The following is a 144,179-nucleotide window of genomic DNA, read 5'->3' on the forward strand; positions in this document are numbered from 1 at the left end:
GGTTGCCATGCAGGGGAGGCAGTGGCATAGTGACACTGTTGTTGGACTAATAATCTAGATATCCAGGGTAACGCTCTGAGGACCCGGGTTCGAATCCAATCACGGCAGATGGTAAAATCTGAATTTGCTACAAATCCGGAATTGAAAGTCTAACGATGACCACGGCATCATTGTCGATTGTCGTAAAAACCCATTTAGTTCACTAATGTCCTGTGGGGAAGGAAATCTGCTAATCCGGCCTATATGTGACTCCAGACTCTGTGGTTGACTCTGAAATGCCCTTTGGCAAGCCACTCAGTTCAAAGGCAACTAGGGATGGGCAATAAATGCTGGCCAGTCAGCAATACCCATGTCCCATGTATTAGTGAAAAGAAAGCTGCCTCATGCAGGCCAGGGAATGATCCTGTGCAGCTCCCACGCTCGAGATTCACAACGAGCGGCACACTATTTTCTAACTAATGGAGTTGAGCGTCAGTATCTGACAGCCGAATAACTTTTATTTTTGAGAATTATTTTGCACCAGTAACCATAGTTTCCATTTTCTTTCCACCAAGACTTATTACTCAAAAGAAAGGAAATGGAAAGGGAGCAACTGGTCTTGGATAGGAGCACAAATTGGCAAAGAGCAAATCGGCAGCAGGTCAAGCACAAAATACAAAAATAAATCAGCTGAGGTATGAAACAGGCTGCCCATTCGCTAATGCCCACTCGGCATGAATATCCCGCAACTAATTCTATGCCCGCAGCCTTCAAAATAGAAAGATTTTGAAAAGGAGACCAGGGAAGAAGCATATCAACAAATCCAGAACTTGACCCTGAAGGTGGAGAATTCAGATCTTGGCTGGAATTCTCTGACCTTGATCCGCAGCGGGAATTCTCCAGTACCGCTGCAGTGAATGTTTGGCTGAGCGCCAAATGCTTTGTTCTCCTTGGCAGTAGCAGTGGAGTGTCCAACATCGTGAATTCCGCCCCTTGTAGTTCCGCAGCCAGAAGTATTGCTGCTGTCAGCGAGAGATCAAAAGGTCACAAGAGATGTCAACTTTGGCAGTTTTGTATTTGTCCTCAGTGACGAACAATCCAACAAGAAAATAAATTATTGGGAGCTCGAGCTGAAACTAAAACCAGGGTTTGATAAGATTCCCACAGGTTGGGGCATTGTCATGTCTCTGTTAGCATGAGATGGGTGATACTGGGATATGAAACAACCTTTCTGTCATATGTCTTATCAAACAAGTTGAGAACCTATTTCTCACAAATAGACCTGTCAGGTCGAGCAGTTTGCTGTAGCAAAAGCAGCTTTAACTTTAGATTTATGTAGATTGTACAGAGCGACTTTGTCGAATGTTATATGAAGTCCAGGGCCTCATCTGTCCTTTCTGGGTGCATTGGCCATGCTAAACTCTCCCTCAGTGTACCCGAAAAGGTGTTGGAAGGGATTTTCACAGTAACTTCATTGCAGTGTTAATGTAAGCCTACTTGTGACAATATCCATGTATATATAGATAAATAATATAATAAATAAAGTTTAAAAAGTTTAAGACATAACACCAAAGAGAAGGGAACATTCTCCTCCATGTCCTGGCCAATATTTTTCTGCAACCGACATCACAACAACAGAATATCTGGCGATTATCACAACACAGACTACTCTACAAGTGAATTTCATTGTCTGTAAAAAACTTTGCAACATCTTGAGGTTGTGAAGTTTATGAAGTTTGTTTATTTGTGTCACAAGTGGGCTTCCATTAACACTGCAATGAAGTTACTGTGAAAATCTCCCAGTCGCCACACTCTGGTGTCTGTTCAGGTACGCTGAGGGAGAATTAGCACGGCCAACGCACCCTAACCAGCACGTCTTTCAGAGTGTGGGAGGAACCCGGAGCACCCAGAGGAAACCCACGTAGACACAGGGAGGACATGCAAACTGCGTACAAGGCAGTGACCCAAGCCGGGGATCAAACCTGGATTTCTGGCACTGTGAAACAGCAGTGCTGACAACTGTGCCAGCGCGCCACCCTCGCAAAGTTGCTACGTAAACCCAAATCCTCTTCTCTCTTTAAGTCGGGTGCAGAGGCACATTTTCTGCCCGTGACTCCCCCACTATATGTGCAACTTTAAACATTAGTTTTGGCTCCAGTGTGTATTAGTTTGATTTATATCTATATTAAAATCCATCTGCTTGTCCTTAGCCATCTGTTTAGTTGGTTCAGATCTTTTGAATATTACTCATCCCCCACTTTGTCATTTGGCCACAAAGCCTGGTGCCATCTGCAAATGCAATATTACTGGCTTATCACAAGGAGAGAATTTTTCAGCCAAAGCAGTGTTACAGTGAGACGCAGGCACGTCGATATTAGCGCCGACCCTGTTCCCTGACCGTTTATTTCTTGGGCCTGCTATTCGCCTGCAGCCGATTGCGAGCTGAAACCTACAACAAAATGTTCATTCCAATTGCTTGTCTTGAGTGCAGCCTGGCCAACACACACAGCTCCTGTGGTTTGCTGGGGACTCGCATGGGAAATTCCACTGGACGAGATGCGATAACTGCTTGCATTGACTCTGCCGCAATTGTCACTGCTTGATTTCAGCCACCCTTAGCCTTGTTACCCACCACTGAAAGAAGCCTTGTCAAAAAAGAAATATAATTGCCCTTCACCCTGATGTCCAACTGTCCTTATTACAAATTAAAGTAAGTCGGAGCCTCAGATCACAACTCTGAGTTCACATGACTTTGATCTTTGCTCTTGTTGAAGAAGTTATTTGTACGTAGCTGACTGCTTCCGGGCGCTGTAGTGGTTATATTATTGGCATATTGCCTTCAAGGGAAGTAATCCATCAGAAAACAAGTTTAAAACCAGCCATGGCGATCTGAAAATCCAATTTTAAAACCTGCCATCGGTGAATTTGACCTTAAAACAGAAACAGAAAATGCTGGAAGATCTCAACAGGTCTGACAGCACCTGTGGAGGGAGATTCGAACCAACGTTTCGAGTCTGGATGACCCTTCGTCACAGCTGAGAACAAAGAAAAGCAGCAGAGATTTACACCATGAGGGTTGGGTGGGCTGTAATCGGACATAGGGAAAGTAGACAAGGGTGAAGAAGGCTGAGAAAGGCACTGAAAGTATCCATGAAGGGGTCAGAATGTGTGAATAGCAGAACAAAGGTACAGGCAGTTAAGGGACTGCCTGAGGAATGCGGCAGTTGCCCTGAAATAAGAGGATTGGGGTTTGGGGAAGGACAAGAAGGAGAGCTGGAATGGAGAAGTGGAAAAATGGAAGTGAGAAAGAAGGATGAAAAAAGAAATGGATGAATGAGATGAAAAGAACAAAAGAAATGGAACAAAGTAAATGGAAATGGGTGAAGGTAGAGGACAGAGCTGATTTGTTGAACTCAATGTTCAGTCCCGAAATCTGTAAAGTGCCCAATCGGAAGTTGAGGTGTTGTTCCTCCAGTTTGCACTGGGGGTTCTCTAGAACATTGCAAAAGGCTCAGGCCAGACATGCGGGCAGGAGAGTAGGATTGAAGTGGCAAGAGACAGGAAGGTTTGGGTCCTGCTTGCGGATGGGCTGAAGGAGTTCAGCAAAGGAGTCACACAGTCTGCATTTTGTCCCTCGATGCAGAGTAAGTCACATTGTCTAGTGGGCACTGATGGATGGACACTCTGTTTCAGATCCCTGCCAATTTCGTTTTTGTATTTTGAGCATGCTACAAATCATACAATGCTGTTTGCTATTTTGTGCTCCTGTCCCAGACCAATTGCTCCCCATCCATTCCTGCTTTTGAGTAACAAGTCGTGGGGACGAACTTGAAAACTGTATTTGTTGATGCAAAAACATTCTCAAAAATAAAGGTTATTGACTATCAGTCAAGAACAAACCAGGCTTCCCCTTCCTGCCAAATGGAATCACAACCGAACCAAGCCACGCGAAGACGGCAGGGTAGTTTTCCTAAAGGAACTGAGAGTAACAACTCGGGTTTTAATAACAATCTGACAGTTTCACAATGGCAAAAGTAAAATAGTTCCGTGAAAAGAAAGTTCCCAATGATCCCACTGTGACTGATGTGCATGAGACAAACATTGAAAAATAATTTCAATGTTCCCGCAAAGAGATGTAAAACTTAGCACTCAGGATAAAGGGGTGGCACGGTGGCACAGTGGTTAGCACTGCTGCCTCACAGCGCCAGGGACGTGGGTTCAACTCCCAGCTTGGGTCACTGTCTGTGCGGAGTCTGCATGTTCTCCCCGTGTCAGCGTGGGTTTCCTCTAGGTGCTCTGGTTTCCTCCCACAGTCTGAAAGACATGTGGTTAGGTGCATTGGTCATGCTACATTCTCCCTCAGTGTATCTGAACAGGTGCTGGAGTATGGCAACTAATGGACTTTCACTGTAACTTTGTTGCAGTGATAATGTAAGCTTACTTGTGACACTAATACATACGTGGCTTTAAATGCAAGAATTCCAAATTTCAAACACTCATGACAATTCAAATTGGAGCAGAAAAAGGGTTGGCAAGTTGACTCTGACCTGAGGCGTATCACAGGGATCTGTGCTGGGCCCCCTATTGTTGGTAATTTATATAAATGACACTGATGACTATGTGGAATCAATAAGTTTGCAGATGACATAAAGATTGGCTGGACGGTTAACAGTGAGATTGAATGTCTTGGGTTACAGCAAGATATAGATGAAATGGTCAAATGGGCGGATAAGTGGCAGATGGAATTTAACCCTGAAAGCGTGAGGTGATGCACTTTGGAAGGAGTAATTTGACAAGGAAGTATACTATGAAAGGTCTGACACTGGGAAGTTCTGAAAGGGATCTTGGCATGTTTGCCCATAGACCTCTAAAGGTGGAAAGCCAGGTTAACAGGCTGATGAAAAAGGCACATGGCACTCTCGCCTTTATCAATTGGGGTTCAGATCACAAAGGCAGAGAGGTCATGATAGAGTTGTGTAGAACTTTGGTGAGACATTGGAGCACTGTGTGCCGTTCTGGTCACCCCATTATAGGAAGGGTGTGAATGTACTGGAGGGGGTGCAGAGGAGAGGATGCTGGTTGGGATGGAACATTTAAGTTATAAAGTGAGGTAGGACAGGCTTGAGTTGTTTTCTCTGGAGCAGACTGAGGGACAACCTGATTGAGGTGTTCAAGATATGAGGAGCCGGGATAGGGTGGATAGAGAGCAGCTGTTCGCCTTGGTTGAAGGGTTAGTTACGAGGGGACACAAGTTAAAAATGAGGGGTAGGGAGCCTTAGGGGAGATTTGAGGAAAAACTCTGTTACTCAGAGGGTGGTGACAGCCTGGAATATGCTGCCTGGGAAGGTGGTGGAGGCGGGTTGCCTCACATCCTTTAAAAAGTGCCTGGATGAGCACTTAGCATGCTATCGTATTCAAGGCCGTGGGCCAATTGCTGGCAAGTGGGATTAGGTGGGCAGGTCAAGGCCTTTCATGCTTCAATGAAAACTCAATGGACCAAAGAGCCTCTTCTGCATTGCAGTACTCTGTGATTCTGTGACCTGAGTGTCATGGTGGAACAGTCGCTGAAAGTTAGATAGAGCAGGTGGTGAGGAACGCTAGCGGTGTTCTGGCTTTCATAGGAAAAGGATTTGAGTATAGGTGTAAGGATGTCTTGCTGTAGTTATACAGGGCCTTGGTGAGGCCATATTTTGAGTATTGTGCGCAGTTTTAGTCTCCTAGTCTGAGAAAGGACACTCTTACTAATGAGGGAGTCCAGCGAAGGTTCACCAGACTGATCCCTGGAATGGCAGGACTGACATATGATGAGAGATTGGATCAACTGGGCTTGTACTCACTGGAATTTAGAAGAATGAGAGGGGATCTCATAGAAACATATAAAATCCTGATGGGTCCGGACAGGCTAGATGCGGGAAAAATCTTCTCAATGTTGTGGAAGTCCAGAATCGGGGTCATAGCCCATGAATAAGGGGTAAGACATTCAGGACTGAAAGAAAGAACTTCTTCACTGAGAGAGTTGTGAACCTGTGGAATTCTCTACCACAGAAAGCTGTTGGGGCCAGTCGTTAAATATGTTCAAGAGGGAGCTGGATGTGGCCAATATTTCAGGACAATTGCCTTTCATCAGAAACTGAGATCAAGTAGTTTTAAGATTGAGTGAAACCTGTGGAGATTTGGAGATGCACCTTCTCTTTAATGAGCTATTAATGGCCATCTCTCTGGATGGAATTCCATAAAGTGCCTGAGATTAAGAACTGTCCCGCATTTTTCACTCAGAGAGTTTGAGGATCTGGAGCACTCGATGTGAAAACTTACTGATTTCAGCAGAGATATATTACAGGGGACAGATAGGTGAGGATGACCAAATTACTGAGGCACAGTAAAAAAAAGGCTTTTACTGTGAGGCTAAAGATGCCTCCTCAAAGTCAACACAGATACACAAAATACAACCAATTGTCTTGTAACGTTCTCTGATTTTCAGATACTTTGATGGTTTTAAAATTTGTCTGAATCCTTTGTGGTGCTTCTGAAACAAATAAAGTTGTTATTTCGACGAATGCTGCCTTCTTGTTGAATAAATTACCTCAGATTTCGTTCATGGGCTGTTTAAGAATTATAATTATGTAGCTAATTTTTACCTGGGCAATTTGATTTTTTTTTTAAAGTCTATTGATTTATTAGTCACAAGTAGGCTTACATTAACACTATAATGAAGTTACAATAAATGTGAAAATCCCCTAGTCGCTACACTCCGGTATCTGTTCAGGGACGCTGAGGGAGAATTTAGCACCTTAGCAGCACACCTTTCGGAATGTGGGAGGAAACCCACACAGACATGGGGAGAATGTGCAGACTTCACGCAGATGGTGACCCGAGCCAGGAGTTGAACCCAGGTCCCTGGCACTGTGAGGCAGCAATGCTAACCACTGTGCCACGGTGCCACCCATGCCAATTCACCATGCAACATGAAAACAGTCACAACAAAGACTAATACTATGAACAGGTTAGGAGGGATCAATCTGGCCTTCATTCATCATCTCTCCTTGTTTGACCACAGCAGGGTTGTTTTTTACAGGATGCTTGCTAATTCGGCAAGTTTTTAACTGCGTGTGTGCTGTGACTATCACACACACAGATTTTTTTGGAAGTTGTTAAAATAAAAGAGAACAGTATTCAATGTGGTTTTAATGAAAAGGAAATCATGTTTGGCAAATGTTTTTGAGCAGATAAATAGCAGCTAGATAAAAGGGAACAAATAGATATGGTGTATTAGGATTTTCTAAACGTATTTATATGCTGAAGGGAGGTCATACTTGCTCTATAGCGGATGTAACGAAAGATCATTAGATTGCTTCCTGAACTCCTGGGATGAGGGGATTATCTAAGAGAAGAGATTGAGCATATTCCCTCAAACCTGGACTTACTCTCTTCCACCTTCTTCCATCAGGAAAAAGATATAAAAGTCTGAGGTCACGTACCAAATGATTCAAGAGCAGCTTCTTTCCTGCTGCTATCAGGTTTTTGAACAGTGTCATATATTAAGCTGATCTTTCTCTTCACCCTGCCTGGAGGGGGTAGTTTTCTGCTCTGGCTTTCGACAGCAGGATCAACAATGGGAGATCCCACAAGAGGCACAAATCACAGTTCACGCTGAAGTAAATACGTGACGCGATTGTCCTCATCGCCCCACTAGTGAACTACAAAGAAACTCCAAAGGGTTATAAATGAAGCTCAGTCCGTTACTCAAACCAGCCTCCCATCCATTGACCCTGTCTACACTTCCCACTGCCTTGGCAAAGCAACCAGCATAATTAAGGGCCTCACGGACCCTGGACATTCTCTCTTCCACCTTCTTCCATTAAGAAAAAGATACAAAAATCTGAGGTCATGTACCGACTGACTCAAGAGCAGCTTTTTCCTGTTGAAGCCAGACTTCTGAATGGATTTACCTTGCATGAAGTTGATCTTTCTCTACACCCTATCTGTAGCTGTCACACGACATTCTGCACCCTATCCTTTCCTTCTCTATGTATGGTATGCTTTGTCTGTATAGCGCGCAAGAAGAAATATTTTTCACTGTATACTCACACATGTGACAATAATAAATCAATTCAAATCAAATCAGTGATGTAATGGGAATCCCAACATTCAACGTTGGATAAATTAGCATCTTATTATCAGACCTCTACGTCAGATATGCCCTCTCCCATTACATAACCCATTGCGACAGATCTTCGGCAGGGGGCACCTGGTGAACAGAACCCACCAGAGGACTCAGTTGAGTGCATTGCTCAGGAGGGAGAGGGTCCTACTCGGGCACTGCCCCAGGCACTACCTGACAAATGGTGGTGGGTAGAGCCTGAATGGGAGGTGGTGGGTGGGTTAGCCGCAGGGGAGATATGCTGTATTTTTTTTCATAAGAACGGCCTTTAAAAGTGGCGGCCTGATATTTAAAAGTGAAATTGTTGATGGGGAGAACTCAGTCAGCGTGGGACCTGACCCTTCACTTTTCTCCGAGTATCAGCCAAATAACACAATGGAAAGAAGTATTTTCTCTGTCCGCTGCGACACTCAGCTGGAAAATGGGAAAATTCCACCCACCGTCTCAGAATAAGCGTTTTGGACTGAAAGGTGGAGTAGCTTTTTCACTCAGAGATGTAAATATTCGGAATTCTGTATCCCAGAAAGCTATAAATGCTCAGCAATTAGCATACTGAAGGCATTTTGCGTAGCAACGGAATTAAGGGATCACAGAATCCTACAGTACATCCTGAAGAGACCATTTGGCTCAACGAGTCTGCACCGATCACAATCCCACCCAGGCCCTATCCCCATAGCCCCATGCACTTACTCTAGCTAGTCCCCCTGACACTAAGGGGCAATTTAGCATGGCCAATCCACTCAACCAGCACATCTTTGGACTATGGGCAAAAACCGGAGCACTCAGTGGAAACCTACCCACCCACACGGAGAATCTGTAAGCTCCACACAGTGACCCAAGCTGGCAATCAAACCCCGGTCCCTGGCGCTGTGAGGCAGCAGTGCTAACCACTGTGCCACTGTGCTGCACAGATAGAGGAATAGTTAGTGCAGATAGGTAGAGTGGAGGCTGAAGATCGCCCATGATCTTGTTGAAGGGCAGGGCAGGTATGAAAGGATGACTGTCCAATCCTGCTCCCCTTCCATTTGTTCTTATGAATTTAAATTGTCACATGGAAGCGTATTGGACAGGATAGAGACTGGGAACTGGGGTTCATAAGTCGAATGGATAGAGGATTAATTAAAGGACAGGAAACAGAGATTTGGAATAAATGGGTCATTTTTGGGTTGGCAGATGCTGAGTGTTCAGGCATCAGCTATTTACAATTTATATTAATGGTTGTGGTAAAGTGTAATGTACCTAGATTTACTGATGATATAAAGCTAGGTGGGACTGCCAGCTATGAAGAGGATGTAATAGGACAGGAACAAGTTTGTAAGCGTGCAAGAAGGTAAAACAATGGAATATGATGTGAGGAAAGGAGTCAGCCTTGATGGGCCGAATGGCCTGTTCTTGTGCTGTAGTTCATTTTGTTCTTTGTTTTGTTGGTAATGGCAGGTTAGTCACTTTGATAGGAATGATAGAAAATATTAAATGCAGTTGTTCAGAGGGATCTGCGTGTCTGTGCACACATAGCTACAGTAAGCTATTAGGAAGGCAAATGGTGTGCTGCCCTTTATTAGTAGCAGTAAGATAGCACAGTAGTTAGCACTGTTGTTTCACAGTAGAGGGAGTGGACAATTCTCACTGAAAAATTGGCTGCCCACACTAGACGGCACCATCATGTGTGCACAGATCTCTCCGTTCTGTGCAAAACAAGAAAGATCTGTCAGTCACAGCCCCGGTACCCCCACCAGATATTGCGCCCACCACCCCCCCAACCTTCTGATTGCTGTCCTCCCCAATTAGTCGATCCCCCACCCCTGGATATCACCCCAATACTCTCCCTACCCCAGGCCTATCGCACCCCCACCACCCACCTGAGCAGCCCCCACCCTGGGCCAGTCAATCTCTGCCCTGACGATCACCAATTGCAGAGTGCTTAGCTCCCCCACCCACCGGCCTCCCCTAAGCTCCTGTCCCATCATGGCCTCACCCTTTGCCACTTGCTAATGACCAATAGGCAAAGCACCTCCTTCCTCTGACCACCAACGGTGCCTCAATGGCCTCTGGTCCTCCAGCAAAGCCAGCATGTCAATCCCCGTTGATGGGGACCACACATAATCCTGGCCAATGAGGACCTTCACCGACAAGGCTGTTAAGGTAAATGAGTCCTGGGCTCATTAATCACACGGAAATTTAAATATTAAAACCAGTCTCACGTCCTTCTCGGGTACTGGTCTGGTCACACTGGAAATCTGGGGTAAGATTACAAGAGGCTAGAAACTGGGCGCGAACCCAATTTTTCACCTCTCGCATGGTCTTACTGGCTCGCCCTGCTGATCGGTCAGCATGACGAACTGGTCAGATCGCCCGCAAGGGGTTACAGGGATAGGGCTTGGGTGGGATTGTTGTCAGTACAGGCTCGATAGACTGAATGGCCTCCTTCTGCACTGAAGGGATTATATGATTATATGATTATGATGACGCACTGATACTCCAGGAGTGGGTCTTATGAAGGTGGGTTAGCGAATGTTGTTTTGGGAGCTTTTGGGTGGCATCTAAGATCAGGGTTCTTGAATCTGACACTGACAGTGGAATGATTCCATAACCCACCAAACGGTGCAATGACAGGTAGGGTGGGGTCGAATTTGGCAAGAGTCCAGAAATTGGTTTCACTTTGGCGTGAATTTCTCATGGAATCTTGTGCTCGTGCCCACCGTCACAGGTGTGGAAACTCACTCGAGGCCAGTGTAAAACCGATTTGCAACCCAAGAAGTCCCAGCTGGAATCTCCCCACCACCCCTCTCTACACGCCTGCAACAGAGGTGGGAAAACATGGAGGTCCAGAACATATCAGCAATAACGTGACATACAGAAGTCGGCGCTCACTTGGACAATGCCCGGGAATTTGGGATGGAGGCTACCAGTGAACCTGGAACTCGGAACACCACAACAGTGGGTGGGGCAGGGGGGAAGGGTGGGGAGCATCTTTCAGGTGGATTTACCAACTGCAGTGTCATTGAGGGAAGTCCACTGTCTGGCCTCAGTGTGTTCCTGGAGATCCTGCTCCTATATCTTATGTTCTTATGTTCATCCTTGCTTTCAGGAGGTCCCTCTTCATTCTTCAACGATGGGTCAGTGATGGTGGGTGCCTTTTAAATATGGCAGCCAGATAGGATGGCGGGACATGTGCCATCATGCCTGCTCCACCACAGAACACTGCGCTTAACCCCAAGTACTTATTTAATTAGATTGAGGCCGGACGATTTGGAATCCCACCATCCTCCAGAGGGGGAAACTCTCCTCCTTACCATGGAGATTAGTCCCAGACAGGAGAGTCCCTCTCTGAGCGCCTGAAATGGAAACATATTCATTTTCCCAGCACCCCCATCTTTTACCGAGCTGAATCCAAACTCGTTCTTTTAAACTGCTAAACATGAAATGCAAATCACGTGTTGTTCAAACAATTCAAGATTTCAAAAAGTTGGCGTGGTCATGTTTAGGTACGGAGCTCAGGATTTTTTAAATTAAAGTTTATTTATCAGTCACAAGTAGGCTTACATTAACACTGCAATGAAGTTACTGTGAACATCCTCTAGTCGCCACAGCCCGGCACCTGTTTGGGTACACTGAGGGAGCATTTAGCTTGGCCAATGCACCTAAAGCGGCACATCTCCCGAACTGTGGGAGGAAAGCGGAGCACCCGAAGGAAACTCATGCAGACACGGAGAAAATGTGAAGAGTCCTCACGGACAGTGACCCAAACCTTACGCTGTGAGGCAGCAGTGCTAACTATTTTGCCATTGTGCTGCATACGCCTCCCTTTATTGGCTGGTGATCAGTCTGAAGTGCTTTCACCCTTTACATATGGTCATAAGAACATAAGAACTGGGAGCAAGAATAGGCCATCTGGCCTCTTGAGTCTGCTCTGCCATTCAATAAGATCATGACTGATCTTTTCACGGATTCAGCTCCACTTATCCACCTGCTCACCATAACCCTTAAGTCCTCTACTGTTCAAAAATCTATCTTTTTCTTAAAAACATTTGAGGTGGCCTCAACTGCCTCACTGGAAGAGAATTCATAGATTCACAACCTTTTGTGAGAAGAAGTTCCTCCTCAACTCAGTCCTAAATCTGCCTCCCCTTATTTTGAGGCCATACTCCCTAGTTCTAGTTTCACCCACCAATGGAAACAACTGCTATGCTTCTAACTTATCTATTCCCTTCACAATCTTACATGTTTCTGTAAGATCTCCCCTCATTCTTCTGAATTCCAATAAGTTTAGTCACAGTTTTCTTACAACTCAATCTCTCCTCTTAAGTCAGCCCTCAGAACTTCAGAATCAACCTACTGAATCTCCTCTGTACCCCATCCAGTGTCAGTAAGGAGACCAATATTGCACACACATCTCTAGGTGTGGCCTCACCAGTACAATATACAGCTGCAACATAACCTCCCTGTTTAAAAACATCCCTCCAGCAGTGAAGGACAAAATTCCATTTGTCTTCTTAGTCACCCATCGAACCTACAAACCAATTTTGTGTGATTCATACACAAGGACACCCAGATCCCTCTGCATAGCAGCATTCTGCAATTTTTTATCATTTAAGTAATAGCCCATTTTGCTGTTATTCTATGTGGATGACCTCACATTTACTGACATTGTAGTCCTCTGCCAGACCCTTGTCCACTCACTATCTATCTCCCTCTGCAGACTTTATGTCCTCTGTACACTTTGCTATGCCACTCATCTTAAGTGTAATCTGCAAATTTTTGACACACAAGACTCGACCCCCTACTCCAAATTGTAAACAATTGCAGTCCCAATACTGATCCCTGAGGCACACCACTAGTCACTGATCGCCAACCAGAAAAACATCCATTTACCTGCACTCTTTGCTTTCTGTTAGTTAACCAATCCTCTTTCCATGCTAATACATCCCTGTAACACCGTGCACCTTTAACTTATGCAGCAACCTTTGATGTGGCACCTTGTCAAATGCCTTCTGGAAATCCAGATACACCACATCCAAAAATTCTCCACTGTCCATCGAACACATTGTGTCCTCAGAGAATTCCGCCAAATTAGTCAGACATGATTTGCCCTTCATGAATTAATGTTGCGTTTTCCCAGTGGGACAAGTTATATCCAGATGTAATGGAATATGAAACCACTTACTTTACATCACTACTAAATTTGTAGTCAATTTTCATGTGAATGAGTTAAATGTCCATAATCTAAAATTTTGCAGTGTAATTTTAAAAGCTGTAATGTGAGGTTGATTCTGCAGGAAAACATTAAAGATCCCCAGTTTGAGCAAATTAAATTAATTAATAATCTATCTCATGCTGAAAGTACCTAATTAATATTTTGCATATTGAAATCTTACAGGCTGGTGGAGTGTGATGATTCTAAGTGGTTCCCATGTGATCTCAGTTCTCTGAAACCTGGTAAGTCTTTCTATGCTTCAATTATTGAGAAGGCGTTTTTTCCACTGTTTACTCTTCCTTCTGTGAGGAAATAATGAATATGAAGTATGCCCCCCTCTGGTCTTCCTACAGGTAATGCTTCTGCTCACAAAACATGCAGATGCATTTTGCCTTGGCAACATAACAGGCCGTCAATAACCATTTCCTATGGGCGCAATCTTACTGGCTGTTCATGCCACTCCCCAGCTGCGGTGCTGGTCGGAGTGTTTGGCAGGCAGCCAAATCTCTGTTCACTGCAGCAAATGAGAAAACCCCGCTGCTGTGAATGGTGATGAGATTTGGACAGATATGTTTCTTTCTTTAGTATATTGCCATAAAATTGTGTATGCAATGTTGCGTATGCATGCTGCTGACACGTTTACGCAGAGGCTGATATTGTGTAATGAATGGCAATTGTTGTTCTCTGGGGGTGTCACTCCATAGGGCAACGCTTTCCTCAGTAATGCCAAAAGAACAATGTTATGCCTCAGTAAGAGTGTGTTGTAAAGGCAAAAACATTTTCACTGTATAAAGGTGTGTGCTGCAGGAGATGGCGGTGGCATAGTGATGGTGTCACTGGGCTTGCAGTCCAGGGACTCTGGGTAATGCTCTGGAAACCAGAATATAAATCCCACCATGGCTGATGGTGAAATTTGAGCAGAACCTTGGTGAAAAAAAAAATCTGGAGTTCAAAGTTAGATGATGAGATAATGCTGGAACTGTACTGAGTGTTGATGAGGGCACAGCTGGAGTTTTGTGTACAGTTCTGGTCACCTCATCATAGGACTCGAGGGGCTACAGAGGAGATTCACCAGGATGTTGCCTGGGTTGAAGAATTTGACCTATAAGGAGAGAATGGATAGGCTTGGACTGTTTCCTTCAGAGCAGAGAAGGTGGAGGGGGGCGCGATTGAAGTGTGTAAGATTACGTGGGATATCGACAGGATGAGTAGGGAGCAGCTGTTCCCCTTGGTTGAGGGGTCAGCCATGAGGGGGCATGGTTTTAGGGAGGGGGCAGAAGATTCAGGGGGAGCTTGAGAAAAAAAACACTCAGAGGTGGTGGGAATCTGGAATATGCTACCTGAGAAGGCCGGAGACCTTACAACCTTTAAAAAGTATTTGGATGAGTATTTGAAATATTATAACATTCAAGGATATGGAACAAGTGCTGGAAAATGGGATTAGCATGCATTCAGTGGGAGGTATTGCCAATGCAGACTCGACAGGACAAAGGAAATTTACTGCATTGAATGACTCTATGGGAGAGATTTTCCAACCGCACTTGCCCCAAAATTGGAAAATCCAGTCTGAGGTCAATGGATCTATGCAAGGTCCGTCCCACTCTCCAAGCCTGCTACAATTCCTGTGGCGGTCAGGACAGGAAAATTCCATCTATGACTCAATGGGGGTGATTCTCCCAAAAATCTCTAAATGCCAAATTCACAAGAAAACTGTCCCAACTACCTCTGATTTTTTAAGAAGAATTTTTAGAACGGATCTCCCACACTCTGAGCACTGCAGAGTACCCTCACATGAATCACTCTGAAAATCAGTGGGTTTGGCCTATTCCTGCTGGAGAGGCTGGCAGCATAGCATGAGCGAACCATTCACTGACCCGTCAACGCCAAGATCGATGTACGCTCAATAGCCACGCACTGATCATTGGCCAGACCTGCGACCCTGCATTGCTGCCCCTCTAACCCTGCCATCCCCAATCTCTAGCCTCCTGGACCGCTCAGGGGAAGCTCCAATGTCCCTCACCCCTCGCCTGCCCCGGCCAGCCCCAATCTCCCTGACCCATTCTCCCGGCAGTTCTGGTTGCCCAATGCTCAGTGGGCAGTGCCAGGGGGCCAGGCTGGCACTGCCAAACTGGCATTGCCCAGGGAGCATCCCATTTTACCCCTGGCTTCCTGGGGGGGGGGCCTCCATGGCCCCCAGTCACGCCAGCGGGATCGGACTGAGAGCTCCCCAAGGGGAGCTGTTATAAACCCCAGTGGAGTGAACCACTCCTGGTAGGGGCAGAGATGCGAGCGGGCCCAGAGACTTCAGTCTCTGGGCCCGCTAATGATAGGCAAATGTTAATTTAAACATTTAAATCAGCGCCACATCAATTTCCAGCACAGAGCTGATTACTCCAAAAATTTTGAAGGTATAGCTGTTTGGAGGCCATTACACCAGTGGGAAGCCTACTAAATGGTCTCTGCTGATATCTCCTGGCCCGCTGCGCTGTTAGAACAATGGACAGGCTGGGAGAATTGCCCCCGATGATCATAATTGATTATTATTTTAAAAAAATCACTAATATACTTAGGGAAATAAATCGACCGTCCTTCCCTGGTCAGGCCTTCATGTAACTCTAGAGCCACAGCAGACTCTTAATTGCCCTCTGAAATGGTCTAAAAGTCCACTCAGTTCAAGGGGCAATTAGGGTTGGGCAATAAATGCTGGGGCACCCTCATAATTAAAACAAAAAATACAGGTTTTTAATTGGTCTTAAGGGTTATGGGGAGAAGGCAGGAAAATAGAGCAGAGTACAGCAGCCATGATCAAATGGTGAAGCAGACTCAATGGGCCAAACGGTCTAATTCTGCTCCTATGTCTTGTGAACTTATGAACTTATGGCATAAAGAGCAGCATGAAACAGCAATGATGAAAGCTGTATGAAAACACAAGGGAGAAGATTGACATTTCAGCTCATCGATGAGCCTGATTTCTCTCTTCAGAACATCTGTGGGCCTACTGAGTATTTTCAGGATGTGAATTTTTAAAAATGTTTCTCCAGTAACCGGGGAATTTAGCTTTTATTTTTGTGATATATAGTTTAGTCAGTCGATCTCATGATGTCTCTGGTGTAACTCGCTGCATGTGATGTAGACTCGAGAGAAAAAAAACACCCTTCAGTAAAATTCAAAGACGGGACAAGAGTTAGGGACTTGTTGGCGAAATGCAAACCTCAGCTGTTGTTTATTTCTTCCCTTTCATGGCCACAGTTGCTGCCAAACAAAAGTGTGTAGTATCAACAGAATCTGTACCCTGCAATTACTTCTGTAATTGGTGTAGTCCTCTGAGCAGTGTTGATTAAAATAGAATGAGAGGAGAATTGTTTATCGGAGCGGATTGACACACTGGCCGAGATTTTTAGCCGGTGTTTGCCCCGGGCAAAAATGGCAATGTTGGCGTGAGGTCTCGCTGAACTGAGAATCGTGGCGGCAACATCATGATTCCACCCCCCCACCCCCTTCGCTGGTGATGTAATGTGCTTCCTGTCCCGAGAGGGTGGAAACTTTATTAAAATACATTTTCATATCAGAGGGAGTCTTTGTTTGCTTTTAAACTGCTCAAAAAACTTTCAGAAACAAACATTAGGTCAGGTGGCGCCATTCCACCGAGCCCAGCAAAGCAATTGCCCATTTTGAAAAACAGATCTACACTCACCGGGCTGACGGAGATGGATGTATATTTTTAAAGTTTATTTATTAGTCGTAAGTAAGGCTTACATTAACACTGCAATGAAGTTACTGCGAAACTCCCCTAGTCCCCAGTTTGGGTCAATGCACCCTAACCAGCACGTCTTTCAGAATGTAGGAGCACCCGGAGGAAACCTGCACAGACACCGGGAGAACTTGCAAAGTCTACAGAGACAGTGACCCAAACCAGGAATCGAACCCAGGTCCCTGGCGCTGTGAAGCAGCAGTGCTAACCACTGTGCCACCATGCCACCCCTTTTCTGCTTGTCTCCTGGACTGGGTGTACAGTCATTCTAAGTCATTTTTGGGTGTGAGCCCACTTTAAAGATTATTCATTAGTTTCACAAGTAGGTTTACATTAACACTGCGATGCTTTCTTCATATAGCCTCTCAACACTTTGCAATTGTATAAAAGACACAAGCGCAATAATGTGCCTTTTATCATGAAGATTTAATATGGAACATCTGCAAAAAGTGCAATCACCCTTCTATAATCAAAATCACTGGGCAGAATTTTCCCATTCCACTGCTGACGGGTTGAATGGCAAACGGTCGAGGGGGAATGGGGGGAGAATTCAATGGGAAGCCCCAAAACCGGCTCTAAGACAGCACAAGGTCTCCTGTTGGTGACCGCACTGCCGGATTGAGAACCCACACGAGGTCGGCGTGAGACTGATTCGCACCCTGTGGGTGAAGACATGAATGGATCTTGCAGCCCCCTCCCCCTCCCTGCGTCCCATTCATTGCAATGGCAACAGGACAACAGGCTTGGCCGAAACATCTCTGGAATGATGTGGCAGGCCAAATTTGGGATTCACCTGACGAGTGCCCGAGGCTGCGTCCAGAGCTCGGGATGGATGCCACCAATGATCCTGGAACACCACTGCAGTAAGTGCGGGGGGTGGGGGTTGGTTGTGATTGCTGGTGGTGGATATATAAAGTTGCTAGGCTGACAGCAATTGACGTACACTTTTAGTCCCGGCTCCTGGACTGGTCACACGACTCTATATAAATCCTTTTTGGGTGCAAGTCCAAGGCGGAGAACTGTGATGTGAACCCATCATGAATGCCAGCTTCAGCATCCTTGGGGAGGCCCTTCTTTCAGCCTCAGAGTCTTCCTGGAAGTTCATCTGCTTTATCAAGAGGTCCATTACCCTTCTTTCACAGTGGGGTCAGTGATATTGGGCACTCTTATTGCATGATGTGGGTATGCCGGCGTTGGACTGGTGTAAACACAGTAAAAAGTCTGACAACACCAGGTTTTAGTCCAACCTATTTATTTGATAATATTCTCACAAGCTTTCGAAAGCTTGTGAGAATATTATCAAATAAATAGGTTGGACTAAAACCTGGTGTTGTCAGACTTTTTACTCTTATTGCACCCAGGGATGCACAGATTCAAGCCCACTGGAGCACGGAATATAGCGTTAGACCCCCCCGGGTGCAAAATTAATGAGGTTGGTGGTGGAAGATATTTTCCATTGGCCTCTGCAGCTAGAACAACTACCCCCACCCCCACCTGCCCCAACCCCCATCCCTCCTGACCCAGTGCGGTGTAGTCCCAGATGGGAGAATGCCACCTGCCCACTGTTATCGCCCTGAACTTTGAGGCAAAAGGACCATTCCTGAAACCCCGACACACAAAATAAAGATTAATGTTCCCCCTGCAGTGCTGAGGGTGCAACCAACCTTTTGATGAGGTGTGAAACTGACTATTTTGCACGTGGATGTGAACAAAATCTTGGAGCCCTCACGCCTCGGTCGCTGGAAGTAAGTGGGCAGGTACAGCAGGCAGTAAAGAAGGCAAGTGGTATGTTGGCCGTAACGGCGAGAGGGTTTGAGTACAGGGATCGAGAGGTTTTGCTGCAATTGGACACGGCATTGGTGAGACCGCACATAAGAACATAAGAAATAGGAGCAGGAGTAGGCCATCCAGCCCTTCGAACCTGCCCCGCCATTCAATAAGATCATGGCTGATCTGAAATGGATCAGTTCCACTTTCCCGCTCTCTCCCCATAACCCTTAATTCCCTTGTCTGTCAAAAACCTATCTACCCATGACTTAAATATATTCAGCGAGGTCGCCTCCACCACTTCAATGGGCAGAAAATTCCAGAGATTCACCACCCTTGGAGTGAAGAAGTTCCTCCTCAACTCCGATCTAAACTGCCCCCCCCCTTATCTTGAGGCTGTGCCTTCGAGTCCTGCTGTCCTTTCTAAGCGGGAAGAATCTCTCTACCTCTACCCTATCCATCCCTTTCATCATCTTATACATCTCTACAAGATCCCCCCTCATCCTTCTAAACTCCAACGAGTACAGACCCAGTCTATTTAGTCTCTCTTCATAGTCTGACCCCCTCATCTCCAGTATCAGCCTAGTGAACCTCCTGGAGAATTGTGTGCAGTTTTGGCGTCCTTATTTGAGGAAGGATGTCCTTGCTATAGAGGGACTACAGGAAAGGTTCACCAGGCTGATTTCTGGGATGGCAGATCTGTCATGTGAGAAAAGACTAACTCGGTTAGGAATATATTCACTGGAGTTTAGAAGCATGAGAGGGGATCTGATAGAAACGTATAAAATTCTAACAGCGTTAGACAGGATAGATTCAGAAAGAATGTTCCCAATGGTAGGTGAGTCCAGAACTAATGGTTATAGTTTGAGGATAAGAGGTAAACTTTTTAGGGATTGAGGTGAGGAGAAATTTCTTCACCCAGAGGGTGGTGAATGTGTGGAATTCACTACCACAGAGCGTAGCTGAGGCCAAAATGTTATGTCATATCAAGAAGAAATTAGATATACTCTTGGGGCTAAAGGGATCATATTGGGGGGCGGTTAAGATATTGAATTTGATGATCAGCCATAACCAAAATCATAGAATCCTACAGTGCAGAAAGAGGCCATTTGGCTCATTGAGTCTGCACCGACCATAACCCTACCCAGGCCCCAACCCCCGTAACCCCACGCATTTACCCTAGCTAGTCCCCCTGACACTAACAGGCAATTTAGTATGGCCAATCCACCTACCCTGCGCACCTTTGGACTGTGGGAGGAAACCGGAGCACCCGGAGGAAGCCCACACATAGATTGACCCAATCGAACCTGGATCCCTGGCTCTGTGAGATAGCAATACTAACCAACGCGCCGCCCCACAATGGTGGAGCAGGCTCGAGGGGCTGAATGGCCTTCTCTTATTTCCAGTTCCTACGTTTCCGTGTTTCTATGACACAGTGCAAGAACCGGACTTGATCCCAAGCCAGTTCTGAAGCCTCATCAACTCCCAGCCTCATTGGCTGTATACAATTACTGCCTTGAATCCTTACATCAGTCTGCAGCTTTTATATTGCATACGAGGTAATATTTCTATTAGCTCCTAAAGCTGTCACATTTTAGTCGCTGTTTAGCTGTGAAAATTGCGAGTGAAGTAAGTGGGACAATAATATTTATACGTGCTGTGCGAGACCTGAATTTTCACATACAGTCACAGAAAACAGGAAATTACAGACAGCAGTAAATATTGGAAGCATTTTAATGTTGAAACGTTTTTGCAAGCCAAAGATGTGGCTTGTAAATTTAATGGTGGTTATTGCCAGATCAACTCCTATAAATTTCCAAACACCAGGAATGTTCTTCCCATCCACCACCGCCAGTTCACCGCAGGAAGTAGGAGCTTCCAAGAAATATTGGTGATGGTAAGGTCACTGGCACTGACTCAGAGTACTGTGACACAGACTTTGGATAGACATGAAGAAGATACTTCTACTGGTGAGGGAAACAAAAACGTGAACTTAAAGTAACATGAATAAGTGAATGACCGAGTTCACAGTGGCACAGTGGTTAGCACTGCTGCCTCACAGCACCAGGGGCCTGGGTTCAATTCCAGGCTTGGATTTTTGTGAGGAATCTGCATGTTTCCTCCATGTCTGCGTGGGTTTGCTCCGGTTTCCTCCCACAGTCGGAAAGACGTGTAGGTTAGATGTGTAGGCCATACTAAATTCTCCCTCAGTGTACCCAAGTAGGTGCTAGAGTGTGGTGACGAGGGAATTTTCACAGCAACTTCATTGCAGTGTTAATGCAAACCTACTTGTGACACGATTGAATTAACTAAAAACTTAGATTTTGTGCCTAAGTCTCTGGACTGAAACTTGACTCCACAGCCTCTGACTCAGAGCTATTGCATGGATGATACATATGCGGTATGGCAGCTTCCTATAGTCAAGTGGTTGTGTCAGTGAGCTGTCAACCTTGACGTTGTGCATCTGTAACTCCAACATGCCAAGAATCAATAGTTCTAGTTGTTTGTCAGCAGGCATCAATAAACAAAATGACCACAGAAGCTATTTGATTGTCTTCCTTATTTGGTCAGGACTACATGCAAATCCAGTCCAGGTAATGTGGGTGAATCTTAATGTCCTTTGACCTATCCTATTGAAAAGCAGAATTGTATCATTAATGGTCAACCCTTACTTCCATCCTTCTTTCCTTCCTTATCAAGGATAAGCAGAACGTGGAGTTGAGGCCAGAATCAACCATGATTTTATTGAATGGTAGAGCAGGCTCAAGGGGTCAATTGGCCTACTCTTAATCCTAATTCCTATGTTCATATGAATTGATGGGATATAGATGCGCTCAATTGTTCTGTGTTTAATTATGTGAATCTGTTTACTATTGATGCTCACTGTGCTTGATTGGTTATGTGATGATACTGTGCACTGCTTTAAGATTCATTGTTTTTCCACGAGGCAGTCGCTTTTCTCAGAATGAATTCAGCAGATGCTGAGAAAGCAGGATAATAAGTCATTTAGCTCATAATGTGTTACTCTGCAGTGTTAATGCACCTTTGTTTATTGAAATTCCCCAGGGGTTTCAGACTAGGTTGACCAAGTCATTTGATATTCGGTTAATGGTAGGTGCTTTTTTTTACCAGAAAAAATAGTTTCATTTTCATTTTAAAAAGCGTACAGTTGCTGAAGAAAGTTGTTCAAAGAAAACAGCCTACAAGCAGATCTCACACTCTCCCTCTCTCTCTCTCTACAAGATCTCTCTGGCAGCTCCAAAGCTGTTAACAAAGGTTAAAACAAGCATACCTGGATTTGCTAACTATTTAAAAAATGGGGTTTAAGTCTATAAGAGAAATATTGCTCAATTGGAACTGAATAGTAATGAGTTAGAAGTTAAACAGCTTGTTTCTTTTCATGTTTAAAGATTGTTTACTCATTGAGAGTTAAAATGCTTCATATTGTTGGAGTTATATTTAAATTGTGTGATAAATAAAGCTTGTTTTGTTAAAGAATCCCTACTTTGTCAGTGAATCACTCCTGGAGTAAGAGCATCCTCACAGTTAAGCCAAAATGGAGAAATCATGGGGTCCAGTCTGGTTTTATATTATACCTTGGGATTTCTGTCTGGCACCCAAACAGTTAAGCCTGGGTGTGGACTCAGAGAGAAGGAAACAAAGCCTTCGAAAGACTTGGATATCAGAGCTTGAAGCATGGAATAGACATTTTAAAACATTGTAAATAAAACCCACAAAATAACGTTATCTCTGCACAGCTCTAAGATGTAAAAGACACAATAGACAATACATGACAATCAGTACCCTCAGCCATTTTCCTCCACGAGCTCTGAATACACACTGTATAATTATCAAATGCTTGCTGCTCTGCAAGTAAGATTGAGTGGAGAAATTTCAGTGCGTGCAACAGGAAACCCCGCGCACCACAGCGGTATGTTAGAAATGAGAATGTTTATAATTGGTCCTGCAGTCCATTAGCAATTTCAGTCATGACTCATTTCCCTGAAGCGAAATCAAAGGCCCTTTGTTCGGTTTCCGACTTTTCAGTGTTTACTCAGCGAAGGTGTAAAACAATAATTCAGGGAAGCAGTCAATGTTCCCTGTTATACCCAGTCCTCAATCAGAATAGACATTCCCCTTCAGGCCTGCACTTCGCTTAAGCACCTCCAGGGAGACAAAATACACACAGACAGACAGACAAACATACACACATACAAAAACAGACCGACAGACACGCATAAATAGATGCACACACAAACACAAACACACACATAAAAAGACACACACACACACACACACACACACACACACACAAGCAGAGACACACAAACACACACATAAACCGACACACACATAAACACATGCACACACAAATACATACACACGCACACACACACATAAACAGACATACATAAGTATACAAACACTCACACTTACACACACTTCCACACACACAAACAGACACACGTGCACATACACAAACACAGAATGCACACGCATGTACACACACACACACACACAAGCAGAAGCACACACATATGCACACACACACACACATGCACAATGCACACACAAAAAGACACACACAGACACAAAGGCAGACACTTACACACATACACACACACAAACAGACACACACAGACATAAACACACACACAAACACACACACAAACACTCACATACAGATATGCACATGCAAACACACACTGACATTCACACACACTGACATTCATGTGCAATTACATATATGCGCACACAGACACACACACACACGTACACAAAAAATCAAAGACTGGCATTCACACACATAACTCATATACACACATACATGCACAAACACATATGCACACTGACATTCACACACACAGACAGGTATGCACACAGAGCTACACATGCACAAACCCAACTCATACACATACATGAACACACACACACATATACAGAACACTCATTCACTCTCTCCTACATACACATGCACACAGAGCAAAGACAGATCTCCCCGCTTCTAAAGTTATTTATTAATGATGGGGTCAAATTTCCATTTTCCTTTTCTGATCGTTTGCCCAACTAGCTGCTCTTCAGTCACGAATATCAATCATTGCCATGGAGTTTTTTTCAATCATCCTTGGGACACGGGCATCGCCGGCTGGCCAGCATTTATTGCCCATTCCTCGTTGCCCTTGCTCAGATGACAGTTGAGAGTCAACCACATTGCTGTGGCTCTGGAGTCACATGTAGGCCAGGCTGGGTAAGGATGGCAGATTTCCTTCCCTAAAGGCTTTAGTGAATCAGATGGGTTTTTCTGACAATTGATAATGGTTTCGTTATCATCAGTAGATTCTTAATTCTAGATTTTTTTTTAATTGAATTCAAATTCCACCACCTGTCATAGCGAGACTCGAACCGTGGTCCCCAAAACATTAGCTGAGTTTCTGGATTCTGCATTAGGCCATTGCTTCCTCATTTAAATGTTCTAGAAAGAAACAGGCGCCACTATGAACCTCATTATGGATGCCAGTTGGATAAATTTATATAGTCCTGCTGCTCAATTGTGCAGGTCCATTCTGAGGCCTGGAACTGAGCCACGTGACTAGGGTTCAGCCGAAGGGTTGTCCTTCTGCATCAGCACGGTGGCACAGTGATTAGCACTGCTGCCTGACAGTGTCAGGGACCTGGGCTCAGGTAACTGTCTGTGTAGAGTTTGCGCGCTCTCCCCGTGCTTGCGTGGGTTTCCTCCGGGTGCTCCGGTTTCGTCCCACAGTCCAAAGATGTGCGGGGTTAGGTGGATTGGTCATGCTAATTTGACCCTTAGTGTCAGGGAGTTAGAAGGGTAAATATGTGAGATTATGGGCATAGGTCCTTGGTGGCATTGCGGTCGGTGCAGAGTTGATGGGCTGAGAGACTTCCTTATGCACTGTGTTGTCTCTGTATTAGCGAATACTGCTGTGTGAGGACATTGGAAATCTAAATGGGAATGTGCTCCAATTCCCTGACCTTACTGAGCATTTCAATTCACTGAAAGTCAGATTTCAGTAAAGTTCCCTCTCAGTAAAATGTCTCCATTTGTTTTTGCTTTGGTGTGCAGCCCATAATCTGCTTCGAAGCCTCTGTAACGTAGCGGTCACCCAGATTGTTCCCATTTGGCCTTTCCAATGTTGCAATGATCCCTTGGCAACCTGCCCTTGCTATAATCCAACAACTAAACCTTCAAGCGAAGATTAATCTGGGTTATTTACTCAGGCCAAACACCAGAACCATTTCTTATCACTGACTTATGTTCAGACAATGGGTAACCACAGACATTCTTATGTTAGACTCAACGGGTCAACAGGTTTATTCACAGATTCTCAGATCCAGTCAGGTATGACAGCAAGCTAAAATCTCCACATGGTGATGGCTTTACGTAATAAGCCTTCAGAGACAGCAGTCCCTTCACCATTATCCCTTTATTTACAAGTCTGACAACAGCATACCAAGTGATTTCAGTTAGCAGCCTACACTTGGAGTCCCAGAGGAACTGACACGCCTGGTTAAATACAAAGCAAGAGGCTTCCTGGTTGGCCCATCAATTTGGCCCTTAATCAGGAAGTTCATATTCTAACAGGCCCACCTCAATTGGCTGATTAAAGTTATTACACTTTATGAACCCATTTACAGAAGGATCAGAGACAAAACAGTTCCCGTCCTTGGCGTTCCCTGTAAGTTATTTTAAATGACATGTTGACCAATGCCTCTCAATGTGGGAGTGCGGTACCTGCTTCAATCCCACCAGTCACAATCATCCTTGGACATTGTACGTCCATCATTTGGCAGCACACCCCTTTCTTGAGCACTCTATGCAGGCTTTCCAGTGCCGTACTGATGGAGACACTGAAACAGGGAGTACAAAGAGGCCTAATGGCCCTTCCAGCCTGCCCCACCTCTCATTGTGATCACGGCTGATCATCCAAATCGACAGCCTGATCCTGCCTCCCACCCGTAGCCCTTCGATCCTCTTCTTCCCAGGTGCTGTACCTAACTGCTTCTTGGAAACATGCAGGGCGGGACTTTCTGGCCAGGCCCACCCCAAGACCAGAAAATCCCGCCCAAGGTCAACGAACCTTTGCATGGTCCGCTTCTGCCTCCCAACACCTACGATTCCCATGGCGGGCGTGACAGGAAAATTCCACCCACAGTGTTTTGGCCTCGACTGTTTTCTGCGATAGTGAATTCCACAGGCTCTGGGTGAATCTCAGCCCTAAAAGGTTTATCCCATATCCTTTTACTGTGACCCCTAGTTCTGGGCATTAGGAACATCCTTCCTGCATCTGTGCCCGGTGGCACAGTCGTTAGCATTGCTGCCTCACTGTTCAAAGAACCCAGTTTCAAATCTGGCCTTGGGTCACTGTCTGTGTGGAGTCTGTATGCTCTCCCCGTGTCTGCATGGGTTTTCTTCAGATGCTCCAGTTTCCTCCCACAATGCAAAGATATGTGGGTTAGGTGGATTGGCCAAGCTAAATTGCCTCTTAGTGTTGGGGGACTAGCAGGGTAAATATGAGGGGTTACAGGGATCGGGCCTGGGTGGGATTATTGTCAGTGCAGACTCGATGAGCCAAATGACCTCCTTCTGCATTGTAGGGATTCTATGAAATTCTATGCCCTGTTAGATTTTATTATAAGATTCCTTCTCATTTTTTTGAACACCAGCAAAGACAATTAGAAGAATGAGGGGAGATCTCATTGAGACGTATAAGATGATGAATGGGATGGATAGGATAGAGGTGGAAAGACTCTTCCCGCTCAAAAAAGACAGTAGGACTAGGGGGCACAGCCTCAAGATAAAGGGGGGGCGGTTCAGAACGGAGTTGAGGAGGAACTTCTTCACTCAAAGGGTGGTGAATCTCTGGAATTCTCTGCCCGTTGAAGTGGTGGAGGCTGCCTCGCTAAATATTTTTAAGAAGCGGGTTGATGGGTTTTTGATAAGAGAAGGGATTAAGGGTTATGGGGAGAGGGCGGGAAAGTGGAACTGAGCCACGACAGATCAGCCATGATCTTATTGAATGGCGGGGCAGGCTCGAAGGGCCAGATGGCCTACTTCTGCTCCTATTTCTTATGTTCTTATGTTCTTAATTCTAAGTAAATCAATCTCTCCTCATATGTCCGTCCTGCTATCCCAAAACATTCCAAGGTGGAATAGAAACATAGAAGCGTAGAAACTAGAAGCAGGAAGAGGCCATTCAGTCCTTCAAGCCTGTTCCGCCATTCAGTTTGATCATGGCTGACCATTGAATTCAATATCCTGATTCCCTTTTCCTCCAATATCATAAGAACATAAGAACATAAGAAATAGGAGCAGGAGTAGGCCATCTGGCCCTTCGAGCCTGCCCCGCCATTCAATAAGATCATGGCTGATCTGTCGTGGCTCAGTTCCACTTTCCCGCCCTCTCCCCATAACCCTTAATCCCCTCTCTTATCAAAAACCCATCAACCCGCTTCTTAAAAATATTTAGCGAGGCAGCCTCCACCACTTCAACGGGCAGAGAATTCCAGAGATTCACCACCCTTTGAGTGAAGAAGTTCCTCCTCAACTCCGTTCTAAACCGCCCCCCCTTTATCTTGAGGCTGTGCCCCCTAGTCCTACTGTCTTTTTTGAGCGGGAAGAGTCTCTCCACCTCGATCCTATCCATCCCATTCATCATCTTATACGTCTCAATGAGATCTCCCCTCATTCTTCTAAACTCTAACGAGTACAAGCCTAGTTTATTCAGCCTCTCCTCATAGCTCAACCCCCTCAACTCCGGTATCAGCCTAGTAAACCTCCTCTGCACTCCCTCCAAGGCCAAAATATCCTTGCGCAGGTGCGGCGCCCAAAACTGCACACAGTACTCCAGCTGCGGCCTCACCAATGCCCTATACAGCTGCAGCAAGACCTCCCTACTTTTATATTCAATCCCCCTCGCTATGAAGGCCAGCATCCCATTCGCCTTCCTGACCACCTGCTGCACCTGCAGGCTGGGTTTTTGCGACTCATGCACAAGGACCCCGAGGTCCCTCTGCACCGTCGCCTGCTGCAGTTTTTCGCCACGTAAGTAATAGTCCTTCCTACCATTCTTCCTACCAAAGTGGACCACCTCACACTTGCCAACATTAAATTCCATTTGCCATTTCCTGGCCCATTCGCCCAGCCTATCTAGGTCCTTCTGCAGACTCTCCACACCCTCCGCACAATTTGCCTTTCCCCCAATCTTGGTGTCATCAGCAAATTTCGACACCCTACACTCGGTTCCCTCCTCCAGATCATCTATATAAATGGTAAATAGCTGAGGCCCCAGCACCGACCCCTGGGGCACCCCACTAGTCACCAACCGCCAATCCGAATAGCACCCATTGACCCCCACTCTCTGCCTCCTATTTGACAACCAATCCTCTATCCACGCTAACACCCTACCCCCAACTCCATGTCCTCTGACCTTCTGCAGTAACCTCTTGTGAGGTACCTTGTCAAACGCCTTCTGAAAATCCAGAAAGACCACATCCACCGGCTCTCCTCTATCCACCGCCCTAGACACATCCTCATAGAACTCCAGTAAATTTGTCAGACACGACTTCCCTTTAATGAAACCGTGTTGCGTCTGCCCTATCAAGCAATTCCCTTCAAGATGCCTCGCAATTTCCTCCTTAATGACTGATTCTAACATTTTACCTACCACAGACGTTAAACTAACCGGCCTATAATTCCCCGCCTTTTGCCTGGCACCCTTCTTAAACAACGGCGTAACATTAGCCGTTTTCCAATCTTCCGGCACTTCCCCGGAATCCAGCGACGTCTGGAAAATAACCACCAAGGCATCCACTATAACCTCCGCCATTTCTTTCAGAACCCTCGGATGCATTCCATCCAGTCCTGGGGACTTGTCCACAATCAACCCCTCCAGTCTGTCACGCACCACCTCTCTAGTAACAGTAATGTCATTGATACCCTCCAGTCCTACCACCTTTCCATCGCTAACACCCGGCAAATTATTCACGTCCTCCTCCGTGAAGACAGAAACAAAAAAGTTATTCAAGACCTTAGCCATATCCCCATCCCTACCACTAGGTCCCCTTTCTCATCCTCTAAGGGACCAACGTTCACCCTAGCCAGCCTCTTCCTTTTTATATATTTATAAAAACTCTTGCTATCCTTTTTTATATTAAGCGCTAGCCCAGCTTCATAGCTTCTTCTACCCTCCTTTATCAACTTTTTTGTCAATCTTTGTTGACATTTAAACCTTTCCCAATCCTCTTCTCGCCCACTGCTCTTAGCTACTCTAAATTCCTCCGCTTTTAATTTAACACTTTCCTTCACCTCCTTCGTTATCCACGGCTTATTACCTCTCTTCCTACTGTCCTTTTTAACCATCGGAATAAATTTCTGCTGAGCACCAAGAAAGATCTCCTTAAAGATCCTCCACTGCTCCTCAGCAGACCTACCTTCCAACGCGCTCCCCCAGTCCACATTCGCCAATTCTTCTCTCATCCTACCGTACTCCCCTCTATTCAAACAAAGGACGCGTGTCCGGGAACCCACTTTCTCCTCCTCCATCTGCACTAGAAACTCCACCATACAATGATCACTCTCTCCAAGAGGATCCTTCACCGCAAGGTCCCTAATTCTACCCGCCTCATTACATAGCACCAGATCCAAGATAGCTCGCTCCCTCGTAGGCTCCAACACACACTGTTCCAGGAAACTATCCCGGCAGCATTCCAAGAACTCCTCCTCGAGCCCACCTCGTCCAACATGGGTCGACCAATCAATATGCAGATTGAAATCCCCCATAACTACTGCCGTCCCATTCCTGCACGCCGCACTTATTTGCGCGTTAACAGCCCGCCCCACCTCCAGATCATTATTCGGGGGCCTATAGACGACACCCACCAGCGTCTTCCTCCCTTTGCTGTTCCTAATCTCCACCCACAACGATTCCACTTTCTGCTCTTTGGCTCCGATATCATCCCTTGCTACCACCTTGATGCTGTCCTTAATCAGCAGAGCTACGCCACCCCCTCTTTCCTCCTGCCTATCCTTCCTAAACACTTGATAGCCCTGTACATTCATCTCCCAGTCCCTGTCACCTTGCAGCCACGTCTCTGTAATGGCCACCAGATCGTATCCATTTGTGTCGATCTGCGCCACCAGCTCATCCACTTTATTCCGAATGCTTCGTGCATTCAGATAAAGCGCTTTCATCCCAGCCTTCACCTGGACCCTATTTGCCGTAACGCCACCACTTGGGACATCCTCAGCCTCTTCCCTTACCTGTACCCTATCCTTAACTGTAGACCTCCTAACATCACCTACCCTCGCACCCTCCCCCCCCCCTAATTAGTTTAAAGCCCTGTCTACAGTCCTCTTTACTCGATTCGCCAGCACTCTGGTCCCAGCACGATTCAGACCAACCCCATCCCGCCCGAACAAGTCCCACCTACCCCAATACTGGTGCCAATGCCCCATAAATTCGAACCCATTCCTCCCACACCAATCTCTGAGCCACCCATTCACTTCCTTTATCCTGTCAACCCTACGCCCGTCTGCACTCGGTTCAGGCAGTAGCCCAGAGAAGACCACCTTGTCGGTTCTACTTTTTAATTCCATTCCCAGCTTCTCATACTCCCTCCCCAGATCCTCAGTCCGCACTTTGCCTACGTCGCCGGCACCCACATGTACCACCACAACTGGGTTCTCACCCTCCCACTCCAGATTCCTCTGCAGCCCAGCTGCGACATCCTGTACCCGAGCACCAGGCAGACAACACACCCTTCTGTGCACTTTGTCATTGTGACAAAGGACAGTGTCAATACCTTTCACCCCACTATCCCCAATCACTACTACGTTCCTTTTCCCCTTCTCTTTGCCTATGTCCTGCTGCATCACTGTACCATGTGCAGTTTGCTCACCAACCTCACCTGCCTCATCCTCTTCCAGAGTGGAAGCAAGAACCTCAAACCTGTTATGCAGATTAAGAGGCTGAGGCCTCCGCTCCTCACCCCCCTTCCTCCTCCCAGCAGCCCCCTTTTGTTCCTGACCCTTAGATTTAGACAGTCTAGAGGGGGTGGATGTCACTTGCACCCCATTGACAATGGCACCCTCTCTCCCCCTGATGAGCCTCAGTGTCTGTAGCTCAGAGGCCAGCTCATCCACCTTGAGCTGGAGCTCCTCCAGCAACCTGCACTTACTGCAGACATGGTCTCTGGGAAGGACCCTGGGGTCCACCAGTTCCCACATCATACAGGAACCGCACATCACATGCCCCTCCATTATTCAATATAATTTGTTGTGGGAAAAAAATTTTTCCTTGTTTCTTGCTGTAGTAGTTTTGAAAAAAAAATTTTTTTTTTTCCTTGTTCTTTCAACCTGGCCTTTTTATCTTCAAGCCCTTTTTGATATTAAGCCCTAATAGCTCACTCTGCTTCCCTCTCACTCCGCTGCCCGCTCCGACGCTGCCCGCTATCTACACCAGGCCTCCTTTTAAACTTGGCGCTGATTTAAAGCTGATGGGCCACAACTGCCTGATAATCACTCCCTCACAATTCTTAAAGCAGTAAATACAATAAGTAAATGCTTTAAACAGTTCTACAAAGAACAAAGTGCTTTAAACTTATTTTAAACAGGTTTTTAACAGGTAAAGTCTTAGCTTTCTCTCTGATGCTCCTTCCTCGTCTGCTCCAGCAAACAATGATCCTTTTGGCCCCTAGAGCTAATTTCTTCTTAAAATCAGACAAACTTTTGGCCTCAACTACTTTCTGTGTTAGTGAATTCCACACATTCCCCACCCTCTGGGTGGAAAAATTTCTCCTCACCCAAGTCCTAAAGGTTTACACCTTATCCTCAAACTATGACCCGTAGTTCTGGACTCCCCTACCATCGGGAACATTTTTTCTGAATCTACTCTGTCTAACCTTGTTAGAACTTTATAAGTTTCCATGAGATCCCCTCTCACTCTTCTAAATTCCACTGAATATAGTTTGAACCATCTTAGTCACTCCTCATATGACGGACCTGCCACACCAGGAATCAGCCTGGTAAACCTTCACTGTACTCCCTCTACAGCAAAGACATCCTTCCCCATCTGGATGAAGAGACAAGATATTCATTTGAGAGACAGCACCTTCAGCAATGCAGCACTCCTTCAGTACTGGTGCCAGAATACCAATGCTTCCTTTTATTCATTTGTAGGACATGGTCATCGCTGGCTGGCCAGCATTTATTGCCCATCCCGAGTTGCCCTTGAGAAGGTGGTGGTGAGCTGCTTTCTTGAAACACTGCAGCCCAAGTGCCGTGGGTTGTCTGTCTCGCTTGACCATTTCAGAAGGCAGTTGAGAGTCAACCACTTTGGCCGTGGCTCCAGAATTACATGTAGACTAGACTGGGTAAGGATGGCAGATTTCCTTCGCTAAAGGACATTAGTGAACAAGATGGGTTTCTTCCCACAATCAACAATAGTTTTAAGGTCATCAGTAGATTCTTAATTCCAGATATTTTTGACTGAATTTAAATTCCACCATCTTCCATGGGATTCAAAACCCGGTCCACAGAATATTAGCTGAGTTCTGGATTCATAGTCTAGCAATAATACCACCAGACCACTGCTTCCCCTTTTACTCATCCAAGGACGTGAATGTGGGACTTGAATCCACAATCCTCTGATCACAGCCACTGAGCTGTGGCTAACAGAGGTACAGAATTCACTTTGAAAGTGATAGCATTCTTAAAATGATCTGTTTTCAAGGAGAGAAAACACAAAAGCAATCGACAAAATGGTCCCATTTTTTCCAACCTTCCCCGCTCCAGTACTGAATTGAACATCAAACGCAGTAATAAGAACATGTCCATGCTGGCAAATGGAGGGGATGAGTTAAATTTTCATCTTTTAAAACACGCTAAATAGCAGACTAAACTACCCAAGAGGCTTATTCATGGACCTAGCAATTTATTCCAGCAAGCAACAACAAATTGAAGTTAGTCAAAAAAATCTCAGCAGCTTTCAACTGCTTTGTAAAAGGATTGAAAAGAACAAACCAGTCAGAGTTCTCTTCAATAGCATTCCCTGCAGATTCCTTCAAACAAAGAAGAGGAGGATGCCTCTCAGATAGGGAGTACTGCACCCACCAGTAATGATCATTCTTGACATTGCACATCCATTTACTAAGGTATCTCTGCCTCCACATCAGTCGCTATCACAGCATGTTCTGAACGCATGTGTAAAATGGTATAAAGACACAGCTGCAGTGGGCAGCATTCATCTACAAAATACATTAAGTCACTTGTCAAGGTTCCTCCCACAGCACTTCCCCGAACCCATGACTGACATCGGAGAGAAGAACAAGGGCAACAGACACACGGGGAACGCCGCCACCTGCAAGTTTCCCCACAAGTCACACACCATCCTGACTTGGAAATATATCGCCGTTCCTTCAGCTTTTCACACTACCTGTAGCTACAACACCCTGTCCTTTTCCTTTTCCCCAATGTAGGGTGGCACAGTGGTTAGCACTGCTGCCTCACAGCGCCAGGGACCTGGGTTCGATCCCCGGCTTGGGTCACTGTCTGTGAGAAGTTTGCACATTCTCCCCGTGTCTGCATTGGTTTCCTCCGCTGCTCCGGTTTCCTCCCAAAAGACATGCTAAATTCTCCTTCACCGTGCCCGACTGGGTGCTGGAGTGTAGCGACTAGGGGATTTTCACAGTAACTTCACTGTAGTGTTAATGTAAGCCTACTTGTGACTAATAAATACACTTTAAACATTTCCCCTAGGTAGGACTGCTCGATGGCGGAATGGTTAGCACTGCTGCCTCACAGCGCCAGGGACGTGGGCTCGATTCCCAGCTTGGGTCACTGTTTGTACGGATGTCTGCACATCCACCCTGTGTCTGTGTGGGTTTCTTCTGGGTGCTCCAGTTTCTTTCCAAAGTGTCGAAAGATGTGTGGCTTAGTTGCATTGGCCAATCCTTGCTAAATCCTTCCTCAGAGTACCCAAAAAAGGCACCAGAGTGTGGCGACCAGGGGATTTTCACTGTAACTTCATTGCATTGTTAATGTAAGCCTATTTGTGACCCTAATCATAGAGTCACAGAATCCCTACAGCGCAGAAGGAGGCCATTCAGCCCACCAAGCCTGCACTGACAAAATCCCTACCCAGGTCTTATTTCCTTAACCCTACGTATTACCCTACTAATCCCATGACTAAGGGTCAATCAACCTGACCCACACATTTTTTGGGCTGTGAGAGGAAACCGGAGCACTGGGAGGAAACCCACACAGACATGGGGAGAATGTGCAAAGTCCGCACAGACAGTGACCCGAGGCTGGAATTGGCACTGAGGCAGCATCTAACCACAATCCCACCATGTTGCCCCAAATAATGAATAAGTAAACTTTGACGTACTCTCTGAACTTTGTATAGCGTGCAAGAAACAATACTTTTCACCACATCCCAATACGTGTGACAATAAAATCAAATCAAATTGAATCAAATCATTGTTGGGTCAAAATCCTGGAAGTGGTTTCCTAACAGCCCTGTGAGAGTATTTTCACCGCATGGACTGCAAAGAATCAAGAAGACAGGATCTTGCACGTCATAAATGGGAGTGTAGAACGTTGTAAATAGGGGCAAAAGTAAGGAAGTTATGTTTAAACATTGGTTTGGCCTGAATTGGAATATTGGGTTGGATTCACTGGTCATGCTCAGTCCAAAACTGCAGAATCCTGCCCAAAGCCAATGGACTTTTGCATGGTTCGCCCCCCACCCTACCTGCTCCCCCAACCCCCCCCAATACCATCCAGCCAACTATGGCTGGACCACCACCACCACCCCCTCCCCCCACCCTCCACCCCACCCCAAACCGTGTCCAGACCTAGCCAACACACTTCAGGAAGGATGTGAAAGCTTTACAGACACCATCTTGAGCCTACTCTGCTGTTTGATAGGATCGTGGTTGTAGCCTCGACTGTACTTTTTAGGGCAACATGGTAGCACAGTGGTTAGTGCTGCTGCCTCACAGCGCCAGGGACCCGGGTTCAATTCTGGCCTCGGGTCACTGTCTGTGTGGAGTCTGCACTCTCTCCCCATGTCTGCATGGGGTTGCCTCCAGGTGCTCTTGTTCCCTCCTACACTCCAAAGATGTCTGGGTTAAGTTGATTGGCCATACTAAATTACCCTTAGTGTCAGGGAATTAGCAGGGTAAATATGAGGGGTCACGGGACAAGGGTCTGGGTGGGATTGTGCTTGGTGCAGACTAGATGGGGCGAATGGATTCCTTCTGTGCTATAGGGATTCTATGATCTTTGGTTCCCAAGAATCAAGCTAACTCAATCTTAAAAATATTCGGTGACCTACCTCCACTGCTTTCTGTGAAAGAATGTTCACAGATGAACCCTCTGAGAGAGAAAAAAAAAATCTCCTCTCCATCTTAAATGGAAGACCCAATTTTTTAAACCATGTACCCTAATTCTTGTTTCTCCTGCAAGGAAAAATATCCTCTCAGTATCCACCCTAGCAAGTCCCTGCAGGATCTTATCTGTTTCACTGAGGTCACCTTGCATTCTTCTAAAGTCCAAAGAGTACATACCTAACCGACTCAACTTCTCCTCATAAGATAACCCTCATCCCTGAGGGGAGTGGACCTTTGCTGCACTGCTTACACTGTAAGATATCCTATCTTAATTCCACGGGCAGTCATCCAAGGCTGGAAGTGAACTCATGGTCTAGCGCTGTGAGGTAGCAGTGCTAACCAGTGTGCCACCATGGGGGTATAAATTGCACTGCTATCATAGAGTCATTTAGTCCTTTGGCCCAACTTGTCCATGCCACCCATAGAACATAGAACATTACAGCACAGTACAGGCCCTTCAGCCCTCAATGTTGTACCAAACAATGACCAATCCCAAGATCAAGCTATCGCCTCCTTATAATTCTGGAGTGCTCCATGTGCTATCCAATAACTGCCTGAAAGTTCCTAAAGTGTCCGAATCCACTATCACAGCAGGCAGCCTGTACCACACCCCAACCACTCTTTGAGTGAAGAATTTACCTCGGACATCCCTCCTATATCCCCCACCATGAACCTTATAGTTATGCCCCCTAGTAACAGCAAGTTTTTTACCATTCCGCTAATCCCAATTGCCCTTATTTGACCAATATCCCTCTATACTTATCTTACCCATATAACTGTTGAAATGTTTTTTAAAAGGCAAAATTGCACCTGCCTCTGCTACTATCTCTGGCAGCTGGTTCCAGAAAGTCACCACTCTCTGAGTTAACATATTGCCCCTCTGGACCCTTTTGTATCTCTCCCCCCTCACCTTAAATCTCTGCCCACTAGTTTTAGACTCCCCTACCTTTGGGAAAAGATGTTGACTATCTATCTCATCTATGCCTCTCATTATTTTATACATCTTTATAAGATCACCCCTAAGCCTCCTAGGCTCCAGGGAAAATATAAACAGTGTATCCAACCTCTCCTTATGACTCAAACATGGAGACCAAAACTGTACACAGAGGACACTGAGAGGATTCATGAGAATATTTCCAGGGATGGGGAATGACAGTAATGTAGCAGAATGGAAGAATCTGGAGCCATTTTTCTTGGAGAAAAAATTTGTTAGAGGTTTTGGAAAGTGCAGAGCATTGTTATTAGGTTTCATAGAATCATAAAATCTTACCGTACAGAAGGAGGCCAGTCGGATCATAGAGTATTCACTGACCACAACTCACCGAGACACTATCCCCATAGTTCCATGCATTTACCCTAGCTAGCCCCCAGACACTAAGGCACAATTTATCATGGCCTATCCACCTCACCCACATATCTTTGGACTATGGGAGGAAATTGGAGCACCCGGAAGAAACCCACGCAGACACGGGGAGAATTTGCAAAATCCACGCAGACAGTGACCCAAGGCACACTGTATAAAAAACAAGGCAGTTGCAAGGCCAGCATTTATTGCCCACCCCTAGTTTCAATTGAGAAGGTGTTGGTGAGCTGTCTTCTTGAATCGTTGCAGTCCCCGTGGTGTAGGTACACTCACAGTGTTGTTAGAGAGAGAGTTCCAGGATTTTGAACCGGCAACAGTGAGAGAGCAGCAGTGCATTTCCAAGTCAGAATGGTGAGTGACTTGGAGGAAACCTCCAGCTGGTGGTGTTCCTGTGGGTGGGATTTGTTGGCCGCGTTCGCCCCCAAAACCAGAAAATCCTGCCTGAGGTCAACAGACCTTTGTATGGTTTGCCCCCCCATCCTTCCTTACCCCCTCCACCTGCAACGATTCCAATGGCCAGGGCTATGGCAAAAACTCCCTCCTATGTATCTATCGCCCTTGTCCTTCCAGATGGTAGTGCTGGTAGATGAGGAAGATCCTTTCCAAGGAGCGTTGATGAGTTCCAGTTGTGCACCCCATGGATTGTCACACACTGCTGCCAAAGTGGTGGAAGGAGTGAACGTTGGTGGAGTGGGTGTCAATCAATGGACTACTTTATCCTCTCATTGACAATAAGTGGCACAGTGGTTAGCACAGCTGTCTCACAGTGCCAGGGACCTAGGTTCGATTCTGGCCTCGGGTCACTGTCTGTGTGAAGTTTGCATGTTTTCCTCACATCTACGTGAGTTTCCTCCGGGTGCTCCGGTTTCCTCACACAGTACAAAAATGTGCGGGTTAGGTTGGTTGGCCGTGATAAATTGACCCTAGTGTCAGGGGGATTAGCGGGATAAATAGGTGGGGTTATGGATATGAGGTGGTCAGTGCAGATTCGATGGGCCAAATGGCCTCCTTCTGCACTATAGGGATTCTATGATTCATTCCAACACTGCCAGGGCGAGATCTCTATCAAACCATTGTCTCTGCGGCTAACCCCGATCCAAACCGGTGATCTGATATCTTGGCTGGGTCCCTGGTGACACCCACCTTGGCAGGCGGGGACTCTGCTGTCCCCTGGCCCTTGGGGGAAACAGGCCTCGGAATAAGCGAAGAGAAAGGGGGAGAAGGAGCAAGATCAACAGCTGGGAGAATGAAAGATTGAAATCACTGCTGCCACTTTGCTGACTTGTGACTAATAAATAAACCAAACTATATCCAGGAAGACACTGGTATTAGCAATTGTGCCGTGTGACATTTTGTTGGCACTGACTTGTCTTTGGAATAACCCTGCCCATGTTTGGACAGACGCGCTCTGCATCTGCCGTCGCCTTCAGTGGAAAACCCTGGAAACGTGTGACTCTGCGATCGGTGACGCTGTGATTTTACTGCAGTGGCTCGGAGAGGAAAGCAGCAGCTCGGTTTATTGAGGCTGCGTCAGGATTTTTGGTACAGCTATAAATATTGCATTGCTGCAGCACCTTGCTGACAGCTCGGCTTTAATTACCTCTGTGCAGGGTTTCAAGCGCATTTGTTCACGTGTTTGAAGACGTTTCTGTCTGCATTGCTCAACTGCAACCATTAACCAGCTCCGCACAATAGCTTCATTCAAATAAAACTGGGCCAAAATAGCACAGGCAGCAATTTAGCACACGTGTGGATCATGCTGCGCAAACAGCACAGAGAGAGAGCTCAACGTTTGTGGAAACAAAGAATGCAGGTTCATTATTCATAGAATCGTAGCATCCTGACAGTGCAGAAAGAGGCCATTTGGCCCATCGGGCCTGTACCGACTCTTACTGAGGCTTACATATTTACCCTCATACTTACCCCATTGACTACATATCTTGGGACATTAAGAGTTAATTTAGCAAGGCCAACGCACTTAACCGGCCTGCCTTTGGACTGTGGGAGGAAACTGGAGCACACGGGGGAAACCCATGTAGACATGGGGAGAATGTGCAAACTCCACACAGCCAGTGACGTGAAGATGGAATTGAAGCCACGTCCCTGGCGCTGCGGGGCAGCCACTGTGCCACCGTGCCGATCCCTATTCCTGATGAAAACAAGGGCAACAGGGCATCATCAACATGTCACATTGTTGAATTCATCCGACTTTAATTCATAAGAACATAAGAAATAGGAGCAGGAGTAGGCCATCTAGCCCTTCGAGCCTGCCCCGCCATTCAATAAGATCATGGCTGATCTGTCGTGGCTCAGTTCCACATTCCCGCCCTTTCTCCACAACCCTTAATCCCCTCGCTTATCAAAAACCCATCAACCCGCATCTTAAAAATATTTAGCGAGGCAGCCTCCACCACTTCAACGGGTAGAGAATTCCAGAGATTCACCACCCTTTGAGTAAAAAAGTTCCTCCTCAACTCCGTTCTAAACCTCCCCCCCTTTATCTTGAGGCTGTGCCCCCTAGTCCTACTGTCCTTTCTGAGCGGGAAGAGTCTCTCCACCTCTATCCTATCCATCCCATTCATCATCTTATATGTCTCAATGAGATCTCCCCTCATTCTTCTAAACTCTAACGAGTACAAGCCTAATTTATTCAACCTCTCCTCATAGCTCAACCCCCTCAACTCCGGCATCAGCCTAGTAAACCTCCTCTGCACTCCCTCCAAGGCCAAAATATCCTTGCGTAAGTGCGGCGACCAAAACTGCACACATTCGCTCTCTCTCAGGAGCTCAGGACTCAAAAAATCTGTCCGTCCCTCAGCATTTCCTCAGAATTCCCAGGTTTAGCATCCCTGAATCATTGTTTCTTGATTTACCTTGATAAATCACTGAATCGTACAGATATGGATCAGTTGGAGACTTGGGCGGAGAGATGACAGATGGAGTTAAATCTGGACAAATGTGAAGTAATGCATTTTGGAAGATCTAATACAGATAGGAAATATACAGTAAATGGCAGAACCCTTAAGATATTGATAGGTAAAGGGATCTGGGTGTACAGGTACACAGGTCACTGAAAGTGGCAATGCAGATGGAGAAGGTAGTCAAGAAGGCTTACTGCATGCTTGCCTTCATCGGCCGGGGCATTGAGTTTAAAAATTGGCAAGTCATGCTGCAGCTTTATAGAACCTTAGTTAGGCCGGACTTGGAATGTCGTGTTCAATTCTGGTTGCCATGCTACCAGAAGGATGTGGAGGTTTTGGAGAGGGTACAGAAAAGATATACCAGGATGTTGTCTGGTACGGAGGGCATTAGCTATGAGGAGAGGTTGGAGAAACTTGGTTTGTTTTAACTGGAGCGACAGAGGTTGAGGGGAGACCTGATTTTGAGAGGCATGGACAGAGTGTTTAGCTTTTTCCCAGGGTGGAAGAGCCAATTACTAAGGGGCATTGGTTTAAGGTGGGAGGGGCAAAGTTTAAAGGAGATGTACGAGGCAGATTTTTTTACACAGAGAGTAGTGGGCGCCTGGGACTTGTTGCCGGGCGAGGAAATGGAAGTGGATACGGTAGTGAATTTTAAGGAGCGTCTAGATAAGGACACGAATAGGATGTACTTATTCCTACATGGTCCCCGGAAGGGTAAGGGATTTTAATTAAGTCGGGCAGCATGGTCAGTGCAGGCTTGGAGGGCTGAAGGGCCTGCAGGAAGTGAGCCGCACACTACACGATTTCACACTTCCCTTTCATCAGTGAGTGAGAAATGCTCCAGTGTCACAAAACACAAGAGTGGGGCAGCCGAGGCAATTCGATGATTTTTCTCTGCTGAGTTCTGTAAGTTCTTTGTGAGATCGAAAAGTAAATGAATTGATCCCTGACTTTCAATGACCCTGTGGCTACTAACAGTTCTTGGGCCGTGCTGGGTTATAGTTTACACACTGCTACAGCAGCCTTTTAAACTGTCAACTTCTATTATCTTGCCCATTTACATCACTCATTTGATAATCAGAGTCATGTTTTACATGAAGGTCATTCCTCTATTTGACGGTAACCAAAATCATTAGTGTTCTATCATTCAAATCATAGAATCCCTACAGTGCAGAAGGAGGCCATTCGGCCCATTAAGTCTGCACCGACTCTCTGACAGAGCATTTCAGCAGGTTCACCCTCCACTCTATCTCCATAACCCCACGCATTTATCTCCTTAATTTGCCTAACCTACACATCTTGCGACACTAAGGGACAATTTAACATGGCCAATCTTTATTAATAACCAATTTAGAGAGTCATAGGATCCCTACAGTGCAAAAGAAGGCCATTCGGCCCATGAAGTCTGCACCGACAACAACCCACCCAGGCCCTATCCCCATAACCTCGTAATATTTACTCTGCTAATCCCCCTGACACGAAGAGGCAATTTAACATGGCCAATCCACCTAACCCGCACATCTTTGGACTGTGGAAGGACATCGGAGCACAGGAGGAAACCCACACAGACACGGGGAGAACGTGCAAACTCCACACAGACAGGCACCCAAGGCCGGAACTGAATTTGGGTCCTTGGCGCTGTGAGGCAGCAATGCTAACCATTGTGCCACATTGAAGTAACTAACAGTAAATCATTGACTTAAGAAAAATCAATTTCCATTCCTTCTTCACATCTGCTAAGTTTTATCAACCTGCAGTTTTATCAACTACATGTTGATAAAATTTACTCTGATACACAAGTCTTACATTAACCCACACGTACAGAACATTTCTGTCTGAAATTGAACGCAAGTCCCTAGCACTGTGAGGTAACAGTGCGAACCACTGTGCCACCATAGGGATATAAATTGCACCGCTGTCATAAAGTCATACAGATTTACAGCGTAGAAACAGGCCCTTTGACCCAACTTGTCTAAGCTGTCCAGTTTTTACCACTAAACTAATCCCAGTTGCCTGCGCTTGGCCCAAATCCCTCTGAACCCATCTTACCCACGTAACTGTTTAAATACTTTACTATTACATCTGGCAGCTCGTTCCAAACACTCACCACCTTCTGAGTGCAAAAAATACTCCTCTGGACCATTTTGCGTCTCTCCCCCTCACCTTATACCTTTGCCCTTTGGTTTTAGACTCCCCTACCTTTTGGAAAAAATGTTGATTATCTTGCTGTGTTAGAAGATGATAAAAAGACTGCTGTTTACTTTACATCTTCTGATCCTCTTTGGTGCTCTGTTTGCTATGTGTGGCAACATTACAAATCATTCTCCTGATATTCCTGTAAAAAGTCATCAGATTGAGCTGTTCAAGATAAGAACATAAGAACATAAGAAATAGGAGCAGGAGTAGGCCATCTAGCCCTTCGAGCCTGCCCCGCCATTCAATAAGATCATGGCTGATCTGTCGTGGCTCAGTTCCACATTCCCGCCCTCTCTCCATAACCCTTAATCCCCTCGCTTATCAAAAACCTATCAACCCGCGTCTTAAAAATATTTAGCGAGGCAGCCTCCACCACTTCAACGGGCAGAGAATTCCAGAGATTCACCACCCTTTGAGTGAAGAAGTTCCTCCTCAACTCCGTTCTAAACCGCCCCCCTTTATCTTGAGGCTGTGCCCCCTAGTCCTACTGTCCTTTCTGAGCGGGAAGAGTCTCTCCACCTCTATCCTATCCATCCCATTCGGGTGGCTAGCGAGAAAGGTTTTCTTGTGCTGGAGGAGTCCAGATCAACGGAGGAATAACATGAAAATCAAATTCTTCAGTGGATAGCCAGAAGCTTTTTCCCAGGGTGGAAGATGCAATTACTAGGGGGCATAGGGTTAAGGTGCGAGGGGCAAGGTTTAGAGGAGATTAAAGAGGCAGGTTTTTTTACACAGAGGGTGGTGGGTGCTTGGAACTAGCTGCCGGGGGAGGTAGTGGAAGCAGATACCATAGTGACTTTAAGGGATGGCTTGACAAATACATGAATAGGAAGGAAATAGAGGGATATGGTCCCCGGAAGGGTAGGGAGTTTTAGTTAAGTTGGGCAGCATGGTTGGTGCAGGCTTGGAGGGCCGAAGGGCCTGTTCCTGTGCTGTATTGTTCTTTGTTCTTTGTTCAAAATTCTAAACTATTAGCTGTGAATGTAGGAAGGATTACTTCATACAGAGGGTAACGTAATCTTAAACTCTTTTCCTAACAAAGCTGTTGTGGCGGGGGCAGCAGGTGTGCGGGAGTGCGGAGGTGGGCGTGGGAATGGGATTTCAAATTGAAGCTTGATGGGATTTTGTTAAGCAAGGTTTTTAGGAGTTATGGAGCCATGGTGGGAAACTAGAATTAAGATAGTGATTATCCAAGATCAAACTGAGTCACAGAGCAAGTGTTCAGGGTCAGATGTGAAGGCAAGGGGGCAGAGTGGAGTGTTCGATAATCCTATGAAAGCCATCAACTAATGCAGGAATCCTCTCCATCCCTGCTCCATGTCCTCAGCTTCCTTCTCCCTGTCTGTGGCATGGACCATAATGGCACAGTGGTACAGTGGTTGGCATAGTGGTTAGCACTCATACCTCACACTGCCAGGAACCTGGGTTCAATTCCTGCTTTGAGTCACTGTATGCATTTGCCTGTCCTCTCTGTGTCTGCGTGAGTTTCCTCCGGGTGCTGCGGTTTCCTCCCACAGTCCAAAAGACATCCTGATTGGGTGCACTGGCCATGCTAAATTCTCCCCAGTGTACCTGAACAGGCGCCGCAGTGTGGCGACTAGGGGATTTTCACAGTAACTTCATCGCAAAGTTAACGTAAGCTTAAATAATAAATAAACTTTAAATAACGAAAGATTGTTAGCAACTAGGTTCCTGGGTCCTGAATTCCTGCAGGAGGTCTTACCATGCTTTTAGAGGTGTTGAATAGTGTGCACCCTTCCTCTGAGGTCTCTGTCAGCCTTTAGTTGCAATGGTGGTTCGGGAGGGACCATGCAGAGTTCTTTTTTTATTCATTCACGAGATATGGGCAAAACTGACTGGCCAGCATTTATTGCCCATCCCTAGTTGCCCTTGAGAAGGTGGCGGTGAGCTGCCTTCTTGAATTGCTGCAGTCCATGTGCTGTGGGTCGACCCATAATACCATTAGGAAGGGAATTCCAGGATTTTGACCCAGCGACTGCGAAGGAACGATAATATATTTCCAAGTCAGGGCAATGAATGGCTTGGAGGGGAACTTGTAAGTGGTGGTGTTCCCATGTATCTGCTGCCCTTGTCCTTCTAGATGGAAGCGGTCATGGGTTTGGAAGGTGCTGTCTAAGGATCTTTGGTGAATTGCTGCAGGACATCTTGTAGATAGTACACACTACTGGTACTGAGTGTCGGTGGTGGAGGGAGTGAATGTTTGTAGATGTGGTGCCAATCAAGCGGGGCTGCTTTGTCCTGGATGATGCCAAGCTCTTGAGTGTTCTTGGAGCTGCACCCATCAGGCAAGTGGGGAGTATTCCATCACACTCCTGACTTGTTGCCTTGTCGATGGTGGATTGTTTCAGTACCTTAGTTTTTGCTTGGAGCCCTAGTTAGCTCAGTTGCTTAGATGGCTAAATGTGTGGTTCAGAATGATGTCAAGAGAGCAGATTTGGTTCCAGTTCGGCTGAGGCAAGCTTGGGGGCCTACCTCCGCACTGCCGCTCCCGAGAGTGGAAGGCAATGGTAAAACACCACTGACAAAAGAGCTGGCAAGGGAACAGTTCAGGATGAAGCATCAAAAGAACCATGAGTCAAGGACCTGCTTCAGTAAATGGGATAAGATTTTTTAACTCATGATTCATGAATTGGATTTGAATGTGGATTAGAACCATAGAATCTTACAACATGGGAGGAGGCCATTCTTCCCATCACACCATTCTGACTTGAAACCATTTCACCATTTCCTCCCCTGTAGCTGGATCCTGGAACTCCCGTTCGGGAACAGCACTGTCATTGTACCTACGCCAAATGGACTGCAGAGGTTCAAGAAGGCAGCTCACCACCTTCCTGACACCAGTTTTGACAGATTAAATAAGGAGAAACTGCTGCCAGGGGCTGAAGGCGTACAGATTTAAGGGATTTGGCCCGGTGGCACAATGGTTAGCACTGTTGCCTCACACACAAAGTCAGCCAGCCTCGGCTGACTTTGCGGAGTTTGCACATTCTCCCCATGTCTGCGTGGGTTTCCTCCGGGCGCTCCGGTTTCCTCCCACCATCCAAAGATGTGCGTGCTAGGTGCATTGGCCACGCTAAATTGCCCTTTAGTGTCAGACAATGAGTAGAGTAAACACGTGGGATTACAGGGATAGGGCCTGGTTGGGATTGTTGTCGGTGCAGGCTCGATGGGCTGAATGGCCTCCTTCGTCACTGTGTGGATGCTATGATTCTAAAAGAAGCAGTGGGAAAATTGGAAGAGGTTTTGTTAATGTGGCGAGTTGCTATGACCTGGAACGCTCTGCATGAAAAGGCATTGAGAGCTGACTGAAGAATAATTTTCAAAAGCGAGCTGTGTACTTGAAGGACAGAATACTTGTTAGACTCGCGGGGGCGGGGTGTGTGGAGTGGGACTAATTGGATAACTCCTTCACAGAGCCTGCACAAACATACTTCTTAATTCTTTCACAGGATGTGGGCGTTGCTGGCAATGGCCAGCGTTTATTGTCAAACCCCAATCACTCTGAGAGGTCAGTGACCTTCCTGAACTCGTGCATGGGCTGTCGTTGAATTCACAGTGTGGTTCGGGAGCTTGTTCCAGGATTTTGATCCAGCAATGATAAAGGAACAATTACACAGTTCCAATTTGTTATGCACTCCCCTACGGACTAAGGCCGCATAAAAAATCATGAAGTGGGTTTGATCGTTTGAACACTGGGAGCACTTTATTAGAAGTGTGCACCGTTCCGCAGCCAGATCTAAAACTGGGCCCTATGTTGGGAGGTGCAAGTTCCCCAGGGGTCACCTGACCAGCACTCTTAAAGAGGCAGTACTCACCCTCAAACCCCAACATATAACATACAAAATTGCATACAACGTTGGCAAGGGTGAGGTTATCCATTTTGGTAGGAATAAAAGTAGGAAGGACTACTACTTACAGGGCGAAAAGCTGCAGCATGCTACGGTGCAGAGGGACCTGGGGGTCCTTGTGCATGTGTCGCAAAAACCCAGCCTACAGGTGCAGCAGGTGGTCAGGAAGGCGAATGGGATGCTGGCCTTCATAGCGAGGGGGATTGAATATAAAAGTAGGGAGGTCTTGCTGCGGCTGTATAGGGCACTGGTGAGGCCGCAGCTGGAGTACTGTGTGCAGTTTTGGTCGCTGCACTTGCGCAAGGATATTTTGGCCTTGGAGGGAGTGCAGAGGAGGTTCACTAGGCTGATACCGGAGTTGAGGGGGTTGAGCTATGAGGAGAGGCTGAATAGGCTGGGCTTGTACTCGTTAGAGTTTAGAAGGATGAGGGGGGATCTTATTGAGACATATAAGATGATGAAAGGGATGGATAGGGTAGAGGTGGAGAGGTTCTTCCCACTCAGAAAGGACAGTAGGACTAGAGGGCACAGCCTCAAGATAAGGGGGGGGGGGCAGTTTAGAACAGAGTTGAGGAGGAACTTCTTCATTCAAAGGGTGGTGAATCTCTGGAATTCTCTGCCCATTGAAGTGGTGGAGGCTATCTCGCTAAGTATATTTAAGACGCGGGTTGATAGGTTTTTGATAGGCAAGGGGATTAAGGGTTATGGGGAGAAAGCCGGAAAGTGGAACTGACACACTTCAGATCAGCCATGATCTTATTGAATGGCGGGGCAGGCTCGAAGGGCTAGATGGCCTACTCCTGCTCCTATTTCTTACGTTCTTATGTTCTTATTGTCCATGCCACCCAGTTTTTACCTCTAAGCCAGTCCCAATTGCCCACATTTGGCCCATATCTCTCTATACCCATCTTTCCCATGTAATCAACTAAATGCTTTTTAAAAGACAAAGTTGTCCCCACCTCTACCACAACCTCTGGCATTTTGTTCCAGACTCTCGCTGCCCTGTATGTGAAAAAAATGCCCCTTTGGATATTTTTGTATCTCTCTGCCCCACTCATCTGAAACCTATGATGTGGAGATGCCGGCGTTGGACTGGGGTAGGCACAGTAAGAAGTCTCAGGTTAAAATCCAACAGGTTTATTTGGTAGCACGAGTTTTTGAAGTGCTGCCCTCTCATCAGGTAAGTGCAGGATTTGTTTCCCAAACAAAATCAATTACAAGATAATGGGTGGAATGCGAGTCTTAGCAGGTAATCAAGTCTTTACAGATGCAGACAATGTGAGTGGTGAGTGGTGAGTGGGTTAAGTGTAGATTAAAGAGGTGTGAATTGTCTTGGCAATGACTTGCCTGGGCTTGCAAAATCTTACTAACTGTTCTGGCTTGAGACAATTCACACCTCTTTAACCTGTGTTTAACCCTCTCTCCACTCGCATAGTCTGTATCTTTAAAGACTTGATTACCTGTTAAGACTCACATTCCAACCATTATCTTGTAATTGAGTTTGTGTCTATATACGACCTGTTTGTGAATCCACTTCTCCACTCACCTGATGAAGGAGCAGCGCTCCGAAAGCTCGTGCTACCAAATTAAACCTGTTGGATTTTAACCTGATATTCTGAGGCTTCTTACTGTGCCTTAAATCTATGCCCTCTAGCTTTAGACTTCCCTACCTTTGGGAAAAGATGTTGACGATTTATCTTGTCTATATCCCTCATTATTTTATAGACCTCTATAAGATCACCCCTAAGCCTCCTACACTCCAGGGAAAAATGTCCCGTCTATCCAGCGTCTCCTTATAACTCAAACCATCAAGTCCTGGTAGCATTCCAGTAAATATTTTTCTGCATTCTTTTTAGTTTAATAATATCCTTTCTATAATGGGGCGGCCAGAACGGTATACACTATTCCATGTGTGGCCTTACCATTGTCTTGTACAGCTTCAACAAGGCGTCCTATAAGACCTTAAGACATAGGAGCAGAATTTAGGCTGCTTGGCCCATCAAGTCTGCTCTGCAATGCAATCATGGCTGATATTTTTCTCATCCCCATTCTCCTGCCTTTTCCCTATAACCCCTGATCCCCTTATTAATGAAGAACATTTCTATCTTACAGAATCTCAATGTCCTGACCTCCACAGCCTTCTGCGGCAAAGAGTTCCACAGATTCACCACTATCTGGCTGAAAAAATTCCCCCTCATCTCTGTTTTGAAGGATTGACCTCTTAGCCTGAGGTTGTGCCCTCTGGTTCTAGTTTTTCCTCCTAGTGAAAACATCCTCTTCACGTCCACTCTATCCAGGCCTCGCAGTATCCTGTAAGTTTCAATAAGATCTCCCCCTCATCCTTCTAAACTCCCGTGAGTACAGACCATTCCTCAAATGACAAATTCTTCATTCCAGGGATCGTCCTTGTGAACCTCCTCCGGACCCTTTCCAAGGCCAGCACATCCTTCTGTAGAAAAGGGGACCAAAACTTCTCACAATACTCCAAATGTGTCTGACCAGCGTCTTATACAACCTCAAGTAAATCCCTGCTCTTGTATTCTAGCCCTCTTAACATGAATGCTAACTTTGCATTTGTCTTCCTAACTGCTGACTGAAGCTACACGTTAGTCTCAAGAGAATCTTGAACAAGGTCTCTCAAGTTCCTTTGTGTTTCTGATTTCCTAAGCATTTCCCCATTTAGAAAATAGTCGATGCCTCCATTCCTCCTTCCAAAGAGCATAACCTCACACTTCTCCACATTGTATTCCATCTGCCCCTTCTTTGCCCACTCTCTTAACCTGTCCAAATCCTCTTGCAGACCCCTGATTCCTCAATACTACCTGTGCCTCTACATATCTTTGTACCATCTGCAAACTTAACAGCAGTGCCTTCAGTTTCTTCTTCCAAATTGTTAATGTATGTTGTGAAAAACTGTGGTCCCAGCACTGACCCCTGAGGCACACCACTGTGCAGGATCACTGTGCAGGATGGCAGGATCAGCTGCCATCCTGAAAAAGATCCTTTTATCCCATTCTCTGCTTTCTGCCAGTCAGCCAATCCTCTATCCATGCCAGGATCTTATCCTTAACACCATGGGATGTTAACTTATTTAACAGCCTCCTATGTGGCAAAGGCCTTCTGGAAATCTAAATAAATCACGTCCTTTAACTTCTGTTTTACCTCCTCAAAGAACTCTAATAGATTTGTCAGACATGACCACCCCTTGAAGAAGCCATGCTGACTCAGTCCTACTTTATCATGCACTTCCAAGTACTCCTCTATCTCGTCTATAATAATGGACTCTAAAATCTTCCCAATGACTGAAGTCAGGCTAACCAGCTTACAATCTCCTGCCTGCTGCCTCCCCCCCTTCTTAAACAGCGGTGTTACATTAGCCACTCTTCAGTCCTCTGGGACAGTCCCTGCCTCCAGTGATCCCTGAAAGATCACTACCAATGTCTCCACAATTTCCTCAGCTATCTCTTTTAGAACCCTGGGGTGTAGTCCATCCAGTCCAGGTGATTTATCCATCTTCAGACCTTTCAGTTCCCCCACGACCTTCTCCTTAGTGATGGCCACTACACTCACCTGTGTGCCCTGACTGTCTTGAAACTCTGGCATCCCACTGGTGTCTTCAATGGTGAAGACTGATGCAAAGTAACTATTCAGCTCCTCCGCCATTTCTTTGTTTCCTATTATTACTTCTCTAGCCTCATTTTCCAATAATCCAATGTTTACTTTTACCTCTCTTTTACTCTTTACGAAATGAAAAAGACTTTTCCTACCTTCTTTTATATTACAAGCTAGCTTACACTCATATTTCACCTTCTCCCCCACCCGACCCCCACCTTATTGCTTTTTTTTAGTTGTCCTCTGCTTGCTTTTAAATGCTTCCCAATCCTCTTGGCTTCTCACTAGTCCTCATCACTTTGTACGCTTTATATTTTGCTTTTATGCTGTCCTTGACTTCCCTCGTCAGCCATGGATGCCTCGTCCTCCCCTTAATGCATTTCCTCCTCCTTGGGATGAATTTCTGTTGCGCCTCCCAAACAACCTTCAAAAACTCCTGCCTTTGCTGTTTCACTGTCTTCCCTGCTGGGCTCCCTTTCCAATCAACTCTCCCCAGCTACTCCCTCATGTCTTTCTAGTTACCTTTATTTAATTGTAATACCGTCACATCTGATTCCAGCTTCTCCCTCTCAAACTGCAGGGTAAATTCTATCATATTGTGGTCACTGCTTCCTAAGGGTTCCCTCACCTTAAGTTCCCTAATCAAGTCTGCTTCATTACACATCACCAAATCCAGAATTGCCTGTTCCCTAGTAAGCCCTGTCACAAGCTGCTCCAAAAAAAATTAGATATTCCACAAATTCCTTTTCTTGGGATCTTCTACCTACCTGAATTTCCCAGTCCACCTGCATATTGAAGTCCCCCATGATTATTGTAATATTTTTAACTGCCTTCTCTACTTCCTGATTTATTTTCTGCCCCACATCCTGACGACTGCTAAAGGGCCTGTGTGTAACTTCCATCAGGGTCTTTTTATCTCTGCAATTCCTCAACTCTACCCATAGAGATTCTATGCCTTCTGATCCTTTGTTGCTTCTTGCTATCAATTTAACTTAAATCCTTACAAACAATGCAATCCTACCCCCTTTTCCCATCTGCCTGTCCTTTCAGTAGAACACATACCCTTGGGATATTTAGATCCCAGCCCTGATGCCTTTGCAGCCACATCTCTGATATCCAGCATATTGTACTGGCTAATTTCAACATGTGCAACAAGCTCATTTACAGTGTTCCATATACTGTGTGCATTTAGGTACAACACCCTCAGTCCTGCATTGACCATCTCCCTTCTCATACTTGTCCCCTTTTTCTGTTCTGCCTAAGGTTAGATTCCTGCCACCTTCTACGCTCTCTGTTCTATTACATGGTCTTGAAACTATACTAACCTCTCCTGAGCCCTCAGCTCCTTTAACTAGTTGAAAGTCCTCATCATTAACCTGCACTTCTACGCACTCCTTTAACTTTGATTTTCTAATTCTCCACACAACTGAACCCCCCCCGCCACCCAACCCGCACCTTCCTCCCTCCAACGCACGCCACTCCTGTATTCAATGTTCTGACTAATGAAATCACGTATACCAAATGCCTTCTTCACCACCCTGTCCACCTGTCCCTAAAGATCCCCAAACTCTCCTTTTTTACGATCGCCTGTCTTCTCCTCCCGGTTAAACCCTACCTCTTTGGCCAAGCTTTTGATCACTTGTATAACGGTTCTCCTTCTTTCACTCTCTATTTAAGTTTTGACTGATTGAGCTCCGAGACGTTTTGAGTTGAAAGAAACATAAAATGTTTTTCTTTAATTCATATAAAGGATGAGAGCGTCGCTGGCTAGGCCAGCATTCATTGCCCATCTCTAACTGCCCTTGAGAAGGTGGTGGTGATCTGCCTACTTGAACTGCTGCAGTCCATGTGGTTTATGTGCACCCATAGCATTCTATTCATACGTGGGACTTGGGCATCGCTGGCTGGTCAGCATTTATTACCCATCCCTAATTGCCCGAGGACAGTTGAGAGTCAACCACATTGCTGTCACAGGATGTGCAGATGCCAGCATTGGTCTGGGATAAACACAATAAGAAGTCTCACAACACCAGGTTAAAGTTTAGCAGGTTTATAATAAACCTGTTGGACTTCAACCTGATATTGTGAGGCTTCTTACATGAAGGTCAGACCAAATAAGGGCAGCAGATTTCCTTCCCTAAAGGACAATATTGAACCAGATGGGTTTTTCCAACAATCGAGAATAGTTTCATGCTCATCAGGAGATTCTTAATTCCAGATTCATTTTATTGAATTCAAATTACATCATCTGCTGTGGTGGGATTCGAATCCAGGTCCCCAGAACATTAGGTGAGTTTAATAGTCTAGCGATAATACCACTGGCCATCGCCTCCCCAAGTGACGTTTAAGGAGGGAATTCCTAGATTTTGATCTGGCGACAGCGAAGGAACAGCTAATATATTTTCAAGTCAGCATGGTGAGTGGTTCAAAGGGGAACTTCCAAGTGATGGTGTTCCCAGTTATCTGCTGCCCTTGTCCTCCTAGGTAGTGGAGGCCATGGGTTTGGTAGGTGCTGTCGAAGGAACTTTGGTTACCTTTGCAAGATTTATTCCAGTTTTGCAGCTAGTATCAGAATCCACTGTGCAACATAGTGAGGATTTTTCTGAATAGCTTACACCCCGGAATGTGAGATTTCCCAAGTGCACAATAAATAGAGGGAATTACACTCTCGGGGCCAAAGGTGGTTCAAAATTGTTTCCCAGCTTTGAAAAATGTTTATTTCCTCTACGCTCTGTTTGCTCCAGACAATAGCGCTGTTTTCTTTAAGCATCTGGAGGATAACTAACACTCCATTTATGTCTTTGCTTAATGTAAGGTTTTGCTTAGCAGGCTTTTTAAGTCTGAATTATTTAGTACCAAGGGAAGCAGTGTGCAAAATCTTGGAAGAGAATTGCCTTGAGAAATGGGTTGGACCATTTCATTACCTGAGGCAATGCTATGTTGTATGATTATACAATAATAGCTGCTTTGTAAGCAATGCGTGGGCGACAGCATTGTGGAATGAACAAGATGCAAAATTGTGCATAAAGGTTTGAGATTTGTACCATTATGGCACAGAAGGAGACAACACGCCCTGTTGATTCCATGCCAGGGCAAGATTTTCAGCCCAGAAACTGGAAAATCCCACCCGAGGTCAACAGACCTTTCCAAGGTCACCAAGCTCTCTGCAGTGGGCGGAACAGGAATATTTGGCCACCGCTGTCTTTCCCACCCCATCAGTAGAAACTCAATTCACTGCGGAGCATTGAGGAGAACGAGCGTTCCCTGGACTGTGAGTTCCAGCAAGTGGGAGGTCACAATCAGCAAGAGTTCAGGATAGGAGATGGGTGACAACTGGGACAGATAGTGGCATGGTGGCACAGTGGTTAGCACTGCCGCCTCACAGTGCCAGGGACCCAGGTTCAAATCCAGCCTTGGATCTGTGCGGAGTGTATATGCTGTCCTTGTGCCTGCTTGGATTTCCTCCTGGTTCTCACAGTCTGAAGATACGCAAGTTTTTGATTTGATTTATTATTATCAGATGCATTAGCGTACAATGAAAAGTATTGTTTCTTGCATGCTATACAGACAAAGCAAAGTTACAGTCAGAGCTAGGATGTAGAGAAAGATCAACATAATGCAAGGTAATTCCATTCAAAAATCTAACAGCAGCAGGGGAGAAACTGTTCTTGAGTTGGTTGGTACGTGTCTTCAGACTTTTGTATCTTTTTCCCGAAGGACGAAGGTGGAAGAGAGAATGTCCGGGCTGTGTGGGGTCCTTAATTATGGTGGCTGCTTTGCTGAGGCAGCAGGAAATGTAGACAGAGTCAATGGATGGGAGGCTGGTTTGCGTGATGGATTAGGCTACATTCACGACCTTCAATAATTCCTTGCGGTCTTGAACTGAGCAGGAGCCATACCAGGCTGTGATAAAACCAGAAAGAATGCTTTCCATGGTGCATCTGTAAAAGTTGGTGAGAGTCATAGCTGACATGCCAAATTTCCTTAGTCTTTTGAGAAAGTAGAGGCGCTGGTGGACTTTCTTAACTATAGTGTCGACATGATGTTATCAGGACAGGTTGTTGGTGATCTGGTCACCTAAAAACTTGAAGCTCTCGACCCTTTCTATTTCATCCCCACTGATGTAGACAGGGGCATGTTCTCCTTTAAGCTTCCTGACATCGATGACAATCTCCTTCATTTTGTTGACAATGAGGGAGAGATTATTGTTGTTGTACCAGCTTTTCTATCTCAGGGTGTCATGGTGGCATAGTTAGGTGGATTGGTCCTGCTAAAAACTGTTCCTTGGTGTTCAAAGGTGTATAGTTTAAGTAGATTAGCCTTGGCAAATGTGCAGAATTAGGGGGATAAGCGAGGCGGGTGGCCCTGGGAAAGTTGGTGCGGACCTGATGGGCTGAATGTTTAAGGTGCTGGGGAGTAGGTACAGAGGAGATGTCAGGAGTAAGTTTTTCACTCACAGGGCGGTGAGTGAGTGGAATCGGCTGCCATCGGTGGTGGTGGAGGCAAACTCGTTGGGGTCTTTTAAGAGACTTCTGGATGAATACATGGGATTTAATGGGATTCAGAGTTACAGATAGGCCTGATAGGTAGGGATATGATCGGCACAACTTGTGGGCCGAAGGGCCTGTTTGTGCTGTAGTGTTCTATGTTCTATGTTCTCCTGACTTGTAATCCAGAGGTCCTAGCTGACATCCTGGGGACATGGATTCAAATCCCACCACAGTATCTGGTGGAATTTAAGTTCAATTAATAGCTTTGGAATATAAAGTTAGTCCCATTAATGATGATAACAAAAACCACCTTAAAAACTTACCTGGTTCACTGATGTTCTTTGTGGAAAGAAATCTGCCATCCTTACCTAAAGTTTATTTATTAGTCACAGGTAAGGCTTACATTAACACTGCAATGAAGTCACTGTGAAATTCCCCTAATCGCCCAACTCCAGCTCCTGTTTGGGTCAATGTATCTAACCAGTATGTCTTTCAGACAGTGAGAGGAATCAGGAGCACCCAGAGGAAACCCACGCAGATAGGGGAATGTGCAAACTCCACACAGACAGTGACCCAAGCTGAGAATCAAACCCAGGTCCCTGGTGTTATGGGGCAGCAGTGTTAACCACTGTACTACTGTGTCACCCATAATGTACATTTTTTGCCTTGTTGCCAATTCCATTGATCAGTGCAATGTTGGGATTCGAACCCATAATCTCCTCTGTATGAGGTAGATGCTTTAACCAACTAAGCCACAGAAACTGATTCTCGGCTTGCTTCACTGTCTGTGTGGAGTTTGTACATTCCCCTGTCTGTGTGGGTTTCCTCTGGGTACTCCTGTTCCCTCCTACAATCTAAGAGACATGTTGGTTAGGTGCATTGACCCGAACAGGCGCTGGAATACGGTGACTAGGGGAATTTCACAGTAACTTCGTTGCAGTGTTCCTCTTCACTTTATCGGCAACTGCAACATTATATTCTGCACTCTCTCCTTTCCTTCTCCCCGATGTACTCTATGTTTGCCTGTAAAGCGCGCAAGAAACAATGCTTTTCACTGTATTCCAATCCATGTGACAATTATAAATTAATTCAACTAAATTCTTTTATAACTTACAGCTTATTCTGGGACTGCGTCCCATGGTCCTACACCTGTTTTGAGCACTTTTGAACATCAGTCAGTGCAGTAATACAGGAAAGGTGGCAGCCAATTTTCACACAGCAATGTTCCCAAAGCCATCATGATAATGTTTTAGTGTTGTTGCTTGAGGGATAATTATTGGCCAGGACACTGAGGATAGTCTCCGCTGAACTTCTTTGAATTGTTGCTATGGAATTTTTTACACACACCAGAAGTATAAAAGGAAAGCACCTCATCCAGAAAAACAGCGCACCCACAGAGTGCTGTCCCTGGTTGTGATTAGATTGTGTGCTGAACTCTCTGGGGTAGAGCCACAATCTTCCGACTCTGAGCCTGTTAATCTTTTTGTTTATCATTGCACAATCCTGTAAACAAGAGCCACAAGTAATGCGACGATAGCGGTGGTGAATCCACTCAAAGCTCAGCTGTATCTCATCACAAACAGCATAAAAATTATAACAGAATGGCCAAAGCAGGAGGAACTGAATAATTTCGCAATCTCTCACGGCACACGGTCTATAGTTTTTACACAAGATAAGTTCCATCAAGCACTTTATTCCATTCCCCAAGTAGACTGCGCAGAGTGAGGCCATTCGGCCCATTGAGTCAGCACCGACCACAATCCCACTCTGCCACGCTGTTTTAAAAATGCAGATCAAGGCACTGATGGTATTATCAAGCCCCAGTGCAATCGTACCTTTGGACTCGTGCGAATCCATTATGGTTTGCTGCTCATTCAACCCACTGTCCGTTTTCCCCTTGCTGGTTAAAATCAGGACTTCAGTTAGCAGTTGAGTGTCGCCTGACTGAGTGTTAATGTAGAATCCCTACAGTGCAGAGTGAGGCCATTCGGCCCATTGAGTCAGCACCGACCACAATCCCACTCTGACACGAGGGCCAATTTAGCATGGCCAATCAACCTCACCTGCTCATGGGTGGCATGATGACACAGTGGTTAGCACTGCTGCTTTTTAGTGCCAGGGACCCGGGTTCAATTCCGGCCTTGGGTCACTGTCTGTGTGGAGTTTGAACGTTCTCCCTGTGTCTACGTGGATTTCCTCCAGATGCCCTGGTTTCCTCCCACAGTCCAAAGATGTACTGGTTAGGTGAATTGGCCATCCTGCATTACCCCTTACTGTCAGGGGGACTAACTAGGGTAAATGCATGTGGTTATGGGGATAGGGCCTGGGTGGGGTTGTGGTCAATGCAGACTCGATGGGCCGAATGCACTCCTTCTGCACTGTAGGGATTCTATGCTGGAAAGTCATTTTTCCAAAAAATTAATTTTTCACAATCCCTAGATTTGGGGAAGGCTTCATTAGATTGTGACAACTTTATTTACAAAGGAAAGGAGACAGGAAATGGGAAAGCACAGGCTAGTTAGCCTAACATCTCTCAAAGTGCCGAGATACTGGATTCCAATGACTGGCAACCAAAGACTTAGAGGAGCAATGGTTTAGTCTGAGTGGCTCTTAGCCGCCTCCACTCCACTCGTGCTTCAAGGACAACTCCCACGCTTCTGACAAGTGACCCTTTAAATAGCCATTTCATCATGTCATCATGTGACTACTCGGTCAACATCTTTCCAGTTTAAGTTGGGAATTCTGATGGTGCTGACGTGTAGCCGTGTGTGTGAACAGTGGCTGTGTATAAACTACTTCACAATATATAGATTTAACAGGCTAGCGATAGGTAACGATCTACATCAGGTGGAACGCGGATTCAGCAGTTGTAACTGGTACATTGCTCATCAGGTTTCCTTATCTCCCTGCCCCCCACCTCCAGCTTATTGTTTTAAAAAAAAATGACAAAAGTCAGTTGTAGACTATTTCATTACAGAACCCTGTATTTGGTTCGGTCATATGCACTGAGTGTGTGATTATGCTAGTTGGCAGTGCAGGAGGTGCTCTCAGGTTGGTATCCTCAATGTAGACAACCTGGGCATTGCTCTGGAATGCCTGGCAGGTGCAATTCTTGCTGACTAGGCCTCTGGAGTTTCCATTTCCACGAGTATAGAGACCCATGTTCTGAGCTGGAACATTTGCTGGAGGCATTTGCTGGAGCTGGTTCCAATGTCTATAGTACACGACACTGGCTTCCATAAAGGCCGTAAGATATCAGAGCAGAATTAGGCCATTCAGCCCATTGAGTACCCCATCGTTCAATCATGGCTGATATGATTCCCATCTCCATTCTCCTGCCTTCTTCCTGTAACCCTTGATCCCCTTGTTGATCAAGAACCTATCTATCTCTGTTTTAAAGACACTCAATGACCTGGCCTCCACAGCCTTCCACAGGTTCACCACCCTTTGGCTGAAGAAATTCCTCCTCATCTCAGTTTTAAAGGAGTGTTCCTTCACTCTGAGGTTGTATCCTTGAGTTCCAGTCTTTCCCACTGGTGGAAACATCCTCTCCACGTCCACGTTATCATACATGATGGATACCAATTAAGACTACCACATAACTGTTTGACTGCAGGGCATGGCTTTGTGTCCAACTTGTAGTAGACAGATGTGGTCTGGATCCTGACTTATTGACCAGATGTTAAAAAGAAAACAAAGAAAATTACAGCACAAGAACAGGCACTTCGGCCCTCTAAGACTGCATCGACCATGCTGCCCGATTAAACTAAAATTCCTACCCTTCCGGGGACCATATCCCTCCATTCCCATCCTATTCATGTATTTGTCAAGACGACCCTTAGAAATCACTATCATATTTGCTTCCACTACCTCCCCCGACAGCAAGTTCCAGGCACCCCCATATCCTCTGTGTAAAGAATTGCCTTAGACATCTTTAAAATTTGTCCTCGCACCTTAAACTTATGTCCCCTAGTAATTCCACCCTGGGAAAAAGCTTCTGACTTTCCACTCTGTCCAAGCCTCTCATAATCTTGTAGACTTCTATCAAGTCGCCCTCCAATCTCCATCGTTCCAGTAAGAACAAACTAAATTCCTCCAACCTCTCCTCGTAACTGATGTCCTCCATACCAGGTAACATTCTGATAATTTATTTCTGTGCCCCCTCCAAAGCCTCCACATCTTTCTGGTAGTATAGTGACCAGAATTGAACACTATATTCCAAGTGTGGTCTAACTAAAGTCCTATAAAATGACTTGCCAATTTTTAAACTCAATGCCTCAGCCAATGATGGCAAGCATGCCGTATGCCTTCTTGACTATCTTCTCAACCTGCATTGCCACTTTCAGTGATCTGTGCACCTGTACACCCAGATCCCTCTGCCTATCAATACTTTTGAGGGTTCTGCTATTTACTGTATATTTCCTACCTTTGTTAGATCTTCAAAATTAATACCTCACATTTGTCCGGATTAAACTCCATCTGCCATCTCTCTGCCCAAGTCTCCAACTGATCTATATCCTGCCGTATCCTCTGATGGTCCTCATTGCTATCCGCAAATCCTCCAACCTTTGTGTCACCTGTAGACTGACTAATCAATCCAGTTATGTTTTCCTCCAATAGGTGCTGGAGTTAGGTGGGCAGATCTGTCGCCATGACAATCAGAATAACATTATCCTCATAATCGGCATTCCATGAGGGTACCTGTCACATTGGTTTCAACATTGAATTGCAAGGCAGCCTTAACAGTAGAAATTGTGGCTTTGGTGCACCTAGAGAATAGTCGACGAGGGCAGACCATGTCTTGGCATGTTTCCCAGGCTGAGCACTGTAGCAGAATAGTCTGTATAATCTGGGGCACATTTCTCTGGTAGATGCTTGGCTGGGATCTGTACTAGGGCCACAACATATTACAATATATAAATGACTTGGACGAAGGTACAGTCGTGAAACGTGCTGAGAACACAAAGGTAGGTAAGTAAATTATGACGAGGACATATGGAGGCAGCAACGGAAATCGATAGTTTAAGAGGATGGGCAAAGATCTGACAAGTGGAGTACAATGTGAGAAATATGAAATGATTCATTTTAATGAGAATTAAAAAAAATAAACTTATTATCTAAATGGTGAGAGATTGTAGAGCTCTGAGATTCAGAGGAATCTGGGTGTCCTGGTGCATAAGTCACTAAAGGCCTATTTGCAGGTACAGTACAGAATTAGGAAAGCTAATAGAATATTATAATTTATTGTAGGGCGAATTGATGACAGAAGTAGGAAGATTATGCTTCATTTATATAGTGCACTGGTGAGACCATATCTGGAATATTGTGTATTGTATTGCTCTCCTTATTGAAGAAAATGTGTGAATAGGTTAGAAGCAGTTGAGAAAGGGTTTACTGGATTAACATATGGGATTGTCAGGTTGCTTTATGACAGAAGGTTGAATGGGGTTAGGCGAGTCTTCACTGGCGTTTACAGTAATAAGAGATGACTTGAATAAGACAGAGTGGGATAGATTCTTAATTAACAAGGAGGTGAAAGGTTATTGTGGTAGGCAGGAATGTAGGGTTGAGGCTACAGTCAGATCAGCCAAGACCTTATTGAATAGTGGAGCAGGCTTATTGGGTTAAATGGTCTACTCCTGCTCCTAATTTGGGCGGCACAGTAGCACAGTGGTACTGCTTCACCACTCCAGGGACCTGGGTTTGATTCCTGGCTCAGGTCACTGTCTGTGTGAAGTTTGCACATTCTCCTCGTGCCTGCGTGGGTTTCCTCCGGGTGCTCCGGTTTCCTCCCACAGTCCAAAGATGTGCAGGTTGTGTTGATTGGCCGTGCTAAAAATTGCCCTTAGTGTCCTGGGATGTGTAGGTTAGAGGGATTAGTGGGTAAATATGTAGGGATATGGGGTTAGGGCCTGGGTGGGATTGTGGTCGGTACAGACTCGATGGGCCAAATGGCCTCTTCCTGTACTGTAAGGTTTCTATGATTCTATAAATCATATAAGCTTTGATAAATAGTGACCAAAGACATGGCAGTGATTGAATGAATGGGACATCAATTTCCAAACATTTTGGGAAAACCAATTAAGTTGGACAATAACAAGTCAGTCAGGATTATCCATTCCTCCTGGTTTTCCCCTTTACATGGATATATAATGGGCAGCTGATCTGTCACCTGATTTATACTGTTACCCGAGGGTAAAATGTTCCCCGCCAACTTTTTAGGACAAATATTCAGGCGTAGAACTTCCTGCCTGGATCTGGTCTCTTTTTAATCTCCTCAAGTCCCACAGCCCTCCAATATATTTGCACCTCTCCAAATCTGGCCACTCACCACATCCCCGATTTTAATGGCATCACTATCAGCTCCCTCGGCCCAGAGCAACCCACTTTAGAAACCTTTCCCCTTCCATACCTTTCTTTCGTGAGCAAGAAGCCTCGCAACGCCAGGTTAAAGTCCAACAGGTTTATTTGGAATCACGAGCTTTTGGAACGCTGCCCCTTCATTAAAGAATGAAAGAGCAGCGCTCCGAAAGCTCGCGATTCCAAACAAACCTGTTGGACTTTAATCTGGTGTTGAAAGACTTCTCACTGTACCCATTCCAGTCCAACGCCGGCATCTCCACATCATGTAAGATGCTCCTTAAAACTTATACCTTTGAGCAAGCTTTCGATTATTTTGCCTGACATCTCCTGGTGCAGTTGTGTGTCCAATTTGACTTGAAGTCACTCCAGTGAAGCACCTTGGGATGTTTTACGGTGCATAGGTACGTTGTTGTCGTTGCTACGGAAACCAGCCCCAATTCCCTTTCAAGTCGAGCTGCAGCAGTCACATTGTGCCTGACAGATTCCCTTTCGCGTCCTGTTCTGACCAGTGGAAGTGGAGTGGAGTTGGGGAAGGGTTAATTGAACTCCAGCCACACGACACAAAAGCTCCTTTTGTCGAGCTCCAGTTACACCCAGCGAGGAATCATCGGCAGAGAAACCACAAGTGCATCTGGAGGGACGGATTTGGAGAAACAGCAACAACAGACTGCGCTCGGAAGCAGACAGTTCAACCCATCCGAGACAATCACCGCAGGTATTTCTTTAGGCAACATGACTGATACAAACCAAAGAAAGGCCACTGCCATCAAATAGGCATCTGAGCTAAATTGAATCCATTTGCTTCACGAGAAATATTTTTGTACAATCGCTTGGCCAAACCAAGAAATAGAGGAAGAGCCAGCAACTTTGGGTGGAATCTCACTTTCGAATATAACCTTCCACTGGAGACAAATACAGTAGCAGCACAATTGCTTTGTGAGTCCCACTCTCAAAGAACAAAGAAAATTACAGCACAGGAAACAGGCCCTTCGGCCCTCCAAGTCTGCACTGACTATGCTGCCCGACTGAACTAAAACCCCCTACCTTTCTGGGAACCGTATCCCATATCCCGTGGGATCTTCCTGGATCTTTTACAACTTTTACAGATGCACCATAGAAAGCATTCTTTCTGGTTGTATCACAGCTTGGTATGGCTCCTGCTCTGCCCTAGACCACAAGGAACTACAACCCAATCCCAATCCATGTAACCCAATCCATCACGCAAACCAGCCTCCCATCCACTGGCTCTGTCAGTACATCCCACTGCCTCGGAAGAGTAGCCAGCATAATCAAGGAGCCCACACACCCCAGACAAAGTCTCTTCCACTTTCTTCCATCGGGAAAAAGATACAAAAGTCAGAGGTCACGTACCAACTGACTCAAGAACAGCTTCTTCCCTGCTGTCAGACTTTTGAATGGACTTACCTTGCACTAAATTAATCTTTCTCTACACCCTAGCTATGACTGTAACACTACATTCTGCACTCTTTCCTTCTCCAGGAACGGTATGTTTTGTCTGTATAGCATGCAAGAAACAATACTTTTCACTGTATCCCAATACATGTGATAATAATAAATCCAATCAAATCAAATTAATGGATGTAATCAATAAAGAGGCTATCTCTTTAAAGTTAAAGTTGAAAGGGGATATGATCTGGGCTTTTACGTTGCTGAAAGGCATTGAGAATGTGCATGTAATTAGATCATCTATCTCAAACTCCGGTGCAAAACATCAGCACAGGATTTGGAAGCCTCAGGCAAGAGTGGAGGTTGAAAGGATTTTGCTTCTTCCCCATGGAGCAGTGCTCTGCCCTGTCATTTCTCTACGCCCTAGCTATAACTGTAATGCTACATTCTGCACTCTCTCTTTTCCTTCATCCCTATGTATTCTATGAATGGTATGTTTTGTCTGTATAGCACTCAAGAAACAATACTTTTCACTGTATCCCAATACATGTGACAATAATAAATCCAATCAAATCAAATTGGGGAATTGAGTTTGTCGCTTCCATGGCCCCTCAACCTGGGCGGCTGTGTCCTCTTCTGCATTACCACTGCTATCACCCTTGAGGAAACATACCAACCACTGAACCGATGCCATCTTTTTCCAGTGTGCTCCCAGTGCCCATCCTTCCAGCCCATTTCCTTGTGACTGGGAAGCAAGCCATCTTTTGAGTTTACTTGTTGCCAAAGAGGTGGGCGAACTGAGAAAGAAGGAGAAGAAAATTTGCATTTATAAAACGCCTCATATTTTCTGTAAGAAGTATCGGGGTGTGTTTTACATAAAACGGGGGTGCTGGCACTGTGTGTGGTACATACAAGTATAAAGCAAGATCCCACTAACAAAAATCAGAGTGAGCGGATAACCTGTTTCTGCCCTTGGCTGAGGGAGGAATGTTGATCAAAAGCAGCACGGTGGCACAGTGATTAGCACTGCTGCTTCACAGCGCCAGGGACCCAGGTTTGATTCCAACCTTGGGTCACAGACTGTATGGGGTTTCCACATTCTCCCCCTGTCTGCATGGGTTTGCTTCGGGTGCTCCGGTTTCCTCCCGCACTTCAAAGATGTGTGGGTGAGGTTGATTAGCCAATTGGCCATGCTAAATTGACTCTTAGTGTCAGGGGGGTTGGCAGAATAAATGTGTGGGGTTACAGGGATAAAGCCTGGGTGAGACTGTGCTCGGTGTAGACTCGATGGGCTGAATGGCCTCCTTCTATACTGGTGGGATTCTGTGACGACGACACCAGAAAAACCCTTTGTTTTTCTTCAATTTAGATTGTGAGAACTCAAACATCCAGCTGATCCCTGACAAAGACGGACAAGGCCCAACTTTTGATAAGAGACCAATTGTGCATGACTGGGTAAAACTGGGATCTAAATTCTAAAGTGGGTTTCTGAAGCTGCCATTCTCCAGCACTGAGCTGAGTGTGCTACCAATTCAGCCAGCGTTATACTCTGCTATTAGCTGCTTTGATAGAAGCCCTTTCCACATATCCACTGCTCCATGGGGAAGAAGCAAAATCCTTTCAACCTCCACTCTTGCCTGAGGCTTCCCAATCTTGTGCTGATGTTTTTGCACCGGAGTTTGAGATAGATGATCTAATTACGTTTGCATTCACAATGCCTTTCAGCAATGTAAAAGCCCAGATCATATCCCCTTTCAACTTTAATTCTATCAACCTCTGCAACTTACAGAATTGAGGCCTTTAATCAGCTTTGTTGTTCTTTTTCATGCCCTCGCCAATATATCAATGCGTTTAGAAGGTAACGTGCGCACAATTGCAAACATGTCCTTGCCAATGAATTCTAATGGGTTTGAAATTATGCCTTCTATGGTAGAGAACAGAAGGAGGCCGTTTGGACCATTGTGTCGGTGCCAGCTCTTTGAAGGAGCTATCTAATTAGCGTCAATCCATTGCTCTTTCCATAGGTCATTGAGGTACACCCCCCCCGCCACCCCCTTGTATTATTTATCCATTTGAAGGCTATTACTCCAGCATCCTTTCAGGCAATGCATTCTAAATCACAACAACTCACTGTGTGAACAAGCAAATAAAAGATTTCCCCACCGACCCTTTTGCCAATTAAATCCGTGTCCTCGAGTCACCAACCCTTCTGCCACCAGAATTCGTTTTTTCTAGGAATTAGATCTTCTTTCTCTCACGCGATCATTAGCCTTTTGAACTCTCTCCCCCAGAGAGCAGTGGAGGCACGATCGTTCAATTAAGGCTGAGGTAGATAGATTCTTGATTAACAAGGGTGTCAAGGGTTTTTGGACACAGTAAGAAGTCTCGCAACGCCAGATTAAAGTCCAACAGGATTATTTGGAATCACGAGCTTGAGGAGCTGCTTTGTCAGGTCATGATGAAGGGGCAGCGCTCCAAAAGCTCGTGATTCCAAATCAAGCTGTTGGACTTTAACCTGGTGTTGTGAGACTTCTTACAGTGCCCACCCCAGTCCAACGTGGGCATCTCCGTATCAAGGGTTTTTGGGGCAGGAATGTGGATTTGATGCCAAAGTCAGATTAACCGTGGATCTTATTGGATGGCAGGGCAAGCTCAAGAGGCCGAGTGGCCTACTCCTTCTCTGTTGTGTATTTACGTTTTGTCCGAGTTGGAACAAGGTCACTTTAAGAGCTCGATCACATGATATATTGATGACACGGGATGACAGGCTGGCACAGTAGCACAGTGGTTAGCACTGCTGCTTCTCAGCTCCAGGGTCCTGGGTTCAATTCCCGGCTTGGGCCACTGCTTGTGTGGAGTTTGCACATTCTCCTCGTGTCTGCGTGGGTTTCCTCCCGGTGCTCCGGTTTCCTCCCACAGTCCAAAGATGTGCGGGTTAGGTTGATTGGTCAGGCTAAAATTGCCCCTTAGTGTCCAGGGATGCGTAGGTTAGAGGGATTAGCGGGTACAGTGTGTAGGGATATAGGGGTACAGCCTGGGTGGGATTGTGTGCGGTGCAGACTCAATGGGCCAAAGGGCATCTTTCTGCACTGTAGGGTTCTATGATTCTATGACATCTTTGGCCATCTGCTCGGGCAAGTGGGCAGTCTATCCTAACAGCCTGTAGCGTAAACACCTTTCCAACAAAGCTCTTGCTTGTTTGTACCTTCATGATCTGCAAGCCGGTCCTTTAAAAATACCACAAAGAAAACTGGCGACGAGGAAGTCGAAGACATGCCGGCAGATTTTTGGTGAAATGAAAAAACAGAGAAAAAGTGCTGCAGGCATCCAAAATGACTAAGAAGGTGAAAACATCGCTACACCAAGGCTGGTGGCGGAAGTGTACCAAATATCGATTGCAGTCATCGAAGGAATCAAAATTTAAATGAAGATTTCAGAGAAAGCAGCATCGCAAAGAAACTCACTACGTGCTCTGCCCAGAAAGAGTTTGGATGGTACAGGTGGCAGTGAGCAACACGCTGCATTGATAATTAGCTGGGAATACTGAAGACTCAGAAGCAAACAGGTTGCACTCAGGATTACCCTGTTTGAGAAAAGAAGAAAGGGACTGCTAAAAACTAGCACCATTACGCTCATGGGAATGGCCAGAAGGACCATGGAAAATTGCGCATAGAGATTATGCTGCATCATTCAAAGGAGGAATGATTTTCACTGTGGAAAAGACATACTTGCAATGGCCTGAGGTAACAATTCAGAAGATTACAGGTCGGATTCTCCCCAAACGTTTCTAAGTGTCGAAATTGCACTGGAATAAATCCTATTGGTTTTCTCAGTGGGAATTTCAAAATGAATCTCCCACACTCTGTGCACTGCTGAGTGTCCTCATGTGATTCACTCCATAAACAAGGGTGTGGGGCCTATTCCCACCCAGGAGTCCAGCACTGAGTGGACCGCTGCGCATGCGCCAATCTGTCAGAACCAAGCTTGACACATGCGCAGTAGCCCACACTGCTGGCCCCCTGGTTGCTGGCCAGCCCGATTGCTGGCACTGCCCATGGGACACGCCTCCCCTTGCCCCCAACCTCGTGGGGGGGTGGGGCGGGGGGGGCTCAATTGCCTCTCTTCCCTCCAGTGGGGTCAGGCCACCTGTTCCTACTGAGTGAGGGGCAGTTGTATACCCTGCTAGAGTGAAACATTCCTGGCAGGGGGCAGGGGGTAGGAGTTGGGGGCAAGTGCAGGGGGGTGGGAATACTAGTGGGTCCAGAGACTTCAGTCCCGGGCCTGCTAATGGGATGTAAATTGTAATTTAAATATTGTAATCAGAAGTAGGCCATTCAGCCCATCGAGTCTGCACTGACCACAATTGTATCCACGCCCAATTCCGCAACCCCATATTTTCTGCGCCGTGCTGATGACTCCAAAAATCTTAGCTCCAGAGACACTCTGATGTCTCTCGGCCTGTTGCGCAGAGGTGGTGGCGCCCAGTGGGGAGCATGCTAAACAGTCTCTGCTGATGTCTCCCATTGCTAGAGTCCTGTTCCATTGCAGGACTTCGAACGTAAAGGGGGAGGGAAGTGTTGTGCATTCAAATCTGTTCCTGGTTGGAATAAGATCCATGAAGAATCCGATCATGTGAGGTATTGATGATGTCATCAATGTTTATGTGGGCAAATGGGCTGTCTATCCAAACAGCCGGTAGCGTAAACACCTTTCCAATAAAACTCTAGTTTGTTTGAGGCTTTGTGGTCTGCAAGCCTACACTTTAAAAATGCCACACACTCCTAATCTGTATGTTTGCACTGTATGATTTTGATTGCATTAAATCACCACTAAAATTTCCTTCTCCTCAAGACAAAGTCTTATTTCTTTAGTCTCTCCATGGAATTGAGGAAAAATTCCACCAGTTCCCACCAGCCTCCCGTTCAATGTGTGAACACCTTAGTTAGTCCAAAGACCAATGGTCAGGGTTCTCCGCCCCTGTTTTAGGCAGTGGGAAAGCTGATGTGAGAGGAGAATCCAACATCAGTCCCTATATGATCTCAAACCAATGGGATTTCACATTCCCATTCCCATTCCCATTCCCATTGCCTCCCTCCCATCCCATCAATGACGTACTGGGGCTTTCATCCAGAAACGATGGGAACCTGTTACCCACATTATCATAAGTACAGCCCGCAGGGAGTGGGGTACATGCCCAACACTATTGGAAAGGTCCCTGTGCGGCAGGGTTCTCTACGCCGATGAGGGGGTGTCCTGTGTCCATGGGGATGGGGTTCCCTTCATCCATGGATAGTGGGGAGTTGGGGGGTGGGGCGCTTTCCTATGTTCTGTGCGATAGACGGTCTTCCTTGCATCCATATGGAGGGGGAGAGTGTTCCCTGCATCCATACATGGATGTTAGGGGTGTTCCCTGCATCCATGTGCTCAGGTGGGGAGGACGTTTCATGCATCCATGCAGGTGGGATTCTCTGCATCTGGAGGGGTGATGGGCCTTCCCTACATCTGTACAGGAGTGGTCCCTGTATCAGTGAGATGGGATCCCTGTGTCTGTGAGGGGTCTGGGGTCCCCCAGTGCATGGAGGATGGGGGTGGTTGTGGGGGGGGTGGGATAGAGAGGGTGGGGGTGGTTCTATTCGTGTCCATGGAGGGGATGCGTGCTTTTATTCTGATTTTTGAAGTATCAGGATGTCCTTTAAATAGAGTACCCTGATCTCTTAAAAGCTGAGGTTGCTGGTGGCATGCAGAGCTCTCCCCACCCGTGTGACATCGCAGGACCCACCTCCAACAATTTGTTTAACTAAGTTTTAAGAAATATGGCGGATAAGCCAATGTTGGAGCCAGAACGCAGTCCATCGCTTTCCCCACCCTGGTTGAGATTTAATTAAATAGATAATAAAATTCCCATCCTGTGTGCCTGATGAAAGGTCATCAGCTTGAAATAGTAACTCGGTTTCTCCCTCCGTAGATGCTGTCTGACCTGCTCACTATTTCCAATATTTTCTGTTCTTCTCTGCATGAAGTTCCTGAGGCAGGACGCAGAGTCAGTGAATGAACAGTGGACATTCTTTCGTTCTATCAGACATTGAGGAAGTTGGTAGAGAGACTTAAAAATTTACTTTACAGAACCACCCCCCATGAGAAGTGGAGCTGAAATGTGATGTATGCTATAGAATCCCTATAGTACAGAAGGAGGCCATTTGGCCTGCATTGACAACAATCCCACCCTATCCCCATTGCCTCGCATATTTATCCTACTAATCCCCACAAAACTAGGGCCATTCAATCATGGCCAATCTTCGAACTGTAGGAGGAAACTGGAGGAAACCCACACAGACATGGGGAGAACATGCAAACTCCTCACAGATAGTGACCCAAACAGGGAATCGAACCCAGTCCTTGTGAGGCAGCAGTGCTAACCTCTGTGCCACCATGCTGTCCATGTGTGGGTTAGTTTGATTAGCCATGTTAAATTGGCCTTAGTGTCAGGGAGATTAGCAGTGTAGACATGTGCAATTACGGGAACTGGTTGGAACTGTGATCAGTGCAGACTCGATGGGCTGAATAGCCTCCTTCTGCTCTGTAGGGATTCTATGATTCTATGATAACACTCGGTCAGGCAACTCTTAAATGCACGTTCTCCCACTCAGACGCGGGGAGAATGTGCAAACTCTACACAAACATTGATCCCACGTCGGAATCAAACTCGGGTCTATAGTGCTGTGAGACAGGAGTGCTAACCATTGTGTCACCATGCCTTCATGGAACGCCCTGTCTGGGATCCCACTTGGAGAAGTAGTCTAAACAGATTAGAAGCCAGAAGCAACAGGCTTGTGATTTCTGATGAGTGCTTCCTAAGAATGCTACTTGGGATTTTCACAGTAACTTCACTGCAGTGTGAATGTAAGCCTACTTGTGACAAATAAATAAACTTTATTTTCTTTTCGCCAGTGTGACCAACTGAGGCATCATCTCTAACATATCAAATGTAGAACAGCTGTGAAAAGGCAAAGAGATCTTTTATTTGATTGTGCATTTGTGGGATTTAGGCCCTGGTTTGCAAGTATTTATTGGCACTCCTCAGTTGTGTTTAAGCTGTTGCTCTCCCCTGAACTGCTGCAGTCCATGTGTTGGTTGGTACACCCACAGTGCTGTTAGTTAGAGAGTTCCGAGATGTTGTCTCCTTGAGAGTGAAGAGATGGCCAATGTGTCTGCAAGTCAGGATGCTGTGTGACTTGGAGAGGAGCTTTCAGATGATGGTGTTCCCCATGCATTTGCTGGAGTTTGTGGGTTGAGAAGGAGGTTTGGCAACTTGCTTGTGTGCATCCTGCAGACAACACACATTGCTGTGCATTGGTGGCAGAGTTGCTGCTTGGTCCTGGGTAGTATTCAGCATGTTGAGTGTTGTAGGAACAGTTCCAATCCAGGAAATTGCACAAGTTTTCACCTGACTGGCATCACCTCAATGGCAGAGAGGCTTTGAGGAGTCAGGAAGTGAACTGCTGACCAGTCCCTGGCCTGCCCCAAAAACCGTGGCATGTACAGATCAGCCCAGTTATAGAATCCCAACAGTGCAGAAGGAAGCCATTCAGCCCATTGAGTCTGCACTACAGGTCCTGTTTCTGTAACCCCACGTATTTACCCGGCCAATCCCCCTCACACTAAGGTCACTTTAGCACGGTCAAGCAACCTAACCTGCACACCTTTGGACTTTGGGAGGAAACCAGAGCACCCGGGGGAAACCCCCGCAGACACGGGGGGAGTGTGACACAGACAAGTGACCCAAGGCCAGAATTGAACCCGGGTCCCTGGCACTGTGAGGCAGTAGTGCTAACCACGGTATCATCATGTCACTCCAAAGATGTGCAGGGTAGGTTGATTGGCTTTGTCTCTTGGTATCATGGGGTTGCTATCAATGAAAGCTTGAAGTGTTGAATGGCTTCCTTTTGCACTGCATGGATTCTATGATTTATTCTACGATTCTGTGCTTCGTAATGTACCGTGCACTTGCAGTGTAACATAAACTTTACAGTTCTGCATTAGATTTTTAGAATGCCTCACTGGAGATGAATAAGTCCCAGATTAAAAGCTAACATTCTCTGTGAAAACAGTGAGTGATAGTGGGACAATGTATAATGAGTGAATGAGAATATTTCTTTGCAGGGTTGATTTTAATAATGACTGTTATTTTCTGCAGACAAAAATTAATAATTGCTGTGTTTCCGCTCAAACTCATCATTAGTCCTTGGGCTTCATGTTTGCAAAGTGAATTGCAGGTGTATCTGTTTTGTAATGATGGCGTAAGATCTGATTTCTAAGGCTGTTTTTTTTAAATTAGTGTAGGCTTACAGTGCCAGGGACCCAGATTTGATTCTCAGCTTGGGTCACTGTCCGTGCGGGATCTGCACATTCTTCCCGTGTCTGCGTGGGTTTCCTCCAGGTGCTCCGGTTTCCTCCCACAGTCCAAAGATCTGTGGGTTAGGTGGATTGGCCATGATAAATTGCTCCTTCATGTCAGGGGGGCTAGCTAGGGTAAATATACGTGGTTATGGGGACAGAATCTGCATGAGATTGTGGTCAATGCAAACTCAATGGGTCGAATGGCCTCCTTTTGCACTGTAGGGATTCTAGGAGTCTATGATTCTAGAGCCCTGTCCCATTAATATGAGTGTTCAGCAGGACAAACAAACCTTCCCATTGGAAAGCATCACGTCTCACAAATGTAATTCCATCCACTGCCAACAAGATGAGGCCAGGCAGCTGGAGATCGGCTTTACTCCAATTAGCAATGACTCCTGCACATTACTCAGCCTCTGTCAGGCCAACACTTTGTTTGAATTGGCCTCTGCAAAGCAAATCATTGTGTCCACAAAGAGAACCAGAGACCCGGGTTCTATCCCGGCCCCGGGTCACTGTCTGTGTGGGTTTCCTCCGGGTGCTCCAGTTTGCTCCCACATTCCAAAGATGTGCAAGTCAGGTTGATTGGCCACGTTAAAATTGAGCCGAGTGCCAGGGGATTAGCAGGATAAATATGAAGGGTTGTGTGACTGGGGCCTGGGTGGGATTGCAGTCGGTGTAAACTCGATGGGCCGAGTGACCTCCTTCTGCACTGTGAGGCTCCTATGATTCTTTTGGCACCCTTCCAGGCTAAATGGGAGCAGATCGACATTATTCGAACGATAATAGATTGGTCATGTTGGAGTATGTTGCCAGCGAGGTGCATGGTGTTTAGCTGAGACAATCTGCTGGACATTCTCTGCACATGTTCACCTTCGTATAGAATAAAGCCAGTTAACTCGCTGTGAGTCTGTATGGATGCAACGCTTTCCCCACCACAAGGCAGTTAGGTTTGCCACACTTCCAGCGTTACTCAGGAGCCTCCAATGATTACAGATTAGTCTCCAGGACACGGCTGCTGGCCAATCTTCCACCACATCTCGAAAAAAAGCCACTTTTTTTTATTTGGAAGAGTAATGGAGGTGGAAATTAAAATAACTTGAATGCAATTGTTGATTCAAGAGTCAGTCAATCGAGGAAGAAAGAGCCACTTCGCTTAATAATTGTGGTGGAGGAGGTGTAGGTCACCAGAAGGCTGAGTGTGTGTGTACAGCAATGGCTGCTCCAAGTTGGGCCAAGTTGGCATTGGTTCTACAGGTGCTGGCGCCTCTGGAAATTCAATTCAATACAATCAGTTCAAGTGTTGGGGTGGCAGCCATTAAGCTCAACAGGTTAAACAGCTCTCGTGTGGATCAGATTAACATGGGGCGGTATGGTGACAGAGTGGTTAGCACTGCTGACTCATAGTTCCAGGAACCTGGGTTCCATTCCCGGCTTGGGTCACAGTCTTTGTGGAGTTTGCACGTTCTCCCCATGTCTGTGTGGGTTTCCTCCGGGTGCTCAGGTTTCCTCCCACAATCTGAAAGAGGTGCTGGTTAAGTGCATTGGCCATGCTAAATTCTCCCTCAGTATACCTAAAGAAGTGCCGGAGTGTGGTGATGAGGGGATGTTCACAGTACCGTGTTAATGTAAACCTACATGTGACGTTAATAAACAAACTAAATAGTGGGATCAACTGGGTGAACCTGTCTGGGCTGCGTCCAATGTCAGTGTATCTGCACATAGATAACATTTATAGACTTTACCTAGCTGCCAACTCAATGGTGTTTCTTCCAAAGCACAAGGGTCTCACATGGACAACTAACATCTCAAAGGATCATTCTTAAGGCCCGGTGTTTTGCGTACATCCTGGCTGGCATGTTGGTACAGTGGTTAGCACTGCTGCCTCACAGCACCAGGGACCCAGGTTCGATTCCCAGCTTGTATCACTGTCTGTGTGGAGTTTGCACGTTCCCCCTCTGTCTGCGTGAGTTTCCCCCGGGTGCTCCGGTTCCCACCCACACTCCAAAGATAAGCAGTACAAATTGATTGGCCCAGCTAAATTGTCCATATTGTCCTGGGATGTGGAAGTTACAGGCATCAGAAGGGTAAATGTGCAGGGTTGTGGTGATAGGGCCTGGCGTGGGATTGTTGTCAGTGCAAGCTTGATGGGCTGAATGGGCTCCTTCTGCATTGCAGGGATTCTATCACTACCAGCACACAGGGTTCAATTCAGGCTGAGGTTGACTTTTCTTATCCATTCGTGGGGCACGGGCATTGCTGGCTGGCCAGCATTTATTGTCCATTCCTTGTTGCCCCTGAGCTGAATGGCTTGCTAGGCCATTTCAGAGGGCAGTTGAGTGTCAACCACTTTGCTGTGGTCTAGAGTCACATGTAGGCCAGACTAGGTAAGGATGGCAGATTTCCTTCCTTAAAGGGCATTAGTGAACCAGATGTTTTTTTCTCTCTCTGACAATCGTCAATGATTTCATGGTCATCAATAAATTCTTAATTCCAGATTTTTTTTTACTGAATTCAAATTTCACCACCGGCCATGGTGGGATTTGAACCTGAGTCCACAGAACATTAGCTGAGTTTCTGGCTGAATAGTGATGTCACCAGACCACTGCCTGCCCTGGGAACCTGCCTCCGCTCCCAACTTGTAGTGTAAATAAAACCATGGCAATATCCTGCCTCTGGACAGAGAATTGCAAAAGAACTGATATCGCAGCGAAGGGCAGAACCCCATGTGTCTCTCTCTCAGTTATACCCAATTGAATGGTGAAGCACATTAAGACCATCTCCGGGAGCCTTCTGACAGCTTTTAACTGGATCGGATTGAGGCAGCTCTGCACGCCATGCCATATGCTTAATGGTGTCATGAGGGCGAAATGCCTTCAAGCTTCACATGTTCATGAGTTGGCTTAATAAAAATTAATTAGAAAATATAGAGAACACAGATCAGTGCAGCATAGGAACAGGCCCTTCAGCCCGCCAAGTCTGTGCCAACACAGATGCCTCTCTAATCTCATATTCTTTTGCCTCGGCATCCTCGATATCTCTCTATTCCCTGCCTATTCATATATTTTCCACATACCTCCTGAACTTTGTTTTAGAATCTACTTCCACCACCTCCTCTGGCAACATGTTACAGGCCTTTACCTGTGAAAAGAAATGTGTGAAAAACTTCTTCCTTGCATCTCTTTTAAACTTTCCCCCTCTCACTTTCTATCTATACCCCTGAATAATTGACCCTTTGACCCTGGGAAAAAGATTCTATTTACCCTGTCCGTGCCTGTCATAATCTTGTAAACCTCTATCAGGTTCCCCCCTCATCCACCAAGGCTCCAATGAAAACAATTCAAGTTTGTTCAACCTTTCTTCATAGTCCATATCCTCCAAACCAGGCAACATCCTGGTAAATCTCTTCTGCACCCTTTCCAATGCATCAACACCCTTCGGGCAGCGTGGCGACTAGAATTGTACACAATACTCCAAATACGGCCGCATCAAAGTCTTATACAGCTGCAACACGATTTTTCAATTCCTATACTCAACACCCTGAGCGATGAAGGCCAGCATGTCATGTGCCTTCTTGACCACCTTGCAGACCTTCAGGGACCATGGATCTTCACACCAAAATCCCTCTGTTAATATTTCTAAGGGTTCTATCATTTACTGTATACTTTCCTTCTGCAGTAGACCTTCCAAATCGCATCACCTCACATTTGTCTGAGTTAAATTCCATTTGCCATCTTTCGGTTCAGGTCTCCAGCTGATTTATATCCTGCTGTATCCTCTGACAATCCTCCTCACTCTGCGCTACTCCCCTAATTTTCGTATCATCTACAAATTTACTAATCAGACCACCTATATTTTCATTCAGATCATTTACATATATTACAGAGGCCCCAGCACTGATCCTTGTGGAACACAGCTTGTCACAGACTTCCAGTTAGAAAAATACCCTTCCACTGCTATTGCCTGCTTTCTGTGCCTAAGCCAGTTTTGTATCCATCTCACCAGCTCACCACGGATGTCAAACGACTTCACCTTCTGTATTAGCCTACTTTGAGAAACCTTGTCTAAGGCTTCACTTAAAGTCCATGTAGACAACATCCACTGCCCTGGCCTCATCATTTTTTCGTGTCACTTCCTCGAAGAATCATAGAATTCCGACAGGGCAGAAGGAAGTCATTCAACCTATTGAGTCTGCACTGACAACAATCCCATCCATCCCCATGATCTCACATATTAACCCTATTAATCCCTCTGCTACTAAGGGGCAATTTAGCATGGCCAATCCACCTAACCCGCACATCTTTGGACTGTGGGAGGAAACCGGAGCACCCGGCGGAAACCCGCACAGACATAGGGAGAATGTACAAACTCCACACAAACAGGAATCAAACCTGGGTCCTGGAAGTATGAGGTAGCAGTGCTAGCCACTGCACCAGCGTGCCCCCCAACTCAACTCAATCAATACCCCCTTCTTACACATAGTTCCCAGTTTATTTTGCATTTGGAAGCATTCGTATGACTTCAGTTGCAAAGTGGAAAGTGGTTTCGACAATAATTGGGATTTGTGCAGAACATATAAATGACAAAGGTTCTATTTTGAAAAGAACAAAATTCACTTATTTGAGATTTAGAGTAAAGTGCCTTCTCTTGATAGAACCAAACAAATAGAAATTGCCTTTCCCGAAATGATTATAATTTTTCTTTAACTTTGTGTAAACATTGATTTGTTACATAATTGCCTCTCTTGAGCGTGCCATTGAAAAGCTAACTGTGTTTTCAAAAATCTGATTTTAAATTTACTCAGTGTAAAAACCATTCCAGCTCGCTCTGGTATCTCTGTTTCTGTCAATGGTTTTCATTACAATTTTTATTTCTATTTTTCATTTACTGTTTGCTGGTTTGGTCATACAGGCCTAATTCTCTTTGTCTTTACCATTTCTAACTACACATGTTTCAGGGTGATGAAGCCAGCTTCCCGGGTGTCTGTTGGTGGTTGGCATGTTGTGGTTTGATTGATGGCGTTATTTGGCATGGTGTTTTCATACAGCAGATCATATGGATGAATTAGATTGCTAGTCTTCAATCTTCTCCCAGTCTGTCAGGTAGGACTTTGCGATTCAGGTGTGTGTTGTGGCTCGGTGGAAGGCACTCGTACCACTTAATCAAAAGATTGTTGCTTCATACATCACTCCAAGCAGTTATGTTGTTTCACAGTGAGGAAAAAAACGAGATAAGGAGATGCAAGGAGGAAGGAAATTGTAGAGGTTAGGACTTGGCACCTGAAGCAAAGGCCACCAATTGTGGGTCAATTGCATTGATACCTTTCTCTACACCCTAGCTATGACTGTAACACTACATTCTGCACTCTCTCGTTTCCATCTCTATGAATGGTACGCTTTATCTGTACAGGGCGCACAAAACAATACTTTTGATAATGATATATCAAATCAAATCAATTGAAATCAAGAATGTCCAGGAGCCCAGAGTCATAGAAACATAAGGTGGAATTTTCCTGTTGTGACTTCCTTGGGAATCGTAGCGGGCGAGACAGGAAAGGCAGGGCAGAAGAGCTCCATGGTGGCACAGTGGTTAGTACTGCTGCCTCTCAGCGTTAGGGACCCGGGTTCAATTCCCAGCTTGGGTCACAATCTGTGTGGAGTTTGCATGTGCTCCCCGTGTCTGCGTGGGTTTCCTCCGGGTGATCCAGTTTCCTCTCACAGTCTGAAAGCAGTGCTGGTTAGGTGGATGCTAAATTCTCCCTCAGTGTACCCAACAGGCACCGGAAATTGGTGACTAGGGGTTTGTCACAGCAGCTTCATTGCCGTGTTAATGTAAGCCTACTTATGACACCAAGAAGCAAACTTTAAACATTGGCTTTAAACTTTAAAAATGCGACAGGCCATTTAAAGGTCTGTTGATTTGGGGGGTGCAGGAATTTCTGGTCTTGGGGCACAAGCAACCAGAAAATCCCACTCGTAGAAAGTAAGAGCAGGGGTTGACCATTTGGCCCTTTGAGCCTGTTATACCATGCATAGTGACCATGGCTAATCACCCAACGCAATAGCGTTATCCCCCCACCTTCCTCTCACACCCATTGAAATTCTAAAAGATGTGCTGGTTAGGGTACATTGACCTAAACAGGCACCAGACTGTGGCGACAAGGGGAATTTCACAGTAACTTCATCGCAGTATTAATGTAAGCCTTACTTGTGACTAATAAATAAACTTTAACTTTATACCCTTTGATCTTTTCACTTCACAAGCTATATCTAACTGCTTCTTGAAGACGTGCAGTGTTTTGACTTCAACGAGAGGACGTCTAGATCGACACTGCACAGTGCACTTCCCATCTGAAGAGATGGACCTTCCCCTCAGTGTACACCTCTTGTCCAGCCAGCGACAGCCATGAATGAATAACAAATACAAACATGGCAAGTCAATCTGTTTACAGCAACATTCCACAAGCAGTGAATTAGGTGAATTAATGATCAGTTAATGCTATTTAATTTGGAGACTGGTGTTGTTCATGGTATGAATATGGCGGAAACACTGGGGAGAACTCTCTTGCTCGTCTTCACAAAGTGACTCGAGGTCTCCCAGCTCAACTTGAGAGAGCAGATGGGCCACGCACTGGTGTTTTATCTGCGCTCATTCTCTGCACTGCTAGCCATTTCTCTCCCGGTAATTAAAATTAATTAAAATGTAACTAAAACTCTTAAAACGAAACGATCAACTGCTGCACAGTTGCAAATCATTGTGGTGACCTCTACGTGATTAACTGTACAAAGCATTAAACTGTGTTCCTCTGTCCCTGTAATACCCCCATCACAATCCATCACACGTCAGTCACTCCCCTGTCCAAATTCTAATTTACCTTTCTCGGGGATCTGTCAGATGATATTGTGATGTGTGTGTTGGAAGATAAGAATTCCAACTGTTGAAATGCCACAAACTCGATTTATTTCTGAAATTAGTATTTCCCCTTCCTTGTTCCAATATCCTTCTTGTTTTGAACGTGAACACACATCAACATTTAAGGACAGTAAAAAGCAATTTAGCCCTTCGCCCCGCCCTTTCAATTAGCAGTGGCAACAAACACTTTTCTGTCTGAACACTCCTGGGATTGGGTGCAATACTACTTTGACGCCCCTGTCAAATCACCATCGAAGCTTAATATTGTTATCCATTTGTAAAACGCACCAGGCTTGGACAATAGCTCTGCAATGGTCCAATTGCTCTTTATGACAAAGTGAGGTTGTTCACTAGTTTTTGTTCACAGTTCTTGATGAATTAAGGTTGGGTGCGGACACTGAGTAACGTAACCAAAGCTGGAGGGAGAGCTAGGGGTCAGTGCTGTAATACAAGTAGGGCATGCAGATGGAGTACAATGTTGGGAAATGTGAAGTTATCATTTTGGTAGGAATGACAACATAAGAACATAAGAAATAGGAGCAGGAGTAGGCCATCTAGCCCTGCGAGCCTGCCCCGCCATTCAATAAGATCATGGCTGATCTGAAGTGGATCAGTTCCACTTTCCCGCTTTCTCCCCATAACCCTTAATTCCCTTGTCTGTCAAAAACCTATCTACCCGTGACTTAAATAGGTTCAGCGAGGTAGCCTCCACCACTTCAATAGGCAGAGAATTCCAGAGATTCACCACCCTTTGAGTGAAGAACTTCCTCCTCAACTCCGTTCTAAACTGCCCCCCCCCCCCCCCACCCCCCCCCCCCAAAGTCTTGAGGCTTCGCCTTCTAGTCCTGCTGTCCTTTCTGAGCGGGAAGAATCTCTCTACCTCTACCCTATCCATCCCTTTCATTATCAACAAAACAGACTATTGTTTAAATGGTAAAATATTGCACATGCTACTGTACAGAGGGACCTGAGTGTCCTCGTGCATGAATCGCACAGAAGTTGGATTGCAGGTGCAGCAAATAATTAAGAAGATAAATGGAATTTTGTCCTTCATTGCTAGATGGATGGAGTTAAAAAAACAGGGAGATTATGTTTGATTTGATTTAATTCATTATTGTCACATGTATTAGCATACAATGAAAAGTATTGTTTCTTGCGCACTATACAGATAGAGCATACTGTTCGTGGAGAAGGAAAGGACAGAGTGCAGAATGTAGTATTACAGCCATAGCTAAGGTGTAGAGAAAGATCAACTTAGAGTGAAGTATTCAAAAGTATGATGGCAGCAGGGAGGAAGTTTGTTCTTGAGTCGGTTGGTACATGACCTCAGACTTGTGTATCATTTTCCCGGTGGAAGAAGGTGAAAGAGAAAATTACCGAGCTGCGTAGGGTCTTTAATTATGCTGGCTGCTTTTCTGAGGCAGCGGGAATTGTAGACAGGGTCAATGGATGGGAGGCTGGTTTACATGATGGATTGGGCTACACTCATGACCTTTTGTAGCTGTATAAGGTTCTGGTGAGGTCACACCTGGAGTATTGTGTATAGTTTTGGTTTCCTTTATTGAAAAAACAAAGTACTGGCCCTGGAGGGGGTGCAGAGGAGATTCACTCGATTGATTCTGGAGTTGAGAGGGCTGGCTAACGAGGAGACACTGAGTAGACTGGGACTATACTCATTGGAATTTAGAAGAATGAGGCAAGATCTTATAGAAGCATTTAAATTATGAAAAGAATAGAAAAGATAGAAGCAAGGAGGTTGTTCCACCATCTCCATGGCAGATGGTGGAATTTGGACAGGTGAAATGGGGGCATGGCCTCAAAATAATGGGGGGCAGATTTAGGACTGAGTTGAGAAGGAACTTCCAAAGGGAGTTCCTCACCCAAAGGGTTATGAATCTTGGAATTCCCCACCCAGTGAAGCAGTTGCGGCTCCCACATTGAATGTTTTTAAGGTATAGATCGATACATTTTTGAACAGTAAAGGAATTAAGGGTTATGGCGGGTAAGTGGAGCCGAGTCCACGTAAAGATCAGCCATGATCTTATTGAATGGCGAAGCAGGCTCGAGGGACCAGAGAGCCTACTCCTGCTCCGAGTTCTTTTTGTTCTTTTGTTCTTATGTAGCAGACATTTGCCTACACCACATATTATATTCATTCATAGGATGTGAATCCAATTTGGCTAGAGCTCCTTGAAGACACAGACGGTCAATTGCTGCCTTGATGTCAAGTCACTACCATCTCACCTCTTGATCTCAGCTCTTTTGCCCATGTTTGGACAAAGCTGTAATGAGGTCTGGCTCTGGTGAAACCCACTTTGAACAACACTGAGCAGGGTATTGCTGAGTAAATGCTGTTTGATAGCACCGTTAATGACATTTTCCATCACTTTGCTGATGATCGAGTATAGACTGATGGGGCAGTAATTGGCTGCTGTTTTTGTGGACAGGACTCACCACTGCAATTTTCCACATCGCTAGGTGTTTGCCAGTGTGGTAACTGTACTGGAACAGCTTGGCTAAGGGCACGAGCGTTCCTGGACCACATCACTTCCTTTCAGCTATCATGTTTCAGAAAGGCCCTGGAAAATTGGACTGAGCACGATAAAACCTGGGTTAATGTGGAGGCCAAATTGGAAAGGTGCCCCTCAGAGCGATTTGGCCCGTCAATTGCCCCACCCCTGTAAACTATGGATGTTTGTGGACTGGAGCCGAAATGGGGTGGGAGATAATTTTCTTTTTAAATGTTAACACCTCACCCAAATGCAAGCCATTCATTTTATTTCTGTGCTGAGAAGCCCTGCTATGCAAAACTAATGTTCGCCCAGGTGGCTTTTCTCTCAAGCAAAAGATTTTGGTCGGAATTCTCCAGCCTTTTACGCCAGCAGTCCTGCCGGCAGCCCCATCCCTCCGGATGTCACCGGCAGGTGTGGGGTGACATCAATGGGAATTCTCATTGATAGCAGCGGGACCAGAGAATCCCGCCACTTGCAAAATGCACCACTTCCCGTCAGCAGGAAACACATGTCCATAAATCTTGTCCATAATATTTTAAATTCATTTTAATCTGTTCTGTGATTGATACCTACCCTTGCAAATTAACTTTATGTTGACGTTCTGGGAAGTACTTTAGATGAGTCAGAACTTGTAGTTGTAGTTGTACTTTAGATGAGTCAGAACTTGTAGTTGTGAGGTTGTCCACTTTGGTAGGAATAATGGTAGGAAGGACTATTACTTACGTGGCGAAAAACTGCAGCATGCGACGGTGCAGAGGGACCTCAGGGTCCTTGTGCATGAGTTGCAAAAACCCAGCCTGCAGGTGCAGCTGGTGGTCAGGAAGGCAAATGGGATGCTGGCCTTCATAGCGAGGGGGATTGAATATAAAAGTAGGGAGGTCTTGCTGCACCTGTACAGGGCACTGGTGAGGCCGCAGCTGGAGTACTGTGTGCAGTTTTGGGCGCCGCACTTACGCAAGGATATTTTGGCCTTGGAGGGAGTGCAGAGGAGGTTTACTAGGCTGATACCGGAGTTGAGGGGGTTGAGCTATGAGGAGAGGCTGAATAAACTAGGCTTGTACTCGTTAGAGTTTTGAAGAATGAGGGGAGATCTCATTGAGACACATAAGATGTTGAATGGGATGGATAGGATAGAGGCTCTTCCCGCTCAGAAAGGACAGTAGGACTAGAGGGCACAGCCTCAAGATAAAGGGGGGACGGTTTAGAACGGAGTTGGGGAGGAACTTCTTCACTCATAGGATGGTGAATCTCTGGAATTCTCTGCCCGTTGAAGTGGTGGAGGCTGCCTCGCTCAATATTTTTAAGACGTGGGTTGATAGGTTTTTGATAAGCGAGGGGATTAAGGGTTATGGGGAGAGGGCGGGAATGTGGAACTGAGCCACGACAGATCAGCCATGATCTTATTGAATGGTGGGGCAGGCTCGAGGGGCTAGATGGCCTACTCCTGCTCCTATTTCTTATGTTCTTAGTTTATTTTCGAATAGGATGCCTAAAGTGCAGAACATTTGGCCCATTGAGACTGCACCAACTATCTGACAGAGTATCTTATCCAGGCCTTCTCCACCACCCTATCCCCATAACCCCACATATTTACCATTGCTAACCCAACTAGCCTACACGTCTTGAGACGCTGAGAAGAAATTTAGCATGGCCAAGCCACCTAACCTGGACAGCTTTTGATGGTAAAATTTTAAATTGTCCTTTTGCCTGCCCCTGCACCTACTCAGCTTTCACCATCCTCGGATCATAGAATCATACAGTGCAGAAGAGGCCCTTCGAGTCTGCACTGTCACGTTACAAACACCTGAACTCCCACCTAATCCCATTTGCCAGCACTTGGTCCATAGCGCTGAATGTTACAATGTACCAAGTATTCATCCGGGTACTTCTTAAAGGATGTGAGGCAACCCACCTCCACCACGCTCCCAGGCAGCGCATTCTAAACCGTCAGCACCCTCTGGGTAAAAAAGTTCTTGCTCACTGGGAAGGCACACCCATTTCTGTTTGGTTATGATTCTGCGGATGTTACCAAGCCTCTAGCAACCTTTCCATGTTTCCATTTACATGTGGTTTTGCCAAGCCATTCAGTCACGTGATAGAGGCAGTGATGGTACTCTCACTAGACTATTAATCCAGAAACTCAGCGAATGTTCTGGGGGACCCGGATTCAAATCCCACCATGGCAGACGGTGGAATTTGAATTCACTAAAAAAATCTGGAATTAGGAATCAACTGATTTCCGTGAAACCATTGTCAATTGTTGGAAAAACCCATCTGGTTCACTAAAGTTCTTTAGGGAAGGGAATCTGCTGCCCTTATCTGGTTTGGCCTACATGTGACTCCAGACCCACAGCAATGTGATTGACCCTCAAATGCCCTCAGTTAACCAGGGATGGGCAATAAGTGCTGGCCAGCGAACAATGCCCATATTTCAGTTTATTTATTAGTGTCACAAGTAGGCTTACATTAACACCGCAATGAAGTTACTGTGAAAACCCCCTAGTCGCCATACTCTGGCACCTGTTTGGGTACACTGAGGGAGAATTTAGCATACCTAACAAGCACATCTTTCAGATTGTGGGAGAAAACTGGAGCAGACGCGGGGAGAATGTGCAGACTTTGCATAGATAGTGATCTAAGTCGGGAATCGAACCTTGGTCCCTGGAGCTGTGAGGCAGCAGTGCTAACCACTGTGCCACTGTATAGTCCATAAATGAATAAAAAATAATGGAATAAACAAAACTGGAATCAATTGTGTTCTCAGTTCGTGAATCAAGCACTTCCATTAAGGGGTTAATTATCAGGAAGGTTTCATTCGCCTCTCAGAACTGTTTGATCTCCTCCCAGCCTCTAATTAACTAATTATTACTGAAATTATCTTTAATGCATAATTTTTGCACGGTTTACATTAGTAACAGCGTGGTCAAGATAATTAAATTTGACATTTAATTAACAAAGCAAGACTGATAACTCTTGATTAATTCATTGATTTCACCCTTGTGCAGGGTGGCACTGTGGCACAGTGGTTAGCACTGCTATCTCACAGTGTCAGGGACCTGGGTTCAATTCCAGCCTTGGGTCACTGTCTGTGTGGAGTTTGCCCGTTCTCCCCTGTGTCTGCATAGGTTTCCTCCAGGTACTCTGGTTTCTTCCCCCAATCCAAAGATGTACCGGTTAGATTGATTAGTCATGCTAATTTGACCCTTGTGTCAGGGGAATTAACAGGATAAATGTGTGGTGATACGGGAATAGGACATGGGTGGTATTGTGGTCGGTACAGATGGGCCAAATGGCCTAATTCTGTACTCGAGCGGTTTTCTGATTCTATATGCGAATTAGGTGGATTGGACATGGCAAATTAGCCTTTAGTGTTAGGAGGTTTAGCAGGCTAAATACATGGGGTTATGGCAATAGGATCTTCTCCACTGTGGGGATTCTATGATTCTACTGCAGATTGACTCCAAGCTATGATTTGAACCTGGCCAACATGGAGAGAAAACAACAGGCTCATGACTGTCATCTATGCCACATCCTGCTCCATTGTAAGCTCCATCCAAACCTGCGGCCTAAATTTTTCTCCTTACATCAGCTACACAGTCAGTAGAGTTCCCAGCTTCATGAACCCAAAGTCTATGCATGAGACCCCCGACCATTTTGATCTAAGGGCTGCCATCGGAGGTGACCCCAACTCACGCAACTGATTCCTGGAATGAGGGAGTTATCCTGTGTAGAAAAAGTTCGATGGGCTGGACCAGTGTCAATTGGAGTTTAGAAGTGTGAGAGGTGATATAAAATCCTGAGGGGACTTGGATGCTGAAAGAAGGTTTTCCCTTGTGGAACAGACTAGGACTAAACCATTTAAAAACAGGGGTTCTCCCATTTGAGACAGAGGTGAGGAGAAATACTTCTCTCCAAGGGTAGAGAGTGTGTGGAACGCTCTTCCCCAGAATATCAAGTTGTGGCCACAGTCAGATCAACCATGATCTTATTTAATGGCGCAGCAAGTTAGAGGGGCTGAATGGCCTACCCCATTCCTGATTTCTTTGTTCAAGAACAAGACAGGAATGTTTTTCGTTTCCCTGTTAATCAATCTCAAAGTGCTTGGGAGGCCTGGTGTGGGGGGAGCAACCTGGATCGTAGAACCTTACAGTGCAGAAGGAGCTCACTTGGCACCGACCAAAATCCCAGCCAGCGCCCCAACACTAAGGGGCAATTTTAGCATGGTCAATCCACCTAACCCGCACATCTTTGGACTATGGGAAGAAACCACAGCACCCAGAGGAAACCCATGCAGGCATGGGGAGAAAGAGCAAACTCCATACAGGCAGTGACCCAGGCTGGGAATTGAACCCGGGTCCCTGGTGCTGTGAGGCAACAGTGCTAACCACCGTGCCACCGTGCCACCCTGGATATATGTAAAAAAAAGGGCCTTCGGAGTGATCCTTTAAGATGTTTGCTGTCCATGTGAAGAAACACCATTTACTTGGCAGCTAAGTGATCTCTGTAAATGGTACCTAACTGTTAGCTAATGACAGATACACTGACACTGAAGGCAGCCCAGAGAGGTTCACCCAGTTGATCCCAGCATTTAGTGTCACAAATAGGCTTATATTAACACTGCAATGAAGTTACTGTGAAAATCCCCTAGACGCCATATTCTGGCACCTGATCGAGTACACTGAGGGAGAATTTAGCATGGCCAATGCACCTAAGCGGCATGTCTTTTGGAGCATAGGAGGAAACCAGAGCACCCGGAAGAAACCCACACAGACACAGGGAGAATGTGCAGAATCCGCACAGACAGTGACCCAAGCTGGGAATTGAACCCATATCCTTGGTGCTGTGAGGCAGCAGTGCTAATCACTGTGCCACCGTGCCACCCACGGTGGAGGGATTATTTTATGAGGAGAGGTTGAGTAGATTGGGTCTTTACTCAATTGAGTTTAGAAGAATGAGAAGTGATGTTATTGGGACATATAGGATTCTCTGGGAGGGTGGGGGGCGCAGTGTTTGTGGAGTGGTGTTGGAGGGATGGGGGGGTGATGCTGGGCTTGATAGGGTAAATGCTGAGAGGCTGTCTCCCCACGTGGGAGAGTTTGGGATCAAACGGCATAATCTCAGAGGAAGGGGGGGGGGTCACCCTTTAAGGTGGAGATGAGGAGGAATTTCTTCTTTCTGGGAGCAGTGAATCTGTGGAATTCTTTACTGCAGAGGGCTGAAGAGGCTGGGTTGTTAAATATGTTCGAGGCAGCAATAGACTGATTTTTAATCAGTAAGGGAATCAAGGGTTAAGGGGATAAGGCAGGAAAGTGGGAGGATTACATCAGATCAGTCATGATCTCATTGAACGGTGGAGCAGACTCGATGGGCCGAATGACCTACTTCTGCTCCTATCGCCTGACCCTGGACTGGATGGCCCATCGATGTTGCTGCTCCCTATTCACAGTGTATTTCACTGAGACTAAGGAGTGGATTCACGAAACGCGGTGATGGCACTGTATTGGCAGCACTGCCTTGTAAAGCTATTCAGCAGTCGTGTAGTCAGCTGCCGTGATTCAGTGGACGAACAGAGCCAGGATCATTATCCCATCCACTTACCCACTTGTCACCCATCTATCAGGATACACCCACACAGCTGAGCCTTGACCAAGTCCCTCACAATACACTGCCACAGAATAACAGTCTCTGACTAAGAGGATCTGACTAAGAGGAAGTAAACCACTTGGGTTGTTGCTGGGCTTGGAGCACCGTTGCAATCACAGCCGCAACATACGTGGCAGAGCTTTTTTCTCCCCCGCACCTTTCATCGATGATCTTTGAAAATGGTTAGTGTGTGTCAGCAGTCAGAATGAATGAGAGCGTTGTAAACTGAACGGATTTCCAGCTACAGGATGTCAGAGAATTCTACCAGTATCTGTATCCCCTCTCATTGCCTGCTTCCTTACTAAATAAGTGCAGCAGCTCTGCGATATCTCTTGCTGGACACTCCTACAGCTGATTCACACACAGCGCTGATTCCAAATGGATTGTAACCAGTTAGTCTCTTCTCCATCCAGCTCCATTGAAGTATGAACTGTAGTGACGCATCAGTGAGAGATCCTTTCCTCTTGCCACCAAAGTCTGGATATGTTGGCATTATATGAATCATAGGTTCACTACAGTGCAGGAGGAGATCATTCAGCCCTGACAACAATACCGTCCATTCCTGTAACTCTATGCATTTACCCTGCTAATCCCCCTGACACTAAGGTACAATTTAGCGTGGCCAATCAACCTAACCCGCACGTCTTTGGACTGTGGGAGGAAATCGGAGCACCCAGAGGAAACCCATGCAGACATGGGGAGAACGTGCAAACTCCACTCAGACAGCAACCCAAGGCTGCAATTGAATCCGGGTCCCCAGCGCTGTGAGGCATCACTGCTAACCACTGTGCCACCCCTCTTTAAAGATTGCCCTTAAATAGAAAAGGAGATGGCCTAGTGAAATTATCGCTGCATTATTAATCCAGAAACTCTGGTTCACTGGGGAAATAAACAGTGATGTCTTGAGGATTGTACATATTACAGAGAAGGAGGTGCTGGAAGTCTTAAAATGCATCAAGGTAGATAAACCCCCCAGACCCAATGAAGTGTATCCCAGGATGTTGTGGGAGGCTAGGGAGGAAATTGTGGGTCCCCTAGCCAAGATATTTGAATCATCAATAGTCATGGGTGAGGTGCCCGAAGATTGGAAAGTGGCAAATGTTGTTCCCTTGTTTAAAAAGGGCTCCAGGTAAAAGCTTGGGAACTACAGGCCAGTGAGCCTCACATCTGTGATGGGTAAATTGTTGGAAGATATTTTGAGAGACAGGATCGACAGGCATTTAGAGACACAAGGACTGATTAGGGACAGTCAGCAAGGCTTTGTGTGTGGAAAATCATGTCTCACAAAGTTGATTGAGTATTTTGAAGGGGTAACCAAAAGGGTAGATGAGGGCAGCGCAGTTGATGTTGTCTACATGGACTTTGACAAGGTAACACACAGTAGGTTGTTACATAAAGTTAAATCTCACGGGATCCAAGATGAGGTATCTAATTGGATACAAAGAGGTTGATTGTAGAGAGTTGTTTTTCAATCTGGAGGCCTGTGACCAGCAGTGTGCCTCAGGGATCAGTGCTGGGCCCACTGTTATTTGTCATTTATATTAATGATTTAGATGAGAATATAGGAGGCATGATTAGTAAGTTTGCAGATGACACCAAGATTGGTGGCATATTGGACAGTGAAGAAAGTTATCTCCAATTGCTCTTGATCAATTGGGCCAGGGGGCTGACAAATGGAAGATAGAGTTTAATTTAGACAAATGCAAGGTGATGCATTTTGGTAGATTGAACCAGGGCAGGACTTACTCAGTTAATGATAGGGCATTAGGGAGAGTTACAGAATAAAGAGATCTAGGCGTACATGTTCATAGCTCCTTGAAAGTGGAGTCACAGGTGGACAGAGTGGTGAAGAAGGCATTTGGCATGTTTGGTCTTATCGGTCAGAATATTGAATGCAGGAGTTGGGACGTCTTGTTGAAGTTATACAAGACATTAGTAAGGCCACACTTGGAATACTGTGTGCAGTTCTGGTCACCCTATTATAGAAAGCATATTATTAAACTAGAAAGAGTGCAGAAAAGATTTACTGGGATGCTACCGGGATTTGATGGATTGGGTTATAAGGAGAGCTGAATAGACTGAGACTTTTTTCTCTGGAGCATAGGAGGCTGAGGGGTGACCTTATAGAGGTCTATAAAATAATGTGGGGCATAGACAAGGTAGATAGTCAATAACTTTTCCCAAAGATAGGGGAGTCTAAAACTAGAGGGCATAGGTTGACGGTGAGAGGGGTGAGATACAAAAGTGCCCAGAGGGGCAATTGTTTCACACAGAGGGTGGGGACTGTCTGGAACAAGCTGCCAGAGGTAGTCTAAAGGCGGGTACATTTTTATCTTTTAAAAATCATTTAGATAGTTACGTGGGTACGATGGCTATAGAGGAATATGGGCCAAATGTGGGCAATTGGGAGTAGATTAGGGGTTTTAAAAAAAAGGGCGGTGTGAATAAGTTGGGCCGAAGGGCCTGTTTTCATGTTGTAGAACTCGACTCTGTGTCTAATATCCTTTAGGAAAGGAGATGAACTGGATTGCTACTTCAAAGTGGAGGTGGTGGTGCACAGTGGTTAGCAGTGCTGCCTCACAGCTCAGGGACTGGGTTCAATTCCAGCCTCGGGTCGCTGTGTGCAGAGACAGCACGTTCTCCCCGTGTCTGCGTGAGTTTCCTCGGGGTGCTCCAGTTTTCTCCCAAGTCCAAAGATGTGCTGGTTAGCTGGATTGGCCATGGTAAATTGCACCTTAGTGTCAGGGAGACTAGCTGGGTAAATAAGTGCGGTTAGAGGGATAGGGCCAGGGTGAGATTGTTGTCGGTGCAGGCACGATGGGCAGAGTGGCCTCCTTCTGCACTTTTGGGATTCTATGAAATTTCTATGAAAATCCACTCAACCTAAATATCTTGAGAAACTAAGGGGCAATTTAGCATGGCTAATGCATCTAACTTGCACATCTTTGGACTGTGGAAGGAAACGGAGCACCCACAGGAAACCCAGGCAGGCACGGGGAGAATGTACAAACTCCGCATAATTCCGCTGGAATGAAACTCCAGCCCCTGGAGGCAGCAGTGTCAAATTGCCACTGTGCCACCCATTGCCAAGAATATTCTTTTTTTTCAAAAAGAGCTGATGCAGGCACCATGGGCCAAATGGCCTTTTTCAGCATCGGGTCGTTCAGAGAAATGTGTGGCATGGCCAAGGGGGAGTTCAAAATCCCAGGAGGGGTGGAGGATATGAGATCATAGCATAGAGGAAAGGAAGGAAACGACATCAGCCTAAAGGATGGATAAAAAGGTGATAGAAGGGTTTTGAAGTTGATCGTAGAAAATCTACAATGCAGAAGGAAGCCATTCAGCCCATCAAGTCTGCACCAACACCAACCACAATCCCATTTAAGCCATTTTCCCTTAACCCCTCAAATTAACCCTGCTAACCCCCCTGACACTAGGGTTAATTTAGCATGGCCAATCAACGTAACTTGTCTTTGGACTGTGGGAGGAAACCGGAGCACCCGGAGGAAACCCAGGCGCACACGGGGACAACGTGCAAACCCCACACAGAAATCGAACCCGGGTCCCCGGCACTGCGGGGCGGCAGTGCTAACCGCTGCTCCGCCCCATGCCCTCAGCTGGAAAGGAATGGGGCGCAGCTGACGCAGGGATATTCAACATGGAGTACGTTTTGCACATCAAAGGGACACAGCTTCGAGAAAACAAAGGCTAATCATGTTGTGCCCACCCCCAGCACGAGTCATTTGTTTGGAGGAAGTCAATTTGCATTCCAATCGCTGTGTGATGGCGGAATGAATGGGGCTTGGAAATAGATGTGGGCAGGAGCACACACATGTAATATAAACATGGTCCTTGGTGGAATTTGAATGAGGCAGGGATAAGAATGAACGCTTGGTAACCATAGCAATGGGTATGTGTGCAGGCGGCAGCAGGTGCTGGGGGTTGGGGGGGTGCGGTCACGACTGAAGGCTGCAGAACCAGGGATTCTCCTCTGAATAATTAATTGTTTGTGTCGACAATTGCATTCAGAATGTTCTGCGTTTTCAAAAAAAAAACTAATTAATCTTCTTCGGGGCAGGTTAATTATGACTTACAAAATGGAGACAACGTAAGCTTGTGGTAGATCGATTTCTTGTTCCTCTCTCAGCAACGTTCTCCCCTCATTGTGTTTCCCGGCTGACAATATTTTTTGCTCTGCCCTCGCAATCTAATTTCTCTAATTCTCAAGCGGTTGGCAAAGCAGGGCTTTATCCCCGGCAGCACGAACCCAGACAAATTAGCCTTAAACTTCCTCACGGAGAAAAGGAATCAGCACGCACTTGTACGAGGAGGATGTGTTTGAACATTCCGTGTCTCTCCTGCTCTATTTCAGTTGGATTTGCGGATTTGCTTTCTCCGCAGGGCGGTTGGGTGTGCCAACGTAGCAGCCCGAGGACCGGAGCCGACATTAATTGCCCATCCCTAATCGTCCTTTGGGAAGCTGGTGGTATGCCATCTTCCTGATTCGCTGCATTCCCGTGCGGTGCAGGCGGTGAGGAGTTAGAGATTAATTACCCTCGACGGTCTTGGCTCAGAGTGAGGAATTGTCCTGGGCAGCGAGAGATTGGGTAATCGGCCCAATGTGATGAGCCTAAGGCGGTCGGAAAAGCATTTTTCCAATTTCTTTTTTCCACAACTGGTCTGGAAACAGCCTCTTGGCCTCTCCTAGGAACTGATATGGCTTGAAGGGGGTGGTGATGGTGGGGGGTGTGTGGCTGGTGTTGTGGAGTGGGCTTATTGCAATGCATAAAATAGCACAGTAGGATAGTCTGGATTAGCCTTTGGGTCCTTTCCTGTTTATCATTATTCACGTGCTCATCTGTAACTCCTGGCCTTCTTTGGAAAGTTGCAGGAAGTTATAGAGTAGCGCAAGGCCATTTGGGCCATTACGTCCGTTCTGGCTGTGTTATAGAGCAAGCCAGTCAGTCCCAACCTTCTGCTTTTTTGCCTCATTCACTCATTCCTCTCTCCTTTAAGTATTTCTATAAACTCATTGTGAAAATAGCTATTGGACATTTCGCAGGTGGCTCAGTGGTTAGCACTGCTGCCTCACAGTGCCAGGGCCCTGGATTTGATTCTTGCTCGTAGGTGACTGTCTGGGTGGAGTTTGCACATTCTCCCCGTGTCTGTGTGGGTTTCCTCTGGATGCTTCAGTTGTCTCCCACATTTCCTCCGATTTCCTTCCACGGTCTAAAGATGTTCAGGTCAGGTGGATTGGCCATGCTAAATTGCCCCTTTTGTGCCCAAGAAGTGTAGCTTAGGGGGAATTAGTGGGGCAAATACATACAATTATGGGGATAGAGAATGGGTGGGATGCTCTGTCGGAGAGTCAGCGCAGATCTGATGGTCCAAGTGGCCTCCTCTGCACTGTAGGGATTCTAAGAATGTGTTGTACGAGTTCTTGGTGCTCCGGGTTCCTCCCACGGTCTAAAAGCTGTGCTGGTTAGGTGCGTTGGCCATGCTAAATTCTCCCTCAGTGTATCCAAACAGGCACCAGAGTGTGGTGACTAGGGGATTTTCATTGGAGTGTTAAGGAGAGCCTACTTGTGACACTAATAAATAAGCTTAAACTATCGTCAGTTTCCATCACCCGCTCACGCAGTGCATTCCAAATCCCAATAAAGCTTCGTGGAAATAATGAATCCTTATGTCGTCCCTGGTTCTTTCGCCAACCAGCCTGAGCTTGTGCCATCTAGTTGTTGAAACTTCAGCTTTTGGAGACTGTTTCTCTCCGTCAAAAGTCTTCCTGATTTGAAACACTTCGATCAAATCTGCTCATAACTTCCTCTGCTCCAAAGAGAAAATATCCAGTTTCGGCAGCCGGTCCACAAAGCTGTAATATTATACTTGGCATCATTCTCGTTCATCTCTTCTTTCAAAGCCTTCACATCTTTCCCAAAGCATGATGACCAGAATCGGATATGACATGCCAGCTGGAGCAAACTAGTGTTTCAAAATCGTTGCGGCAAAACTTTCCTGCCTTTGTTTTATTTAGTTGCCTTTATTTCCCAAACCCAGGATACCATGTGCTTTCTTAACAGCTTGGCTTGGGAGTTTCTCCCACCACGTTCAAAGATTTGTGTGCAAACTCCGACCCCCCCCGCTGTCCACCCCCAACCCACCCCACCCTCCACGCCCCCCTCCCGTGCCAATCCCAAGCCAAACTTTTGGTACTTGCCAGATCCAGAAACACGTGAAATCATGAAAAGCATTGGACACACTTGCTGGCATCTCATTAAAGCTTACGGAATACTGAAAGGCCTGGATAGAGCGAACGTGGAGAAGGTGTTTCCATTAGTTGGAGAGACTAGGACCTGAGGGAGCAGCCTCAGGGTAAAGGGAGGACCCTTTAGCCAGAGGGGGGTGAATCTGTGGAATTCATTGCCGGAGAGGAGGCCGGGTCATTGAGTGTGGTTAAGACAGAGATAGATAGGTTCTTGATTGGTAAAAGGGGTCAAAGAATACGGGGGAAAAGGCAGGAGAATGGGGTTGAGAAACATAGCAGTCATGATGGCTCGATTGGCCCAATGACCTAATCCTGCTCCTGTATCTCGCACCTTATGATCAACTATTCGCGCGATATCCTGATCAGCAGGCACATCCAAGAGTTGGAGTCGTACGTACTGATAATCTAGCTGGAAATTTAGTCCATTAAGGGGATAATTGAATGCAGTTTTACGCGGCCTTCGGTCTATCTACTCCTTCGGTGGTTAGCAGGCTGGCCAACTGGCCAGGCGGACTTTACAATTTAGCTGCTCCCTCAAGGGATGTGTGGGGACTGAGGCTTGAATTTGAATGAGCTGCCTACGCGCTCTGCAAAGTTTTTTCCATTGTTATTTATTTTTTGACCAGCGTAATTCCATCTTGGTGGCATTGCCAGTCTTGACCCTTACTTCACCTCAGTGCCATTGAAGCTCACATAGTGATTACCCCGAAACTTGATTCCCCAAATATTTGTAACACCCCACCTGATGCCTGTCATCTATTCATTCCAAAATGTCCCCATTGTTAAGAAAACAAAGGTAGCTTTAAGGGATTTATATTTGTATGGGTAAACATTAGAAATAAGGTACAGTTTTAGGTGAGTTTAATTCAATGGTTCTATGTCTGAAAGGGACCTATAATTAGATTCATGCTGGACAAAGGTGTTTGTATATGTTGGGGTTGGTTAAGTTCCAACTGGGTTTCTATTGCGCTTAGAGAGGGCTAAGGTGTGAAAAATAAATAAATAACAGGCATTGCTTAGCAACAGATAGCCCAGACAGTGAAAGTTTTCCTTTGTTCTAGGTTATTTTTAACTTAAAGCCAGAGCAGATGCAGATAGAAAGCCAGAGAGGAAATACTTCTCAGCTCTGCTCGGAGAAAGAAAAGTTGTGTAATGAAATAAAATATGCAAGAAAGCAAACTCCAATGAAACTAAAGGTTTTCGAAATCTGGAAATGGAACAGAGCACTGTTCAGGAGCATCGTAGATGAAGCTGAGAACTAACCAACTGGTGAGAAGATATATTCCTAATGGTTTCTAAAATAATCCCGAAGTTTGGAATGTTTTACTACAATCTGTGAGACAAATTTTAAAGTAATTGGGAAGATGGTATTGCTGGAGATCAGAGCTTGTGTAACAGTGGACGTTAGTCAAATCAAAGGAATCCGATGATTCCATGAATCCTGAAGGGTAAATGTAAAATCCTGGACTGGACTCACCGGTGAAAGTGGAGCAGAAACTCTGTTCACGAATGCCTTTTTGGAAAACATGGACTGGATTTTAGCATGCACACTGTGAGCGGAAAACTTGATTATGGAGAGAAGATTTTAAAGCATGTTTTGGGGAGTAAACTTTGGAAACTGCGACATGAAAATTATCTGAGGTGGGGGGGAGGTGGGGGAATGATGGGGAGGCATCTAAAGTCATTAATTTGGGGTTTCAGAGTGGTGTGTGTATTTGACCACAGGCATTTTGTATGTGTCAAAGGGACTTTGTGGGTCCATGAGACCATTGTAGCTTCAAACGTACTTTGTCAACCATGTTAATCCTAAAAGCTGGGTGCATTTGTTAAAATGAGTGGGGAGTAAAGGAGTATTGTACTATAACAGGGCAGCATTGTGGCACAGTGGTTAGCACTGCTGCCTCACAACGCCAGGGACCTGTGTTCGATTCCCAGCTTGAGTCACTGTCTGTGTGGAGTCTGCACGTTCTCCCTGTGTCTGCATGGGTTTCCTCCAGAACCTTCGATTCCGTCCCACAGTCCAAAAGAATTGTAGATTAAGTGCATTGTCCATGCTAAATTCTCCCTCAGTGTACCCGAACAGGCACCAAAGTATGGCGAAAGGGAATTTTTGCAATAACTTCATTGCAGTATTAACGTAAGACTACTTGTGACACTAACAAAATAAATCCTAAGCTTTAATCCTTTTCTTATGTTTAATGAATGTCATTTTAATTTTTTGATTTGAATTTTTGATTTGATTTCATTTATTATTATCACACGTGTTAACATACAAAGTATTGTTTCTTGCGGGTCGCAATGGGAGAATTGCGGCCATTGTTTCTTGCTCGCTATACAGTCAAAGTATACTGTTCATAGAGAAGGAAACACAAGAGTGCAGAATGTAGAGTTACAGTCATAGCTCGGGTGTAGAGAAAGATCAACTTAATGTGAGGTAGGTCCATTCAAAAGTCTTACAGCAGCAGGGAAGAAGCTGTTCTTGAGTCGGTTGGTACATGACCTCAAGCTTTTGTATCTTTTCCCCGACAGAAGAAGGTGGAAGAGAGAATGTCTGGGATGTGTAGGATCCTTAATTATGCTGGCCGCTTTGCCGAAGCAATGAGAAGTGTTGACAGAGTCAGTGGATGGGAGGCTGAGGACCTCGGAACCAGAAGACCCTGCCGGCCAATTCTGCCCATGGCCTTTTGAGCGGGGAATCATTCTGGGATCATCCCATCCAGTTACAGCGTCAGCTGGGATCCTATCATCATCCAAATCCAGCTCCTTCACCCCTGCCTATCCTATACAGAGCTGCACTGGTCCCCACTTTCCAACACATTGGGTGGGATTTTCCACTTCAAAGCCAGAAAATCCTGCTTGAGGTCAATGCACCTTTACATGGTCCGTGTCCAGCCTGCTACAATTCCTGTGGCGGGCAGAGCGAGAGAAGTCCACCCATTGAATTCAAGATCCTCAGCCTTGTTAACAGTTATCTCCAGCCTTAGATTCCAACGTCATGTGCCTTTCATTCTTCTTATGCTGGTCCAGCTTGTACATCTCAACTCCCTGAGGTAAAAGGCCATTGATCTGCTGGTTTAACTCTGATTCTCTATCCACAGATCCTGTCTGACCTGCCAAGTACTTGCAGCATTATCCCTTCTTATTTCAGATTTGCAGCATCTCATGTTACAGCATTCAATGTTACAAAACTGTGCAGCACCTTGCAAGATTATTTTTATTAAAGGTAAACATAGAAACTTGGAAGATTGGAGCAGGAGGAGGCCATTTAGCCCTTTGAGCCTGCTCCACCATTCATCGCGATCATGGCTGATCATCCAACTCAATAGCCTAATCCTGATTTCTCCCCCTAACCTATGATCCCATTTGCCCCAAGTGCCAAATCCAGCTGCCTCCTCAATGCATTCAATATTTTGGCATCACTTACTTCCTGTGGTAATAAAGTCCACAGGCTCACCACTCTTTGGGTGAAGAAATGCCTCTTCATCTCCACCCTAAATGAACCCTCAGACTATGACCCCTGGTTCTGGACACACCGACCATCGGGAACATCCTCCCTGCATCTACCACGTCTCGTCCTGTTAGAATTTTAAGTATACTATCTCAGTATAGGTGCTGTATAAGTGTAGTCTGATCTGGATTGGTTATAACTTAGAATGATAGAGATGCTACATATTTACATTAATAACCGCTGTCAGAAATTTAAACATGTTTATGAAATTGAAAATACAACCTCAGCTCTGTTTTCATGTGACTTCCTTTGGTAAATCTAGTCAGCTTCCTGGAAAGGCTTTGGGGTTTAAGTAGATTTTATTTTTAACACACCCTTTAAGACTTAACAAAGTAGTTTAATTACTGTTCTCTTCAAATGACTGTAATCCCATCTATCTTGTCTTTGCCCAATCCTTTCATTACGTCCCCTAATTGTTTTTCTTTGCTATTTAGCACATGTTTCAGCTCTCTGTGAAACATTGCCATGTTATTTTCTTATTAAAGTTGCTTTATAAATGCAATTTGACTTGGATCAATTAAGCTGATGGTTCGGGGAGGATAAATGATTTTAACTGTATATTGCAGTTAACTGTTTAATTGTGTTTAACTGCACTGTTGCCACACAGCTCTGGGGACCCTGGTTCCATTTGACTTGGGTGAGTCTGCATGTTCTGTCTGCGTAGAGTATGATGTTCTCCGCATGTCATGGATTTGATTTGATTTATTATTATCACATGTGTTAGTATACAACAAAAGGTCTTGTTTCTTGCATGCTATACAGAAAAAGCATACCGTTCATAGAGAAGGAAAGGACAGAATGCAGAATGTAGGGTTACAGCCAGAGCTAGGGTGTAGAGACAGATCAACTTAGTGCGAGGTAGGTCCATTCAAAATTCTGATGGCAGCAGGGAAGGAGCTGATCTTGAGTCAGTTGGTACGTGGCCTCAGAATTTTGGATCTTTCTCCCGACAGAAGAAGGTGGAAGTGAGAATGTCCGGGGTGTGTGGGGTCCTTAATTATGCTGGCTGCTTTTCCAAGGCAGCGGGAACTGTAAACAGAGTCAATGGATGCGAGGCTGGTTTGTGTGATGGATCGGGCTACATTCACGAGCCTTTGCAATTCCTTGTGGTCTTTGGCAGAGCAGGAGCCGTACTAAGCTGTGATAGAACCATAGAGTCAGAGAGTCATAGAGGTTTACAGCATGGAAACAGCCCCTTTGCCTCAACTTGTCCATGCCGCCTTTTTTTTCAAACCTCTAAGTTAATCCCAATTGCTCACATTTGGCCCATATCCCTCGATACACATCGTACCCATGTAACTGTCTAAATGCTTTTTAAGAGATAAAATTGTACCTGCCTCTAGCCTACCTCTGGCACCTTGTTCCAGGCACTCACCAACCTCTTGTGAAAAAATTGCCCCTCTGGACAATTTTGTATCTCTCTCTTCTCATCTTAAACCAATGCCCTCCAGTTTTAGACCCTAACTTTGGGAAAAGATATTGACTATCTAGCTGATCAGTGCCCCTCATTATTTTACAGACCTCTGTAAGGCCACCCCTCAGCCTCCTACATTCCAGAGAAAAAAGTGTCAGTCTATTCAGCCTCTCTTTATAACTCAATCCATCAAGCCCCGGTAGCATCCTAGTAAATTTTTCTGTATTCTTTCTAGTTTAATAATATCCTTTCTGTAATAGAGTGGCCAGAACTGCACACAGTATTCCAAGTGTGGCCTTACCAATGTCTTGTACAACTTCAACAAGATGTCCCAACTCCTGTATTCAATGTTCTGACTGATGAAACCAACCATGCCAAATGTCTTCTTCACCACTCTGTCCACCTGTGACTCCACTTTCAAGGAGCTATGAGCATGTACCCTAGATCTCTTTGTTCTGTAAGTCTTTCCAGTGCCCTACCATTAACTGAGTAAGTCCTGCCCTGGTTCAATCTACCAAAGTGCATCACCTCGCATTTGTCTAAATTAAACTCCATCTGCCATTCGTCAGCCCACTGGCCCAATTGATCAAGATCCCTTTGTAATTGGTGATAACTTTCTTCACTGTCCATTATGCCACCGATCTTGGTGTCATATGCAAACATACTAACCATGCCCCTTGTATTCTCATCCAAATCATTAATATAAATGACAAATAACAGTGGGCCCAGCACTGATCCCTAAGGCACACTGTTGTCACAGGCCTCCAGTTTGAAAACCAACTCTCTACAAGTGCCCTTTGGCTTCTGTCAAGAAGCCAATTTTGTTTCCATTTAGATTCCTCATCCTGGATCCTGTGAGATTTAACTTTATGCAACAACCTACCATGCGGTACCTTGTCAAAGGCCTTACTAAAGTCCACATAGACAACATCAACTGCACTGCCCTCATCTACCTTCTTGGTTTCCCCTTCAAAAAACTCAATCAAATTTGTGAGACATGATTTTCCACTTTCAAAACCATGCTGACTGTCCCTAATCAGTCCTTGCATCCGTCCTTGCATCTCAGAAAGAATGCTTTCTACAGCGCATCTGTGAAAGATCTGTAATCTGTCTGTGTGGGCTAATGTAAGACTTGTGTGTCTGAACAAGTTTTATCAACATGCAGTTGGTTTTCTTTCGCAGATGTGAAGAAGGAAAGGAATCTGACATTTTTTAATCGATCGTTCACTGTTATTTACTTGTCAATCAGTTATTAATAAAGATAATCAGATGGGAAGATATTGAATTATCTCATGACAAACTTGAGCCATACTGCAGAGATAAGCCTTATGTTTGATTATTAGATAACAGGCAATCAGGTTTAATTCCCTCAGTGATATATTAGTTACGAGCTGGTTGCTGAATTCCCCTCTTCCTGATCTCATACTTTTGTTGATTTTTGTTCTCTCTGGTTTGGATTGATGACTACTTTCAGAATCTGATGTAAACCAGTGTTTAAAATTGGTATAAAAAAAAGAAATTAAACTTCATATGGAGGCAAATCATTGCTATACTCATAGGGTAAGATCTTCCATCTCTGTCTACTGCCAGGATCACTCAGTCCTGCCTAAATTCATAGAAAACCATTAGTAAGCCATTCAGCCCTTCAAGCTTGCTCTGCCATTCATCTTGATCATGACTGACCATCATCTCAATATCATGAGCCCCCCTTTCCCTCCTTGGTCCCTTTAGCCCCAAGAACGAAATCTAATTTCTTCTTGGAATCAGACAATGTTTTGGCCTCAACTACATACTGTGGGTGGGCACAGCAAGAAGTTTCACAACACCAGGTTAAAGTCCAACAACTTTATTTAGAATGGCGAGCTTTCAGAGCACTGCTCCTTCATTTGGGGTGTGGTGATGGAGGAACAGCGCTCCAAAAGCTCGTGATGCCAACTAAATCTGTTGGGTTTTAACCTAGTGTTGTGAGACTTCTTACTGTGCCCACTCCAGTCCAACGCCAGTAACTTCACGTCATGGCTACCGCCGACATCACAAACCGTCAGTTCAAAGTGGAGAGGATCTCCAAGAAGATCAAAGATGTCAACACAGACTTCAAGTTTCTACAAAGATGCAAGAAAGCAGACAAAATCCCAAAAGGACTACATATCATGAACCTACTCAAGTCGACCTACAACACGGACCAGGCTGAGAGACTCTGCACTCCTCTCTCTCACTCCTCAACCACCTGCCTCGGCAAAGCAGCCAGCATAATTAAGGACCCCACGCACCCCGTACATTCTCTCTTCCACCTTCTTCCATCAGGAAAAAGATACAAAAGTCTGAGGCCACATACCAACTGACTCAAGAACAGTTTCTTCTCTGCTGCCATCAGATTTTTAAATGGACCTGCCTTGCATTAAGTTGATCTTTCGCTACACCCTATCTATGACTGTACATTATATTCTGCACTCTCTCTTTTCTTCTCTATGAATGATATGCTTTGTCTGTATAGCACGCAAGAAACAATACTTTCCACTCAAATCAAATCAGTTTTATAGCAGACACCGCAAACTGGAAACCAAGACAGTCCACATTCTCAACTTGCGCTCAAGACGCAGCAGACCAGTTGCGAGACACTGCCAAGCAGACGAGACAATGGAACAATGCCACCTATATGCACACCGCACTGATGAAGGAACAGTGCTCCGGAAGCTTGTGACTCAGATAAACCTGTGGGATTTTAACCTGGTATTGTGAGACTCCTTATTGTGCCCACCCAAGTCCAACACTGGCACCTGCACATCATTCTGTGGTGGTGAATTCCTCACATTCACCATCCTCTGGGTGAAAAAATTTCTCCTCACCCTAGTTTTAAAAGGCACGGTATTACAGTGGTTAACACTGCTGCTTCACAGCTCCAGGGACCTGGGTTCGATTCCTGGCTTGGGTCACTGTCTGTGGGGAGTTTGTACATTCTCCTCGTGTCTGCGTGGGTTTCCTCCGGGTGCTCCGGTTTCCTCCCACAGTCCAGAGACGTGCGGGTTAGGCTGATTGACCATGCTTTAAAAAAAATTCCTCCTTAGTGTCCTGAGATGGTTGGTTAGAGGGATTAGTGTGTAAAATACATAGGGATATGGGGGTAGGGCCTGGGTGGGATTGTGGTCAGTGCAGATTCGATGGGCCAAATGGCCTCTCTCTGTACTATGATTTCTATCCTCAAACTATGACCCCCTAGTTCTGGACTAATGGTCTTTTGGTTGTTGAGGTGGCTCCCACCACAGTACTGGGGAGAGCTGCCTCAAATCAAAATAGCTGCAGGGGGCAAAATAATGAGTAATTTATATTGTCAAACCAGAAGATAAATTTGCTTTCCTTCATTGTTGCCCCCACCCCCTCCTCATTCCCCAAACCTAGCTACTACAGCCTAAAGACATCTCTCAAGGTGCCATTGTTTGAATTCCAAGACACATTTCTCACACATTTATCATCTTATATCTCATGGCTCTATCTCCAGTGCTGACCCAGTCAAATCTGCTCCAGCTAGAAGCAAATGTAATTTGGCAAATGCAATTTACCAGAAGCAAGAATGTAATTTATCTGAAGTTTGTTTATTAGTGTCCACAAGTTGTGTTCACATTAACACTGCAATGAAGTTACTGTGAAAATCTCCGAGTCGCCTCACTCCGGTGCCTGTTCGGTTACACTAAGGGAGAATTTAGCACGGCCAATGCACCTAACCAGGATGTCTTCCGGGCTCTGAGGGGAAACCGGAGCACCCGGTGGAAACCCATGAGACACGGGAAGGGCATGCAGACTCCGCATAGACAGTGACCCAAACCGGGAATCGAACCCGGGTCCCTGGCGCTGTGAGGCTAATGTTGTACATACCAGGTTGCGTGAATTAATGGATTTCACTTAAATAACAGCTCAAATTTGTTGCAACAGGTTTTCATGTGTTGGATAGCATGATCGGGAACCAGCGAGAAGCAACACTCACTCAGGGAATAAATCTCAATGATTCATGTATGCATTTATTTAAAATTGGAGGAGTTGGAGCTTTGTTGACATTGGATGAACGACCATTCTATCACTTTTGAACTTCTACTTTTATTGGAAACTTTGTCCTCTTAAAGCAACCATTCCTGGGGGATGGGAGCATTATTGTGGATGCGCCAAGGCGAAATTTCTCCTCAGTTTAGAAGCTGCATTGCATCTTGAAAACAGTCATCCTCTGTCTCGTGCCAAAGCAGCTGACAGTCACAGACATCCCTCAGGTCACAGGATATGATTGCAAGTGCTTCACAGAGGGCGTGTGCACCCCTTCTGGATCAGATTCCGGAGGTCATCCATCAGCTAATTTGTCAGCGACTTTCACTGTCCACACACAAAGTAGCTTCTTACAGTTGGCAGCCTGTTCAACGCACTTCCTTTGGTGTCGGACAGGCACAGGGACGCTGGAGCCAGAAGGGGCAATGTTCATGTAGTAACGTGTTTAAGTTCATTTCGTAGTGTCACAAGTCGGCTTTTATTAACATCGCAGTTAAGTTACTGTGAATATCTCTCAGTCGCCACACCCAGAGGAAACCCACGCAGATGTGGGTAGAACGTGCAAACTCCACACAGTCAGTGGCCCAAGCCAGGAATTGAACCCGGGTCCCTGCGCTCTGAGGCAGCAGTGCTGCCATGTGAAGTGACAGAATCTTTCAATTTGGAAAGTTTCATAGAATAATACAATCATAGAATCCCTACAGTGCAGAAGGAGGTCATTTTGCCCGTTAGGTCTGTACCGACCACAATCCCACCCTATCCCCATAACCCCACATATTTATCCTGCTAGTCCCCCTGACATTACGGAGCAATTCAGCATAGCCAATTCACCTAACCCGCACATCTTTGGACTGTTGGTGGAATCCGGAGAACCCAGAGGAAATCCACGCAGACACGGGGAGAACGTGCCAACTCCAGACAGACAGTAACCCAAGTCCCCGGTGCTGTGAAGCAGCAGTGCTAACCACTGTGCTACCATGCAGCCCAACAAGCAATGCATTACATTGTTCCGAGGCATGAGCTTTGTACCATCAGGACTTTTTCCACTCATTTTTACTACCATAGATGATTTGTGCAAAAGCAATGGGGTGAAGTTTGCAACTGACATTTGAATTGTACTCACTCGAATGTGAAAAAAGGACAACTAATTGGGCTCTTTAAAATAATTTGTGAATTTAAACAGAGCAAGTGCTCAGTCAGCACCACCAATCATAAATTTTAAATAATCTCAAACTTTCACCCCAGAACACGTCAGACCCGTCCACTTCTGATGTTAATCAGAATGAGATTGGGGTGGGGGAGCAGAGACATTGAACCAATCCACTCGCTGAATGTGTTGAAATAAATTAATGTGGGTGTGTACCTTAGATTCCTATCTCCATTTTAGATTTAATGCGAGCTGGCTGGATTGTCTTTACCTCCGGAAATATGGCAGTTAAATGGAGATCCAGGAGATAAGATTCTTCCCAATTTTGGTGAGGGGTATTGGGGGGCACGGGCGTCGATGGTGGGTTGGGGTCGCTGTGTGAACGGAAACTGGGGCTGTGTTCAAGAGGCCATGGAAGGTGGATCTTAGATGGGAGGGTGCCTCTGGTGGGCTTGGGAGGAAGAAGGGAGCCACAATGAAGATCCCAAACCGCTTTCTTGACCTGTGCAACTAAAACTGCTGTGCTTTCCATTGGGAATGGACCTTTCCATCACCCCACCCCTCACCATTGCGGGTAAAATATCATCGCGAGTGAGATGAGGCAGTTAAGACACCATTATTTCATCACTTCAGGGCCTAGCTTCATGTTTTTATGTGTCCAGATCACCAACAACCTGTCCTGGATTCCCCATGCCGATGCTGTGGTTAAGAAATCCCACCAATGCCTCTACTTTCTCAGCAGACTAAGGAAGTTTGGCGTGTCCGCTACGACTCTCACCAACTTCTACAGATGCACCATAGAAAGCATTCTTTCTAGTTGTATCACAGCTTGGTATGGCTCCGGCTCTGTCCAGGACCACAGGATTATACAAAGGGTCGTGAATATAGCCCAATCCATCACACAAACCAACCTCCCATCTATTCACAGTGTCTACACTTCCCGATGCAGCAGAAAAGCAGCCAGCATAATCAAAGACACCAAACACCCCGGACATACTGCCTTCCACCTTCTTCCGTCGGGAAGAAGATACAAAAGCCTGAGATCACGTACCAACAAACTCAAAAACAGCTTTTTCCCTGCTGGTGTCAGACTTTTGAATGGACCTATGGGGGCATGGTGGCACAGTGGTTAGCACTGTTGCCTCATAGTGCCAGGGATGCAGGTTCAATTCCCTGCTTGAGTGATTGTGCAAAGTCCACACAGACATTCTCCCTGTGTCTGTGAGAGTTTCCTCCAGGTGCTCCGGTTTCCTCCCACAGTCCAAAGATATACTGGTTAGGTGCACTGGCCATGTTAAATTCTCCTTCAGTGTAACCCGAACAGGTAGTGGGCAACTAGGAGATGTTCACAGTAACTTCATTACAGTGTGAATGTAACCCTACTTGTCATTAATAAATATACTTTACTCACTCTTAAATGATCTTTCTCTACACCCTAGCTATGACTGCAATACTACTTTTTGCGCTCTCTTCTTTCCTTCTCTATGAATAGTATGCTTTGGCTGTATAGTGCTCAAGAAACAATACTTCTCACTGTATACTAATACATGTGACAATAATAAATCAAATCAAATCAATAGACTCAAGGACTGACAGGTCACACAATGCCTCCCCCACACTTGTAGGCAATTTCAGATAGGATGGAGTGGACAGATTGACAGTGGGCATGCAACCATTGGACTTTGTGAGCCCCCATCCACTGTCTTCAAACCCACCAATGGGGGAAATCATAAAATCCAGCCCTGTCTATCTGCCCTGTGAAATCTTCTAACCTTCTTAAGCATCCCAATTAGAGGGTTCCTTTTCCACCTTCAAGTGAGTACAAGCCAAGTTTCATTCGCAAACTTCATCACATTCCTTTTTGTACAAGTCATCTATAGCAGTGAAAGTGAGTGGAAAGGGAGTGTCTCTTCAATGTTGCAGGATCAGAAAACTGAAAGGAACCTAACAAATTTCCCAGAAGACAAAATATTTCTCTTGTCTGGCTATCATATTTTAAAGTATCACAACACAATTCATCTTGTTTTTACAAAAAAAATCATCAAGGGCTGACACTGAAAATGGGATTTTTTTTTCCAATCTGGTGTTTGCTTTGGTCCTGGTCTCAGAGGTGGAGTCCCAACAGCTACACTGCTTTCTGATTGGCTAACCTGGTTAAATAAATAGAATAGAACCACACATCGGGGACGAAGGAAGGGAAGGGACCAGCAAGTATGAAGCCCCTTTCATGACCTCAGGACACATCAAAGCACTTTACCACCAGTGAAGCACTTGTTACTGTTGTAATATAGGAAATATGGCAGCTAATTTGCACAGAGCAAGATCCCACAAACAGCAAAGTGAAATTGTGACATTGGCTGGTGGATAAATATTGTAAGAAGTCTCACAACACCAGGTTAAAGTCCAACAGGTTTATTTGTTAGCTTGTGCTACCAAATAGACCTGTTCGACTTTAACCGGGCGTTGAGACTTCTTACAGTGTTTACCCCAGTCCAATGTCAGCATCTCCACATCATGGACAAATATTGGCCAGTGTATCATGGATAACTCTCTTGCTCTTCTTTGTAAAAGTGCCAGGAGATATTTCATTTCCACCTCGGTTTAACCTTACATCAGGAAGACAGCAACTCTGACAATGCAGCACTTCCTCGGTACTGAACTGGGAGTGTCAGATTAGCTATCTTGCACACAAAGTTCTGAGACAGGACTTGAACCTTCAGACTCATCTGAGCATTCTGAGCCTGCACTCCCCCACCTCAACAATCATAATGATTCACATTTCTATGGCTGTACTTTGAAAGGCCAGCGGATCGGAAAATTATAGAATCGTCATGGAGTCCCTAAATTGCAGAAGAGGCCATTTGGCCCATCGAGTCTGCATCAAACCCCCCCCCCCCCAACAAGAACACCCTACCTTATCCCAATCCCCTGCCTCACCTCTGTAACCCTGTGCATTGACCGTGGCCAATCCACCTAACCTGCACATCTTTGGACTGTGAGAGGAAACCAGAGCACCCAGAGGAAACCTATACAGACTCAGGGGAGAACATACAAACTCTACACAGATAGTCAGCCAAGGTTCTGTGATTCTATCCCAGTTTCTATCTGCCTCCTCATGCTCCCTGCCAATATTATGGCATCTAGTTTCAATGGAAGAATCAGTGGGGATGTCCAAAAGACATGCTGATTAGGTGCATTGGCCATGCTAAATTCTCCCTCAGTGTATCCACACAGGCGCCAGAGTGGCAACAAGGGGATTTTCACAGTAACTTCATTGCAGTGTTAATTAAGCTTCATTTGTGACACTAATAAATAAACTTAAACTCAGTGAAGTCTTGGCCTGTACACAAGTGCCTAGAAGCCTGTGAAGGAGTGATATTCTGATGTCAAACAGCCCACCAGCTAACACAACACCAGGATATCTAACTTAAACCCCACTGGTCCAGATCTTTACAAAGAACCACTGCCAAGGTGCAAACTGGGCCCTGTGCTGGTGTTATTTATAGAGTCATAGAGGTTTCCAGCATGAAACAGGTCCTTTAGCCCAACTTCTCCATGCTACCCTTTTTTTTTAAGCCACTAAGCTAGTCCCAATTGTCTGCATTTGGCCCATACCCCTCAATACCCATCTTATCCACATAACTGTCTAAATGGTTTTTAAAAGACAAAATTATACCCATCTCTACTACTACCTCTGGCAGCTCATTCCAGACACTCACCGCTCCCTGAAAAAAATTGTCCCTCTGGACCCTTTTGTATCTCTTCCCTCTCATGGAAACCTGTCTTGGTGGCAAATGAAGCATCAGGTTTGAACATGTGCAGAAGACAAATCACCAAAGACCCTTAGACATCACTTTCCAAACCCACAACCACTTCCATCTAGAAGGACAAGGACAGTAGATACATGGGAACACCACCACATGCAAGTTCCCATGCAAGCCAGTCACCATCCTGACTTGGAATTATTTCACCGTTCCTCTGCAGTCACTGGGTCAAAATCCTGGAATTCCCTTCCTAACTGCATTGTGGGCCAACCCACAGCATGCAGACCGTAATTCAAGAAAGCAGCCCACCACCACTTTCTCAGGGAAAATAGGGATGGGCAATAAATGCTGGCCAGCCAGCAATACCCATGCCCCACAAATGAATAAAAGAAAATAAGACATCAGGTTCTGAATGTGGCCTTCCTCAGGATTCAAGCTGGGTATGGAGCAAAAGCCAAGACAGAGCTTTTCTAAATTGAAAGCATTTATTGCCTTGTTCAATCTCACAACTGTCCTCCCACAACCCAGTGCCCCAGCAATCCCCATTTATATATGCTCAAGGACCCATCATCTCTAATTGACATTAACAAGATGATTGATGAAACATTGATAGCACTCTCATCAGACAGTGAGTGTTGTGTTTGGGTTCGGAGGGATCAGATTAGCAACGTTCCACCGGTAGCTGGTTTATCAAAGGTCACGCTTGAAATCTTATTCTTGCAGAAGATGCCTGCAGCCACAGTTGGAGCTATCATTTATTCATGAGAGGCTTTGATGCCAGATCCTAAAGCAGGTGACATTTTGTTCTTGCTTGCATCAATGACTGACAAATTGAGGTCTCCCATAAAAACAGACATAATCATTGGCCTTAACGACCTCTTGCATTTCCTTATGTTTGTGTGTCCATCAGATAAAACTCTGCAGGATAATCAATTTTGGGATTGGTGGGGGGGGCGGGGAGGGAGCTCTGGGGCGAGCAGAGCCTGATCAAAATCAGAGTTTAACAAGCCCAGGCTGAACAGGTTTGAAGGATGCAGAAGTTCAGACCTTCTGCCGAGCAATCTAATTTCTCAATCCAGACGGGATAGTTTCAGGCTCGTGCCTAGCTGGTGGAAAACTGCATTGAGCCGGTGGCACCCTTAATCCGTGCGTGATTCATCATTTGCTTAACTAAGCTGTCAGATGCCATGCCAAGCAGTCTGGCATTCTGCAGAGTGTTATGAACAGAAGGTGGGAACTCGATGTTTCTTTTGCTTGTCTGTCCACACCTCCCTGACAGGAATTCCCTCGGGTGCCTTGGAGAACAATTGACAATGTCAGTGTTTCTCAGGCAGGTGGCATCTCCCTGTGTTCAAAATTATTCATTCCCAAAATAAATAGAAACAAAACGTTGCATTGGGGTACTCAGATTTTGATTCAATTAATCTGGCTCCCTCAAACCCATCCCCTGCACCCTAAATCTATTTATTTATCCTTTTACTTGAGACAGTACTCTCATGGGAAGTGTTGCTCATGATTCCTGAACTGAGATCAGCCATTCGGTATCACATGTCTCTGCGCATAGAGTACACATATTGTCAGAGCAGGAATAGCCACAGACTGCCAATACAGAGACGTTCCTGGCTCAGTCCCCTCTGCTGCACAGGCAAAAATAAGTTATGACTTCTTTTTGCTCCGAAGGATTGACTCGTACATCACGGAAGGAGGCCATTTGGCCCATCATACCTGTGCTGCTTCTTTGAATATATTAATACACGAATCAGGAGCAGGAGTTGGCCCCTCGAGCCTGCTCCACCATTCAATGTGATCATGGCTGAATGCCTTGGGTCACTGTCTGTGTGGAGTTTGTGCGTCCCCCCTCCCCCCCCAACTCCGTGTCTGTGTGGGTTTCCTCCGGGTGCTCCGGTTTCCTCCCACATTCCAAGCAAGTGCAGGTGAGGTGGATAGGCTGTACTAAATTGCCCCTTAGTGTCCCAAAATGTGTAGATTTAGGGGGACTAGGAGGGGTAAATTTGTGGGGTCTTTCAGAGAGTTGGTGCAAATTCGATGGGCTGAATGAACTCCTTCTGTACTAGAGGGATTCTATGATTGGTGGTGGCACAGTGTTTAGCACTGCTGCCTTACAGCACCAGGGACCCGGATTCATTTCCCCCGGGTCACTGTCTGTGCGGAGTTTGCATGTTCTCCCCGTGTTGACGTGGGTTCCATCTGAGTGCTCCAGTTTCCTCCCACAGTCTGAAAGATGTGCTTGGCTAGGTGCATTGGTCGTGCTAAATTCTCCCTCAGTGTACCCGAACAGGTGCCAGAGTGTGGCAACTAGGGGATTTTCACGGTAACTTCATTGCATTACATTCACGTAAGTCTACTTGTGACAGGAATAAGTAAATGAAATGAAATTGTAGAGTCAAAGTCATAAAGACATATAGGTTTACAGCATGAAAACAGGCCATTTGGCCCAACTTGTCCATGCCACGCTTTTTTTAACCCCTAAGCTAATCCCAATTGTCCATGTTTGGCCCAAATCCCTCTATATCCATCTTACCCATGTAACTGTCTAAATGCTTTTTAAAAGACAAAATTGTACCTGCCTCTACTACTACCTCTGGCCGCTTGTTCCAGACACTCACCACCCAATGTGTGAAAGAATTGCCCCTCTGGACCCTTTTGTACCTCTCTCCCCTCTCACCTTAAACCTATGCCCTCTAGTTTTAGACTCCCCTACCTTTGGGAAAAGATATTGACTATCTAGCTGATCAGTGCCCCTTGTTATTTTATAGACCTCTAAAAGATCACCCCTAAGCCTCCTACGCCCCAGAGAAAAAAGTCCCATGAATGAATGATTGTAACCACAACTTTACATCCCCAGCTACCCCATATAATCTTTCACCCTCTGCCTGTCCCCTTATTACTCACAGAATCACCCACTTGTCCTTTCTCCGTAACCGTGCAAATGTGTCCTCTCCAAATAGCCGCGAGAAGTTAATATTGATTCTGTTTCCAACACCCTTACAGGCAGTGCATTCCATCCCACAACGACGCACTGCCAACGAAATGGAATTTGTTCTCATGGCCTGTCTGGTTTTTTTGCCAATTATCTTGAAGTTATTTGCTCTCTCAGAACACCTCATGATCTGATGAACCACCTCTGAATCTCTACTTGACCTTCTTCCGCTCTCAAGAGAATTAGCCCCAGCGCCTTCACGAGAGCGGGAGGTGTTCCCTTCCGGGCCAAATTGGGAGAGGAAAACCTGAAGCCATCTCCCTCGGTAATGGGAAAACTAATGAAGAAAGCGAATATCTGGTACGACGCAGCTCGAGAAAATTATTTTTGGCTGAATACTTAGAAAGAAGAAATTAATGATACTTGGCACTGCATCGTGAAATTCTGTTGTGCTGTCAAGGTGCGATTAGCATTTTCCTTTATCTGCCAAGAAATCCTCTCCTGTTTGCTCACATTATAGTGTTTGATTGTCCCCTCTTATTGCAAGCATTAGTCTAAGCTCCAACTAATCTCCCCTGCAGGATTGTTGTTATGGGAGCATCCTGTGTATAAATTGGCTGCCACATACCCTGTAAGTCATGATGTGGAGATGCCAGCATTGGACTGGGATAAACACAGTAAGAAGTCTCACAACACCAGGACTTTAACCTGGTGTTGTGAGACTTCTTACTGTACATGCCCTGCAATACAGCACGGTTGCACAGTGGTTAGCACTGCTGCCTCACAGTGCCAGGGACCCAGGTTCAATTCTGTGCTCGGATGACTCTCTGTGAGGAGTTTGCATGTTCTGCCTCCGGTTTCCTCCGGGTGCTCAGGTTTCCTCCCAAAGATAAATGTTCCCTCACTGTCCAAAAATTAGTTATGGTAACTTTGCAGGGTTATGGGAATAGAGGGTGGGAGGTGGGCCCAGGTAAGATGCTCTTTTGGAGTGTTGGTGCATGCTAGATGGGCTGAGTGGCCTCCTTCTGCACTGTAGGGTCTCTATGATTCTCTCTGGTTCTAGTACAACAATGACAACACTTCGAAAGTATTTTATTGGCTATGAAGTGCCTTGTGGAATCCTGACACTGTGAAAGGCCTTATGTAATTGCAAATGTTTCCTTTTGTGTACTCCTGCGTCCAGTCCCTTGGTCACACAGAATTTGAACAATGCTGAAAGGAGACACATGTTGCTGAAGCTTTTCATTTTGCATTCATCAGGACAAATGCGAGAATACCAAATTTCAAATAATCACGGCAAATACAGGATAAAAAGGTTCTGATTGGTTGGCAAATTGTCTCTGAAAGGCCAAGGTATTGCCGTGTCGCAAGGCTTGAACTTATTCCTTTTGCTTGCAGAGAATGTGTCCCTGCATATAACTGTCTGCAGTTCCCTACTGCCTCCATCACAGCAATGCCTCGGCCTATCAGGGATGATTTGCCAACCAATTAGAAGCCTTTTATCCTGTGAGGTTAATTTTTGTGATTGTTTGAAATTTGGCCTTAGTGCAAGGAAACCCTAACTCCAGCGTCAATCAGAGGGTGAGGTTCCACAAATGCTTGGGGAACCCAGCACGTCGGGGGAAGAGACTGAGCTGAAGCATTCGCAATCATCTTCAACTGGAGGTACTGAATGGATGATTCAGCCCTGACTCCCTCTGAAGTCCTCGGCATCACAGCCAGCACAGTGGCACAGTGGTTCACACCGCTACCTCACAGCTCCAGGGACCTGGATTCTGGCTTGGGTCACTGTCCGTATGGAGTCTGCACGTGGGTTTCCTCTGGGTGCTCCGGTTTCCTCCCACAGTCCGAAGATGTGCAGATTAGGTGGATTGACCATGCTAAATTGCCCCTTAGTGTCCCAGGATGCGCAGCTTAGAGGGATTAGCGGGGCAAATATGTGGGGTTGTGGGTAGTCAGTGCAGACTCGATGGATCAAATGGCCTCCTTCTGCACTGTGCAAATTTTATGATTGTGTGATTTCATTTAATCTGTCCAGCTCTGCAGCTCCTGGAGGCAGCTCCATAGCAGCTGTCCGCCTTCAGGGAACTCGTTAGAATCGCTCGACCTCACCCTCACTTAACTCAGTACCTGCCCTCCTCCTGCTCCATCTTCAGCGCCAATCCTTTCTCAGCAAGCGTTCCCCGCTGGCTGCCCGTTAATCTTATTTGAGAACCCATCACAGCCAGAAGCCTATTTCACCTTGGCTTCCAGCCTGCTAATCACACGTGTCCCTCAAGATTCAGGCCATCATTTCCACGTGTTCTACTGTTATTTCCGCAGCGGTATATTTGACGCTGTTTTGTTCTGTCTTGCAGTTGTTTTTCTCATTAATTGACAAGCAGCACTTGCTATCGCAGTGAAATGTTATGGATCATTTTATTTTTTTAACCCTCTCCTTGTTCAAACGCTTCCTCAATTGCTAGGACGTGACATACTCTGGAAAAAAAAAATCCTGTTTCCCCCAATAATTGTGCTATAAATATCCAAGCATCTTCTTACTAAGAGACAAATGATTGAGAGTCCACACTAATTAAACAGTTTAGTTGGCATAAATACTATGATTCATATAGTGCCTTTAATGTCGAAAAATGTTCTTTGAGAAGTCTTACAACGCTAGGTTAAAGTCCAACAGGTTCTTTCAGGTGACTCCATCAGGTCCATCAGGTAACTCACCTGATGAAGGAGCAGCACTCTGAAAGCTCGTGCTACCAAATAAACCAGTTGGACTTTAACCTAGTGTTGTGAGGCTACCTACTGTGCCCACCCCAGTCCAACACTGTCATCTCCACATTGTGTCTTCCAAGGTGCTACATAGATGTGAAGTCGGAATGGTGCTGAACCAAGGGAGGAGATATTAGGAGCAATACTAAAAGCTTGTGGGTGGGATTATTTGGCTGTGCTTGCACTGGAATCAGAGAATCCAAAGATCAATGGATCTTTGCATGGTCCATCCCTCACCCGCTACGATTCCCATGGCGAACAGGACAGGAGAGTTCTACCACCCCCCAGTTAAACTAGACGAGTTTTAAGAAGGGGGCTATTGTAACAAATCTAGGGTAACTTGATAAGACTTCAGAACAGAAACGTTTTATTGCTAAAATAAATAACAACTAGGGTCTGACAGAATAACGATGCCACTGTACGCTACTCCTTCCCAGTTCCGACTCCGGATCCTTCCCAATCCGGGAATATGGTCCGGCCCGACCGTGTGGTCCTTGGGGAACACCCCCTTAAAGAGGCCATGCTTCCACAATAGGATGCAAGGGAAGTGGAGAATTTGAGGGAATTAATAAATAGTGGCCTTTGCCAAAAGTTTATCAATAAAATTCTCTCCAGGGACTGAAGCACAACATCTAAGCTAACATTCAGTGCAGTGCTGAGGAAGTACTGCATTGTTAGAGGTGCCATCTTTCCCCACTGACATTAAACTGAGGTGCCGTCCACCCTTCGAAGATAGACCTAAACTATCCAATGGCACTATTTCAAAGAGGAGCTGAGAAGTTCTCATTGGCCCCTGAAACACTTGGAATAGCATGGTAGCACAGTGGTTAGCACTGCTGTTTTACCGCTACAGGGATCTGGGTTCGATTCCCGGCTTTGGTCACTGTTTGTGTGTAGTTTGTACATTCTCCTCGTGTCTGCGTGGGCTTCCTCCGGGTGCTCTGGTTTCTTCCCACAGTCCAAAGATGTGCAGTTGTGATTGGCTATGCTAAAATTGTCCCTTAGTGTCCTGAGGTTAGATGGCTTAGCAGGTAAATATGTAGCGATATAGGAGTAGGGCCTGGTTGGGATTGTGGTCGGTGCAGACTTGATGGGCCAAATGTCCTCTTTCTGTTTAAAAAAAAGAAACAGAATATCTGGCCACTTACCTCATTGCTGTTTGTCAAATGCTGCAAATTGGCTGTCACAGTTACTTGATCACAAGAGTGACCATGCTTCTCAGAACACAATTAACCAGCTGCAAAATATTTTGGGCCATTTTGAAGTCAAAAATGGTGCTATCTAAATCCAATTTCTTTTTTCAAGTAATTTCCGAGCAAGGGGAGGCAATGGTGCAGTTGTCTTTTCATGGGATTTGCGATGTATTGCACTCAGGTTAAAAGAACGTGGAGTTGTAGCATATGGGGTTGGATGCAAATAGCATCACGGGTTTATTGAATAGCTGTTAACTCTCCAAAGGCTCGATCTAGGATGAGAATAAGCCCATGAAGCAGCCAATGACATCATGAAATATACACGTGACTCAACTCTTAAAATGATCGAACAACAACACAACAACTCCAAATATATAATTCATAATGGGCAACAAAGAGATGGCAGAACTGCTGAACAAATACTTTTGGATCTGTCTTCACTAAGGAGGAAACAAATAACCTTGCAGAAATACTAGGGGACAGAGGGTCTAGCATGAAGGAGGAACTGAAGGAAATCCTTATTAGTCAGGAAATTGTACTGGAGAAATTACTGGGATTAAATTACGGTGGCACAATGGTTAGCACTGCTGCCTCACAGGGATCCGGGTTCAATTCTGGGCTTGCGTGACTGTCTGTGTGGAGTCTGCACATTCTCCCCATGTCTGTGTGGGTTTCCTCCAGGTGCTCCAGTTTCCTCCCAGGGTCTGACCCTCTCATAAGAACGTAAGAACATAAGGAGCAGGAGTAGCCCCTCAAGCCAACCCCGCCATTCAATAAGATCATGGCTGATCTGAAAGTGGTCCAGTTCCACTTACCCGCCTGCTCCCCATAACCCTTAATTCCTTTATTGATCAGAAATCTATCTCCCTGTGACTTAAACATCTTCAGCGAGGCAGCTTCCACCTCTTCAATGGGCAGAGAATTCCAGAGATTCACTACCCCGTAAGAGAAGAAGTTCCTCCTCAACTCCGTTCTAAATTGACTCCCCTGTGTTTTGAGGCTGTGTCCTCCAGTTCTTGTTTCATCCCAGGTGTTCTCCATCTTGTTCTCCATCCCAGAATGCTCAAAGAAGTGGCCCTAGAAATAGTGGATGCATTGGTGATCATTCTTCAGCATTCTATAGACTCTGGAAGAGTTCCAATGGATTGGAGGGTAGCTGATGTAACCCCACTTTTTAAAAAAGGAGGGAGAGAGAAAACAGGGAATTACAGTCCAGTTAGCCTGATGTCGGGAGGTGGGGAAAATGCTGGAGTCAATTATTAACGATGTAAGATCTGAGCGTTTGGAAAAGCAGTGACAGGATCGGTCCAAGTCAGCATGGATTCACTAAAGGGAAATTGTGCTTGACAAATCTTCTGGATTTTTTTGAGGATGTGACCAGGAGAGTGGACAAAGGTGAATCAATGGATATTGTGTATTTGGACTTTCGAAAGGCTTTTGACAAGGTCCCACATAGGAGATTAATGATATTGGGGGTAATGTATTAATATGGGCTGAATGGCCTACTCAGGCACCTATTTTCTATGTTTTCTATGTTTCTATAACTGGACTAGGAACCCAGAGAACAAGGTCACCCTCTGGGGACCTGAGTTTGAATCCCATCAAGGCAGATGATGAAATTTAAATCAAATAAAGATAGAACCTTAGAAAAACTACAGCAGCGAAGGAGGCCATTTGGCCCATCTTGTCCATGCCAGCCCAAGGATATCTAGGTGCTCTTTCTAATCCCATCTCCCTGCACCTGCCCCATAGCCCAGTAGTTTATAGCACTTAAGGTGCAGATCCAGTTTCTTTTAAAAAGAGTTTAGGATCTCTGCCTCCATCACCAATTCGGGCAATGAATTCCAGACACCCACCACTCTGTGCATGAAAAAGTTCTTCCTCATGTTCCCCTACTCCTTCTGCCATTTATCCGTAATCTATGTCTCCTGGATCTAGAATTCTCCATGAAGAGAAACAGTTTTACCCTGTCCACTCTATCTCTTCCCCTCATAATGTTGCATGCCTCTATCAAGTCACCCCTCAGCCCTCCTTGTTGCAAGGAACATAACCCCAACCCATCCAATCTCTCATCATAGCTACACTCTTCTAGCCCTGACAATATTCTTATAAATCTCCTCTGCACTCTCTCTAGAGCAATTATGGAGCATTTAATCTGGAATTAAAATTTAGTGATGGCCGTGAAACCATTGCTGATTGTTACCATCTGGTCCACTAACGTCCTTTCGGGAAGCAAATCTGTTGCCCTTACCTGGTCTGCGTTACATGTGACTCCAAACCCTGTGCGGTTGATTATTAAATGCAATAAGCAAAAGTCAAAAAAGTTTACCCAGCCAGCAACACCTACTTCCCATGATTGAACAAAAATAAAATGAGCACGCAGTAGGATTAATTCCATGGTTGCCTTGTTTGTATAGAAAATTACAGCACAGGAACAGGCCCTTCGGCCCTCCAAGCCTGCACCAATCATGCTGCCCGACTGAACTAAAACCCCCTACGCTCTCAGGGACAGTATCCCTCCATTCCCATCCTGTTCATGCATTTGTCAAGATGCCCCTTAAAAGTCATTATCTGCTCCCATTAGCAGCGAGTTCCAGGCGCTCACCGCCCTTTGTGTAAAAAGCGTGCCTCGTACATCTCCTTTAGACCTTGCCCCTCGCACCTTAAACCAGTGCCCCTTAGTAACTGACTCTTCCACCCTGGGAGAAAAGCTTCTGACTATCCACTCTGTCCATGCCTCTTATAATCTTGTAGAATTCTATCAGGTCGCCCTCCCCACCCCCCTCCCGCTCAACCTCTTTCCTTGCATCTGCGTTTTCCGTAACTTTAGTCCTTGGCAGGCAACCGCTGAGCTTAAACCTTGGAAGTGTAACCGGACCCTCCTTTTTGGATCCCGAAACACAGGAACTCGTGACTAAGCAGGGCGACCTTTATTGTGCCGGGGAACGGGAATCCCCTCCAATTCCCAAACGAGCAGTTGGGATTCGGCCAAGGGGCTTTTGCAGTAGCAAAAAAAAAATGAGCGAAGTGGCTCAAGTCAGGAAGCAGGGAAACAATCAGCACGCACACTGGGCTGGAAATGGCTGGGCTGTACAGCCAAAACCAGAAAGGGAAAAAGTATCATTTGAAGATTCGGGTTCGGCCTCAGGTTTTTTTCAAGTACGCTGCAAGTCGAGACAGAATTAAATATTTCGTTCACACCATCTGCTGTGAAATTCCACCATATCTCAACTATAAACATGTAAGTTACATAACAAATTGGCAGTGGATGTGAAAATGTGCTTTGATTTAAGTGACAGATGAAAGTTGTGCTTTATTTAATTAGATCACAATCATGATATAATCGCTTTCCCCCGCCACAAAAGCCGTTACTCAGCTTTATGTAAAAAAAAAATCTTGCGTTGGGCACTTTCCCCGACCGAAATATCAAAAGAGGAAGTAGGAAGTCTGAATGTACCTTTGGCGGCTCAAGGGATGGAAACAGTACTGGCAGAGATGCAAGCAGTTCCCAGAGGGGGGAAGGCTTTCCATTTCATTCTCGAACAATTCTTTCCTTCAATTGCACATGTACGAGGTTTCAGTTCCGACTGGTTCCCCTGTACTTTGCCCAAAGTACCTCCCTTGATTATATGAAGAGAAAGGTCCACTAGGTCATGGCTAATTAAAGAATTTTCCACTTCAAGTTTAATTTTAGCTAATATCCCTCATTAATGTCAGAGGGATCATACAATCATAGAATCCTAGAGTACAGATGGAGGCCATTTGGCCCATCAGGTCTGCATCGACCACAACCCAACCCAGACTCCGTCTCCACAACCCCATGCATTTACCCTAGCTGGTCCCCCTGACGCTCAGGGGCAATTTAGCACGGCTAATCCGCCTAACCCGCACATTTTTGGACTTTGGAAGGAAACTGGAGCACCTGGAGGAAACCCACGCAGACATTGGAAGAATGTGCAAACTCCACACAGGCAGTGACCCAACCCAAGAATTGAACCCAGGTCCCTGATGCTGTAAGGCAGCTGTACAAACCACTGGCACCGTGCCACCAAAATGTTTCTTGGTTCGTTTAATCCTGACAGGCCCTCAGAGAGATTTATCTGTGCCATTGGAAATAGAAGGAGGCCATTCAGCCTATCATATCTGGGCCAACTCCTGGAAAAATCTACCTCTTAGTCCCATTCCCCTCCTCATTTTCCATAGCCCTGCAACCTTTTGGAAAGTAACAATTGATTCTTGCATTTTGGCCAAAAGCTTTTAGAGTAATGAACAGTTTTGACAACGGGAATTGGGAAAAGCCTATGGCGGGATTTTCTGGTGTAGAGATGCCAGCATTGGATTGGGGTAAACACAATAAAAAGTCTCACACCGCCAGGTTAAAGTCCAACCAGTTTATTTGATAATAAAACCACAAGCTTTTGGAAACAAAGTTCCTTCATCAAGTGCGTGCAAAGTTCTCTTCACACACCTTCCACACACCTGATGAAGGAACAAAGTTTCGGAAAGCCTGTGGGTTTTTTATCAGATAAACTGGTTGGACTTTAACCTGGTGTTGTCAGACTTTTTACGGGATTTTCTGGCCCAGCATTGGCAGGCATTTCCAAGGGCGGGACAGGGATTCGGCACCTCCCTTTGCAACTGGATCCTAGACTTCCTAACCCACAGACCACAATCAATAAGGACAGGAACAATACCTCCTCCATGATCACTCTGAGCACCGGTGCTCTGTAAGACTGCATCCTCAGCCCCCTACTTTACTCCTTATACAGCTCTGTGTGGCCAAATTCCCTTCCCTCCAACTCGATCTTCCAAGTTCGCTGATGACACCACCGTAGTGGGCCGGATCTCAAACAGTGACGAGACAGAGTGCAGGAATGAGATAGAGAATCTGATGAACTGATGCAGCAACAATAATCTCTCCCTCAATGTCAACAAAACAAAGGAGATAGTTATTGATCTCTGGAAGCGTAGTGGAAGGCATGCCCACCAATTGTCAATGGGGATGAAGTAGAAATGGTCGAGAACTTCAAGCTTTAGGTGTCCAGCTCACCAACAACCTGTCCTGGTCCCCCCTATGCAGGCGCTATAGTTAAGAAAACATCACAGTGCCTCCACTTTCTCAGGAGACTAAGGAAATTTGGCATGTTGCTACAACTCTTATCAACATCTACAGAAACACCATAGAAAGCATTCTTTCCGGTTGTATCACAGCTTGGTATGGCTCCTGCTCTGCCCAAGACCGCAAGAAACTACAAAAGGATATGAATAAAGCCCAATCCATCACACAAACCAGCCTCCCATCCATTGACTCTGTCTACACTTCCCGCTGCCTCTGAAAAGCAGCCAGTATAATCAAGGACCCCACACATCCCGGACATTCTCTCTTAGAACATAGAACATAGAACACTACAGCACAAACAGGCCCTTCGGCCCACGAGTTGCGCCGATCACATCAACACCTATCTATAACCCCCAATCCCATAAAACCCCATATACTCATCCAGAAGTCTTTTAAAAGACCCCAGCGAGTTTGCCTCCACCACCACTGACGGCAGCCGATTCCACTCACTCACCACCCTCTGAGTGAAAAACTTACCCCTAACATCACTTCTGTACTTTCCTCCCCGCACCTTAAATCTGTGTCCTCTCGTAGCGACCATTTCAACCCGGGGAAATAGCCTCTGAGAATCCACCCTATCCATTCCTCGCAACATTTTATAAACTTCTATCAGGTCGCCTCTCAACCTTCGTCTCTCCAGGGAAAAGAGACCCAGCTCCCTCAACCTAACTTCATAAGGCATGCCTCCCAGTCCAGGCAACATCCTTGTAAATCTCCTCTGTACCCTTTCAATAGCTTCTACGTCTTTCCTATAGTGAGGCGACCAGAACTGCGCACAGTACTCCAAATGAGGCCTGACAAGGGTCTTATAAAGTTGCAGCATTACCTCCCGACTCCTAAACTCAAACCCTCGATTAATGAAGGCCAGTACACCATACGCCTTCTTGACCACCTCTTCCACCTGCGAGGCCGATTTAAGAGTCCTGTGGACCCGGACCCCAAGATCCTTCTGCTCTTCCACACTACTAAGACTCCTGCCCTTGATAGTGTACTCGTTCATCCCGTTGGTTCTGCCAAAATGGACGACTACGCATTTATCCGTGTTGAAGTCCATCTGCCACTTCTCCGCCCAGTCCTGCATCCTATTTATGTCCTGCTGCAACTTTTGACATCCTTCCAGACCATCCACAACACCACCGACCTTCGTGTCATCAGCGAACTTACTTACCCATCCCTCCACTTCCTCATCCAGGTCATTTATGAAAATGACAAACAGCAAGGGTCCCAGAACAGATCCCTGGGGCACTCCACTGGTGACTGCACTGTGACTGCACTCCACTGGTGTCTTCCGCCTTCTTCCATCAGGAAAAAAGATACGAAATTCTGAGGTCACGTACCAACTGACTCAGGAACAGCTTCTTCCCTGCTGCTGTCAGGCTTTTGAATGGACCTACCTCAAGCTGATCTTTCTCTACACCCTAGCTATGGCTGTAACATTACATTCTACAGTGTCTCATTTGCTTCTCCATGTATGGTATGCTTTGTTTGTATAGCACAGAAGAAACAATACTATTCACTGTATACTAATACATGCAACAGTAGTAAATCAAATCAAGTCAAATAAATATTTGGAGAGCTGTTAGCAGCTCTCCAGATTTCCATATTCATGGAATCATAGAATCTCTTCAGTTTAGTTAGAGTCCATTCAGCCCATCAAGCCTGCATCAACAACAGTCCCAAACAGCCCCTTCTCCCATAAGACCATGTATTTATCCTGCTAATCCCCCTAACCTTTATATTTGGGACGGTAAGTACAATTTTATGACTCAGAGGCAACAGTGCTACAACAGAGCCATGCTGAATAAAGTAAATGTTTATTAGTTGCAAGTAGGCTTACATTAATACTGAAATGAAGTTACTGTGAAAACCCCCTAGTCACCACACTCTGGCGCCTGAGGGGGAATTTACCAGCTTGCCTTTTGGACTGTGGGAGGAAACCGGGGCACCCAGAGGAAACCCACACAGACATGGGGAGAATGGGGAGAATGAGAATAGAGAGGAACAAAGAGGATATGATAATATACATGAGTAACAAACAATCTATATGAACTTTTTTCTTTCTATTGTTGGTTCAAAGCTGACTCAATACCTTTGCAGGTGAATGAAGTTCACAAAAGTGCAGTAATTTGTTCATCATCAATCTCGCGCAATGTGATTTCTTCCCACAGAAAGAATAGTTTATTTAATGATGACCAGAAGAACCATTTTTGATACTTAATATCGAGGCCATTGCAGATCTTACCAGATAATGTGAGAAACATTTGACACTGAAAAAGATTTTGATTTTTTTATTTGACTTACTTATTATTGTCACATGTATTAGTATACAGTGAAAAGTATTGTTTTTTGCGCGCTATACAAACAAAGCATACTGCTCATAGAGAAGGAAAGGAGAGAGTGCAGAATGTAATGTTACAACATAGTTAGGGTGTAGAGAAAGATCAACTTAGTGTGGTAGCTGGGAAGAAGCTGTTCTTAAGTCAGTTGGTACGTGGCCTCATACTTTTGTGTCCTTTTCCCAACAGAAGAATGTGGAAGAGGGTATGAGAGGGATACGTGGCATCCTTGATTATGCTGGCTGCTTTTCTGAGGCAGCGGGAAGTATAGACAGAGTCAATGAATGGGAGGCTTGTTTGTGTGATGGACTGGGCTTCATTCATGGCCCTTTGTAGTTTTTTGCAGACTTGGGCAGCACAGGAGCCATACCAAGCTGTGATACAACCAGAAAGAATGCATTCTATGGTACATCTGTAAAAGGTGGTGAGAGCTCCTTTGTTTTGTTGACATTGAGTGAGTGAATATTATCATCACACAAGTCAGGGTGTTGAGATGCCCTCACGCATTAACAAAATGCAAACCTCACATCGCAGAAAGAGGCCATTTGTCTGCAGTGATTTCCTTTTGGATCCCATGATGTAAACCATCTGGACCAGAGGAGTTATCTGCCTTTAGCCCCAATAGTTTGCCTAATACTACTTCTTTAATGATGGCGATGTAACTTAATTCTTCCTCTATATTCTTTAGTGTTAATGGGATGTTTGAGTATCTTCCACTGTGAAGATTGATGCAGAATATCTATTTAACTCCTCTGCCATTTCCTTGTTCCCCATAACTATCTCCTCAGATTCATTTTCTCAAGGGTTGTTGTTCATGTTGACCTTTCTCTTCCCTTTGAAGAAACTTTCATTGTCGGTTTTTATATTCCTCGCTAGTTTGACACACTTTATTTTCTTGATCTTTATTATCTTCTTAGTCCTTTGTGCTGCGTTCTGAATTTATCCCATTCTTTGGGGTTATCGCTGACTTTTGCCTCCTTATATGCTTCTTCTTTCAACTTAATACTCTCCTTAACTTCCTTGCTTAGCCATGGTTGGTTCATGCCTCTCTTCGAATCTTTCCTCCTAATGAGGATTCTTTTTGCTGAGAGTCATGAGTAACCTCCTTAAATGTCCGCCACTGTTTGTGTCCTGTCTTTCCTGCAAATCTACCCAGTGCACTTTAGTGTTATTTTAACTCCCTTTATTTAAGTTAAACACAGTTGTTCTGCCTCAAGTTTCTCATTCTTAAACTGATGATTAATTCCAATGCATTAAGTCAAACCATTTTCTTCCTGTCCTCCCTCTCTGTTCCATTTGACCTGAAAAAATAGACCAATTGTTCCACAAGTTGTATCCAGTTCTCAGTAGTTGTGTCAATCATAGAATCCTTACAGTGCCATTTGGCCCATCGAGTCTGCACCGACCACAATCCCACCCAGGCCATGTCCCCATAACCCCATTCATTTACCCCAGCCAGTTCCCCTGACACTAAGAGGCAACCTAGCATAGCTAATTCGCCAAACCTACACATCTTTTGCACTATGGGAGGAAACCGGAGCACCGAGGGGAAACTCACACAGACAAAGGGGGAACGTACAAACTCCACACAGACAATGACCCAAGCCGGGAATCAAACCCAAGTCCCTTGTGCTGTGAGGCAGCAGTGAACGTAAGAACATAAGAAATAGGAGCAGGAGTAGGCCATCTAGCCCCTCGAGCCTGCCCCGCCATTCAATAAGATCATGGCAGATCTGAAGTGGATCAGTTCCACTTTCCCGCTTTCTCCCCATAACCCTTAATTCCCTTGTCTATCAGAACAGTGCGAACTACTGTGCCATGGAGCCACCCGTCAAAGGCTTTGAGCTTCCCAAAGAGAGGCATGGCTGCTCCCTCTTTTTCAGGTTTGGATCAGCCTCATTCACACAGCTGTTTTGCAACTAAAAGCTCCTTGAATTCCTCGTTGCAAACAAGTCACTCTGATTTACTTCGTTGCCAGCGCAGTAATTGGTAGGATTAACGACCACCTGTTAATACATAATGAATTATATTAGTTCATTTATAAGTAGATGAAATTAGAGAGTATGTTCATGATGTTAATTAACACTTCCAGCTCTCGGATCTACTCTGGCTTCAAAAGCCCACGTTCTGCACTGAGATCCCTGCTGTTGTTCCCCATTGGATCATCAGGTCATATGACCTTCCTGGTGTCTACCCTTTAAAGGAACCAGCTACTACAATATGAATGGACCTTGGTTTAATCTTCCTTTGGAAAGATCTTATTGAGGTATCAAGCATGTACAAATTGGGCTGTTGTATTGCCTACATTACAACAGTGACTGCTTTGCAAGACTACTTCATTGCCTGTGAAGCATTTATTGGATGCACTGAGGTTATTATTTACACCACATATCAAGAAGGCTGAGGGGGGACTTGATAGAGGTGTACAAAATTATGAGAGAAGAGCTAGAATGGATAGGATAAAATTGTTTCCCTTGGTGGAAGGATTCTAGAATCCGGGGACATAGATTAACATATGGTGGCACGGTGGTTCTCACTGCTGCCTCATTGCACCAGGGACCTGAATTCAATTCCGGCCTCAGGTCACTATCTATGTGGAGTTTGCACATTCTCCCCGTGTCCATGTGGGCTTCCTTTGGGTGCTCCGGTTTCCTCCCACAGCCCAAAGATGTGCACGTTAGGTTGATTGGCCATGCTAAATTGCCCCTTAGGTAAATTAGGAGGGTAAATACGCGGGTTTACTGGTTCGGGTCCGGGGGGACTATTATGGATCCAGGTTCGATGGGCCAAATGGCCTCCTTCTGCACAGTATGGAGATGCCGGCGTTGGACTGGGGTAAACACAGTAAAAAGTCTCACAACACCAGGTTAAAGTCCAACAGGTTTATTTGGCAGCAAAAGCCACAAGCTTTCGGGCCCCTGACCCTTCATCAGGTAGGTGGAGAGTTCTGATCACAAATCCTGTTGAAGGGTCAGAGGCCCGAAAGCTAGTGGCTTTTGCTACCGAATAAACCCGTTGGATTTTAACCTGGTGTTGTGAGACGTCCTACTCCTTCTGCACTGCAGGGATTCTATGATTCTATGATTAAGCAATAATAAATCAATTCAATTCAGTTATTGTCAGTGTAGCACTGAGCAGCGTTCTAATGAAATGATCAGCTGCTACACAAATGCAAACCTGTTCTTGCGTCAATAAATTGCAATGTAACCAGGGCCAGAGCCACAGGAGGAAAACAAACGCTTACAACAGGTCAAATCATTAACCTTTCACCTCCACGACTGAGGTTAAATCCTGACCAATCTGACGAGTGAAAATCTTCTTTATTTACAAGACCCTTCACTGTGAAGTGGCCTCAACTCAGTTCCGTTGATGGTAGATTCTGGCAGGGAGCCGTTCATTGCTCTCTGCGGTAGGGCAGCAGATACGCCCTAAATCAGAACCTGTCCTGCTGTCTTATCAGGACTGATGGATGGCTGAATCTGGCAACTGTCCATGGGAAATAGTCCTCGACTGTCTGACTGGAGATAAAGATGTTTCAACAGAACTGAATCCGGAAACAGGGCTTGGATTGGAAACTGCGCAGCCAACCACAGCCCCACATGAGGATTTTTGATTTAATATGATTTGATTTATTTTTGTCACATGTATTAGTATGTAGTGAAAAGTATTGTTTCTTGTGTGTGATACAGACAAAACATGCTGTTCACAGAGAAGGAAAGGGGAGAGTGCAGAATGTAGTGTTACAGTCATAGCTCTGGTGGAGAGAAAGATCAACATAATGTGAGGTAAGTCCATTCAAAAGTCTGACAGCAACAGGGAAGAAGCTGTTCTTGAGTCGGTTGGTAGGTGAGCTCAGGATTTGTATCTTTTCGCCGATGGAAGAAGTTGGAAGAGAGAATGTCTGGGGTGCTTGGGGTCCTTAATTATGCTGGCTGCTTTGCCAAGACAGTGGGAAGCATAGACAGAGTCTATGGATGGGAGGTTGGTTTGCGTGATGGACTGGACTAAGTTCATGACCTTTTGTAGTTCCTTGCAATATTGGGCAGAGCAGGAGCCATACCAAGCCGTGATACAACCAGAAAGAATGCTTTCTATGATGCATGTAAAAGCTGGTGAGAATCGTAGCTGACATGCCAAATTTCCTTAGCCTTCTGCGAAAGTAGGGCATTAGTGGGCTTTCTTAATTATATGTTGGCATGGGGGTCCAGGACAGGTTGTTGGTGATCTGGACAACTAAAAGCTTGAAGCTCTCAACACTTTCTACTTCGTCCCCGTTGATGTAGACAGGAGCATGTTTTCCTTTGAGCATTTTGAAGTCGATGACAATCTCTTTCATTTTGTTGACATTGAGGGAGAGATTCTTGCTGCCGCACCAGTTCACCAGATTCTCAGAGCACATTCCTGAACTCTGTCTTGTCATTGTTTGAGATCCGACCTACTACAGTGGTGTAATCAGCAAACTTGAAAATTGAATTGGAGCAGAATTTGGCCACACAGTCATAGGTATATAAGGAGTATCGTAGGGGGCTGAGAACATAGCTCTGTGGGGCACTGGTGTTAAGGATGATCATGGAGGAGGTGTTGTTGCCTATCCTTACTGATTGTGGTCTGCGTTTTAGAAAGTTCAGGATCCAGTCGCAGAGGGAGGTGCCGAGGCCCAGGTCATGGAGTTTGGAGATGAGTTTCGTGGGAATAATATTACGGTGTACGTGATGTGCTGCTTCTTTGGTATTACCCTTTCAAGCTGACATATTATTTCCATGGTCCCATCAACCCTAAGCTAAGCTGGCCTCACAAGACAATGTGTGGGTTTCACATCCATCCTGGAGAGCCTTGGAGACCCCCGGAACTGAAGATTTATCTCCAGGCCACCAATACAAGCAAAGCCGGGAGATATTCAATAAACATTTCTCATCAGTTTATTTCTGTCTCTGACTTGCAAAAATATTGGGGGTGGGAAAGAGGTTGTTAGTTCAATGAAGGGTAATTATTTTTCACTTCCCGATTGGATGTGGGATGCTGCAGGGATGAATGGCAGGAGTGTAAAGTCAGGGTGGTTGGAGGCAGGAGGCCATGTGATGACACTGGCAGTAATACACCTATCAGAGCTGGCAACACTGGGAATGAGGGGCACAGAATCAGCACCATTGTCTCTGGCCTACCTTTCCCTTGGAGCATGTCCTCATACCTCGAATAGCCTCAGTGCGAGTCCATGTTAATTCGATTTGATTTTATTTGGCTTGATTTATTATTGTCACATGTATCAGGATTCATAGAAACACTGCAGTACAAAAAGAGGCCATTCGGCCCATTGAGTCTGCACCGACCACAACCCCACCCAGGCCTTACCCCCATATCCGTACATATTTTACCCACTAATCCCCTCTAACCTATGGATCTACAGTCAATTTAGCATGGCCAATCAACCTAACCCGCACATCTTTGGGCTGTGGGGGGAAACCGGAGCACCTGGAGGAAACCCATGCCGACACGAGGAGAATGTGCAAACTCCACACAGACAGTGACCCAAGCCAGGAATCGAACCCAGGTCCCTGGACCTGTGAAGCAGGAGTGCCAACTACAGCGCTACTGTGCCGCCCTGAGTGAAAAGTATTGTTTCTTGCTCGCTACACTGACAAAGCATACTGTTCATAAAGTACAGACAGGAAAGGAGACTGTCAGATTATAGCGTTACAGTCACAGATTGAGGGCGGGATTCTCCAGCTGCGCTGGTCTCAAAACTGGAGAATCCCGCCCAAGGTCAATGGATCTTTGCATGGTTCTGTGGCAGTGAATTCTGGCCCGGGTGTAGTAAAAGATCAGTTTAACTTAAGGTAGGTCCATTCAAAAGCCTGATGGCAGCAGAGAAGAAGCTGTTCTTGAGTTGCTTGGTTTGTGATCTCAGATTTTTGTACCTTTTTCCCGACGGAAGAGAGAATGTCCAGAGTGTGTGAAGTCCTCACTTATGCTGGCTGCTTTTCAGAGACAGCGAGAAGTGTAGACAGAGTGATTGGATGGGAGCTGGTTTGCACGATGGATTGGGTTACATTCACGACCTTTTGTAGTTTCTTGGTTGGAGCAGGAGCCCGGACGAAGCTATGATACAATCAGAAAGGATGCTTTAGATGGTACATCTGTAGAAGTTGATGCGAGCTGTAGCAACACATCAAACTTGCTTAACTTCCGAAGAAAGTAGAGGCATTGGTGGGCTTTCTTAATTATAGCGTCTGCATGGGAGGACCAGGATAGATTGTTGCTAATCTGAACACGGAGAAATCCTCATCATCCCGCGAAGTTGGCTGAGATGTTCCTCCATAAGATGTTGAGGCCCTCAAGGAATTGCGGGAAGGCCAGGATATTCTGATGAAGGAATGACAATCACCGTCCTAATTAAGTTGCTGTAAAATTTGGAGGCTAGGGATAAGCGAAACCTGACGGTGATAGTACCTTTGATGTTAGAATCTTGGCCGTCTGGAATGAATTATTTCAGGTGGAAATATCTTTCACAAGTAAGGATGCAATTTGAAAACTATCGTTGACTGGAACACATGGTAGCAATGTAGCAATAAAAAATTAATGATGAAGTGATTCCCTGTGGATTTGTGTAGCAAGATTATTTGTACTTTATTGACAAAACAGGGTATAAGAGAAAACTCGGTGGAATACACAGCGTGAATCAGTTAGAGAAACAAATTATCCTGATGATCTTGTGTTTGAGCTTTAATGTTCAATGCAAAAGATGCAGTTATTTTGTGTCTTCTCCGTCTGACATTTTAATACATTGATGAAAGTAATCTGCACTCAGTGTATCCGAGGTGTAATTGATAAATGTTAACGGCTAAAAGCACATCACTTGATGACTAATACAAAATCGGGGGGGATTCCTTAGGTTGGGAGAGCAATGGGAGGAAAGTACCAGCTGGATTTTCACATTGGGAATAAAAAACTGTACAGAATTCCAGCTAATCTGAAACCTCAGTTACGCGGATATCAACCAACGGGGCCACATTCAGTGTCCATCCCAAGTCACCCTGGGCAACTGTGCAGTAAGCTCACATCTGTGAAGGAGTAAAGGAGGAAATTTATATTGCACTTTTCCTGACCACCAGATGTCTCAGAACACTTTACAGCCAATCGAGTTCTTTTTCTATAGAAGTAATTGTAATGTAGGAAATGGGGCAGAAAATTGATACACAACAAACAGTAATGTGGGCTAGGGTTCTCCGGTCGTTCAAGCCCACAGACTCTCCTCTCCCGCTGGCAGTGCACCCCGGCCCATAGGTTTCCTGCTGGCATAGGGTGACGCCAATGGGAATTCCCATTGACAGGAGCGGGACCAGAGAATCCCACCGCTAGCAACACCTCCTACAAATGGGAAACACATGGCTGGGAGTCCGGAGAATCTCCCTCGTGATACTGACCAGATAACCTGTTTTATTTTGCAATGTTGATTGAAGGATAAATACTGTCCAGGGCACCGGGGATAAATCCCCAATTATTCTTTGAATAGTACCATGGGATCTTATAATCTCCTTGGTTAAATGTCTCACCTGAAAGATGGCACATCCTACAGTGCAGCACTCCCTCGGTACTGCACTGGAGTGTCAGCCTGGAGCTTTATGTTCAAGCCCTGGATTGGGACTTCGAGATGTTTGGATTCACATGTCAATCCAACAGTTTTAGTGATCAACTTGGATGGCACAGTAGCACAGTTGTTAGCACTGATGCCTCACAGCGGCAGGGACCCGGGTTCGATTCCTGGCTTGAGTCACTGACTGTGTGGAATTTACACAATTTCCCCGTGTCTGCGTGGATTTCTTCCGGGTGGCCCGGTTTCCTCCCACAGTCCAAAAATGTGCATGTTAGGTGGATTGGCCCCTTAGTGTCAGAGGGACTAGCTAGGGTAAATGCATGGGGTTATGGGGATAGGGCCTGGAAAGGGTTGTGGTCGGTGAAGACTCAATGGGCTGAATGGCCTCCTTCTGCACTGTAGGGATTCTAGGATTTAGATGATAACTACAAACAGCAGCTCCTAAACCCATGTCTTTCATGAAACATGACCCTTTGAGAGAAAACATGTATCCTCACCTCTGTCCAAATGGCCAAGCCCTCCTAGTTCTAGATTCTCCCACAAGAGGAAACATCCTCACTACTTCCACCCTGCCAAGGCTCCTCAGCATCTTATGTGCTTCAATCGAGCCACCTCTTAATCTTCAAATCTCCAGTGGGTACAACCCCAGCCTGTCCTGCCTTTCCTCATCAGACTCATAAACCTTCTATGAGTTGCTTCTAATGCATTTCCTTAAATAATGAGACTAATACTACACACAGTACTCCAGATGTGGTCTCACCAGTGCCTTGTATAATGGAAGAATAACCTCCCTAATTTTGTATTCAATTCACAATAAACAATAACATTCTATTGATCAGCTCTCCCGATTTCATTCTGTACCCGCATGCTAACCTTTTGTGATTCATGCACTAGGGCACCCAGATCCCTCTGCAACACGGAGTTCTGCAATCTCTCACCAGTTAGATAATATACCCTTTTTTTAAATTCTTCCTGCCAAAATGGACAATTTCACATATTCCACTTTAACATCCATTTGCCAGACCTTTGCCCACTCATGTAGCTGATCGATATCATTATGGCCTCTTCATAGCTAATTGTACCTATCTATCTTTATACCCTCAGCAAATTAATGGACTTGGTCATTTGGATCAGTTACCAGCTTGTAGTTGGTGACTGTTGGAGTCAACCAGGAAATGTGCCAGTTTGCAGGATGTGGCGTATAGAAAAATAGAATCCGACAGTGCAGAAGGAGGCCATTTGGCCCATCGAGTCTGCGCCGACCACAATCCCACTCATTCCCATCAGCCCATAACCCCATGCATTTATCTGAGCGAGTTCCCCTGACACTAAGGGGCAATTTAGCATGGCCAATCCACCTAACCCACAGACCTTTGGACAGTGGGACGAAACCGGAGCACCCGGCGGAAACCCACGCAGACACGGGGAGAATGCGCAAACTCCACACAGGCAGTGACCCAAGCCGGGAATCAAACCGAGTCACTGGTGCTGTGAGACAGCAGATTTTCACAGTAACTTCATCGCAGTGTTGATGCAAATCCACTTGTAACTAATAACTAAAATAAATAAACATATAACTAAACTAACCACTGTACCACCGTGCTGCCCATATTCCTGTAGGGATCCCAGAGGTTCAAATGACTGGGGGGAGGGGGAGCAGGGGGTCTTTTTATTTGAGATGTTTGTTAGCTGTCAGCTGGTGGAGATGTTCAAGGTGGATGTTTTCCCAGTGGACATCAGGAAGTTCAACGTGCGCTCACACAGGAGGCCATTGCGCAGTTCTGAAACTTACGCTTCTTAAGCGAACATCGATCATATTCTCCAGCTCAGGAGCTGAATTTTCAATGCTGGAGGGGGGGGTGGGGTAGGCATCAAAGTTTGTTTGATGAAACGCGTGGGTAATGTTTTGTTGAGGTTACCCAGAAAGCACAGTATGTCAAAAAGAGAAAATCTCAGCAGGTCTTGACAGCATCTGGGGGGAGAGGATAGAGCCAACGTTTTGAGTCTAGATCACCCTTTGTCAGAGTTAAGAGTAAAGAGAATCAGCAGAGATTTATACTATTGGCGGGGGGGGGTTGGGGGGTATGTGGAATTGGACAAAGGGGACGTAAATGAGGTTACAGAAGGCTGAGAAGGCGCTAAGGGTGTCTTTTAAGAGATCAGAATGCGAGAATGGCAGAACAGAGGTACAGGTTGTTAAAGGACTGCCTGAGGAATGTGGCAGTCGCCCTGAAGGGGGCGAGTCGTTGTGACTGAGATCAGCAGGGATCGAGATTTAAACTGGGACTTCCTTGGACTTTGTGAGGCGAGTTATTTACTGAAAGAAAGAAGAAAGTTTATTTATTAGCCACAAGTGGACTTACATTAACACTGCAACAAAGTTACTGTGAAAATCCCCTAGTCACCACATTCCAGCGCCTATTCAGATACACTGAGGGAGAATTTAGCATGGCCAATGCATCTAACTTGCACGTCTTTCAGACTGTGGGGGGAAATCGGAGCACCCGGAGGAAACCCACGCAGACACGGGGAGAACGTGCAGACTCCACACACACAGTGGGCCAAGCTGGGAATCGAACCCAGGTCCCTGGCGCTGTGAGGCAGCAGTGCTAATCACCTGGGGAAGAAAGCTGCTTTCGACATTCGGACAATCTTAGTGTTTCATTTTTAAAAGCAAACCTGATGATGAAGGTTCCTTTCTTTAACACGGGTTCGACAAAGCAACTCTGAGCATTCTGCCTCTCTCACTGCAGTCAGAGATTTATCGCCCAAAAGCTGTTTCGAAAACAGTTAGGTAGGGCTGGTTTTATAGCTGGATTCAAGTCATGGAAAGAATGAGCTAGGAAACTACATCACCTTGATGCAATATTATGATTGATACCATAGCCAGCATCTTAAAGACTCACTGTTTTTAAGGAGCATTTATTCACATAAATAACATCATTGCCAGCTTGTACCACTCTGATGCAGGTTCAATTTCATCGTTTCAATTTCCATTGTCAATAAATACGTTTGTGAAATGAATCATAGGAATCAGAAGGGGAGGAGGGGGTCACGTGTCAGTGCTCATGCAGCACCTGTAGCCCTCCATTTTTTTGTTTCACTTTCCACCTCTTCACCCAATTCCTTTTTGAAAGGTTTTATTCAATCTGCTTCCAACAGCCTTTCAGCCGGTGAATTCCAGATAACAACATGTTCACTGCATTAAATAAAATCCTTTTCTCCCCCCCCGCCTTTTTTGACAATTTTCTTCAATCTGGGTTCATTTGCTATTAACTCTCCTCCGAACGAAAACAATTTCCTCTGATTTATTCTCTCAAAATTTTCTTAATTTTAAACACCGGGTGGCACAGTGGTTAGCACTGCTGCCTCACAGCGCCAGGGAAATGGATTCAATTCTGGTCTCTGGTTGCTGTCTGTGCGCAGTTTGCATGTTCGCCCCGTGTCTGCATGGGTTTTCTCCTGATGCTCTGGTTTCCTCCCACGGTCCAAAGATGGGCGGGTTAGGTTGATTGGCCAGGATAAATTGATCATAGTGTCAGGGGGACGAGCTGGATAAATGCATGGGTTTACGGGAATAGGGACTGGGCAGACTCGATGGGTTGAATGGGTTCGATACTCGTAGGGATTTTATGACATTCTATTTTATGATTTATCTCCCTTAACCCTCCCACTAGCTTCCTCTGCTCTAAGGAGAGCAATTACTCTTTCCCTAGCCTTTCAGTATAACTGAAGATTTTGCTACAGAAGGATGTATGAGTAGTGTCTTAACTGATTGGCCTGACACCTATGAGATCAACCGTCCAATTTCTATTTTGGTTGAAATCGCCCATGTGAAAACTTTCCCAAATCACCTCCCTTCTCTCAAACATTCTTTGCTCCTAGCCCCAACCACCCCCTCCCCCGGTTTCACAGAGGTATTCTCTCCATGGTTCTTACCCTACCACTTGAGCGACATGGTGGCACAGTGGTTAGCACTGCTGCCTCACAGTTCCAGGAACCCAGATTCAATTCCAGCCTTGGGTAATTGTCTGTGTGGAGTTTGCATGTTCTCCCAGCGCTGGCTGTAGATTTCCTATTGTGCTCCGGTTTCTTCCCACACTCCAAAGCTGAGCAGGGTGAGGTATTTGGCTATGATAAATTGCCCCTTTGTGTCCCAAGATATGTAGGTTAGAGGGATTAGTGTGGTATATAAGTGGGGCTACAGGGATAGGGTTAGAGAGAGAGTAGGTGCAGACCAGACGGCCAAATGGCCTCCTTCCGCACTATCGAGATTCTATGATTTATGAGAGCAATCTATCTCATGGGCATTGTCCTTCTCAATAATCCTGCCTGAAGAATATTATGTGACAGCGCAGGAATCATTGGCAAATAAACTCATTCCATTCATACTCTTCAGGACTCCTCCAAGTCATTAATTTCATTTCATTTTTGATTTGGTCTGATTTACTATTATTACATGAATTAACATACAGATAAAGCATACCATTCATAGAGAAGGAAAGGAGAGAGTGCAGAATGTAGTGTTACTGTCATAGCTAGGGTGGAGAGAAAGATCGACTTAATGCGAGGTAAATCCATTCAAAAGTCTGATGGCAGCAGGGAATAAGCTGTTCTTGAGTCGCTTGGTACGTGCCCTCAGACGTTTGTATCTTTTTCCCGATGGAAGAAGGTGGAAGAGAGAATGTCTGGGGTGCGTGGGATTCTTGAGTATGCTGGCTGTTTTGCCAAGACTGCTGGAAGTGTAGATGGAGTCAATGGATGGAAGTCTGGTTTGCGTGATGGATTGGGCTACATTCACGATCTTTTGTAGTTCCTTGTGGTCTTGGGAGGAGCAGGAGTCATACCAAGCTGTGATACAACTAGAAGGAATGCTTTCTATGGTGCATCTGTAAAAGTTGTAAATGTTGCCACTGTTGTAATGTGGGCAGAATTCTCAGACAATGTTCACTTGACAAGGTCCCCCAACCAGCCCTGAAATAAGGGTTACGATCCCAGCTGACATTATCACTGGCCAAGTCAGATCCCAGATTGAAACTCAGCTTGATAGAACCTAACAATTTCATTAGAAACCATGGAGGAAAGTTACAGAACAAATTCACAGGTGCCGCTGGTGAACTTTTAACACAAAGAATAAAATATTCTTTGAAACAAATAGGCCAGACCAGGCATGGATGACAGATTTCCTTTTCTGAAGGACAAAGGGTCATAGAGTCATAGAAGTTCAAACATGGAAACAGACCCTTCGGCCCAACTTGTCCATGCCACCCAATTTTTACCACTAAGCTAGTCCCAATTGCCCACATTTAGCCCACATTCCTCTATATCCATCATACCCATGTAACTGTCTAAATGGTCTTTAAAAGACAAAATGTTACCCGCCTATGCTACTACTTCTGACAGCTCATTCCAGACACTCACCATTCTCTGAGTGAAAAAAAATTGCCCCTCTGGACCCTTTTGTATCTCTCCTTAAACCTGTCCTCTAGTTCAAAATTCCCCTCCTTTTGGGAAAAGATATTGACTATCTTACTGATCTATGTCCCTCATTATTTTACAGACCTCTATAAGATCACCCCTAAGTCTCCTACGCTCCAGAGAAAAAAGTCTCGGTTTACCCAACCTCTCCTCAATACTCAAACCATCAAGTCTCAGTAGCATTCTAGTAAATTTTTACTGCACTCTTTCTAGTTTAATAATATTCTTTCTATATTATCAGTGAACCAGATGCATTTTTACAGAAGTGGTTTCATGGTGATCAAGAGCTTTTTAATTCCAGATTGTTATTGAAATCAAATTTCACCAACTACCACTAAAGGTGCCCCTTTGTTACAATCTGCCAACCTGAGAAAGACCTGTTTATTCCAACTGTTTGCTTTTTGTCCATTAACCAAATCTCATTTCCTGCTGGTATATTATCCCAAATCTCATGTACTATAATTTTGCAAACCTCCAGTGTGGGACCTTATTGATAGCCTTCTGAAAATCCAAATATATCACAGCCACTAGATCCCCCTTATCAATGCTGGCCTTCATAGCGAGGGGGATTGAATATAAAAGTAGGGAGGTCTTGCTGCAGCTGTATAGGGCATTGGTGAGGCCGCAGCTGGAGTACTGTGTGCAGTTTTGGGCGCCGCACCTGCGCAAGGATATTTTGGCCTTGGAGGGAGTGCAGAGGAGGTTTACTAGGCTGATACCGGAGTTGAGGGGGTTGAGCTATGAGGAGAGGCTGAATAAACTAGGCTTGTACTCGTTAGAGTTTAGAAGAATGAGGGGAGATCTCATTGAGACGTATAAGATGATGAATGGGATGGATAGGATAGAGGTGGAAAGACTCTTCCCGCTCAAAAAAGACAGTAGGACTAGGGGGCACAGCCTCAAGATAAAGGGGGGGCGGTTCAGAACGGAGTTGAGGAGGAACTTCTTCACTCAAAGGGTGGTGAATCTCTGGAATTCTCTGCCCGTTGAAGTGGTGGAGGCTGCCTCGCTAAATATTTTTAAGAAGCGGGTTGATGGGTTTTTGATAAGAGAAGGGATTAAGGGTTATGGGGAGAGGGCGGGAAAGTGGAACTGAGCCACGACAGATCAGCCATGATCTTATTGAATGGCAGGGCAGGCTCGAAGGGCCGGATGGCCTACTTCTGCTCCTATTTCTTATGTTCTTATGTTCTTAATTATCTAGTTCCATCTTTAAATCTCTAACAGGCATGTCAAACATGATTTCCCTGTCATAAATCTAGGTTGGTTCTGACCAGTTATCGCATCCTTTAGAAGGGATTTTTGCATTTTCTCCACTGCATTTTCTCAGGGTAATGGGTCTGTAGTCGTAAGTCCCCACAATTTTTGGGGTTGTGATTTTTACACGAAAAGAGAAAGATGCACACGTAGATTCAATGTAACACACAGCAAGGTTTATTGAAAGAGATGCTCTCTGCACAGAACAGAAAATGAAGCCAAGACAGAAGACTGTGAAACACCCCTTATGATTGTAGTAAGTCTGCAGAGGAAGAAGTACCTTCACCAAAATCCCTTTATTTACAATTCCAACAGCCGTACACAGAGTGCTCACAGTCAGCAGTCTACCTCCAGGGGTGTGAGAAGAAATGATACTCCCAAAAAAGTACAAGACAACGACTCCCTGATTGGCCCATCAATTGGATTCTTAATTAGCAAGTTCATAGTCCAATTGGCCAACCTCAGTGGCCTGATTGAAGTCATTAAAATGATCAAGTCATGTGACCTGTTCTTAAAGCAATCATGCAACCACTTAAATACATAACAGTAGTTCCTTGTTTTCTCTTTCCTTACTTGTTTGTTAAATATCGGTATTAAATCTGCTACCTTCCAATTGACAGGACTCATTCCAAAATTTGGAAGTGGCTACCAATGTACCAACTATCTTCACACCACCTCTTTCAACACCCTAGAGTGTAGATCATCAGCCCCAAGGAGTTTATCAACATGTATACCGTACCAAAAACACCATGTGGACATTCATCAAATTCCCTAAGTGCCCTGGAGCATTATTCCCACTTCAATCAATTGTAAAATGTTGCCTGTTATCTGTTGGACCTTCCTATTTTCTCCAATCGGGAATCCTGAACAAGGAAGCACTATTCTAGCTTCAGAGTCAGTTCATTCAAGAGCAAAATCCCAAAGGACCTTTTTCTAAATAAATAACAGTAATAACTGGAACTCTCTCAACCAAGACGCTCCGAAAGTGCTTCTAATACCAAGACAGACGGATTCTTGTTGAATCAATGTATTGTTGGATGTGGAGCAAAGGCCAGTAAATGGAAGTTGAGGTTTATCTAATCATGATTTAATTAGATGATGGAATAGGTCCAAGGGGGGGAATGGTCTTCTCCCTGCTCATAATCTTCCTACGTGTTCCTGGCAAATTCCCTGACCCCGTTTGCTTATATCAAATGGGTGACTGTACTCCAAGTTCCAGATTTACTCGGATGCTACTGGGACTTGATGGTTTGAGTTATAAGGAGATGCTGGATAGACTGGGACATTTTTCTCCAGAGCATAGGAGGCTTAGGGTTGATCTTATAGAAGTCACTAAAATAATGAGGGGCATTGATCGGCTAGATAGTCAATATCTTTTCCCAAAGGTAGGGGAGTCTAAAGCTAGATGGCATTGGTGTAATGTGAGAGGGAAGAAATACAAAAGTGTCCAGAGGGTGGTGAATATCTGGAACAAGCAGCCAGAGGCAGTAATAGAGATAATTTTGTCTTTTAATAAGCATTAAGACAGATATATGGATAAGATGGAGTATGAGCCAAATGCGGGCAATTGGGACTCACTTTGTGGTTAAACAATGGCAGCATGAGCAAGCTGGACTGAAAGGCCTGCTTCCATGCTGTAAACCTCTAAGACTCTATGAATCTATGACTCTATGAATCTATGTATCATTAGTCCAGGGAGATGCGTCACTGCCTCTCCTGCATCAAGAAAGAATCTAACCATCTCCCCTTGACATTCAATGGCATTGTGATCACTGAAATCCCCTCTGTCAACATACTGGGTGTTAGCATTGAGCAGAAACTGAACAAGACCAGCCAAACAAGAGTAGGACAGAGGTTTGGTCTTTTAAAAAGTGTTTAGACAGTTACAGGGGTAAGATGGGTTTGGAGGGATATGGGCCAGATGCGGGCAATTGGGACTAGCTTAGTGATTAAAAACTGGGTGGCAAGTTGGGCCGAAGGGCCTGTTTCCGTGCTGTAAACCTCTATGATTCTATGACTCTAAAAGTAATTGATTATCTCTGAAGTGCTTTGGGACCTCCAAAGGATGTCATCAGTTTATATAAATGCAAGCTAAGTTGCTTCCAAATATCTTATACTTTGGAAGGTGACGGACTGAAGACTTAATGTCAACATATTTAGACATTCCAGTGAACATTTGGAATTCTCCACAAATATTGCAACACATTCATCTGGCTATAAATCAATGCTCGACCTCCCCTTAAGAGAAGTAAGTTTGAAATTACTGCCGTTCAAGTTTATAATACTCGGGCAGCTTATCATAATTTGGGAGGAGTTGATCTTCAACTTATTCCTCTTGAGTGGAACTGCATCTGAAGATCAGCGGCCATCATAGAAACTGACAAATTGTCAATTGCATTGATTTCAACGCTAATGAAATTTCAGCAGCTTCTATAGCAGCTGGTTACTATAACGATCGTTTCTATGAGATCGGTTTCTGGAACAATCCGTTTTTTTATTGACTAGTGCTAACTCTTTTATTAATTAATGTTGACAAGTTTTCAATCAGTCATTTAAATGAATGCCATATAGTTCCCCTTCTTAAAGATATACACACCATCGAATTGTATTGAAAACAAAGAAATGTAACAAATCCAATTAATATCCTCTTCTAATTATTGATATTCCTCTGGTGTCTGCTTGACAAGGAAATAAGACCTCAATGCCAGCAGATATCCCTAGCTCTCTCAGCAGAGACATCCAGTTTCAGGGACACCCATGGAAGGAGAAAAGAACTTGGGTGAAGTGAACCCCTTGTTGTCCTCTGCCTGGACACATGGATCACTATCTTAACTAGACCCAGGAACAATCCAACAAGGGAAGTCCACCCATCCCCCCACTCTCTCCCACACCGCCAAACTTCAGGAGCTGGAACAGAAGGGCAGCCAGAAATTGAAGAGAAACCCTTTGAAATAGTGGAAAGCGTGGCGGCAACTGTGGGACACATCACAACATCCTTGAGACACATAGAGATTATAGGTGGCCTGGATGTTTGTGAATTGACTAAAATATTTGCCACGTAGGACTGTTCTGTGTAGCTCCAGGACTGGTTTCTGTAGAGTTCAGTTTCTATAAAGCATGGTTTCAATAAAGAACAATTTCACTCAGAGGGTGGTGAGTGAGTGGAATCAGCTGCCGTCAGTGGTAGTAGAGGCAAACTCGTTGGGGTCTTTTAAAAGACTTCTGGATGAGTACATGAGATTTAATGGGATTGGGAGTTACAGATAGTTCTATGGCCTGGTAGGTATGGATATGATCGGCACAACTTGTGGGCCGAAGAACCTGTTTGTGCTGTAGTGTTCTATGTTCCAACAATCTACATTGCCACGTTCTTGGGGAGGCGATGGCCTAGTTGTATTATCACTGGGCTATTAATCCAGAAAGTCACCTAATGTTCTGGGGGCCAGGATTCAAATACCACCACAGCAGATGGTAGAGTTTGAATTCAAGAATAAATATCTGGAATGAAGAATCTATTGAGGACCATGAGCCATTGTCGATTGTCTGAAAAACCCATCTGGTTCACTAATATCCTTTAGGGAAGGAAATCTGCCATCCTTACTTGGTGTGGCCTACATGTGACTCCAAAGTAACGGAAATGTGGTTGACTCTCAACTGCCCTCCAAGAACAACTAGAAATGGGCAATAAATGTGCTCAGCCAGTGATGCCCATGTCCCACGAATGAATGAAAAATAGATATGGGGTAAGATTCTCCAGCCTTCCAGAGATGCCTTTCCTGGCAGCGGGAGGTGGCGTGACATTCGTTGGCAGGAAGATTTTCTGGTCTTGTCCCTGTCAATGGGGTTTCCTATTGAAGCCACTCCACGCTGCGGCTGGGGGTGTGCTGCTGGCATCACCAAAGAACACTGCTGGTGTGAACGGCAAAAGAATCCTACCCATTGTTGCTGTAATTGTGGATAGGAGAATGTCACGATGAACCCATTGATCTTTCTACAGCTACAACACAAGGAGGAATTTCAGAGTTTTTTAAGAAGAAAGATCCCAGAGAGGTCTGGAGAACAAAATGGCAGATGACTGTGGCATAGCAGTAATGTCAGTGGGCTGCCAAATGGCAGATGGAGTTTAATATCGATAAATGTGAGATGATACATTTTGGTCGATTGAACCAGGGCAGGACTTACTCAGTTCATGGTAGGGCATTGGGGAGAGTTACAGAATAAAGAGATCTAGAGGTACATAGTCATATCTCCTTGAAAGTGGAGTCACCGGTAGGCAGAGTGGTGAATAAGGCATTCAGCATGCTTTGTTTCATTGGTCAGAACATTGAATACAGGAGTTGGAATGTCTTGTTGAAGTTATACAAGACATTGATAAGGCCACACTTGGAATACAATTCTGGTCACCCTATTATAGAAAGGATATTATTAAACTGGAAAGAGTGCAGAACAGATTTACTAGGATGCTACCGGAACTTGATGATTTGAGTTATAAGGGGAGGCTGGCTAGACTGGGACTTTTTTCTCTGGAGCATAGGAGGCTGAGAGGTGATCTTATAGAGGTCTATAAAATAGAGGGGCATCGATCAGCTAGATAGTCAATATCTTTTCTCAAAGTTAGGGAAGTCTAAAACTAGAAGGCATAGGTTTAAGGTGAGAGGGGAGAGATACAAAAGGGTCAAGAGGGAAAATTTCTTCACACAGAGGGTGGTGACTGCCTGGAACAAGTAGTAGCAGAGGTGAGTACAATTTTGTCTTTTAAAAAGCGTTTAGATAGTTACATGGATAAGATGGGTATAGAGGGATATAGGCCAAATGCAGGCAATTGGGATTAGCATAGGGGTTAAAAAAAGGGTAGCATGGACAATTTGGGCCGAAGGGCCTGCTTCCATGCTGTAAACCTCTACGACTCTATGACCAGTGATTCCGGGCACCAGGATAATGCTTTGGAGACATGGGTTCAGGGATGTGATTGCACTGGAGGGGTTGCAGAGGAGATTCACCAGGACTCTGCCTGGGATGGAACATTTAAGTTATGAAGAGAGGTTTGGGGGGGCTTGGGTTGTTTTCTCTGGAACAGAGAAGACTGATGGGTGACCTGATCGAGGTGTACAAGATTATGAGAGACACGGACAGAGTGGGTAAGGAACAGCCATCCCGCCTTCGTTGAAGGGTCAGTCACTCGGGGACATAGGTTGAAGGTGAGAGACAGGAGGTTTCGGGGGAATGTGAGGAAAACCTTTTTACTTAGAGTCTGGTGATGGTTGAAATGCGCTTCTAGGAAGATGGTAGAGGTGAGTTGCCTCACATCCTTTAAAAAGCTCTTGGATGAGCACTTGACACATCATAACATTCAGGGTTTTGGGCCAAGTGCTGGCAGATGGGATTCAGTGGAAATTTCTAATGTGTTGGTGCAGCCTTGCTGGGTTGAAGAGCCTCTTCTGCGCTGTATGATTCTATGATTCAAATCCCACCATGGCAGCTAGTGAAATTGACATTTAAATTAACATTGAATCTGGAATAATGATTACGATAACATTCATCGATGGTTTTAAGTACCCTTCTGATTCAGTAATAACCTAAAGGGAAGGGTACCTAGTCTGGCCTGCACGTGAAAGCAATGTGGTTGGCCCTTGATTGCTCTCCGAAATGGTCTAGTGAGCCATTTGGTTCATGGGCAGTTATAGGTGACAACAAATACTAAGCCTTGTCAGTGATGCCCACATCCCATGAAAGAGACATTTCGACAATCTTTATCCTTACAAAGAGAAACACATCCAATCCAAAAGATGGCAGTGAAGACATGGTAAGTAAAATAATATGATTGAGTGTGGCATGGACTCAATCCAATGCTGAGTGACTTGTCCTGGACGTAAGCTCAGCTCGATTTTGAGTTGTATATGATTAGCCATTTTAACATAAGGCAGCGACATTTACTAACTTTATATAAAAACAGAAAGAGCCAGAAAAACTCAGTACATGTGGAGAGAGAAACAGAGTTAACCTTCTGAGCCTGTATGACTGTTCTTCCAAAGAGAGTGAGAAGTGTGACACATTTTATTTCACTAAGTGGGAGGGGAGTAGAAACAAAATAGAACATCACGGATAGGTGGGAGCTCAGAAGAGATTTGACAAAAGGTGCCATGGGCACAAGATAAAGGGAATGTTAATGGTAGTGTTAAAGACTAAAGAAGGTGCTAATAGTAACATTAAGGTAAGATAGCAGAATGTGTTAATAACGGTTATTAACTTGATTCTTGAGCACAAAGCTAACATTGCCAATACTGTACAGAAACTGGTCATTCAACTCTGTTGCTCCTGAAATTTCTCACTATTCCCTGTGTAATGACACTTCACTTGTTACCAAGTTCTTTTGTATCTGGGTCACTGTTGCAAATTGTCATTTTAGCAGCTACAATACAAATGCCAATCACCAATGTGCATTAAAATCCACAGCAAGAGCTGTGCCAAGTCACCCTCCAGCTCATTATATCTCAGCTGACCCAGCACAATCAACTTTCAGATCTAACTGGTCCAACCATATCTGATCAATAAATCAGATTTAGCCATATCCAATGAGTTAAGCTTAACTTTTCAATAGTATGGAGGCATGGTGTTTAGTCTTCTGTGGCAGTTCCACAGTTTGTATTGGCCTGTATTCATTACATTGCGCTAGCAATTGCTCTACTCTGAACTCAGCCACAGCAGGAGATTCCCAGGACAGGGGCAGCTCTTTGGGATGTCCTCAAAAAGTCCCTGAAGAGGTCAAACATCCCCACTAGCTCATGGGAGACTCTGACTAAAGTGGAGAAGGTTCATTCGGGAGGGAACCAAACACATTGAGACATGAAGCGGTGAAGTTAAGCATTGGAGGGAGCACACAGACCTCCAAACAATCCATCCAACCAACCTTTTGAGCATCACCTGACAAACATCTGGTAAAATCTGCAGATCATGCATTGTACTCATCAGCCATCACAGAACCCATCTAGTCAGAGTGAAAGCCAGTCAGCCTTGACTCTGTGGGATTAGAAACATAGAAACTAAAAGCAGGACTAGGCCACTCGGCTCTTCGAGCCTGTTCTGCCATTCATTTTGATCATGGCTGATCATCAAATTCAATATCCTGATCTCCCCTTCTCCCCCCTTAAGAAGGGCTAAGAAGGGATTGCAGTGGTAAGAAGAACATTCTGATCAGTCCATGAAATGCACTGAAGGGTCGAACATGGACATATGTTAGGTAGACAATAAGAAGGAAGTCAATGATCTTGAAGAACATCGGCTGAGGAGATACTCAATTGTCATCGAACAATATGGGGCTAAGACGGGTGAGCAGTGTGGTCACATAATCCCTTTTGGGGTGGGGGAGGGTGGGGGGGGGAACCCTTTGAGGACCACGTGACTGGATCCTCTACAGAGAGGGAAGCCGAGCTAATCAGGTGCAAGGCTGTGCATCCTGGGATGGGGAGGAACCATCAGAATATAAGAACATATGAAATAGGAGCAGGAGTAGGCCATCTAGCCCTTCGAGCCTGCCCCGCCATTCAATAAGATCATGGCTGATCTGTCGTGTCTCAGTTCCACATTCCCGCCCTCTCCCCATAACCCTTAATCCCCTTGCCTACCAAAAACCTATCTACCCGCGTCTTAAATATATTCAGCGAGGCAGCCTCCACCACTTCAACGGGCAGAGAACCACTGTTGGAGCTAGGAAGGAGAAGAGATTAGACTTGTGTATTAGTTCTGTCTATGCTTGTATATACACTATATTAGTGATGAATTCAAAAGAGAAAATGCTGGAAAATCTCAGCAGGTCTGACAGCATCAGTAAGGAGAGAAAAGAGCCAATGTTTCAAGCCAATAGAGCCAATGTTTTGAGTCTAGATGACCCTTCATCAGAGATGGGAGGAAGGGTCATCTAGAGTTGAAATCTTGGCTGGGTTCTCTTTCCACAGATGCTGTCAGACCTGCTGACACTTTCCAGCATTTTCCGTTTTTGTTTGAGATTCCAGCGGCTGCAGTATTTTGCTTTTAAAATAAAATTGAGCTGCAGCCATGATCCAAATGAATGAAGAGGTAGGTTTGTTGTGGAACTACATGTTCCCAGTTTTGTAATCCTCTGCTCTATGTTCTTTGGCCGTGTGTTCCTACGTTTTGTTCTTCTGCTCTATGTCCCCTACATCTTGTGTGTTGAAACTTCAGAAGAAAAGCACAAACGTGGAGGAGAGGCAGAGACGCTACAAGATTTGCAAAGCTCTCTTTCAGACACATCAGCCAAGATTTGCTAAAACAAGTGATGTTGATGACTGCCTGGGGAGACAAATGTGACTGATCTTCATTAGCAAGTTTCTTGTGTCTGACATGGCCACACACATTACACTGTCATGATGAGAAAATTGCATAACAGATAGGTATTATTTCGCTGAACAATTCTTGAATTGAATGGGAAAATAACGTTCCTCTTTCTTGATCCCAGTATTATCTGTCAACATTTGGATCAATCGAAAATATTTAGTTTAATTTCTTTTGAGTCATTATTAAGATTTGTTGCTCCTAAAAAGTAGCAAAGAATATAACACCCTCTCTGGAGAGCAATTGAAGGCACATTGTAATGGATTTAGGCCAATTTCTGGGTAGACAGGGGAAGCTGCAATTTAAAAGCCCTCCTCATTGATGCTGTTATAGCTTCTGAGGGAGGTTCAGTGTAGCCAATCTGGCACCAACTGTACGATTATTGTGATGGACTTTGCATGTTAATCAGTACATCGCCATTGAAGCTCTCAAAGAGAAATGCCTTCTGGGTTGAGGGTGATGGAGTGAGGTCAGACAAATTGGGATTTATGACATGCTAGCTGATAAAAGGGTGAGGGAGGGGGAACGGCTTAGTTCTACATGGGAAAGTACAATTGAATGGCACCCATACGCAAACCTGGTAACAAGAAGATAAAGTGGTGTCTTTGCCTTTTGCTGAACCACAGAACCCTTTCAATGATGCTCACTCCCAATGGCATTACCCTTCAGAAGACAAGACATGACTTTGTGCAATGACTTGCACAATCTCAACACATCAAAGAACAAAGAACAGTACAGCATAGGAACAGGCCCTTCGATCCTCCAAGCCTGCGCCCAACATGATGTCCGAACTAAAACCGAATCCTTCCATTCCCATCCTGTTCATGTATTTGTCTAGATGCCCCTTAAATGCCGCTATCGTACCTGCTCTCATTATCTTCCTGGGCACGTTCCAGACATTCACCATCCTCTGTGTAAAAAAACTTACCTTGCACAACTCCTCTAAACTTTTCCCCACGCGCCTTAAACCTATGTCCCCTAGTACTTGACTTTTCTACCCTAGGAAAGAGCATCTGACTCTCCACTCTGTCCATGCCACTCATAATCTTGTAAACCTCTATCAGGTCACCCTTTAACCTCCGTCGTTCCAATCAGAACAAACTGAGTTCATCCAAACTCTCCTAATAGCCTCCATACCTGGCAACATTCTGGTAAACTTCTTCTGTACCCTCTCCAAAGCATCCACATCCTTCTGGTTGTGTGACGACTAGAATTGTACACCCTGGAGTGCTTTGTGGCCAGTGAAGTATTTTTGAAGTGTTATCACTGTTGCAGTGTGGGAGATATGAAAGCCAATTTAAGCACAGCAAGACCCCACAAACTGACCATAGTGATGTTGGCTGTAGGATAAAAGCTGCCCAAGGCCCTGGGGATCTTTCCATTGTTCTTCTTCGAAATGGTGACACAGGATCTGCTACACCCACTTGAGAGACAGAAGGGGAATTGATTTAATGCCAAATCTCTGCACGGCCAGCAAATCAATACTGGCACTAAAGCGTCAGACTAGATTTTGTGCTCAGATCATGGGAGTGTTAATTATCATAGAATCCTCACAGTGCAGAAGGAGGACATTCAGCCCATCTAGTCGATCTCAACTCTCCAACAGCTTATCTTAACCAGGCTCTACCTCGATAACCTCACATATTTACCCCGTTAATTCCCCTAATCTAGGCTCACTAACAGACACCTCAACATGGCCAGTCCACCTCACCTGCAAATATTTAGAGTGTGGGAGGAAACCGGAGCATACGGAGGAAGCCCATGCAGACACAGGGAGAATGTGCAAACAGACAGTGACCCAAAACCACGGGGGCTCACTGGGGGCGGCACAATTGTACAGAGGTTAGCATTGCTGCCCCACAGCACCAGGGACCCAGGTTCGATTCTCGGCTTGGGCTACTGCCTGCGTGGAGTTTGCATGTTCTTCCCATATCTGCATGGGTTTCTTCCGGGTACTCCGGTTTCCTCCCATTGTCCAAAGATGCGTAGGTTAGGTGGATTGGCCATGATAAATTGCCCCTTCATGTAAGAGAGTTAGCAGGATAAATCAGTGGGGTTAAGGGGATATGTCCTGGAT

The sequence above is a fragment of the Carcharhinus amblyrhynchos genome, chromosome 3 (genome assembly GCF_965287045.1).
Source record: "Carcharhinus amblyrhynchos chromosome 3, sCarAmb.v2.hapA, whole genome shotgun sequence".
Taxonomy (NCBI): domain Eukaryota; kingdom Metazoa; phylum Chordata; class Chondrichthyes; order Carcharhiniformes; family Carcharhinidae; genus Carcharhinus; species Carcharhinus amblyrhynchos.